The sequence below is a fragment of the Thermobia domestica genome, chromosome 3 (assembly GCF_964235325.1).
Source record: "Thermobia domestica chromosome 3, izTheDome1.hap1.1, whole genome shotgun sequence".
Lineage (NCBI taxonomy): Eukaryota > Metazoa > Arthropoda > Insecta > Zygentoma > Lepismatidae > Thermobia > Thermobia domestica.
In genome coordinates, this window is record NC_137456.1 from 111239778 (window position 1) to 111361673 (window position 121896).

Genomic DNA, 121896 nt, shown 5'->3' on the forward strand with positions numbered 1-121896 from the left:
TATAGAGTAGGTTACACCAGTGAATATTTCAGAATAATTCATCTGTAAATGGGGGTTGGGGAAAACTCATTGTTTGAGATCTAAGACTGAAGTGAACTAGTATTGACCACCAGACTCGAGAAACTTATCGGTTCGGCGAGATTCTCGTCTCGAAAGCGGGACGAGAACTGTCGTATTTCTCGTCTCGCCTGTAATTCAAAAAAAGATACTCTTCTTGTCTCGACTCATCTCGTAAGCTACACTACCTGTGGACATCCCGATATCCGGAACTAACATTCCCTGGATATGTCCAACGGATGTCTTTTATTTGCTCTATGTGAGCTCGTATGGTAGAGCGTTCTCAGGCATCAGGGTAGTGATCAGACGATCTGTCTATTGCTGGTTCGAATCCCGCTCAGCAGCAGCGTCATTTCAGCTTTTCCTTAGGGGCGCACTACCCCTTGATGTAAGTAAAATTTCGTATTTTTCACTGATTTACTACAATTTTATTGATAAAATATATATAAATCTCAAACTCAGGGGGCCAATTGCCCCTCTTTGCCCCCCTTAATGACGCCCCTGCCGCTCATTCACATATTATCTCTTCACCATTAACTTCAATATTATTACTCATTTCTCATCAGACCCGGGTTCGATTCCCGACGGGAGCTCATGTGGTTCGGATTCCACGTTAATCAGTAGTTCCACGTCTCATATAGCCTCGCTGCTGAAAGGGACGCTAAACTAAAATCAACTCAACTCAACTCATTTCTCATCATTTTCTTTGATCTAAAAGATGCCATAATGGGACGTAGGACTCAAGACACAATGCTAAAAACACAGATTCAACATCACTGAAGACAAATCCCACCAATTGGATCTCTTATCTTTTGCGAATCCGATTCAGTGGATTAAATACAGTGAAATTCCTTCTAAACTAAAATCCAGTATAAAGAAGAGAGTATACAAGGATATATACATGCACACACACCTATTCATCCAAATACACGTATATAAATAGTAAATTGGATGCTCCTGGTCTCATTAACACCAATTAATCAATTGAAGTCATAAAGATTTCTCAGAAAAACAGGAGAATGTTCTCATTTATTAATAATCTTCACCGTTAATAATAATAATAATAATAATAATAATAATAATAATAATAATAATAATAATAATAATAATAATAATAATAATAATAATAATAATAATAATAATAATAATAATGCTTAGAAATGCGAATATGAAATTTTAGCAAAACATTTTCTTTCTCTTTTTGCTAAAAATAGTAAGGGCAGCCCTGTACGTATGTGTTGGTTCCATACAGAAAAAGTATCTATGAAAAGTAAATACGTTTATAAATTTCAATGTTTCTCAAATACAGAGTTTTTTTGTGGCAGAAGTTCTGTAATCCATCTCTCTCGTATGCGAGGTTGGGCGGTGAGGAACGGCCAATGACAGTGTGAGGGTTTATCTTACATGATAGTCTATGCCTCTGGCACCTGTACTGGATTCGAAGCGTCAATTGTGGATCAGATCTCACCGTAATATAATAAGTCATGTGCTTCACAAAGTCGGTGCTGTATAAGGACGTAGAAAGCAAAATATTGAACTCTTTATCACAAAGAACTCTTGCTATAATTTCTTTTTTTTAAAAAAAAAAAGAGAAAGAAAAATTTAAGGAAGCAAAAATCGAACTCTTAATCACAAAGAACTTGCTATAATTTCCATTTTTAAAAAGACAAAAAAAATTGAGAAAAAAATTAACTTTATCACAAAGAACTATTGTTATAATTTCCCTTTTTAAAAAGACAAAGAAAATTTTAAGAAAACAAAACAAAAAAATGATTTAGAATCCTATGTAAATACTTGAGATGTGGAAAAGGATGTGTTTCGTCTATTCCCTCTTTACGATCATAAAACTCTACGCGTATATTAATGCATGATATATTCATAATCATTAACCCATTAACCTGTCACGGAAGTCAAACAATAGTTGAAAAAAAGATACTTGTGTTGTTCCAGCATTTAATCAGTGTATTAATAGTTAAAATGATATTTCTCACCTTTTTCTCTTCTTCCTTTTTATTTCAAAATTTCTCTCTTTTTCTGCTAGTACACGATAAATCTTAAACACTTTCTCTGTTGTCACCAAATTTCTAACAACCTACAGATAAGGTGCTGTGCTCTTCTTCTGCTTATATGCGTATATTTGGGTCAATTTCTTTCTTTCTTCTCAGTCAAGATTAAAGTCACTGTGAAGCTTCCCACACTTTTTTCTGTGTGTGGTGAGAGGACTACACACGCTATAATGCTTTCACATATGTTCAAGTTTCATACAGCTCCATCAAAACTGTTAATTCTTGTAGTGCACGTTGGATTAAGATAAGCCCCCCTCTCTCCTCTTCTTGTCTCTTCCCTTTCTTACCTTTTTTTTTTTTTTTTTAAATCGAAAATTTGTGTTATTATGATGAATTGGAAACAGATGGAATAGTTGGTTACATGAATATCCTCTTAAATGATAAGCACAAGCGTGTTCGAATCAGTGTTGTCAGGTAAAACATATTTTGTTGACTTAAAATAATAATAAACTCTGGTGAAGATAGTAAAGAGGGTCACAGGGTTACAAAATGAATCAATAGTGGTAGTTGAATCAGTCAGTATTGTACTATACACCCTCTTATATCCCAACTATTTTAGGTTTTAATCTTACCAATAATTTTTGAGGTTTAACAAAATAATAATAATAATAATAATAATAATAATAATAATAATAATAATAATAATAATAATAATAATAATAATAATAATAATAATAATAATAATAATAATAATAATAATAATAACTTTTAACCTCTGAAAAGCACATCTGTTTAATCAATAATAATACTCTAGGTTTTATATACCCTCTCATACAACAATAATACTCTAGATTTGCACTCTCCAAAACCGAAGTATGGTAGGGTTTAATCTCACCATTTCTTTTAGGTGAAACAAAAAGTCACTTTATCTATAAAAAAAACACTTTAAAAATATCTCATAACCCCAAAAATTTCTAATCTCAGTTAGAGATGCAAGGGCTAAAAAATATTTTAGTCTGTCCCACGGCTTTTTTGCCTGGGATTTTTTTTTAATTTAAAAAGAAATAAGTTTTAATGATGAAATAACACTATGTTCCATTTTTCCTGTCCCATTATGGCACAGAAATATACTTAAATACTGTATTCTAAAGAAACACAATGAAAAAATCCTTAGCCTTGGTACATAATCGTGAAACGTTAAAAACTCTATATAACAAAAAGTATTTGCAATAACTGTTTTAAAAAATGTAATAAATTTGGTGAAACAAAATTATCGTTTAAAATTTATGAATAAACTAAAAGTTTATCATTGTTTATGAATAAACTAAAACCTCATTAATATATATAGTGACCGTTAAGATTCGGAACTGAGAAAGTTAAAGATTCTACCCAGAAGTTTCTAGTTTCAAACATTTCGTTTCAATGTAGCTGTAAAGCAAGCAGGAAATCTCTGAGTATTAAAAGTTTTGCTATCGTATGAAACTAACATCATGTACAAAATAACAGCCGTTTATAGCTTCAATTTTGTATGCTGAACTCATATTAGGTATCTTAGCTCTGGATAAAGTGTTTCCCGAACGAATAACGAAAATGAAATAAAATGAAATCTTTCAATTTAAGTCACACTCTTGCCGTCGAGGCTAAGAGAGACGGTGATGATGAGAATGAATAAAATATGTAGTGAAGAAAGTGGAAGGGAATTGAAGAACACCGAGAAATCCACACACCTGGTATTTAAAGCATAAAGCTCACTTGGCGCGAGCTGAGATCAAACCAAGGACACCACGAATGAGAAATGAACGCTCTACCACTGAGCCTCTTACCGAACGAAGAATGAGATGAAGCAAAATTTTATACTAAAACAAAAATGTTTTTTTTGTATATATTTCTTGGTTTATGGCACTTTTTCTTGTCTACAGTTTGAATTCAGGCAACCAGTAAATCACATATGATAAGGTGTGTATAACTTACACGTACTAAGTGAGATAGGCAACCAAATCGACATTTGAGGAGTGATTGGTTTAACTTTGCTGGCAACATCACAACACTAGATTGAGAACCAATCAAGATTCAAGATAACCAGGCCTGGACTGAACATAAAACTCACAAGTATTTAACGTAAAAAGCATTTTCTTAGTTGTAGAATCTACTATAGGGAAGAAAAGTGGCAATTAAGCAGTTTTATTAAGAAGACCTTTTATGTGAAAAATTGTTGTCTCAGAAATGCTAGCTTTTCTGCGTCTCTAGTCTCAGCATTCGATTTCCGGTCGGGGCTCACATGGTTCGGATTCTAAGTTAAGTTGTAGGTCCACATCTCAAACAGCCTCGCGGTGAAAAAAAACTAAACTCAAATCAAATAAAAAAAAATCTAATCTCAGCACATACATCCATGTGTAGGATATGGACAACCACCCTTACCCTTACCCATGGAGATATTAACACGGATTCACTTCCACTCCATTAGCGAACTGGACCGAGATGATTGCTCTATAGTTATACCCAGTGCCGGATTTACGTATAAGCTAAACAAGCTATATCCTAGAGCCCGACTCTCTTGGGGTGTCCCACAAAATTTTAAAGACAATACTTTAATATAATTTCCAAATAATAAGAGAAAACAAATAAAATAATACACATACAACAATGGTATTTTGTATTGTTATGTAGCTACTAGGCTCTTATGAAGCAAGTAATGGGACCCCGGTTATAATGGGGCCTAGTTCTCAACCCTGCTTGTAATAGGGCCTCTGTTATCCATCCTTGATTATAAGACGTGGTACCGTTTCCCAGCACTGCTTAAAATGAGGTCCTATTTCCTAGCCCCGCTTGTAATGGGGCCACTGTTTCAGAGAAACGCTTATAATGGGGACCCTGTTTTCCAGCTCCGCTTATAAGGCCTCGTTTACCAGCCTCGCTCATAATGGGACCCCGCTTCCCAACCCTGTATGTAATGGGGCATCTGTTTTCCAACCCTGCATGTAATTCGCCCCTATTTTCCAGCCCCACATGTAATGGGATTTCTGTTTCAGAGCCCCGTTTGTAATGGGTACCCTGTTTCCCAGTCATTACATTTAGCTACATTTAATAAAACTTCACGGTATAAGTGTTACGGTACCTTGTATGCTGATTGAACTTCAGTGCTACCCTTTCTCGTACTCTTTGGAATACAAGAAATCGGGATTGGCAACAGTGGATTCATTAAGAAGAATACATGAAACGACAAGCTCGCGAAATATAGTAAAATATCAAGAAATTACAGCCCTAAGCGTCGATACTTTTTATATTGCGAGATTATAGATATTTCGCTGTACGTATTAGAAGTAGTGTCAAGAAGTATTTTTATAATGCTGTATTCAGAATTACTATCCTTACTACTCATTTTCATAGTGATCTATAAGGTGTCAATAATGGTTCACTAAACAAAGAAGAGGAGTATGGATAATTCGTTTTAGGCATCTGAGTCGTTCGTTTAAATATATTAACAACACATTGTATTTTATGTACTGTTGTTTCAGAGCTATACAAGTGCATTTACCTTATGTAAGTTAATATGCAGCAATCTGAATGTGTTAGGTCTATAGACACTAGTTACTACACAGGGGCGGATCCAGGGGGGCGATCGGGACGATCGAACCCCCAAGAAGAGGAAACTTTCTTATTTTATATATAAATAAAACCCATCCCAGAGTATGGAGCTCTTAAAAGTACCTCTAAGTAGCAGTATTACAACCCCCCCAGAAGTCCGCTCTGGATCCGCCCCTGTTACTACATAGCAAGGTAAAATACCTAAACCTTTTCACATCGCAGTAAAAAGAAGCTACGTATAATATTTATAGGTCTTATAATCATTTTAGTTTAAGAGTGATGTTTTTTAACGATATTTTGATCATTTTCAGCGAATTTGCGTCGTACTACACCTCGTGTAATCTCCGGGGTCTGCATTTCATTTTGGCTTGAGTTACTTTAATAACTTCACCTGAAAAAACTCACTCGATTGGTTGAAAGTGGAGCTGAGCTTCAGGCAATACTTACTAACCCTGGATGATATTCAAACTGTATTTATCTACATTGGATTTCTGGAAACGTTTGAAACGTTACAAAAAAAATGAATAGAAACAAGTTGAAATTAGAAATGTTGCGACCTCCACGTATAGAAGCATGAAGTGGAGCTTTGAGTTGACGCAGAAGGAAGCAGAGATGATCTGTAAGGGCTTAATTGGGATGAAATTAAACTACAGCTAATTTTACATTTTCTTCTATAACATCTTTGAAATAGACAAAAGTAATCGAAAAGTGGAAATGCAATGAGGTAGACAATATTATTTTGCATGAGATACCGTTACTATGACTCATCAATCTGCTTTCGCTAGATTTGGCATTTATTTGATGGTCTATAAAAGTCTGATGTCCCAATGAACAGTGTGGACTATGCTGATATTGATATTATATAAATACATTCTCTTAACTCTAATTGTATTATGTGTAGGTTATAACATAATGTGATATTAATAATGCTATATACAGAAAAAGTCAAAATAATGGACCCGATTTCAGAATTTTATCGTGTGAAATCTAATAAATATGTGTTATTATGAAACATGTTCTAAGAAAGGTAAACTGTATTCACAAATGCTCTAAGGCTCTGTCGCTTAGCAGCAGCTGAACCCTTGTTGACTCAACGCGTGGGTGTGTCGAGGGTGTGAGCTTTAGTTCGTATTTTTGCCACGGCTCAAGACATTTTGTTAGCACTATAGCTGTAGATCCAAAAAAAGAATGTAAAAATTCGGTTTTCTACAGGGTTATTGTGTGGAGTAACGGACACACTAACATTACAATGTTATAAGATCACTAACATGATCCCAATAAATTATTTTAAAATGGTCGTTGTACAAATTCTTCCTATTATTGTATTTTATTGCAAACTGCAAATCTGTAAATGGAAAACGTGTAACTGTTTCTACTTTTAACAGCACGCATCCTGATCTATGAAATCTTATAAGTATTAATCTCCAGCTCATCAACATAAGTTAAAACGAAGTTCACTTTTTAGAGTCAACTATTCAAGAGGTTTCTGCAAACCAAGCATCATCGATACCTGACGATACGCTAGTCAACCTACATTCTGCAAATGTTCCTTTTGTACGTTTCAACGTTTATTAAAATGTATAGTTTGCAGACTTAATTACAGCCTTATGATCCTCATTTACTCGCTTGTTTCCATGTTCTATTCTTTTTTTTTTTTTTTTTTTTTTTTTTTAGTGCGACTTCGCTTGTCATGCAACACGGAATAACACGTATGCATACATGAAACAGAACAATGTTGCCTTTACACTATAAATTTCATAGCTTCAATTGTGAATTTACTTGCTTATCGAACGTATTTGCTTACTCCAAATGTTGCTTCTTGTTTTATGTATATATATATATATATATATATATATATATATATATATATATATAGAGAGAGAGAGAGAGAGAGAGAGAGAGAGAGAGGCTGTACAACAACAATATACAGAGTGTTAATAAATACTGTGTCAAATTTGAAAGGTGACTCTGAATACCAAGATACTGGAAAATGTTCATATATACATATGTTAAACACCAAATAGTTTTCGATGGAGAGGCTGTCGAAAACAGGAGAAAAGGCAATTTTAGAACGGTGTTTCTTCGACAATTAATCGTTGTACAGTTGGCAGTCCTGAAGTACGTCATAGAACGCAAAACTGTTCTATCCAAAACCACAGATGGTAACATGAGCAATGATTGAGCAAGCACTTTCCGTAAATAACGTAAGCGATTTTTCAAAAGATTTTGAAATAAAGATGGGTCACAATAAGCATGAAGGGAACGACAAATCGCTAGGAAACAGGAATTTGTTGTCGGCAAGTCGACACTGCTATCGGATTCAACATGGTGGAAGTTTTAAATGTTATGTTTGGTTGCATAACATCATGGGAGAAATGACTATGAACGCAACGACTCTTACAGATAGAGACCATTTAAGGAAAATGGTATAATTGCATGCATTGTTAAATATTTGTGATGAATGCTCGTCACCACGCAGGCGGTGGTTTAACATCAGCAGGCTACCAATCAACTGGGAGAAAATGGGGAGTGACTGAGCAACAGAAAATTCTCCAAGAAACACCACCTTAAAGTTGTTTTTCTCCAGTTATCTACATCCTCTCGTTCGGAAAATATGTGGTTTACGACAACATATTTATGTGAACTTGTTTTTAGTGTTTTGGTGCGCAGATTTATCTCTCAAATCTATGCCACAGTATTCATTAACACCTTGTGTATGTACGTATATAATTGTTGCACAGTACACTACAGCATCCGTATATAGGGTGTTCGGAAACAACTTCAACAGCTTTTGGAGGGCAATACCTAATACCAAAATAACACCAATCTTGGTGCAGAAATGCCTCCTTTCGGCTCTATGGCCAATCGAAAATTGGTCGAAAAAATGCAAAAACAGTTATAACTCGAGAATGAAACGTCAGATCGTAGTCCGATTAAAATGGACATTCATTATTTTTAGTTGTAGATATCATTAATGTACATTTGGATATGGTGCAGGGGCGGCCCAAAGGTATCCTCTAAAGAAATTAGGAAAGGTAGTAATATTGGTAGTAATATTGATAACTATATTATTCGTCAGCGGTCAGTCAAGCCTTATATTTGCTAAGAACAATGGCTTGGGAAGAAAAGTCTCATAGCCACCCCCACAATCCGGTGTGTCAGAGAAGATACAGCTATATTATGATTTTTAGAGTGCCCAATCCTTTGCATGGCACTAAAATTTTGTATTAGTTTTTTTTCTTTTTTTTAAGTTATGACCAAAGCCTTGTGCGATATATTTGACATTTATACCAAGTGGCAAACGACGTAAGCCCATAATATTTTCTGCAAACATTCATGTAAATAATTTTATGATCGGATGAGTTTTCTTAGAGAAAGTAAATTAATAAAAGTGCTACCATCTGTATTAGATGTTATTATACTTGTTCTCAGTGTGTTTCAACCCATGAAGACCATGTGAGGTAGTTGATTAAACACCTACAATACCATTTTAATACTTTACTCCAAAATTCGATGAAGCTGAACTAGCATCAGGCATATGTCAACGTTTAATGTAACTCGCGTAATTACATAGCTATTGTGTTGAATTAACACAGCTTTTTTCACTGTGTAGGCAGGCACAATCGCTAAAATGAAAGGCAATTTGTGAACTAGAATTACCCATAGTGGATCTCTTAATTTCTCTTATGTTCAATGGGATTGAGAAAAGTAAACGTGATAGTTTTTTTTTTAAGTTATTCTTTACTAATGGCCATTTAATTTCCGTTGGATTTATTTACAGCTATCATATGATCTGATTTCAGAATTCTTATTACATTATTGCTAACATGTTCACAATAAAGTTATCTTGTATGATATCTGATTAGAAGAAAGTGCTGTATTACGTCATTAAGGAACGTAATATTGCATGCCTTATGGTTTAATATCGTCTTGTGTTAGGTTATTTTCCCCCTTTTCTTTTCAATATTCATGACCTGTATTTTTTTCTTAGTTGCTCTTGGTTCAAAAAAGAAAGAAAGAAATAGTAGAAAGATTAAATTATCCAGAATTGTCGTTTTGTGTTTTTAGCAGTTGTCACGAAGACAAGGGAGGTCCAGTGAGACACAGGGAAGTCTAATAAACCAATGATGCATTTGGAAGAAATCGATTTACCAACCAAAACTCTTTATATAGTGTAATATTCTGTCTTTTTAGGGTAGAGCCAACAGCCGAAGCAAATAAACTATAAGCTAGAATATTATACTTGATCAATGCAAGGGTGTATACCTACTTTTGGGCCACCCTATATATATAGTTTCTCTAGATATCTTGATGGTTTGCTGGTGAATTTGTAGGAGTCCAATGACCAAGTGAAGGATACACGGAAAAAAGGGGCTCATTGCAATGTTAACGAAAAAGCCGATATGGACACTACCTGTTGGTGCTAGTTTGTACTTATAAATGTACTACAAATATTGTGGAAGAAAAAAGTGACTCGTTACTGAGAAACTTACACAAGAGAAACAGCTATACAAGGAAAGAACGCGCCCATCAACATTTTAAATTCCTTCTCCTGACAAAAAATGTCGAGTAACCCCTTCTTTCCGTGTACCCTTCAAGTGGCTTAGGGCGACAGAGACCAAGGTTCTTGCGGTGAAGGTGTAATTAGGTACACTCATGTCCAAAATTATTGTCGCATATCTATAACTGTTTTCTTGTAAGAATATAATTTGATAATGATTTTGCAGGGTACTTTTAATACTGATACTATGTGTATAATCGGGAAATGTATATTTGTGGTAAATTTCATAGGAAAAGAATTATAAATACGAAAATTAGTATGAGTAAAACAAAATGTTGCTAAATGGACAAGAAAGTTTAATTTTCGTTTTATTGTCCTTATTTACTGCTCTTTTGACATGAAATTCGCCACATACATGTCTTTGCCGATTATAAACATACTAACATTGTTAGAAGTACCGGGCGAAATCGTTATCAAATTATATTACTGCAACAACATATTTATAGACATGCGACAATAATTTTGAACATGATTGTACCTCTCAGATACCAGATGTCTAAAGAGGGAGATAAAGCCCAGAGACTAGGCGTGCTAGTAAAAAGAACTCTCAGATACGTGGCGTCCTAGAGAGTGTTAAGGATAAAAAAAAAGCTCTCAGAGACTAGGTATCCTAGAGAGTGGAGGTAATCATCAATTGACGGAGATTGATGCCTTCTGCAGTATGTTTGCTCCTTTTATCCAGAAATATTGCTGACTGCATTAATCTTCGTCATTTGCCGATCGTTGACGATGACTGACGATGTCTTCTTCGTTGTTGTCGTCTGATCATAGGCGTCTCTGGCGGGGTGGACGAGGGGGTCGCGTCCCCCCCAATATTTTGAAGTACAAAATATTCAATATTTCATTCTAATTTAATTTATTTACTAACGATAGAATAATAAATAAATAATTAAATAAATAAATAGACTAATAATAATAATTATTATTATAATATTTATTTGGAATATATTATTCAGAGTGTGGAACGATTATATCAGAGTTCTTGATATACCTTAGGAGATCCGTGAAGGGAAGCAGAAAGGTAACAAATGGAATCGAAGATAATAAATAGGTTGGGCTAGGTAGCATCAATTTAATCACTTTCTTCGATGTCCCCCCCAAATTTTACATGCCAGAGACGCCAGTGCGTCTGATGTTTGTTTACAGCCAATACGTGGTGTTGGAAGCACATGTTGCAATATTTACCCTGTCTCTCCGCCCGAAGAAGAGACAAAAAAATCTTAAGAGTCTTCATCCCGGCGAAATTAAAATGCCGCTAATTTTACATTAATTATGTGATATCTTCAAATAGATAAAAGATAATCGAAATGTGGAACAAGAGCGCCCTAGACAATATCATTTTACATGAGAAACATACATGGCTGAGTATGTTGCAGAAAGTGTTCGAAGGATTCTTTGTGCTAAGGGAATAATACGCAGGTCAAGAAAGAAAGCAAAAATTACTCCAATCATGGCAAAGAAGCGTCTCGAATGGGCACGAGGCCTATAACATTGGACTGCTGATGGTTGAAGAATAATGTGTTTCAGTGACGAATCATGCGTCTTCGTGTCTGATAAATGTTCACAATATGTGCGACGTCGATCTGGGGAGAAACTGACGTTGGAATGTCTCCAACAAACCGTGAAGCACGGGATGTCATCTCTGTCTTCGGGCCTGGGAGACTGTATATAGTAGAGGGAAGAATGAAGCACGACCAATACCTTCAAGTTCTTTAAGATGAACTGCTTCCTCAGACTGCCGTCTCGTTTGATCATCTTTATGCATGATGGAGTCCCATGCCACCGGACCAAAGCTGTGACAAATTTCTTTGGGGACAACGAATTAGTGTTCTTCCGTGCCCGGGCAATAATCCTGATATGAATCCGATTGAAACCCTTTGGATCTTCATGAAGGAAAAGCTAAAGAAGAAGCACATTACAACCAAACATCAATTGATCGAGGAGATCAACAATATGTGGTATCATGATACTGAATTCAAGTCAAAATGTGTCAAACTCGTACATAGCATGTCTCAAAGGATAAAAGTCTTAATAAAGAATAAGCGATTTCATACGAAATATTAATCTTTGTGTGAGAGATCATTTCCTCTTAAGTATTCAATTTCATTTTTTGTTTCCAATTTGAATATACACACTGTATAGTAATTATATTTGAATGTTACGTACGCATTTGTTTTATTGATACTGAAAAGCACGTGCCACACCCACTAAAAATTAGAACAGAGTTACAAAGCAGTAATTTGGACTAAGTTCGAACGTGTTTTCTCACGTAGTATTGTAAGAATAGTAAAATATTTAGAAACGGAATGTTGAGTCTAAAAATTTGAACACGTCTGTACATATAATGTAGCCAAACCTAACCTATCGCTTAACTCAGCATGATGTGCTTATTCCGTAAAAAAAATATGAAAACTCGATTCAGAGGACGTTCAAACATTTTGTGTCCTCTGATCCAAAAAAATCCAATATATTTGATTCAATTAAACATTTTTTACGCCTTATATCTGGAGAACTATCTATAGTGTAGCCAAACCCGAACTATCACTTAACTCAGTATAATGTGCTTATTCTGTTAAAAAAAATCGATTTAGGGCCCGTTCAAAATTTTTGTAGCCCCTGATCGCACTAATTATTGGCCAAGAACGCAATCTTTTGATGTGTTTTTTGAATCATTCCTAAAATTGTTGGCCAAGATCGAATCCTTTGATACATTTTTTTTTTTTTTATCATTCCTAAAATTCTTGTCTGCAATCAATTAAAGGTTCCAAGAATATATTTCATCTCCGTTCTAATCTATGCACTAAAACGAAAGTAAAATTTACAACCACTCCTGATTTCAATATTACTTTAGAAAATATAATTGCTATAAACAAAAATCTACAGTGATGTACATGTGGCTCAGCTACTTATTCTTAGTATAGATTTACCTTTAAGGAATTATGACAAAGTGTTATATCTGAATCGAACTGACATATTTTACAAAGGATAAATAAAAGGAAAAGTACATTCTAGAGACTTTACACTTTTAACGTATATATATATTGTAAATAAATCTGATAATCAATCATTATCATTATTGTTTTATTGTTTATTATTTTAAGGTTAATCTGATTCAAAATCATATTATAATAAAGTCAAGTTGTGTTTCATAAAAAACCAGAAAAAAGGCAAACATTATCATGAAGTAAAAGATTACACATAATGTTGTTATTGTTTATGTTGTCTAGACATAGTGTGTGCATTATGTTAAAAAAACAAAAATTAAAAAAAGAGCTTGTAAGCTTTATAACACTGTAAAATATTTGTGTATTCAGCTTGTTCACAAAATACATCATTTCAAATATAACATAATATGCAAATTGGCAAAAATAAACCGTCTAAAAATTTTGAACATGGCACAACAATAAAAAAAACAAAAGTTTTCCAACAGCTAAAACATTTAACGTCACTCCAAAGTTAAAAAAACACATTCCATCGTCTAAAAAATAAAATAAAAACCAATTCTTTGTAATATTAAAAAAAAAAGTTAAGTAAAAGTACTCAAGCATAAACAGTCTAAAAAAAGGTGTAAACAAGGTACATAAAACCTCGATCTCAGGCTCGAGACCAAACAGTCTCCAGTTGTCGGTTGACAGCTAAACAACAATCAACAAGTATCCAGTTCCAATCATCATCCATGGTTCAAACAACAAGCATATCCAGGTATGTCATCGGCTATATTGTGGCCTATGTCTAAATTCTCAAAAATTTATAGGTACTAAATCTAAAAATGTCATATCATATCTATCGCTAAACATCAAACATTACACTTAATTAAATCAAAATATAGTAATTATTTAAAATATTTAATATTAATCATTTAATATAACCTCTCGCTAAGCATAACGTAAACTTGGTTTATTCCTGTCCATTTCAAATAATGGACAAAAGCAACCTAACTGCATCATTAAGCATTTTTCATCCCCATATTTTAAGCACCAATGCAGGAAGGTTGTCAATATATATATATATATATATATATATATATATATATATATATATATATATATATATATATATATATATATATATATATATATATATATATAATATGTGGCTAATATACTGTATGATATAAATATTACATGAAAATTGGTCAATTGTATTCCCTTTTCTTATTTATGGTAAGTTCTTGACCTTTCATGTAATATCGGGATTTGAGAAAGCGGCAGGTCAAATATGATTGTCTAAGAAAAATTTATTAATATAAGGGAAGGAAGTAATAAGAGGAATCAGAAATTGAAAGTTCTGTCATTGATTCTTAGTAATTAGAAATATAAATTTCAGCTCTATTAATTAGTAGCGTAAATAGAACTTTTGTTTGTGGAAGCGGTGAACCAATATCTTTTTCTCTTGATACAGAATTTAAGAGTAATCTGTCGCACCTGATTCTCTCGCTCGCTTCCCTGTAATAAAGACTATACTTTAACAAATCGGATTTGGTACGTTTGCATAGCTGAAAGATAAACACACGTGTATGAGTATAAAAGACATTTATATGTGTTGCTTCTCTTCTCATCCGAATAACAATTGTTATTAGATATGGAATGGAAACATTTATATGATTAAAATATTAGTTTACTATGAAAATAACACATGTAAATTTGTAAAGATAACTACTATGACCTAAAACCGTTTCTGGATGAAGTCTGCCTAAGTCCACTCAAGACTAGTACAATTGTACAGGGAAGAAAGAAAAAAAGTCATACGTACCTAAATCCCCTCTGAACGACCATCTCTATAAGTTATCGAACCTTATTTAGTTCGGTTCCCACGTTAAGCTGTAAGCCCAAGTCTTATATAGCCTTGGTACTGAAAGAGACTCTAAAGTTCAATCATTCATCCAAAGAACCAACCAAAAAAACAACCTAATGATAACCACCTGTTTAGGCCGCCGCACTTTGGCCAGAGGTAGAATAACCAAACTGAGGCAGGGAAAACTAGGGAAAGGTGCAGAGACGGAGGTTTGAATTCATTAACTGAGTGTTCCATCCATAACATTGTATTGGAGAGCCCTTTAGTTAGCATGTTCTCGAGTGAAAATGAGGTACGAGGCTTTGTTCTATTGTGTACAGTACTGAATCACACTCGACTGGCCTGTCCTTTGGTCAATGTGTGGGCTGCCTTAACCCTTTCCGGATCCCGGCTTTTTGGGCTATTTTTTAGACTTTCAGTCAAGCAGCTACTGCATCGTCACTATTTATCCTAGGATCATGGTTCATACCTCATTCTCTTCAGAATAAAGCTGGCTTTCAAACGGTACCACTTGCATGCTCATACCGTATAACAAAAGGCGGGGAAAATGATGTCAAAATGAAAATTTCGGAGGGAAATTTTTTTTTCTCGAACTTTGCCCCCCCCTGGACCCCCCCTGTGTGAACGTAGCCATCTAAAAAAATCTGATAAATAGTACTTGGTACACTGAATGCGTGTGCCAAATTTCAAGTTTCTATCTTGAATAGTAAGGGCGGGAGAAATTTTATCAAGAATTTCCACAATGCCCCAAATTACCATAAAACACTATGATCTCAGGGAAAAAATTTCCTGAGACATCCCTAATTACCCTAGGGTCATGTGTCGCCCATATTCTCTTCTGAATAGAACTCCCTTTCAGGCGGTACCATTCACATGTCTTCATCATGTATCTAAGGCGGGAAATTCCCGAAAAAAGGGATTTTTTGATCTAAATTTCCCTTTTTTCAAATTTTAGCCCCTCTGGACCCCCCTGTTTTAACGCAGAAATCTGAAAAAAAATCTGTTAAATACTACTCGGTGGACTGAATGTTTGTGCACAATTTCAATTTTCTAGGTGCAAAAATAAGCCCACCAAAAAATAAAATTCAGAAAATGCCCCATGTTACCCTATACAGAAGTATATTTTGAAAAAATTCACTGAGACGTCCCTAATTACCCTAGAATAATGATTCGGCCGTCATTCTCTTCAGAATAGAACTGCCTTTCAGACGGTATGACTTACGTGTCCCCATCATGCATGTGAGGCAGGAAAATCCTGAAAAACGGGATTTTAGGGGTAAAAATATCCCTTTTTTCACCCCTTTGCCCCTCTAGTTCCCCCCCTGTTTCAACTCACAAATCTGAAAAAAAAATCTGGTAAATACTACTCGGTGGACTGAATGTTTGTGCAAAATTTCAATTTTCTACGTGGATAAATAAGCCCGCCAAAAAATATTGAACATAGGCTTAGTAAATGAGAAAATAAATTTTAGACTTATGACGTCATCACCTCCTATGTCTGGACGCAGGAAGGTCTGGGACCATACGTAATGTCTTCTACAATGCCTCTGGACTTGAAAAAAAAAACCGGACGAAAAAGCTCAGATAGAAGAGAAATAACGCAATGTACCATGAAAAATGCGTATGGTACAAACAGCTCCATAAGAGCAATGGATTTGAATCCCATTGTATCGACCACTTGTCCTTCTACACAACTATTACCAATTTTTGTCAGAAAATATTACTTTTACCAGTTTTACCCCTTTTAAGATGACCATGGACCACTTTACTACAAACGTGAGGGACTTTCTAGAGGGCATGGTGGCAGGAAAGAGCGGGGAGGGGGCGAAGAAGACTACAATTAATGGACAATATCAAAACAGAAAAATCATACGTGAAGACGAAGAAGTTAGCGCAAGACCGAGGAGCATGGAAGCTTCTCAGTTGCGGCAAGTGACCTGCCAGTAATGGCAGAATGTGTATGGTGATGATGAATTTCTATACCGAATACTTTCAACGTTTTAACTGGAAATCCAATCGGAAAACAACCATTAGGAAGACCTAAGTGCAGATGGGAGGACAATATTAAGATGGATCTCGCAGAGATAGGAAAACAATGTAGAAACTGGATCCAGTTGGCTAAGGACAGAAATCAATGGAGAGCTTTTGCGAACGCGGCATTGAATCTCTGGGTTCCATAGGGTTAGTTACTTATAACCGACTAAGCCTATGTAGGGCCTATACCAACTGTGCTACTAGGGCTCATGTTGGTTCGGAAACATGCCGAGATTTACAGGAATTCTGAACAGAATTTGGACCAAGTCAATGCCTAAAAAGACGAACTGACCTATACTTACTTACATATACTACTTGGTCACGTTGTATGGGATTTCTGTTATTTTGCAATGAAAATACAAAGCTTTTAAGAAATATTTCACCACAAGATTTTTTAAAACATTAGGTCACTCTTACTGCTTTTCGATGCACATAACATGCCTAAAACGGAAGAACCGAGGGAAGTGATCATTGCCAGTGATTTGTCAATGAATTGTTTTCTGTGAATCTATTAGGAAATTATGTCAGATAGCGTCATTGATTATGTGTTTGTGTCTCCCCCTTTTTTCATTCACTCCATCACACCTGAAATTTAGCGTATGTCCATTGGCCCTAAACGAATGTAACGCTTACGTAATATGTTTTATTCTTTCTCTTCCCATCACCTCCCAATAGGAAAAGCATGTGCTTTATCCGGATGACGGTAGTTAAAAAAAAAAAAAAAAAAAATCAACCCAATGTTATGTGAAAGTGTAAGCTCTTTGGGAATTTTGGATTTGCCATTTAATCCAACCAACATCCTGGAGCCACCTATCACTAGAAGCCCACGGGACGGGTGATTGAAGAAGAGTTTCTCTATATATTTAGGTCATGCAAACAGCTGAGTGCAGTCAGTTTCTTAGTGAAAGCGAAACAAGAAAGGTGAAGCTGTAAGAAACTGCGTCGTCTTCATTCAAAGGAGAACTTGCCGCCACAATGGTGAGTGATCCCCTTCTTTTCAATTATGGATTTACTCGTGTGTTTCCATTGCGTAAATTGTGTTTCCATAATTTCACCAACAGTAGTGCAATAAGAAAGTGCTGGAATTCAACAGTGAAATTTTAGTAACAGTGATTATTTCAAGCTAAGTTTAATATTTGCAATTGCAAACACATAAATGACTCATCATCTATGTTACAACTCTGAGTGCACACACCGAGAATTGAATCTGGAACCATGTACTGCAATGGCAAGGATATTAACGATTTATGTACATAATTTGTTACTAATACGAAATGATTTTTTTTTTAGTTTAATGTCCTATTATTATACCCTTTATGCTAAAGGAAATGGATGCTTAATGAATGTGAATGATTGTGAAATTAAATTTGTGTGTTCTCCCACTGGGAATCGAATCCGGGACTACGTGAACCAAAGGCACATGCTAGCAACTAGACCAGCGGGAAGGGCTTTGTTACTACTATATAGCAAATGAATGTTCGATTTGTTTATATATATATATATATATATATATATATATATATATATATATATATATTTAAAAAAGTTTTTTTTAATTCTAGTGAAAAAACTTAGCTTATGATTTTCGTTATCACATCGTTAAAAAAAAACTTTATTCTAAAAGTGACATAGTGCAATGTCTCCTTTCATTATCCGGTGCTTTTATGATATTTTATTTATTTATTATTTCTTTTTTTCAAAATTACGAAGCATTTGATAATGCATCTCCAATATCTGTGTTGAATTTATTTCTGGAATATCCGACACCAAACGTTTTACGAGTTACATCAACATTTGAAATTTTTAAATATATATCACTAGGATGCTGCTTTATTATTTAATGAGTTTTAAAAATTTGAAATATCACTGTAATTATTTTATTATAATGTTAATAACGTTTTCTCCCATGCCGCATTCGAGGCAGTTTTACTTAGTCGTCAGAAATTTCAAGATCTCTTTTGAAACTTAATACAGGTTTAGTGATGGAGCGCTCATCTCTAATGCTTAAAGTATCTCCTTCCACCCCAGCTCGTTCCAAGTAAATTTTGTGGTGACTAAATACTGTGTGACTTAGTTTTCTTGGGGTTTTCACGTTTCTTTGCACTTTCGTTACTCCACCATTTCGTTCATAACAGTTCATCAATATCTCCTTTAGCCTTGAAGCATAATCGTTGTACATTAAACTTCTCTTAAAAAAAAAAAAAAAAAAAATCATTTTAGTTCATATTCAGACTGTTGTTGTCTAGTGACTTTTATAATGCTATACCATAACGAAGGATCATGAATTAGTTAAGTAGAATCATCTCTTGATATTTTTTTCTCCATCGTGTACATAGGAATCGGGTAATTTCGCTTTGAATATTGGTGGAGAAATCCCAATCTAAATTGAAGATCTGGTGGAAGAATCAGACAAATAAATATGTATACATTTCTGCATTCTTCAGAAACGAAAGAAGAAGAAGTTTTGAATTAGAATACGCTGAAAATCATATCATGTGCTCGTATTTGCTTATTTTTTACTTCTTTCCAATATATATATATATGCGTCCAGAAGTCGGTATTTTGACCGAACAGGTTTTATCCTGCCCTATTTGCCGAACAAAGGCGAGTTCACTACGTTTCGGAGCCATTCTTTTTAGTAATTCTAAATGATATACATATGAAAAACGGGAACTAAAGACAAAACATGGCTTTATATATTTTAAAGAGAATAATAAGCTCATAAAATTTGAAAATGTGTTAGTGACTGAAAGCAATGAAGTTTTCTTGTTTTGAAATTGATATATTACACATACCACTATGAAAAAAAAAGGATATATTCTAAAATCAAACATGCATAGTATTGCGCATCAAAGAGGTCTAAAATTGCCGAGATTAGAAAAGGATATTAATGAAATAAAATCTGTAGCTTGGATCTCATTGTTCTGTTACTCAGAGAAGGCAAATATAAATTATAGTGGTTTAATGATCCTTCCCCACCATCAAGGGGACCGTTTGCTTAAAGTGGGAGCCGAACCAGTACCCGAGTTTGTGTCTATGGCGAGCACCCCCACTGAGAATCAAATCTAGGCCCGCGTTTACCACTTGACCACGAATGAGCACAAAAAATGATTGATAGAATAATAAGGCCAGCTGCACAATGACCAGAGGCAAAAACAACCAAGCTGAGGTAGATGGATGCAGTAGATGATGCGGAGAGACAACCTGGAGAGATCTTTGTCTAGCACGTGCTAGAGGGAGTAAGCGGTACAAGATTTTTGTCATGTGTTCATAATACTGTACGTTGGCTAGGTTGTTCTATCTCTTGGTCAATGTGGGCAGGACTAAAGTAGGACGAATCCAAAACGTATCGATTAAAGTCCGCACACTAAAGTTTATTCATCAATTAAATCTACTTGGCGCAGAATATCTTATTCAGCATTTCGGTCCCACAAATAGAGCTAAATGGTTAGTATGGAAGCTTTTGATGCGATGATTCCTTGCTTGATGACCAGTGAGAAATCTCAAGAGTCCGTTACAGTAGGATGTAAAACTAAACAAACAATAAACGTTGAACCACTGAGTCATTGCGACTATCGAGGAACGTAATATTGCATATTCTTGTGAAAGGCAAGCCGGAAACATACGATAAAATTGAATAACGAGCAAATAAAAAGAGAAAAATAGCATTTATAAAACTAAACTAGATTGTTTCTAATATGTAACTCGCTATTCTCAATTTATAAGCCAATGAGCATTTTACAAAGCAGGTCTGCACCCATGAAAAGAAAAGTATCATTTATCTAGTATAACTTACTGTAATGTTTCACGTAGAAAAGTCATCATGGTTGGGAACAGATTAGATACATTTGGATACTGGGACGTTAAACTCAAAATCAATCAACCAATCTATCTGGAATAATAGTAATAATTTTAAAAATTATAATCATTTTTGTTAAGAAACTCTGACTATTATACGAAGATTATTGTACCCGTTCACGCAGTAGCGTACGCGGAATTTCAACAAGATGAGGGAGGGGGTCAAGCTTCCAAATTCATATCGTTTCAGGATTTTTAAATATTTTTTCATAGTATCTTGCTGAAGAGGTGTGTTAAAATCTGGATACACCATTGTTATTAAATATACTTTGTCTTAAGAGTAAAGAATTTTTACTTATGTGTATGCATATTATTCCAATATTAATAAGATTATATAAAGAAAAACATTTAAAGAACACATATTTGTATGATTCTAAAAAGTAAAGAAGAATGTGTTTCCACCTGGAATTGAAGCTTAGACCCACATACACGAAAGCCAAATAATAGTAGTAGTAATAATAATAATAATAATAATAATAATAATAATAATAATAATAATAATAATAATAATAATAATAATAATAATAATAATAATAATAATAATAATAATATCTTACATATTACAACAATGAAAAATCTTAGATTAATACAGGGTTGTCTTCTGCTCCCGGGCGGATTCGGAACTTAGTTTTGAAGGATTGGAATTTAGCATCCGTTTGAACACCTAGACTACATGAGGCGTCGATCTACAGCTTAATGTCGGATCCGATTCACGTGAGATTTTATCGTGAGTCGAATCCGGATCTCCCACGTCGGAAACCGGTACTCTAGCCATTGTAAGCATGACAGAGTTGGGGGACACAGTGGCTCAGTGGTAGAACATTTACCTCTGGTGCATGGGGTCCTTGGTTCGATCCCCGGCCAAATAAGTTTGTGGTGGACAACATCGTGTCGTGTCCGTGAGTTTTCTTGGGGTACTCCTGTTTCTTCCCATGCTCGCATTCCACTAATTCTTCCATCATCATTCACTTGCCTTAATCATCGTCTCCTTTATCCTAAAGGGCATAATTGTGGAACGTAAAACTTAAATAGGTGTGGATTGTATAATATTATTTCATTAATTTCTTATCTAATTTGACTTTTTAATTGAATTTTGTCCAATCCTGGCCATTAAGAGGTTACGCCCTTTATTTGGCAAATCTGCTATAAGAATTATTTAATTTTATATATGGGACATGAATAATCTAAATCAATTAATGAAAAATTAGATACATCAAAGTAATGGAATATTACATCTGATAGTTTCTAAGAAACACTGATTATAAATGGAACTTAATTTTGTTTATGAAAGAAATAAGACAAAATTAAACGCTTCGTGTAATTAAGATGAAGGATTTCGAAGGTATCCTTGAAATGACTGGAGATAACATTAGAATGAGCTGGCTAGAGACCAGAAACTTAATACAAGAACTGAGAGTAAAGGTTATGAGTTCGTGACTCTGCAAAGGAAATTTGACCTACATGAATTCACTGCCGGCAACTCAGAAAAAAAAAGAAAGAAAAGTGAAGCGCTAAGTTTTATATATATATATATATATATATATATATATATATATATAAAAATATTTTCAATTTGAAATCTTCCTAATATTTCCAGTACTTCAGAGATGACCATCTTCTTGACAAATGACAGAACAAATATGGAGACAGTTGAGTAATTGATAAAGCTTATGCATAGCAAAACAAATTAACTTTACGCCTTGTTCTAAATAATTTCGTACACGAGATATTTATGTTTTCGTAAATTTAGCCAAAAGATGTCATTTGGAGTTTAGCCTCCTACTTTTGAAAAATATATACACATTTTAATCAATAGTATAAAGCATTTTAATCTATATATCGGGTAGTCTTTCCTCTTCCCCATTCGCAAACAAAATCTGAAGTGATGCAGCTGATTTGACCTTATTGTGTATCTGACGAAAGTGGCAAAGAAACTTTTCGTTGTCATGAATTTATCCACAATTATCCTGTAGCTACATATCACTCCTTTTATAGAGAAGTGGGGGCTCGGTAGCTCAGAGGTAGAGCGCTCTCATCTGGTGTAAAAGGTCCTGGTTCAATCCCAGAACAAGTGAGTTTCTTGTCCACATCAATACTCCATAATATTTCATGTGCATACTAAGCTCGTTAAGATATACCATCATGTTAAGTTTAATCAGTGCCAGATGCGTTTCATGAATCGTGTGCGGTGTATATACAGTAGCTACTATTCTTATGAAGGACAATATATTAAAAAACCCAACTAAAACGTAATTGCTGTGTGTCTACCTCTCACAGATATATATTCTTTTCCATTAGTACCGGTACTTGATCTGTTAAGTTATTGCTTGAAATATTATGTATTTAGGAAAGTTAAACGAAATGCACGAAACCGTTCAGAAACGAAAGTAAGTGTTAAGTGGAAATGATTCATATGAAAAGGGAAAGGAACAAGCAATAATAATAAAAATAAGAAGAAAAAATAACACCATCTTATTATCTCTTCAGTTTCTGCGTGAAGAAGAAACTTTCACTTACAATAATAATAATAATAATAATAATAAAGCAAATGCTTAAACCGGAAACAACATGTTTCCTCTAAGTTCCGTTTTTGTTTGTTTGTACTGTATTGCAACACTGTACAATATGGTCAAAAAGGCCTGCATGTGTTACAGGATAAGCACAGACACCTTGTCTACATACTATTGACAAGAATGACATAGCAATTAAGCGCAATTGTGTTTTCTTTTGTTTGCTAGAATCTTTAGTTTAACGTCTCACGAATGAACCTGTAGGTTAAAGGGGCGAAGAAGAAAAAGACACGTGTAAACGAATTATAATATATATATATATATATATATATATATATATATATATATATATATATATATATATATATATATATATATATTAAAAAAAAGAATGTGAACCGACTTAACAAAAAGCACTGAAAAACAGAAAATAATAATAATAATAATAATAATAATAATAATAATAATAATAATAATAATAATAATAATAATAATAATAATAATAATAATAATAATAAAGCGCTTAAAATCAGAAAAGGATTTATTACTATTATCTACAAAAGATTTTTGAAGTCATACCACACCGAACGAATTAATGTCTAGTATAAACTTATTTCGATGTGATTTTATGAGACATTAATATGTTTAGTATAAACTAACTAACTAACTCTATGGCCTATGGAACCTGGAGGTTCAATGCCGCGTTCACAAAAGCTCTCCACTGACTTCTATCCTTAGCTAACTGCATCCAGTTTCTACTTTGTATTCCAATTTCTGCGAGATCCATCTTAATATTGTCCTCCCATCTGCGCCTAGGTCTTCCTAATGGTCGTTTTCCGATTGGTCTTCCAGTCAAGACTTTGAAAGCGTTTCTACTTTCTTCCATTCTAGCTACATGACCCGCCCAACTAAGCCTCCTAGACTTGACGATGAAGTTTCCGCCATTCCCCATTCCCGTTCCTCTTGGGTCCGAATATTCGTCTCAGGATCTTGTTCTCAAATACTTTCAGTCTATGTTCTTCCCTCAGAGTAAGTGACCATGTTTCGCAGCCATACAGAACAACAGGCATGATTATCGTTAGAATTCGCGACTAGTAATAAATTATTTTCTGCCTTTAGACGTTTTATTATAATTTTCTACATTTTATATTTTTTAAACAAGAGTTTAGGAATGATCCCAAAAATGGATCAAAAGATTCCAATCTTGACCAACAATTAGTTTTTGGATCAGGGGCTACAAAATTTTTGAACGGACCCCCCTAAATCGAGTTTTTGTATTTTCTATGGAATAAGCACATCATACTGAGTTAAGTGATAGTTTGTGTTTAGCTACATTTATGTATAGTTCTCCAGACATAAGGCCCACAAAAACATTTTTGATTGAAATATATTGGATCTTTTGATCCAAAAAAGTCTTTATTTTCTGCTTTTTAGTACATTTTTGAAGTCAATTATTTTTGTTTACAAGTGCTTATTTCTTACTTTTTAATGTCTTTTTGAAGATGGTTATTTTTCTTTTAACTTTATTTAATCGGCAATGACCTAAGCATCCATCACTAAAGTATTAAAGCATTTGGAGAAAGGTAGCTGGTTAGTGGGTACAAAGAGTTTTCTTAACCCCTTTGTTATATGCAACCAATCTTACTTTGTTGAATATTTGGTTTGCCAAATATTTTAGGATATATTTTTTCATCCAGCGTAGCAGGAATTATTTGACTTTCTTCATAATTAATTAATTATTTTTTAAAAAAATCAAATTTTTGTACTTAAGAACTTTCCTTTGGAATAGTTTATTCCATGAGCTCCTTCGTGGTTAAGCTGTTAGCGTAAACACCTTTGGCGTGGAAGACCCGGGTTCGATTCCCGGCGAGAGCTCATGTGGTTTGGATTCCACTCCCGTCTCATATAGCCTCGCTGCTGAAAGGGATGTTAAACTCAAAATCAACTCTCAACAGATTATTCCATTGCTAAAAACCGCATCGAAATATGGCCAACGGTTCTCGAGTCCGTTAAAAAAAGAGCTGGTGAAATGAGTGTTTGTGTCATAATCCACACATAGGTTCCTCAATCTATGCTGAAGATCAACATAAACCTTTTTAGTTTTCTTGACGGGGTATTGTCCTCATTCACACTAGGAAATAGTAGAATGGTAGAATCAATATATATAAAATACAGTAAGTGTTACTTTTTCATACTACCTTGCTCAACCGCCTTGTGTATGTCAGTTGGTAAAATATTACCCACCATAAAACTCACGTCGTCTGGAAAGAGATTCAAACCAATGTAATCTTTTTACTTAAATGACTGGGAACAAATTACATAGTATAGAAAACAATAACTAATGTGTAGAATAGATGATATTACTCATATTGTACTCAAAATTAAGGAATAACAGCTGAACTATTATGATGCTAAACTCTCTACTTCTTTTGAAGGGCAATTATTGTTGAGTGGCAGAGATATCACCTCTGCTGCGAGGGAACTCTGATTCGATTTCAGGCAATGTGAGTTTCCGGGCGACAACAAACATCGTGTCCACAAGATTTTTCAGGGCTCTCTTATTGTCTCCCACATGTACATTTCACCAGTTCTTTTCATAATCATTCACTTTCATTAATCATCCACTTTCACAATTATTCCTTGCTTCTACAGAACATCATTGTTGGACATAAAAACATGTTGCTTTTATTACAAATATGAAGCCCAGCCCTTTGATATTTTTCATGAACTTTTAGTAGTATTTCATTAGTATTACTATTATTAACACGAAATTCAACAAATTTTCATATTTTATGAAGAAGAAGAAAATAATACTAACTCTTGAAACTTTCACTTAATTTAAAATTCATTCCAAGGACTACATTGGTACTTCATTTCTAAGAAACAAACAACGCAATGGTGCCAAGTATGTTAATAACGTGTTTTGAAGCGTGAATAGTGTAAGCACGATTTGATTCTTGAAGCTGGGATCAGGGTTGGAAGCAAATAAAGTTTCATTTTAATAATGATGCATGCCAATTAACAAAAGAGTACTAAAACAGCACATTCATCTCTCGTTTCAACGAACAGAAACTGTCGACTGTCCGAATCTTATAAGAAGTCTGTAGTGACTAATATTCTCAATTGGATCAACATTACAACAGAAAGAGGACTAACACAGTATTGTATTTTTAATCAAGCACACTAGCCAATTTAATAGTATAAAATAATAGTATACATGTGTACGCTAAATATAAACGATAACAGAGTAAATTCAACACTTTTAGGGGGGTACGGTGTGGTAGAGCGTTCACCTCCGGTGGTTGAGGTCCCTGGTTCGATCCCAGCTTGCGCCGTGTGGACTTTGTGGTGGGCAAACACTGTGCTCGTGGGTTTTCTCGGAGTTCCCCGTTTCCTCCCACATTCTTCATTCCACCATTTTCATTCATTTCTTATAATCACCGTCTCCTTTAGCCTAACCGTGGGACGTAAAACTTAAAGATTTCATTTCATTTTTCAACACTTTTAGTTTAAAATCAGGATTGTCAAACTTACTTGACTGCTCCGAATTTTTCCCATTACCTCCGATCTCCGTTAAAGGAAGGTCCGTAAAAGCAAGGGATGAGTTAATGTCACTTTATTTCTCATAAAAGTTTTAATGTTACAAGAGTAAATTATAAGTAATAATCGTATTGAATACCGCAATAAACAAGAAACTATCTGTGGTTCAATTATGGTGCTCGTGAGAGTCCTAATGTTTAACATGGTCTAAGCTTCGATTCAAGGTGAGGGCGCAGAATTATCAATCTTTAATTCGTATCACGATATGGTTAAAGAGTAACTTGAATTAATAGGTAGGAAATTTACATCAATCATGGCCAATCATATTCTTCGTATATTGTAAATCCATGGAATTCAGTTTTAATACGCATAAATGTAAAAGTAGCCTAGCAACACATACATTGGGGTAAACGTTGGGAAAGAACAGACTAACCAATTGCCAACATTGCTCCTATATGTTCTAACTGGCTGCTTTCATGAGTATTAGTCAATCAACTTATTTCTCGACAACGTAGAACCAACAAACATTTTGTGTAGTTCATATTTGCAACCTTTACCTACGCTGCGCCAACGTATTTTAATATTGAAAAAACCTCAATCGGGAATATCAAAATAGTTGGTTAAACAGTATGAAATGTTAGTTGGCCATCTTACGGCTTAAAACGCATTAGGACAATGAATTTTTCAACTTTAATTTTACAATTATCCTTTACTAAAAATGCAGAAAATTAACTTATGTAGGACTACACAAGTATGCTACTACCGTACACGATGTTATTTGTTTAAGTTAATGTTACTTTTCAGAATCAAGGCTGTATGACACATGAACCTACAGTTTATAGTAGAACCCGAAACACCAGAATGCGTTCAATACTCTCCCACTGGGAATTGAACCCAGATTCCCGTGCACCGAAGACCCGTGCTCTAGAAAGTAGACAGCAAGGAGGACTGTGAAACTGTAGAGAGGCTCTACAAAACTCAATTGTTAACACAAAATAACTTTCATTTCAGAATAAGGACAAGCATCTCTCTACGCTTCTTACGAATTCAGTTAGCATTTAATATCCCTAGTGATCATAACTGCCCTTTAATTTAAAAGAAAAATATTTCTTTTAGTTTACTGTCTCATGAAATGCCCTTTAGGCAAAGGAGAGGTATGATTATTGAAAATGAATGATTGTGAAATTAAATTGTTTGTGCTTTCCCACCGGGAATCGAAGGCACATGTGCTAGCTATAAGACAAGCGGAGAGAACTCCATTAATTAACTGTAGAGAAAGAATGTCAGAGATAATTTTGTTAATATATACATAAGTGACTGTTCATCCTTTGTTATGTATGTTAATCTGATAGTGTATTATTTTAGTACAGTGCTATTTCTGCAATAATTTAATATTTTTTCTTGAATTCTTATTCCTAATATATTTTTGATATATCCAATAAATTTGTTTTGACGTTATTCACACATTATTATTAGATGTTGCTCTTTTTTTCGGAAAAAAGAAAGAAAATTCAATTTCAGCAAATCATTGTAAAGAAATACTGGAGAAATAATTTGACAGATAATACGAATATTTCTTTCTGTGAAATCAAAACAAAATTTTTCATATTTTATTAATCTTGTTGAAATTTGATGTTTTAGTAAATTTTAATAAAACAATAAATATCAATGAAGGGCATTATTGTGGCTCACCTCTAAATTAGATAACTGGTTCATATGTTGGAATCCTATCGTATCATGTGGGTTTTGAGGTATACATAAAAAAATGTGTGCATGCACTTATTTAGATTATTCTATTTTCTACTGCCTTACCTCCATATTAATTTCTCACTTGTATGATTTCTTCAACCAGGGGCGGATCCAGGACCGACTTCTTGGGGGGGCGGTGGGTTGTCATACTGCTACTTTTAAGGGCTCCAAACTTTGCGATGGGTTGCCCCCCTCTGGATCCGCCCCTGTCTTCAACACATACTCGTTGAGTTTCAGAGTGGGATTTAGCGTTCCGTTCAGCAGCGAGACCATATGAGACGTGGAACTATACTATCTTAACATAACATTCGTACCACACGAGTTCTTACCGGGGATCGAACCCAGGTTTCCCGAATTGATGACGCGTACGCATATGCATTCTTGTATATAAAAGATACGCTAAATGATAGTGAAAGGAAAATGTAAAAAATTGATAAGAATACGCGTATCGAAAGATAATTCATGTATCAAGAAGCAGATGTTACCAAGAGGCCAAAGTGTGTAAAAAAAATCCTTGAATTTACCTTAAGTAACTACCTACCAGAGATGTTTGTTTGTTATTAATATCTTAATGGGCTTCACCTCAGGACTTTATTCCGTTTTCATTTAGAAAGTAAAGAATCTTTTGTCTTTGGTTTAAGGTTGACTTATTAATGTTTCGCCGTTCACTTTGAAGTTAAAATGTTGGACTAATTCTTGTAAATAAATGACCATTGTCCCCATTAACCTTAATCAAAGCTGGGAAATTCTCAGGATGTACGGCGTGGTACACATTGAGGTCAATGCAGTGAACCCAAAACATTATGCACCTCACCTGTTTAATTTAAGGTCCATTACTGGAAAATGAGAATTTCCGTTGTAGCATTTAGTGACCAAATCTTTTTAAGAACTTCCAATCACAGAACTCTCTACAAACTATAGACTGCCTGATGGCACATACATACTTCAATGCCTTTCACGCTAGTTTATAAAATAACACAAAACAGCGTATTTAGAGCATTGCTTGTTGCTCCCTTCAACTTCTGTCATTTCCTTGGACAGAATTAAGACACACCCCTTGAAGCTAAGAACAAAGGAAAGTCAGATTCTTTTTCAATTCTCTTACAGTTCATTTCTCTGAAAATGACCATTGGCATTGTCCTAAATTACTTTCACGACACATCTCACAAGATGATCTCACAATTTTGTTGTTACTGTTAGTTTATGTAATTGTAAAATCTGATTTCTTTGCAGTGGTCTTCTTGTTCACCTCAACCATAGGTTGGTGAGCAACATGAAAATTTTAAAACTTTTCTCTCCCTTGGGAGAGCTGTTTTATAATCTAATAAAGTCTCTTCTTCGTAAGTGCATCTAGATATTCTATCCTCGGTCTTCCTCTTCCTGGTTTTCTTTCTGCCAGCACGATGATCCAATCGGAGTACAGAATAAGATCCTTAAGCATGCTGTTCCTTCTTTTTCCTATCATCTTCATGATCTGTCGTCTTTCATTAGCTTCCTTTAGTTCGTCTTCATTCCTTTTCCTTTTGGTCCATGATATGTGCAGCATTCTGCGAAAACACCACATTTCAAATGCTTCCAGCTTGGATACTTCAGCTTTTCTCAATGTCCACGTCTGTGATCCGTAAAGCGCCACACTTCATATCAGGGTCTTAATAAATCGTTTACGAACTTCCAACGATACATTTCTTGATGTTAGCAGCCCTCTTTTCCTATTGAATGCTTGTTTAGCCTGCTCTATTCTGGAAGTTACGTCTTTTTCACTTTTTTCCGTCTGAGGATATTAGACTTCCGTCTGAGGATATAGGGGAACACTTTAACGTCTTCGATTTTCTCTCCATCTAGTCATACGTTTGCCCCTTCCTGTCCTGCTCTTGTCCACTTTATCACTTTGGTTTTCTTCTTATTTATCTTCATTTTGTAGTGGTATTAAATTTTTTATTATTATTACTATTATATTATTATTACATAAGAAATATTATTTCACCATTAAACACAAAGATCTATCTTTAAAATGTTAGTATAATCCAAATTTTATTATTATTATTTTAAATAACGATTACACTCAGAATGGTAGAATGATTGTCAAATGATTAGTAATCCTTTCCCCTATTTAATTGGAAAGTTAGTAGAAGTACTGATCATTTGATCTCTATTGTTTCCAAGAAAAAGAAGTAGTGAAGTAGTGTCTGTGGCAGAGGTTGAATAGCTTATGAATCGGTACGCCAACTGCAAACCATTGCTTTATCTGCTTTTTGACACTTTAAGACAATAAGAACAATGATCTGAAGAATCGATAGTAAACAATTGGAAGGTGAAAGGAAGACCAATATAGTCCTACTTTTTCCCTCTCTCTCTCTCTCTCTTATGGAAGGTGGCTGGCGTACTTTCACGGCCATCGCGAGCGTTGTTCGACCGTGTTTCCCACTAGGCTGTTCTTAAGTGAGAAAGTTCATGCTTCATTCCATCAGCTGGTAGATTCTCTGCAGTTAAATGAGGAGTACATTGCCCTTTGTTTTGCAGATCATCTACCATATTCTACAGCAGGATACTTCATGAGAAACTTTATTATTATTTTTTTTTAAATATGGCATAAGTACAATACAGGGTAGGCCCTCCATTTATTTCAATCAGGAAGTTTACTTTCTTTTATATTATTTATTAATGAGAGATCTCGTTGGACATGCTGCTTTTTTCTTCATAATTTTTAAAATAATTGAGGAAGCATCTATAATGCCCAAGCAGCACAGACAGACGGCTGGTTAGCGAACTGCCAAAGATGGTCCTATGCTGTAACCATTGAGATAATGGCTGTAACTGAAGAATTCTGATCATTTAATCAACGTAGCCCCAACGAAAAAAGTGAAATTGTGATTGGGAGTGTGATGTTGAAACTGTTGTATAAGTTATGGCAAATTGTTGGTCTGCCAACATACACTTAAAAACAATGTTGGGTTAACGAATTTTTAAACTTTATTTTTACAATGATTTATTCCCAACCATGTCTATATCGAGGCTATTAAGTATGCTGCTAGCGTAGTTTAGTGATAGAGAGAGGAATTGCTGCTTCGATCTCAGGCATAAACCTGGTGGAAAATGTTGTGTTCGCGGTCACCCTTCTTCTTTATCCTTCAGGACATAATCGTCGAATATTCAATTAAATATTTTATTTCATACTCAGAATAAAAGAAAAACAAAATAATTACAAATTTGAGCTTCATAGTGATATAGTATTTTAAGAAATAAGGTGACCAGTGTCTTTGATTGTTTATTGTCGCATTATTAGACCTTCCCATGTATGACTTGGGCTAGTAGATTAGCCAACTGCAAACGTAGATCCTTTGTTATAACTGGCTTTTTTGCCGAGCACTATAGTGATCACACAGAGTCGTGAAGCTTGACCTAAATCTACCGACTTCAACACCCAATACAACGCGAAGGTATGTCCTGGTCGTCAACCCTCATCTATGAAATTATGTCAGTTTCGTCTCCCGCGTTTTACGGAGAACATCTCCTGAGGTTTTAGTGTTGTCAGATTGCCGCTGAATTTCATTTTGTTAATTTTTGTTGTTGGTTTATATTGTTATTATTACCGTTTAAATCGCATAATTGTTAGTGTTCGCGTTAAATTTCTTTAAGTGCTTTTTTGTTGCTCTTTCAGTATATCTTCTCAGTTTGGCAACATATATTTCTGTCTTTTACATTTTCTTATGTCTGCGTTCGGACGGCAGCTCAACTTATCGTCTCGAATTCTTCCGATGCATCATACGTGAAGCAAATCAGTTCTGTGATTGGTGTAGGGCCCAGGCTTCACGAGTCCTCGCAGTCACTATAGCCAACAAACTTATTTTCCAATGTAGACTCAATGAATATTTTATGTATGTCGAAACCCAGATTTATACTCACGTAGACCCAATATATATTATGGTTGCAGAAACTGCAATTGGGAGTACAGCATCAAAACCGTTGGCAAATTCTTTACAGGACTTCTTACACTTTAAAATACATTGAACCGACGTACTTTTTTTCGAACTTTGTTTTTTACAATCAATTTCCAACATGCCGGCAATTAACCAACGTATGTCCAACCGAGTGTGCTACTAGGGTAATGGACAGGCGGCCATACTAGAAATAGTGACCACTTTGTATCAGCAAAAACTTCCTAGATTGGCCACTTGATTAAATTCCTGACTATGTATAGAACCATGTAAGTTATACGTGTGTATACGTGTATGTAGCAATAGTCTCTTGTTATATCGCTAGTTAATAACTTTTATGTGATTTATATATATATACATTTTTATCTCATCCCGCTGATCTAGTGACTAGAACGCACGCCTTTGGTGCACTTTGATTCCCGAGAAGAGAGTTTTGAAAAATTTGCACGCATTACGCTGGTTCGAATACTACCTTAAACTGTAGGTTCACGTCTCATATAGGCTTGATGCTGAAAAGGGACGTTAAACTTCAATAAACGAACAAACATAAGTTAGGAAGAGGTATCTTCATTTTTATGTCATTTCCAACTCCTTGTAATAATTAAAAATAACGTGGAAACTAACTAATGCTCTTTGTTTAGTGTCTAACTTGAAACTCCCTTAGCTCCCATTAATGTTTTCAGTGCTTATAACATTCCAAAACATAAGTGTAGTGAACCAACAGTCATTTAAGTTTGTACATACAAAAGGAAGTACATTTATGTGGTGGAAATGTATATATAACACCTAGGTAGAATATGAAAAGGACTACGCAATGATGTATCGTATTTGTACTGTTCATTATTGACACCAATCTTGTCAATTTTTGTCTTGTCCATGTACTTAATAACAGCTAGAAGCAAACAAGATGGAGACATGGAATGGAGGCAAATATTATGAGTGACTTGATCTTTGTTGCTTTAATATTCCTATTCGTAAATTCACGATCTGCATTCATGTGGCAACATTGGTGAAGTTCTCTATGGCACGCTGCACAGTGTTAGCAGACGATCCGCCATACAAAAAAAAAAAGAAAAGAAAGAAAGAAAGAAAGAAAGAAAGAAAAGAAAGAAAAGAAAAAGAAAAAAGAAAGAAAAAGAAATCTTTCAGTTTAACGTCCGACAGTTATGCCTTTTAGGCTAAGGGAGATGATGATCAAAGCAAATGAATGACAGTGGATGCATTGGTGGAATGAGAAAGTGGGAGGAAACGGAAGAACACCGAGAAAACCCACGGACACGATGTTGTCAACCAGAAATTTACATGGCCAGGAATCGAAGCAGGGACAGGCCGGTAGGCAGTCCAAAAATGTAGGAGGGGCCAGCAAAAATTTAGGGGGTTCGCCCCTAGACCCCCCCTGGATACGGGCCTGGGCAGGGACCCCACGCACAAAAGGTAAGCTCTCTGCCACTGAGCCACCCTGCTCCCCGATCCGCCATCCGAGTTGCTCCTCCCTCTGGAGAGAAAAATATAGGACCAGCAAAGAAAAGTTTGACAGTTTCTTGACGAACAACCTGCACAGTTTTCTCATTTTGAAGAAAACATAATTCATTTTTTCTCTCACACTGATGGTCGTAGCATAGTTTCTGTTGATGGTGGGAACTGTACATATTCCATGTTTTTGAGCCAAACTACCAAGATGATTTATACGAACTTTTTTTTTTTTTTTTTCTCCTGTAAATTTCACTCTTACCTTTGCAATGACAATCTTTCCTTGTTAACCTTTCCTAAACATTATGACGAAAGGGAAACTTCCGCTTTTCTCAAATTTTACATTACATTCTTTATAGACTACAACGAACTTCATTGTTGTTGACATCAGACACAATACTCATGTTTTTCACTGATTTTCATTCTTTCCTTTTGATGACAGGTATATGTTTTTCTGGTGTATATATCATAGTTCTATCTTGACATGTGACAAATTCTTCGACGAAATGGGGTGTTTTATCCAAACGAACAAGGAGTGAAAGTGAAAAACATCTTTATCGAGACATCTTTTAACAACACTTTCCTATAACAAAGGAAGTAAAAGCCTTTAGTTACGTTATTATTATTGTTATTATTATAATACTTAATAGCATTTTATAATACGCAAGTCAAAATTTTGTGTTCGCCCGCGTTTAGCACGATTAGTTTAACAGCTACAAGTAACCTAATCTGACAACCAGGTCAGTGATTCTTGCTTCCCAAAATTTCATTCAAAATTCCCTAAAATTTGATTGCAAACAGGAATATTTTATCATAGCTGACAAACCTTTAATCTACTTGTCAATCAGAATTGATCTTTAAATGAACGCAAATTGAAATGGTCGCAAACTAGAATGATCGCAAACTGGAATATAACTAGTCGCGGTTGGCTTTAGAGGGAGAGCGTGGCACATTGGTGAAAATTTAAATTTTATCGCTACGAGCTAAAGGCAGAAGTCTTATTAAATTTTATCGCTATATGCTAAAGACAGAAGTCTTATTACATTTTGTCGCTACAAGCTAAGGGCAGAAGTCTTATTAAATTTTATCGCTACAAGCTAAAGGCAGAAGTCTTATTAAATTTTATCGCTATAAGCTAAAGACAGAAGTCTTATTAAATGTTACCGCTACAAGCTAAAGGCAGAAGTCTTATTAAATTTTATCGCTACAAGCTAAAGGCAGAAGTCTTATTAAATTTTATCGCTAAAAGCTAAAGGCAGAAGTCTTACTTAACATATTAACTCTTGTGTTTGAAGCTGTATTTTAATGTTGCCTTCCTTTAAGAGCCGCCACTTTGGGGTCACTAAGCCAATAGAGTAGAAAAAAGGTAACCATTTTTTTTTTTCCTGTTTAACAAATAGTCTACAGAAAACTGAAAAGTAAAAAGCTAGAATGGAGGGATAAATTGAGAATTAAGATTAAGGTTACTATGTATACCAGGGGCGTCATTTGAGGAGGACAGGAGAATATTGCCCTCGTGAGTTTAAGAAACATATGATTCTTAATAAATTGTATTCTAAGATACTACTAAAAAAACGTGAAACTCATGTCGGTCGGTAATCTTGTCCCCCTACCGGCAAAATATGAATTACTGATGTATACAATAACAGCGCAATCCTAATAATAGTTTATTTACATTGTTAATTAACACTTTAGAAGCAGATGTGGCATATAAACACAGCCAATAGTTCCAGTGAGGACGCGTGTGGTATATAGACGGAGAAGACGAATGTGGTTTACAAGTCTCATTAATGTTTAATTTGTCAAATAAATCATTCTATATATTTTAATATAATAAAAATTCCGTTTGAATTGTCAATTTATTTATTTGTCTGAAACAAGGCTAGTTTATAACCCCCATCCTTAAAGGGTTAATAACACACATCCGATGTAAGTCATTTTTGATTTAGAGTCAAGGAGCCAGATCGATCACAGAAAGTGTTATCAATCTCTAGTCTGTAAAAACGGCTTCTTAACAATTCTCTGTCATAAAAAAGTGAATTGTTGTTAGATTTTTCCCTATATACTAATACAAATAAAAAGCTGAGCAATGTCTAATTGAATAAACATTATAGTTATCCACTTTTCCTCTTAAGAAAGGAAGATTTCTAAGCTATGAATTAATGTTAACAAGAAAGTTGTTTGAACTCAGAACGTTTGTTCACAAAGTTACTATTCCTCAATAATACGTGAATGAAAGTTTCAGTTGATCATGATTTGCTCTTTAGCACATTTTTTTATTTTTTATTATTGTGTTAGATCCTCACATGACACGGGATAGTTAATTCTATGTGAAATTAATATACCGTTATTCACCAATAAAAGTCCAGCATTCTTAATATAAAGCAGGAAAGAACTTTAATAATACAATATGTTATTTATTTATTACATTCCAAAGTTTGAAAATACTGTTCGTTTCCTTTTAATTACGACTTCACTTTCATCTTTAATTCTAACAAAGGAAAGGATGAGATATTGAGGATCGATTACTTTTATCTCCTTTCTTTAATATGGAATTCAAAATTTGTTACTAGATTGAGCTTTTAAGAACATGAAACACAATGAACTAATTACAATTTGTATTTTTTAAAAACTCGTTACGGTTAATGTAAGAAAAGTTAACAATATAACTAGTGTAGCCAGAATGTACCTTTCGGAGCAGCGAAAAGTGATAAATATAATGATAAATATAAAAATTCATATATAAGTATGTAAATGTGACTATTTCATGGAGTTTTATACCTCATTATGGTATATGTTCTACTAATACGTGATCACGAAAACACTTCGTATTATTGCTCAGCATATTATGTTACTAGTACACAAATCTTACATAGCTGCAGCGCAGGTAAAAATTATTAAAGCTGCCGGTAGTTAGAAAACATAAATTTTAATACCTTCGCCACTTTAGTAAAAATGTCTTTTTTCATCACTGAAGGATTCACGGGGAGGAGATGAGGCAACCACCTCGGCAAATGTTACCTTTTTAGACTTTTATGTCAAATATCGCACTACTTTATTCTGATTTGATGTAAAAGTTCGTATTTCCAACCTACACTAATTCCAGGTAGATAATCCGCTTTCTTGAAACAATCCTTCTGGATACGTTAGTACCTTTTATCATACATTGAAGGAACCCTAACATGTAAGATAATTAGTCTTACCATAAGAATTTCCTAAAATTCTTTTGAACGAATTTCTTGCATTTCCCTTCGTTTCAGTAAATCTTGTAACCTTCTAATGTTTTCTAAGGAAACAGTTTAGCTTGAGAGTAAACGATAAAGATTGTCCTTTCCTTTTTGGGCTTCAAAAATACATTTGATATCAGGAAAACTATCATTTTGCCTTTGAGAAGGGCCAAGAGTTAATTTCCCTAACAGGACAGAACGCCCATATTATGTCTAACATTATTTTTTCGCCAACAGACGTAATTGACATATATATCTTTTATACTGTATATCTTTAATTCCATAAGATTCATACTTTTCTTGGATATTAAATGAATATCTACTGTGTGCATATGTCCATGTTAGGTCCATAATGTCCATGGTATAATATGAACTTCATTGAATTCATAATACCCACATTGGATATCCACTAGATATCCATTGGACGTTCGTGTCATACGTGGGTCAAAGTCAAAATCTGGAAAGTTGAATGGTGTTCTTAATTCAGACTATAGTACGAAACGAATATAAATAGGCTACGAATTTAGAATAGATAAATGCTAATGTATAATAGGCGGCCAGTATGTAGCCTAATATATAAGAGAGGCTTGGAGCTAATGGTACCCTCTTGAAACTTTTAGTTATTTGATTAAATAAACATATGTTCTAAAAATAAACAGTCGAAGCTATAAGGTGAACTCCAGTTATTCTCCTCCAATTCTCTCGTTCCTCCTATCTTAGTGTTCTGAATAAGTGCCAAGATTTAAGCCCTATCCTATAACTTCTGTATTAGCGTCCATGACCATTTATCAGCGCTGAAGTTACAATAGAAATAGCCTGTTTCGCAATCTTTTTGTTTCCATCGTCAAAAGTTTTTTTTCCCATTTCATTTCTCGACGTCACCACAAAATACAAATGAACTACTACCAGTGGCGGCGATTGGACGTTAAAAGTGGGGGGGGGGGCAAGACTTGACGAAAGGTTGTATAACTAATAGAATACTATCTTTTTTGTTTAAAATACCGTATATCGTATTTCATATTTTATTAAGTAAATTGACAAGACCAAATATTAGTAGGTACTAGTGCTTTGTATCCTTAAACAGAGATTTGATTCCTTGCTGATGAACATCTTAAGATTCAAAACGGCTGATTAATATATTGAATCCTTGTAAGAAGTGAAAGTATCCTGGAATTGATGTGTTCCAATAGGTTAATTTTTTGGTTATTTTCCGTGGCAATTAAAACGCAATTTCTGCAGCTTTCTTAACTCTACGAAAGGACAACCATCACGTACTTACGCAACGACAAATATTATATGGCGCCATTTTTTCTATGAACCAGTAATACATACAAAAACTTCACATTTCCAAATGAAACTATATACATTAATCGGTTACTTCAAAAAAAGTGGGGAGCAACTGCCTCCCTATGCTCCCCCTAATCGCCGCCCGTGACTACTACATCGGAAACAAAAGACTAAAATCCTGAAACACGGTAGTATTCATAGTAAAAGGCACGCACGCAAAAAATGTTGAATCACGGCAACAAATAACCAAAAGTAACTGATGAGGTAATAAGAGGATCACAGTGAAAAGGGAAAATGTTGCAGCAACGTTTTTGTAAGGAAGGTGAGGTATCAGAAGAAGAAGAAGAAAAGAAAGAAAGTCGCAGAACATGTATGGCGCAGAATTACGTGGGTTGGCTGGAATTACACAGTCGCCAAAACAGGAGAGAAAAGTCTTAGACAGTTGAAGCATGACGACCGCTATCGCCACCCTACCATCTACCACCCACTGTCAAGGTGATGAACTAAAAGTAGGTCACTATAAAATTCAGCATCTTTCCCCTCCCCTTCGATGGTCACACCCCATCTAACAACAACCAAAGAATTATCCAGCCAGGCAGAAATGACAGTGCCAGCTTCTGTCATGGATTCTTTGTTCAGCAACAAAAGCATTATATAGATAGCAAGAAATCTGAATGAAAAGAGAAATGTTATAAAGTATTTAAAAATAAAGAGAGAGAGAGATATTAGAAGATTGTATTCTTTCTTCCGTTTTCGCATTTTGATCACCAATTTCACCATTGTAAGTATTGGTATAATTTTATTTGGGGACAAGTGAAGTGCAAAAGTAGCTCTACTTCCAATTCAATTCTTTCTGTTTGACTTCTCTATCCACTATTTAGCACATAAACAAAGAAAATTATACAGGGTGTTTCAAAACAATGTTTGGGAGGTGATTCCTGACACCAAGATAAGACAAAAAGTATAGACCAACTTGGGTGCACAAATGTTTCCTTTCGGAGTTATAGGCTGCCGAAAACATGAAAAAATGAACTTTAAAGGTCCATAGCTCCAAAACTAAGGGACCTACCGTAGTCGGGTCAAGATTCCACTTAGGAACTAATACGTGCAGTATCAAAAAAAAAAAAAAATAAGAATCCAAGGCACTCACGCAAAAATTTTTATAGAGGGAGTTTGGCTACGGGCATATCATTTGAAGTACTCACCAACTACCTCTATAAAAATTGTTGCGGAATACCGAAGGATTCTAAAACTTCGATATTCGGATAGGGTACATATTAGTTCCTAAATGAAGTCTTAACCCGACTACAGTAGGTCCATATTGGAGCTATGGACCTTTAAAGTTCAATTTTTCCTGTTTTCGGCAGCCTATAACTCCGAAAGGAGGCATTTGTGCACCCAGGTTGGTCTCTACTTTTTGCCTCATCTTGGTGTCAGGAATCACCTCCCAAACGTTGTCGTGTTGTTTTGAAACACCCTGTATAAAAGATGTTCAAGTATGTTTGAAGTTAACCTCTGCATCTTTCGTGTGGGAGACTCAGGAATGAAATAAAATATTTAACAACCTGCTACATATGGTCTATCAAAATAATGTAAACACTTGAAGAAAATATAACTTTTCTTATTAATACGACATGGGACCACCGTTGAACTGCATTTCTGATTCATCGAGGAATGGAGGAATAGAATCCACCTAATGATTTCCAGATAAGTGTTCTAACATTTCCCATGCAATGCAACAGTTACGTAAAACTTACAAGCAGTTGCTCATAAAGCATATGCAAAATGACCTCAAGATAAGGGGGGGGGGGGAGAAGGTTGAAGTTCTCAATTTATTTTTTTAAGACAAGTATGTTTTTTGTATATACATCTTAATAAGCTAAATGTTTATTTCCATAATATCTTGCGCAAGGGGCAGTTTGGGTAGGGTTAAAGCCCGTAACACTGCTATCAAGTATGCTTCTAATAAAACTTCATAACCAAGATGCTGAAGAAGAGACGTGAATCTCCGGTCACATAATCAAGATATTCAAGAGGCCAGGATGAAACTATTGTAAAATATTTACCGTCGTTCCGTTCGCATGTTTAATTTCCTCTTATTGCATTACGTATGTCATAATAAAGAACAATTATTACATGTGTTTTTCTTCTTCTTCATGACACAAATAAGTAACAGAGTTAATTTTATTTAAAAAAAAAAAAACTTACATAACATTAAATAGCAGTTAATTTGCTTAATATATGTGGTAATAACAGTATATTCAAGAATAAACTGTATAGCTAATAAAACGTGAGGAGTAATCGGAGCAAAACCACTAAGTTAGACATACTATTAAACCTGCTCTAAGCAAATTCAGCCAAAATAGTTGTTATTTGTCCCAGCAACGTCATATCAGATTCTGCTTGGGAAGAGGAAGCAAGAACCTCCGATATGAGTCCAGTTTAGTGTCTTTTATTGGTATATTTTATTCTATTAGATAATAAAAATATGTATATATCTCAAAATCAGGAAGTAGCAAGTGCCCCTTGTAGTTTCAAATGATGCCCCTGCTTTCCAAGTATGTTACCCCCCCCCCTACCTTCTTGATCTACTCAAATATCTTATAAAAAATAAAATTCTATTACATTCTCCAATTACAGTATTATATATGGGAATACTGTAGATATACGGTGACAGATAGAGTAATAATATGTTAAAAATGTGTTTCAAAATACTAAACAATCATATCTGGTGATTATTAACGCTTGATCAGAATTCCAGATACAGTTTATAAGGGCCCTAGCAGCACACTTGGTAGCAAGGATGCCTATCCTTCCCCTCAGTGCTTGGCCGCAGTCCCACTCAAATTTGCCACTTCTCTCTTTAAAGTTACCAAATATGCTAAAATCTCCAAATTTACCTCCAAATCCATCTACAAATTTTCCATTCTGCACTCAATTTATCATACTACTGTTTGATTTTGCCATTTTCAATTTAAAAATTATGTCTTCTGTTATGTTCTCGTGGGCGTAACCTGCGCCCTAAAACCTGCCTGTGTGCAACACTGCTTGTTAGGTTTTACGTAGGCTTATGCTAAGCATGGTTGAAAATTGGTAATTGTCAAAATAAAAATGAAGAATACGTCGAGTCAACGTATTTTAAAGTGTGTATATGCAACTGACATTTTATGAACATGAATCCAACAGTTTCGAGCTAGCTAATTACAAGTTTACTTATTTCGTAGGGGTTACGTTGGCAAATGCTCAGCAAAAGTCAATTGTAACGAGAGGCCGACATTGGCAATTGAATTGGTGGGCAAATGCTTGGTTTTAAAAAAAAAATATATAACGAAGGGCCAACGTTGGCAAGTGCTCGGCAAAACAGTCAATTGCAACGAGAGGCCAATGTTGACAATTGGCTAGTCTCCTGCTATTCGTTCTAATCTTCTCTCCTATTAAGGAAGCTATTTTGTATTTTAAAAAAATCTTCAAAAAATAAATAAACACTGCATGGAAAGAGATAATCAGAAGGAAATCACCAACGCTGAGCATACGCAAATATAACATTACAACATTTACCTAGTGAAACCGAGGAAAATACATACCATAATAAATAAAGGATGACCGAATGATTTGAATCTAAGAATACTTGATTACAAAGCAAAAAAAAAAAATAATAATCGTTTATTTACCCGTGCTCACAATCTTATTTATTATTCAAGATACGTATTATTGTATTTCTTATGGTTGAAGCACGCGTAGCGAAGCTTGCACAATTTCATTCAGGGGACACTCCATACAAGTCTTCGCAAAATTCTGCATCGAGCAACGCAACGTAAAAAAAGTAAAAAAGCAAAAGGTTATTTAACCGCTAGGCCATCATCGCAAATTTTGCGTTGTGTTGGCGCAAACCGTAATGGAAAGTGCTCGCCGGTAGCATTTGTGCTCCCGTTACAGGAAAACTCTCATAAAATGTGTCCGATTTGAAAATGAAACTTGGTGAGTGCCCTCTCTCAATCGTCGGAAGTAAGACTTGTTTGAGATTGAAATTCAGAAACAATAGGGGGGTAAAAAAAAAAAAAGCAGTAAGGAGATAACACCCACGCACATCGCAAGTTTGCATTTTTATATACTACATAATGTAGTAAAATAATTTCTCTCGCTTCTTCAATGTTCAGCAACTTTAGCTACTCGTTTTCAAAAAGCACTATTAGAATGATATCAATGTTTGAACTTGTATTTAGATTTCATGAAAAAATAAAAATATCTATTTTATTCTTACAGATATTGGCGCTATGTGTGCTTCTCCTGGTCGGAGGAGTATTTGGAGACGCAGAGCCAAAAGCGGAAGCTAGCTGGAAATGGAGTTCACAGTCACGGGAATCTGGCCAATCATCTAGTCCAACAATAAACAATAGTGGTAAGTTTTCTTTATTATCAACATTTAATTTAGTCTAATTCAATTAGTTGTCAACATTTTTTCTTAAGTTAAGTTATATGTTTTTCTCTTAAATCCATAAGAATAATACAAATCTGATTAGAATTTCCAGATTTCAATTTCAGTTTTGATTTCTCATTTTGATATGCTTCTTAATTTCATTTAATAACTTTCAGGATCATTTTAAGCTCTATGTACCTTTTAATTTAATGTAAATTAAATTGTTGGGTGAGTTGGCTCAAGAAATCCAGAAAGTCTCTGGATTAACCATTATGAGTCCCTGAAACATCCATTTATGAGAAGTTCAGCTTGTCAGACATTTCAGAGGCGGAATTTCATAGCGAATACATACACAGTACGATATATAGGCTTAAGGACTAAGGCCATTTGAAGAAAAATAAGAAGGATAGTATATATATATATATATATATATATATATATATATATATATATATATATATATATATATATATATATATATATATGCTTGTTTGTTCAAAATAGGCCCCATTTGAAGCAATAAACTGCTGAGCACATATTTATAATAATAAGCACTATTAATAATAATAATAATAATAATAATAATAATAGGTTTTCATTTAATGTTTATTTTTATATCATTGTGATACGTTTATTTACAACTGGATGCAACTCGGTATACTGAAAATTATAATTGGATATATTGTCTGTTATTTTCTGATTCTAATAAAATTATTATTTAACTCCATACGATGTTTCACAGTATTAAATATAGATATCTTATAATAATTAAGCAATTCTACAGGATAGGCGGAAAATAACTCCCAATTTTTAATATTTTTTTTCTCTCTTAAAATATTGTAGGTATAATTCCAATTTATTGCACACAGATGTAGTTTATTATCTTTCAAAAAGTTACAATTCAATATGCCCTAATATTTTTTTAGACATTGTCTCAAATGAACAGGTACATTTGTTACGACCTTCCTCAATATCTCAGCACGAACACCACTTATGACCTCACAGATCTAATTCTCAAGTTCACCAACAGTTTGTGGTTTGCTGTGATACACTTCTTCCTTAGCCCGCATCCACAAAAAGAAATCGCATGGAGTAAGGTCTGGATTTCGAGTTGGTCATTCTTTGGACAACCTATCCAGCGACCTACGAAGCTTTCATCAAGCCATTGTCTTACAGACAAGGCATAATAAGGGGAACTCAATCTTGCATAAACAACAGTTCATGTGACTCGTCCCAATCAACTCAATATCACATCCCTCTCCAGGACACGCGTAATTTTTTTTTTTTAAAGCCGACTCCCTTGGATACACCACTGATGTTCGTATCCATAGGTGAATCAACATGAACACTCAGTGAACGTCCAAATCGTATATGTAGATGTCCATAGATGATATGTGCTTTGGGATATTAACTTGTAGGGATGTAGGATTTAGTTTTCTGGGCTTTCGGCTTTTACGGTCATGTTAGCCCGTCACGTTTGAGGGCTGACGTCCCTCGGCGAGCACACTATCCGGGGAAAGGGGAAAAAGGAAGCGGCCTGGTACTATTAATTGAGGCACCACTCCTACATTTGCCTGATGTGAATGAGGAAACCCAGGAAAACCTCATTCAGGATGGCTGGCATGAAAAAGCTTTTTACACTCTTTCGACCGAGTGCCTCCACCGGCAATCGAACCCGGGACCGCTCGCATCGAAAGTGAGAGCGTTAGCGATTACGTTACGCGGGGTCACGATATTAACTTGTTATACTAAACTTTTCATCTTATTTAAATTAATATACTTGTTGTACCTGACATATTAACTAAGTACATAAACATTCTTACACGTTTCTAAACTTATCTTTTTAGGATCTAAGTGAAAGCAACTGAGTAAATAAATTGTTCTTTTTGTAGGAGGAGCTAGTAAAAATAGTTCTCGAGAGCAAGTAGTGGACTCTATCCTTGCAAGTGGTCGACAAGGGCGTGCTTTACAGGGCTACGATCAGGTCTACAATGACCCTAACGTACAAAATGCTTTAGCCATAGGAAATGAGACGCAAGCACGTTATTTCATTAAGGAACGTTTATGTTCACTTGGCCTAGTCACCGTAAGTAAAAACATTTTTAATTTAATTTTCTAAGTTTTAAATGCAAATAGACAATTATATATTTATGTATGTTATATAGCTGTCACCAAATTGATACTATATTATTATATCACAAAATCAATATTTAATCAAATTTTCAAAATGTATCATTATATTATTATTGTATGATTTATTATTAGGTACGGAGTAGCAAGAATGCATCATAATAGATCTAAGTCTAAATGTCCGTAAGGTTATTGTCAGAAACGAGATAAAATGTTAGTTCAATTATTTATTTGAATGTGCTATCTCATATGATTTATGTTAGTTTGTCAAAAGTTATCTACAGGGTAAACGCAAAGTCCCGATATTACTACGTTTTCTATTAGTTTTGTAAGAGAAGTTTCATGACTCGCTTATATATTATATTATACCTACTAACTGCCAAGGGACTACAATCAAAAATGCTAATGCTCAGATCGGAGAGAAATATCGTGATATGAGATTTTTATCACATATAAATCATCATAACAAATGTATACATCATTATCCTGTAATATGATATGTTCTGCATTAATACTCTTGGTGAATTCCGTAGCGAATCATTACATGTTCAGATATCAGGACTTCATGACCACTGAACTTGGATCTAATAATTCATGTGATTCACGGCCAATCCATTCTGGGAACACCACATTGAAGTATTTCTTTTCCGCAATGATATAATAGTAGATCTCTATCTTGTTGGAACCATTTATCATCCATGGTCTCATTCTTCAGAAAGGAGTACGAATTAGTTCTGGAACATGTGTAGATGTCGACGTTAAGCAACAGCTGTCAAAAATATTTTCCCTCTTAGTTGGTCTACCTTTTTTTTGTTTGTTTGTTTTTTTTTTTTTTCGTTTCCCCTGGTAATGATTTTGTGCTATAATAGTAAAAGTTTCCTTCTAGGGACACGGAGTCTAAACTGCTGCTGGAACTTCATACACCTTTTCTCTTCTTCCCCATTATAAGCCCAACATCTTGAAACACATTGTTCATAGTGTAGTCAGTTTAATTCATCATTGCTGATGCAATCGAATCTGAAACACGAGAGTATTTAATCAGACATATAGTACCGGGACTATATGCCCAGCCTGTACTTCATTAGCTTACGTCCTTTGCCAAAAGAAAACAAATCACTACAACGTATTGTATAAGCTAGAGCACAATTTCAAATGGTACAATTGGTATATACGTTCTCCGAAGTCTGAGAACGCCTAAATATGTAACCACATGGCCCACTATATTCTGTTGAAAATGTACTGTATGTGCATGTCTTATACCTGTAAGTACTCATAAGACCTTAAATTAAATTTAGTTAACATATTCTCTAAAATTAGTTTACTTTTTTTCTTTCTTTCTTTTGATGAGTAATAACCAGGATTTTTCGTCTATTACAGTGTGACGACGTTGATGCGAAGCATTTGTATCCGCACGAGTTAATATATGCTCAACCTGTACATATAAAACCAGTTGGAAGACCTATTCCAGCACTTCCTGTGAAAGGACCACCAAAACCAGGATTTGGACCACGGCCACCTCTTCCTCCTCCATTGTATGGACCAGGCAAACCAATTGGTCCACCTATATATGGCCGTCCTCCTAGACCTCTTCCTCCTTATGATTCACCCTACCCTCTCGAATCTCCATTTATTGAACCTGAAATAGCCCCTCCAGTGAAAACTCCACTTGACGGAGGAATTGTTGATGGACCAGTGGTTCAACATGTACATCATCATTATCATCACGATAAAGCTCTTGGTGGACCAGGACCCATTGGACCTGGGCCTGGACCGGTTCTTGGACATTATCCACCCCAATCTCCTTTCTACAAGAAAGAATTGAACCTAAAACCCTCCGGGAATACCAAAATCTTGAATAATAGGCCATATGCTGATCGATATCCTGTATATGAGACTCCCAGAGCTGATGACTGCTTCTGCGTACCTTTGGATCATTGTGCTCCTCACAACGTAATCGGTTCCCGCAAGGAAACAGATTCTTTTGGATTCATTGATCCACGAACTGCCAAATCTGGTATAAATATCGAAGCTTCAAATTTCACCGCAGCTGACGCTTCTTCTGGAACCGAAAATCAATCTCGTCCAGTAAAAAGATTGGCAGAACCTTCCGAAGAAGATTCTGTTGCCGAAGAGACATCTGTTGACGAAGAAGAAGCACCTGCAAGCGAAACGTTAACACGTAAAAAGAGAGAAGATGCTAAGGACAAGACTGCAGAGGGCGTAAGTACTATTCATCAAACTAAACAACAGTAGTAAGTACTTTGTGCTTAGAATAAAAAGATTTGCTTCACCATTGCTAACACATTACTAAGGGCGTATTTAGAACTACCCGTAGTTTTATGTTTCCTATTTTAAATTAAATAGAAAGTTAAATTTAATGTTCAGGAGATAATTCTGTTACAGTTTTGTTTTGGTGTTTCCTGTAGGCAGCATGCTGTTGTCCTTTAAATATCTATATGTATATTTCTAAATTAGCACTAAATGTGTCAGAAAATTTAAGTTCAATATCAACTACAGGATTCTTGTGTAAGTTATACGCGGTGTGTGTACATATATACGTATGTTTCTTTGATTATTTCCCTATATCATCAGTTCATAACTTCATTGACACTGAGCTATTCTTTAATATGCCACATGCTACAAAATGGATAATTAGAGGTTGTTTTATGAATGATCGTTGTACATAGAACAGCAATGTGTTCTAAAAAAGAATACTTTTAAAAAGGGGGAGAATGATAGAGCACATAGTAAGAATGAAAATTCAAGTGACCATGTTAGTTTATTTTAGATTCCTTCGTAATATATTAGTGCATATTGTACGCGATGTAATCATTTTAGTATATCTAATATATCGCACCTGTCCAGTTTGCTCCAGCTTCTTCAACACATAATACATTCTCCTTTGTCTTCCATGTTGAAAGTTTTAAAACAAGAAATAATTATTTATAAGATTAACACCACAGTTGCTATATATTAAATGAAGGAAAGTTGTTTCTTCTATTGAGATTATCTAAAGTTCGGTTTTTGTACAATATGTCGGTCAGTTTCTCTACAATCAAAGGATTTTCCCTCCTGTAACATCATTAAGATCTTCCAAATATTTTCACTGCCATCAGTAAACTTATAAAATCAACCTATACGACGCATATGCATTCAATTTCGAGATGTCTCCAGGAATGTAAAATCCATTCAGAAATTTCACTGAAAATAATATTTATTCACTTGCATCAAGTGTTATAAAAATTAACGTGATATATTATTTCGTTCTTTCCGTCATATTGTTTCTACTAAAACTCCACGTTTTTTCATGTTTTGCGTAATTCCTATTCTAGGTTTGTTCTTCTACGTGTCTTATCCTATTTAATAAACATATCCGCTTCTTAACATTTTTGGTAATATTTCTTTCATTCTTAATTATTTGTATTTTAATTTACATTTTATCTTTCTAGTATGGATAAAGTAACTTAACTTAACCTTATCATATTCTGTAAATAAGCAATTCAATGTATATTTTTACTAATAGCTAACTATGTGGACAAAGTAACATTTGTATATAAATCATATATTTGTGTATTGCAAAATTATTTCCAAATTACTCGCTTTACTGAAAGGGAAATTGTGAATATACTAACTGAAATATTAAGTTTATATTTGAACAATTACATATAATATAAACCACCGTACATTAATAATTACTTGTAAACTCAATGCAGAGGCACTAGGACAAAAAAAATGTAAATATTTGCCTTATCACTCATATGGTGCACTGTACTTGTTAAATATGCTTAACAATATTAACTTGTCAATTTGTTAATTCATTTTTGTTTTTTAACTTGCTTGAGTTTTTTCTAAACAACCACTAACGACATTAACACAAAGAATTTATTATTTCATTGAATTAATTAACTAATACAATATTGTTTCATGTTCAATGATTCGAGGAACTTTTTTTGTAAATTTCTTAATTATTTGCTACATTATGCGCTAATTAAAAATAAAAACTTCAATTCAAAATTAGTTTATTGTAATGTAAATAAATGCATACATTTTACATTTAATAGCTTCTTGATTTTAGTAACTATATCTTTTCTGGATTAAAGGCAAAATTAATGGAAACTTGAAAATAAAATTGAATTCTCCATAGATTCCTGCCCTATTATTAATCCCCATTTTTCCTCTTGCAGAGATTTTTTGGAGGCTCAAAGATTAAGCCTACATTTGGTGTTTCGTTTGGTTTACCTGGAGGCATCTCCCACCCCATTAACACTTTTGGAACAGGTTCCATTGTAAATCCTTACCAGGGTGGCGGTCTCAATTTAGGTCCAGTTAATGTAAATCCTTTGTTTTCCTTACAAGTTACCGAAGATACTTATGGCGATAAAGTAGTGAAGCCGTTGGTTAATTTACATGTAACTCCAAATTTGCACCATGGCTTATTCCACAAAATTGGCGCCATTTTGGGTGGGGGTTATGCTCATGGTTATCCATATTATCCGCATAAGCCATATCCTAAACCACCTATATTTACACCTCCACACTACCATGGTTATGGTAACCACTATGGTAATCACAGACCAGATTATAATGGAGGATATGGAGTCTTGTATGGACCAACAAGACCTAAACCGCCTTATGGTGGTTATGGTGGACCTTATAATGAATATGAGGGATTTGACACTTTCTACCCATACAGGAGAAACCTCCGAACTAGCAGTTTAAATAACTCTAGCTCCTCCCTTGCTCCTAGTCGTAAAGTAAAATTTCCAACTAAGAGACACGCATCGCGAGTAACAAGAGAAACGAAACCCAGCAAAGATTCGCAAGAGGTAAGAATTGCGATTATTAATTATTTAGCATTTCAATAATAATCACAAATAATACTTCATATTTGACGGAATACTTGTTCAGAGACATACAGAAGACTAAGACCAAATAAGAATTACCAGTACGTACATAATTCTAACAATGTTACGAAAGACAAGAATTACAATTACGTACACGAAACTATGAAATAGAATACCAACCATATTACGGAAAACAAGAATTACCAGTACCAGTAAAACTGTGAAATATGAGGACTAACAATATTACGAAAGACAAAACTCATTACAGAAACAATTATCGAGGAACATTTTAAATTGACTGTGTTTATCTAAACACGTTAAGATAACGCCAAGAGTAAGTGAAGTGAAACATTTAGAATGACTTAGTCTGAAAATAGAATAATATTGGCATAAAACGGCACATATTATAAACTGGTGAAAATCTTTGCAGGAACGGAAGCACTTGATAAATAGTATCAGCAGTCGATCACAAAATAAGATCAACATAACATATTTTACTTCCCAATATCTTCGTTGACAATGGCAGTTATCATCCAGGTCAAGTAGATTTTTCTTTACAAATTAAACTTATAAAGAGTAGGCAGAAATTTACGTATAAAGTTATCAATACAGTAAAGGACTAACTAAAGGACATCTCACGAATCAAAGGAACACAAAAGAAGTGTTTTATAGTCTTTTTGTCTCTATTTTTTAACTCTCTATTTGTCGAATAATTCACTTGTACCTACAGCTTTTACTATAATTGAAATGTTTAGCTTTCGAAGATTTATTATACACAAACAGATTGTCGTTCTTACACACACACACACATACTCAAAATGTCTGAATATTACTTAAAATAGTATTATGCATTCCTCCGCATATACTATGGTCTCATTAAGTAGCTTGTTTAGCTAACTAAATAGGTAACTTCCGAGAATAAACATAGTAGATGATGATGAAAGAAGAAAAAAGATGAATGATGATGATGATGATGAAAGAAAAAAAAACAAGTAGTAATAGAAAGATGAGGGATCTGTTCCATCCTTCTAAGAAAGAGGAAATGTAGTCATACTGTGTTAATCCTATCCCTTTTCCCAAGTCATCTCTTGTCATTTTGGGTGAAAGACTAAGCTTCAAGATTATTATTATTATTTTAGTATTGGACAAGCTTAACCAATCCTAGCTCTTGATATGACACTAACATGCATGTGACCCTGGTAAATAAAGCTTCTTCTCAATGTTTATAGAATAAATTTAGAGATGTTAAGAAAAGTATTCAAAATGGCGTACTCCTTGGTTCCTAGTATCATTTCATATTTTATCTACCGTAGGTTTTAATGTACACGGTATATTAGAACTAAATGCACAAAATCCATAGTACGTATTTAATTAACGTACTATGGAGCAAAAATAACCAAGAAGCAAAAATAAAATTAACTGAAGTAATTAAAAATAACTTAGTTGAATCGAAATAGGTACTTCATTGTAGTAAAAGCAAAAACACCACCTACGTCCATTTCACTTGTGTTCTAAAATTGAATACTCATTACATTAGTCAACAGTCAACAGTATCAGGAAAGATTTAATGTAATGTCTTTCAAAAATATAAAATTTTAATAAAAGTAAAACACATTAAAAAATTCAATATAGCGAATATTTCAAACTGTGACCTTAGGTAATTAACAAGTACAGATATTCCACTCTTTCACTGAATTGCATTGCTCAGTGGTACATAAAATAATTCCATTTCAACTATATAAGAATATTTATATATTTTTTACTAATCATCAATATGAAAGTAGTTTTTCACTTTTATCCCAATATTTAATAAGTAATACACATAAAATGTGATTGTTTCGTAGCTATAGAATGTTTTATTTAAACAGATATAAACCATAATGATAAACAAAAAATTATTAGAAATGCACTTCTACTTTATATCTTGCATTAGAAAATTGTGATCGTACATCAATTCACTTTAACTTCTTTTCAAAACTACTTTTAACCTTAGATAACTTTCCAGTTTCACTTTCCTACTATTTCTAAAGCTCCTCTAAATGACCAAAATACATTTCCCTATATTACTAATTTGATATAAAGTGATGACGTATCATTATTAAAATTACAGAAGACATTTGCATTTGCTGTGTGAATAGATTGTGTACCTATGAATTTGCCAATAAATATATTGATTAAATTACTTATGGCGGTGTTGTAGGAATGGAATTAGCATATCGATCATTGGGACAAAATACTTCTCCTACTTAAACCTATATTGTCACTACTATTATGTACTCATCAATATATATATATTAACAAAATATTGCTGTTCAACTATATGATCAATATTAGGTAAAGTGAATATTATATATATTTTAAGGTAACTAATATTGCTTCTAACATTTGGAATAATACTTCTAACAATTTCTTTTGTTTCACGGCGTGAATTACCATGAACAGAAAAAGAAACAGTTGGACAATGTTGGGGAATATTGAACAAAAAAGAGGAGTATTGTTAAAGCTTAAGAATCTTTATAATTATGACAATATTTCTCTAAATACTGAAATAGACGATTATGTATCTTAAATCCACATTTATAAAATCCACATATAAGGTAACTAATATTGCTTCTAACATTTGGAATAGTACTTCTAACAATTTCTTTTGTTTCATGGCATGAATTACCATGAACAGAAAAAGAAACAGTTGGACAATGTTGGGGAATATTGAACAAAAAAGAGGAGTATTGTTAAAGCTTAAGAATCTTTATAATTATGACAATATTTCTCTAAATACTGAAATAGACGATTATGTATCTTAAATCCACATTTATAAAATTCCACTAAAGTACTTATCTTATAATTTTTGTTCTTGATTTTACATCCAGACAATGAAATATGAATTTTGTTCGTAATTATTCGCAACGAAATATGACTTTCTGTTGACGCTACAAAATACAGATTTTACTGATATACTTTTTTTTTCTTTGTTAGGAGACAGGACTCTGACGAAACTCTCAATTTCTCAGTTCTTATAGACCACTTTTGCACTTGATCATATTATAATTCTTAGAAATTCTAGAATATTAAGCATTTCAGGGGTGTTCTTCTAATTGTAAAACATTCCCGATCCTGAAATATTACATTACTATGGAAATCAAGCAAAAATGCACTTAAGATTTTTTTTCTTTTTTTCAATAAAAGCATTATTATTAGTTCCGAAAACATGTTTCATTGATACGCCCATTAAAAAGTCATTCGCTGGTTAGCGAAATTGGAAATTCATTTTCGTTTTACAATAATGTGTCTTGCACATTAACTATTATTAGCTCATCATTTCTTTTTTATTATTTATTTATTTATTTATTTAAGAAGCATGTTGTATATTACATTCGAGTTTTGAGTTCTGGCATGAAGAAAAACACTCCTGACTTGTATATGAAGTAAATTTTGAACTAATTTACTAATTAATTTTGAACTTATTAACTATTGTTTTTTATTTTTTGTAAAAAAAAAAAGACTATTTACTAATACATAATTTTTGCAAGATCCAATTTCAAACTTATTAAATTAATCACAGTAATTCAAAATAATTTTGATGTTGAAATTAGAAATTGGAGGTAATCTTTTTATATTCTCTGTATAAATAGCAAGAAAGTAGCCACATTTTTTTCTTTTTATGTACAGTACACCATACATTGTAAAGTTATTATAGTACTTCTTCTAAGCAATAGATCAATATAAATCTACTAAACACTAATACATTTGTCTCTTTCATAAAGCTTAATTCCTTTTCTTAATTACTAATTCAATTAGATATATTACTTATAATACAGTTTTATTTTTCAACTGTTATGATTCTGATATGTCTAAAACTTTTTTTTTTTTTTTTCGTGACTGTGACCATCATACATTGAATTTTTCATTAAGATTAACTCTATTTTGCAGCGTCAAGCTGTTTTCGGAGTACCTGGAGCCCCATTGGGACAAGCTCCTTTCCTTGGAAATAATGGCGCTTTTCTCGGAAACAGATGTGGCCCTCGTCAAGTATGTTGTAGAAGTCCCTCACGACCACCAGCACAGAAGCCTCTCTATGGGCAATGTGGAAAACGGCATGCTCACGGAATCAATGGAAGAATTAAGAATCAGGGTTACTTGGAAGGAGACAGTGAATTCGGTAAGTTATAGTAGTTACTGTTTCATTTAATGTACTTGTATATTTTGTGTAACGTCTGTATAATTCGATTTTTAATTTAGTTTTTTATTTTATTTTTCGAAATGTCCTTTACTAGGAAAAAAAAGTTGCAATCAAATCTCATAATATACTACTGTAAAGATAATTCATTTTCAAAGAGTGACACATCAAAATAGGTGCAAGCTCAAAGAATACATTATTGTTCCCTACCTTGAATAAATAAACAAAACAAAACTTGTAGTAACTAAAACATTTGTACCAAATACATGCAATTAAGTTACACAAATATTATTACTCAAGGTTACGGCCCTAATCCTATTTTAAAATAATTAAATTAAAATAATACATTTTTAAAGTTGCAATTAAATAATCACAATAGTTTTAAATTGGCAAATTACCTGCACAGTTTAACACGTCATAGTGCAGGTTAGCAACGTCTATTAGCGTGGCACAGATTGGGACGTTTTCGTTTATTATTAGGATTTAACTTAGTTAATCCTTATATTTAACTGTGTACTTTACCAATGCTATTCGGAATCTACAAATAACAGCTTTATTAACTTTAGTTTTAAAGTGTGAAAGGGTACTGAAAACAAAACAAGTGTTACGTCTTCATCAATTTCATTGCCCTTATTATCTTCAAATTATGAGTTTATTAATGTATATTTAATAATTTCTTAAGTTCTTTCCAGTAATGTCATTAACAACTTGCAATCGTTCTTGTAATCTAATCCGAATAAGATACTAACATATCTACTGCACAATTACGAAATGTGTGTGGTCTAGTACCTTAAGTGCTTACTATTAATATAATTTGCACATAGGAAAAATTTCAATAAGCAGACTTATCTACATTACTTTAGGAAGGAATCTTGAACTCCAGGACACATTCCTGCGTATATTCATTGCATTTGTTAGAAATAATAATAATAATAATAATAATAATAATAATAATAATAATAATAATAATAATAATAATAATAATAATAATAATAATAATAATAATAAGCTTGAGTATAACAAATGCGCGATTTGACTAATACTGCAGTCCATTGTGGTAACTGAAATACCTTGAGGTTACCGTGGTGAATTTCTGGGTCAGGTTTGTAGGAAAAATGGAAGGTGAAAGAGCAGTAACAGCCACCGCGGATAAAGCATAATTGAAGCAAAGAAATATCAAATCTGGCATGTAAAATAAACAACGTTTTTTATTGGAAAATAGTAAGAATATAATCACACAACACTAAAGGAAATATACTAAAAACTCTTTCGCTAAATGTCTCAACAAATAGAGAGAGAGAGAGAGAGAGAGAGAGAGAGAGAGAGAGAGAGAGAGAGAGAGAGAGAGAGAAAGAAAGAAAGAAAGAATAATAATAATAAGAAAAAAACAAAGAACAGAAAATTAGCTGTGAAGCATCTATTGGTCGTTATATTGGAATAGAAAGTCACATTCCAATGCAACTCTTCGTTTTTTAACACTTGAAACTATGAGTAGAAATAATGTGAGGAAACAAAATGTGTTAGTAGTTATCAAAAATCCTCACAAATGAATGTCCAAATTACATGGATGGGGCAATGTAGTTACCATTTTATTTCTTGTTTGCACATACACGCATTCATTTCAAATATGTTTAACGTAAATAAGGTATCTCAAGCTCAACTTATATCTATGTTGAGAATGTTATTGCTTTAAAATTTTACACACTATATTCATTCAGAACATTTCACTTCGGTGTTATTCTGAATTATGGCGATTCCTAACTTACTATCGGCGATTGTGGTAATTTTAATTAACTCAATATTTTGATTTTATACACGAAATAATTCACAAGTTTTCTCTATAGAAAGAACAAAGGGAATGAGGTTCCGGGCATGTGCCTAGGAATTTACTCCGCTTTCTTTCCCTCCTTCAAACACAATCTTATTGCGATTCTTTCTAAGGCGTCGTATTTAACATACAACTAGTACCAATTTATACCAGAACAAATAAATCCTTACTATAAAGCAAAAACATATCAGTTTCTGCGTAACGCTTATATGCGAACTTCAAAACATTTAAGATCTGTATTGCATAAACATCTGGACAAAAATATTTAGATATTGTTAACCCTTATTATAAACGGACGCCACCTTATTCACGCTAATTCCCAACAGTACACAATAATAATAATAATTGTCGCTAGCTGCACTGCCTCTTATCTGATGCCAAGGGATGTCGCTAGCATGTAGACAATTTGCAAACAAGCTGAAAGTTTGGGGGGAGAACAACTAGTAATAATAATATAAAAATCATATTTAAGAATTTGAAAATTTACTCTTAATTATAAGAACTATAGTAACATATTGTATGGTCAAAATGAAGCTTCAGCTCTTAGCTCCCTGCTGAACAAAGAAAGAAAACTACGAGATAGAAAGTAAGATTCAATAAAAACACCACACTCCTCTACTACAACTTATCTAATTTGTAAATCTATATTCTTACAGGCGAATATCCTTGGCAAGTTGCAATATTGAAGAAAGACGCATATGAAAGTGTATACGTATGTGGAGGAACTTTAATCGATGGTCTTCATATTCTGACAGCCGCTCATTGCATTAAAGGGTAACTATTTTGGTTATGAATAGATAGATATTTATTATTAATTGTTAATATAATTTAACCTGCTTGAAGAGCTGTCTTAAAGCATTCACCTTGGATTATGGATTCATACTGTATTATGGACTTTTAGAAAAGTCACTACTAGTTTAATTTTCGCTGCCTCCTAGTTAGTGGGAATAAGTGACTTGGACTTAACTGCGCAGTAAATAACTATGTGTAAAAACAAAAACCATGAGGTTTTCAATATGGGTTTACTGTGTAAAATACTCCATTAACTCTTTTCTTCCTTTCTTTGATCTGACAATGCTGCCAGTGAAAGTTCGACGGATTCTTCCATAAATCCGTTAGTATAGTAAAGAATAAGATGCTAATGAACTACACCAACAAACTAAGACGTGAATCCTCGCATCAAAATACGAAGAAAAAGAGTTCATATGGAAATGAGGATAAAAGTGCATAGTTTCAGAACTATGGCCGTTCAAAGCGTGAAAAACACATCGCAGCACGGGTTATTCCGAACACAAGGAACCACGAAGTTGTCAGTTCCTAACACTTCCGACTTCCTGCCGAAGCATTCCGTGTCCACTGCCATCAAGGCTTACTGTTTGCCTACTTTGGACCCACCTTTTATGTCCGTGCATACATGGGAATTCTGTTGAAAGCATGTTTGTGAATTACGTCCTGTGAGGAATCTTTAGCGAACTATTGCACATTGCTGAGGAAAATAAATAAATAAATAGATAAATAAAATATTTTTTTTATTAACGTCCGATGGTTATGCTCTTTTGGCTAAAGGAGAAAGATGATTAACGAAACTGAATGATTGTGGAATTATTATTATTTTGTGCTCTCCCATTAGAAATCGAACCCAAGATTACGTGCATCAAAGACGCACGCACTAGCCACTATACCAGCGGGGAGGGCTAACATTGCTGAGATAAGTATTTTTGGATGGCGTAGGTGTGACTGCCTTCACGCCGATATGAACTGCCACTCCACGGTTCCTTGTGTTCGAAATAACGCGTGTTGCAATTTATATTTTTTTCACGCTTTTGGATGGCCCGAGCTATGAAATTATGCACGTTTCCCCACAGGTCTATGTGGCCTTTTTTTCTTTCTTATTTTCATGTAAGGGATCAACTCGTAAAGTTTGTCGCTATAGTTTATTAACATCTTGTATATATAAATACTTATATATTCTAAATTATTTCCACAACATTTCTGAAGTGGTTCATGAAGTGCTTTTAAATAGTTGGTATTACTTTACATTGTTTAAATTGAGAAAACTTGTCATCTAACTTGGCTTGCCTGTAAGCAATAATTTTAGATAATAGTGTGTTTTGATTAAGAAGCTACACCGTGCTACTATAAAATAATCAGTTAATATAACATGATTTTAATCGAAATATCACTCTCTTCAACATGCATTTTTTATTAATTTCCTTTTGTATATTTTATTAGTTTGCATAAAAGTACGCGTGTTTTATTTAGAACAACAATAATTTTCTCTCTGAGTTCAATTAGAAATTTAGATTTTATATTTACTTTTAATTTACTTTAAAATGAACAATATCTGATTTGTATATTGTCTCTTGCTAATATTTGCTTAACAAATACTTTTGATATGACCACCGAATTCAGATCCTTTCCTGGGGAGTATTCAAAAATTCAATTTAAAAAAGGAAAATAATCACAAGTTCACATTAATATGAGCTGGTATAAACCTCAATGTAAAGGGTATGACATTCAATGTCTTTGACCCAGTCAACAGTACACGTATAACACAAGACATCAAAAACATTGATTTCTTTCCTATTTTTCCAGTTCTAGTCCATATGACCTTCGAGTAAGACTTGGTGAATGGGACGTAAACAATGATGTGGAGTTCTATCCTTTCATAGAACGTGACATCGTGCAAGTTCATATTCATCCAGAATTTTATGCGGGAACTCTATACAATGACATTGCTGTATTGAGAATGGATAAGGCTATAGATTTCAATCGAAGGTAAGTCTTAATTTCTTCTGTTGCTAAGAAAATATAACGTAAACATCAGATCAATATGTAAATGTTCATTATTTCTTAAAGTTATATGGAAGTAATGGATACACTTGATAAAAAGAGAATTGCACTTTAGTGATAAAAGTGAAATCAACATATCCTGAATTATTTTGCAAATAATATTGTAACATTTTCTGTTTCATAGACAAACGAAAATACTTAGCATCTTTGGGTTATACATTTCTTCATCATATATATATATATATATATATATATATATATTTAAAATAAATGGAATCTAATATGGTAGTTTGTTATATTATAGCTTCATGTCAATATGTAAAATAAAAACATATATGTATTTATCATATCTTACTATGTCTTATATTTATCGGAACTATTATAAACCGCTATTTCCTAAATCAGTTATAGTATTTTACAATTTAATTTGCTGTATCATATATCCGAAAAAGATCACATCCGTTAATATTTTCTTACAGTCCTCACATTAGTCCTGCATGTTTGCCAGATGTGTACCATGACTTCACAGGCACTCGTTGTTGGACAACTGGTTGGGGAAAAGACGCGTTTGGTGATCGAGGCAAATACCAAAACATTCTCAAGGTAAGAGTTTTTAGAAGAACAAGATTATTCTACAGACTGACACAACGATGTTTCAGCCAGTTCGTATACAAATTGTGATGATAGCTCTCATGTAATATAGTATAAAGAAATAGTTTCGATTCCCGGTGAGAGCTCATGTTGTTCGGATCCCACGTTAAACTGTAGATTCACGTCTCATATAGTCTTGCTGTTGAAAGGGACGATAAACTGAAAAATCAAATCAAAGGAAATAAGGGGAACAAAAACCACATGAATAGTGTAATGGCATGTGGGATGACCTGAGATCGAACGGTTGAAAGTGTGTGTTCAGAGATGAGCAATCTAGCATTGTTCACCGTAATCTTTATTTTTGTAAAATCTCACTGATGGTAAACTGATGAGACGTAACAAAGCGGCCATTTTTATTTTATCAACCCCACTAAACATAGTTTATGTTATATTTTAACTTGGGTTATCCTTACTAATGTACAAAAGAAAGCGTGTGTGTGTGTGTGTGTCATCAGCTTCTTGCATAGGAATCACTTAGAGCAACCAGATAGGAAGGGTTAGGCGACTCAAACTACTACTCTGCTGTGTTGCAAGTTGCATACCCTTCAGAAGAAGAAGGGTACTTTTGCTAGTAAGGAATAATGTTAATAATATACTTGTGTCTCACGGATCTAGGTTGAAAGTCATATGAGACTATATGCATTTTTAGAAGAAAAAATCCATTAATTTATTTTAATGTTTGTTTTCAATTTGGATTCGAGAGTACATAGCTAGTTTTACTAAGCACTAATTTATTATTGCTTCATTTATACGTTTTAAAAATCATTTTGCTTTTGAATTTCAGGAGGTAGATGTTCCAATAGTCTCCCACTTCCAGTGTCAAGCTCAATTGCAACAGACTAGGCTTGGCTATAGCTTTAAGCTTCATCCTGGCTTTGTTTGTGCTGGTGGAGAAGAAGGGAAAGATGCCTGTAAGGTGAGTAATATGAGTTATACCGTAAAATAGTTCATTAGATGACAGGAAAAAAATGGCTTCTTTTGGAAATATTCAGTTGTACTCTGCATGATTGGTTCCACTTAGTAACTGAAGTCTTAAATATAGCCAGTATTGTAGACCAAAATAAATATATATTTTTAGTGAGTCCAAGTATTAGTGATTTAGTCTGACACAATACGTGTAGCTTTATTTTCACAGACTTCGTTTATCTGTCAATATTTTCAATGTTTTACAAGCGCAATTTCATTTCTTCGAACTTTCCTCATTTAAGGTCTTCTAATATTCTTTAACAACAATAACTTCATTTTTTAAGCGTCTTCACTACAGCGAAATTAAACTACCGCTAATTTTAGAGTTTTTCTGTAATATCTTCAAAACAAATGAAAATACTCGAAAAGCAGAAACGTAGCCAACTAGATAATACGATTTTGCATGTGATACCGTTATCACAACTCATCTATGTGCTTTAGATTTGCAACTGTAGAAAGATTTAGCATTTTTTCGGGTTCTGTAAATAGCGGGATACCAAAAGCGGATAGGTGAATTGTGGTAAAGGTATCACATGCAAAATCGTATTGTCTAGTTCACTACGTTTCTGCTTTTCGAATATCTCTATTTGTTTTGAAGATTTACAGAAAAACTCTAAAATTAGCGGTAGTTTAATTTCGCTGTAGTGAAGACCCTTAACAATAACATAGCTTCAGTATTCAACTGACTTAGAAGTCCTCTGGCTAATTTTCCTAACATTCTCAACATTACTATATATTTATGTTTACTAAGTTAGTCGAAATTTATAGGTTGACTTTTCAAAGTATCAAATTTTCAGAAATTTGTTTTACCTCACTCTTATAAAATAAATTTAAATTGCATTAAGTGTTACACCAATTTGAAACTCGAGTAAATCTATATCATATAGACACAGAGTACTACTATAAGAGATAAAACTAGATATGGCTACATATGTCCGTGTTTGGCTGTCTTAATGAGAAACAAAGAGTAACATAACAGTTACATGATAGACTTCCAATCACATAAATAAATATAACAATATGGAATGCCTGCATTGTTATAAAGGGGAAGTAGATAGTACTGATGGTGCATTCCGTGAGCAATTTGGATGAACTAAATATATATATATATATATATATATATATATATATATATATATATGTGTGTGTGTGTGTGTGTGTGTGTGTGTGTGTGTGTGTGTGAAACTGTGTTTTTTATTGTTTGTTGTTATGTATGCAGTTGCTTTGCAATTCTTTCGAAATTTCATTTATTACGTATTGCACATTTCGGTATTGCAATTAAGAATATTTAACGATGACAGGATGTGTCCAGAGCCAACCGTTGAGTAAAATATAGCTACAAGTTTTCAGTACCTTCAAAATTATCTTTTTAAACACAAAATAGATATATGAACAATGGACTACTATTATTCTTTTCTTTTTCTTTTTTTTTTTTTTTTTTTTTTTTTTTTTTTGTAAAGTAAACAATTATTATTGAAGTTTACTAGAAAGTAAATACAAACTTTGTGCAAGAAAAAAGAAATCATATACTTATTAAATTAGGTAATTATAACATTACGTATTCATAAAATAAATGAAGTAGTAATGGAAGATTTCGTAAATGCTTATATTTTAAGAATGAATTACTCCTACGCATTTGAAGTTAAAAGTGTAACTGTCTCGTGTTTATTTCAGGGTGATGGTGGTGGTCCCATGGTGTGTGAGGCCGGAGGCACATGGCAGTTGGTGGGTATTGTAAGTTGGGGAATTGGCTGTGGCCAATATGGCGTACCTGGTGTCTATGTGAAGGTAGCTCACTACGTCGACTGGATTCGACAGGTCACTGGATACTAGATCTATATCAATATGTGAACAAGGAACTACCACTATCAGCTGTGAATCTTTCAATTAATTTTTATTTCACGTCCACTATAGAATGCAAACAAAGACTTTTACCAAATCTATAATATATGTATAATGTATGTGTGTTTGTGTGTGTGTATTTGTGTTGTTAAAATGAACTTTCGTTATAAATTATTTGTAATAATTTCTATTATTTTAGTGGTAATGAGTACAAAACACGACTTTTACGTACACTATACTCAAGAATGGTAGTTCATTTTGTGTTTTTGTTTATCTCGTTGATTTTTATACGCAAGTTTTTTTTCAGATTTACGATTGCTTATATGAATACACTATAATTTTGTATTGATATTATTTATACAATACTCAAACTTTATTTACATTTGTAACCTTCGAGATTCTGAAATTAGGTGTTGCTTTGCTGTATCTACAATAACAATAATAGTGAATATTTAATTTGAATAACAGCCTGATTGAAAATACTCAGTGAACATAATACTCGAAAATGATCTTCAACTAATATATATAGCAAATACCAGTGAATACGACGTTCTATTATTATTCACACTTTTTTGTTAATACGGAGAAGCAACATCTAGATCATGAATCTTGGAGATATAGTAATGCATATTACATACTTTTATATTCTTTAATACTTACAATGCAATAAAATTACATATTTATTTAATAATGATAATAGTATTATTTCTAACGTTAGAAATTTCGTTTCCTCAGTTCAAGAAATATACACTATTCTTCTATCTTAGAAGATAAAAATATTTAATCTTAACTTTCTGAGTTTCTTCTCACACCTCCTTTCGATCTGCAGAAATAGGATTAACGATTATAGAAATAACAGTGACTATTCCAAATTTCAAAGTAAACTACTTATCAAAATGTAATTCGTTACCTTTTTTGCAATACTTCGAGAAGCACCTGTAATATCAGCGCCTCATGAACCATGTACGACGATTTTATGTCATTTCGTGGTCTTAACTTTCTGCAAATCAGCAATGGATCACAGGTTTTACGGTGCACCATTCCTTCCGTAATATGTCAGTTAGTTTGGTCACAGACGCTGGACGTGTCAGTCTAGCTCTGATGCACTGCATTTGTATAACAATACATCAAGATTCACTGAGGTAAATCCGCTACAAAAGAAGAATTCTTTAGCTGGGAATATATATATAAAAATTCTTATATATATATTTAACAGTTCTGAATTAATGGATATCACTAAGATCTGATAGGAATCGTTTCAAGACTCATACTGTACTTCTTCTTTGAAGAACAAAATCAGTTCTCAGTTTTTCCAAGGTTGCAAGCAAAATTCATAATTCAGTTCAGTGGACGAGAACCGTGAAAATATAATCCTTATTATAACAGCAAAACGCCTCAGTATGTCAGTCACACTCCTAATCAGTCAGATTAGTAGTAGTCGCTAGCTACGCGGATTTCTATCTGACGCCAATAGACGTCGCTAGCACGCAGGCAATTTCCAGACGAGCCGAAGGCTTGAGGAATGCTTAAATATAGAGAAATAAATAAATAAGTAAAATATTCTTCACAAGACTATGCAATACGAGGCCAGTTAAGCATATATTACGAATTACCTCCTCATCCTATATATACGAGGGTTGACCAACAAAGACTGAGACTGATTATTGTACCGCAGTTTCCTTTGTTGCCGAATGCCGGCACGTTTGATAGTTGAAAGAGTTGTGTTTCATGTATACTCTCACTAGGTAGCAACATTGTCGTATCGGTAGGTTGAGAGTAATCCGCTGTGTTTTAGACACTGCTCCCATTTCGCCTCACAACGTGCTTTGTATATGCATACAATGGAGATTACACAAGAACAGTATGGAGGAATAAAGTTTTGATTTCGCTTGAACCATATTTGAAACGATATGTATTTATGAAACAACTCTTTCTGTAATGGGAAAAAATGCGTAGGATATCTCTGTAATGGGAAAAAAGTAGGTAAAAATTCTTGTTAAATCGTACCTTCCACTTTGATTGCAGGCAATGATTTGATGTAAAAATGAATCAATTGCAATGCGAAGCAAATCTGCCGAACAATGCAATTTTAGAACAATGTGTACAAACGTTGGCTTTGTTCAACAGTCGTCTGCACGATACTGGTTCTTCTCCTTCTTCTTGCATGTGATAGAAATAAGCTTCACTGAGATGTAGTCCACAGCTACATTCCGAATAACTTTCAGCGGTAATTGCAGTTGTGATTCTTAGTAACGAAACGGTTCATACTGATGCAGATGCCTCCCAGACATCTTTCACGCATTGTGTTAATTATCAAGGGCGTACAAATTGTTAGCAAGTTCGAAAAATATATTATTAAAACCTTTGCTTCTTATTTCAGTTGCTTATTTCTTCCCACCCAGTCACACTTTGCAATATAAGCGGTGTTAAACATGAAAGCGAATTTCACCTTATTTTTATTCATTACAGTACCAGTCACTTGTACACCCAAGTGTTTCAGAGAAACCATACCTATTGCAAGTAAACGTGGGGTTCGCATTCGAGATTTTACCATTCATTCCCGCTTCACCCACATAGAGAGGGAGATCGGAAAGACAATATTCAAAGAATTAGATTTCCTCTTTTGCAATTTGTCACTTTTACTTTAATAATCTTTTTCTCCGTTGCATCTCGAGCCGTGGAATGATAAATATACTCTGTAATTTCCTATACGAGTTTTATTCTGTTCATTTATCTCCAACAGTTTTCATATTAGTGGTACTGCACGTTTTATCTGATACAGGCAACATATTTTGACGGCCATTTTGAATACAGGAACCGATATGAAAAATGTTTTGCCTCAACGCTTTTTAGTTTTTAAAGATCTATCAAACAAGGTATTGTTCGCTTCATGTTTTTATTTAAAATTTTTAATTTGGGCGTCTCATGAAGGGCGGCCCTGGGGAACACGGCGACATCACCATGCGATCTGTTCCATGGCATTTCCTGTTTGAGTGTTTGTTCGGTTCATTTATGTTCAACCGTTTTCATATTAGTGGTACTGGACTTTTATGTGATACAGGCAACATCTCTTGGCGGCCATTTTGAATACGGTGACCGACATGAAAAATCTTTTGCTTCAATGCTTTTTAGTTTTTAAAGATCTATAGAAAGAGGTATAACTCGACCCATCTTTCCATTTAAAATTTTAAAGCTGGGCCCCAAGAAGAGCGGCCCTGGGGAACATCGAGACATCACCATTCGATTTGCTCCATGGTATTTCCTATTTGAGTGTTTGTTTGGTTCATTGACGTTCAATCGTTTTTTTAGATATTTCCGTGGAAAGATTAAAATGGGTCTCCTGTATATATGCTATCTTGTTTTTCCTAAATGAGGCAATGGACTGCAACTAGTTGTTTAGCAAGTAAAACATTAGCCCGTGATGAAAGGAAGGAAACTAAATATTATGTTCACTCTCAGTTCCACTAAAAGCCTAAAAGCAAACCGTTCATTCAAGGACAAGGAGATATCATTATATTGGACTAGCGATGGCCAAATTCGGAATTTTAATTTTCCGGAATCTGAAAAGTAAAATCTTAAAAAAATATATATATATATGAAATTTAAAAAATTGATTTCAGAAAAAATCTAGAATTCGAAAAAAAATTATGTAATTCAGAAAATTTCGGAATCATAGGGATATCTAAAAGCCTGAGGTTTCCTTTTCTCAAGACAGCTCTGATTTTCTAAAACCCCTTTTTTTCGTACTTAGCTGAGAATTAAACTGCAGTCATCCCTTCCTTTCTCTAGGACTGGCAGCGAAGGAAACTTTCCTCCAGGCACTTATAATGTTAAGTAGTTTAAAATTAGCAATTCCAAATTATTATTTTAGCTTTTCTGTTAGTAACGCTAGAAACATGTAGATATAGTATTATGAAATATTTGGTCTAGGAATTAATTCGTGCGGGTGGACAAGAGATGGCGCAACGAACGGAGCGTCCCACTGTTCCGTGTATCCACACATGTGTTGCAAACCCCTGTCATCGCGTATCGTTCGTAGTATAGGGCAGTGGATTAAAGCGTCAACAACACCAGTTTGTAGTTAAGTGAACATGGCGCAATTTGTGCCTGATAAAGTGTTTTTGCGGGGTGTCCTGCTGCATTACTTTAACATGCAGAAAAGTGCGACTGAAAGTCATCGTATTTTGGTGGAAGTGTATGGTGACCATGCTCTAGCTGAGCGAACGTGTCAGAAGTGGTTTGCACGGTTTAGAAGTGGTGATTTCGGCTTGGCAGACCAAGAGCGAGCTGGACAGCCAAAAAAATTTCAAGACGAAGAATTGACAGCATTGCTCGAGCAGGATTCATGTTAAACGCAGGAACAACTTGCAGCAGCATTAGGCGTTGATCAAACAACAGTCTCCAAACGCTTGAAAGCCATGGGAATGATTCAAAAGATGTCACATTGGGTTCCACATGAATTGAAAGACAGAGACGTTGAAAGACGAAAAACCATTTGCGAATTGCTGCTTCAACGACATAGCAGAAAGGGGTTTCTGCATCGAATTATTACGGGTGATGAGAAGTGGATCCATTACGAGAACCCTAAACGAAAAAAGGCCTGGGTGAAACCAGGTGAACCAGGTCCATCACAACCAAAACGAGATATTCACTGTGCAAAGGTTATGCTGTGCATATGGTGGGATATGAAAGGTGTGGTGTACTATGAGCTGCTGCAACCGGGTGAAACTATGAATGGAGAACGTTATCGACGACAATTAATGCGTTTGAAGCAAGCTCTGGCCAGAACACGACCAGAATGGGAGAAGAGACATGATAAACTTATTGTTCAACATGATAACGCTCGCCCACATGTCGCAAAACCGGTCAAAACCTATTTAGAAAATGTCGGATGGGAAGTTTTACCCCACCCGCCGTATTCACCAGACGTTGCTCCTTCGGACTACTACTTGTTCGATTGCATGAACAACGATTTGATTGGACAGCGGTTTACTTCTTCAGAAGATATCGAAACATGGGTCTCTGACTGGATCGCTTCCAGGGATGAGGACTTCTTTCGCCACGGAATCCGTACATTGCCTGACAGATGGGCGATGGTGGCTAGCGATGGACAATATTTTTCTTAAGGTATTTATGTATTTTGTGTTTGTACTACAGCTTCAATGTGTGCGTACCAACCGCACGAATTAATTCCTAGACCAAATACATTGGAAGAGTTTTTCATTACCATTGTTTTCACGACTATGTGGGAAGAAACAAATTTCCTCAGCTATAGCAGTAGAATGCGACTCCGAAAGTATTGTTTTTTTACGAAAAAAATATAAAATTAATGTCTGTGTGACGTTAAGATTATAATGTGGCATGATATACACAGTGATGATATTCAGCCGGTTCGCTAGAACCGATTGTTAAAATTTTTCGAGTTCGAAGAACCGTTTGTTATACCAAGCCATAAACTCACTCTTTCTCTCTCTCTCACACACACACACAGCAGCTGGAAGGAAGAGCTTGTTGGATACAAATTTTTCACAGCCAAAGACAATTGACCCATTTAAAGAACCTTGTTTTCCTCTGTACATATCAGAAAATTAATGGCGGACTGGGGGAACGATAAATTTTATTTTAAGTGCCTTTGTTTTTAGAAATTCTTATAGCTATAGAGTTAAACATATGGGGCCTTATGCAGAGTCATTTTGACGTATGATTAGAGTCATACTAAAGGCCTGACTACTGCAGGAAACATATTAGTCGAACTCTTTAGTATGGCACTAATCACGTATCAGAATGTCTCTGCATAAGGCCCCATGATTTCTCAGAACAGTGTATAAGCGTTTATTCCTTAATCTCAAATGCTAAAATATCAAGAATGAGAACTGGGATTATATGAGTGAAGTGGTGAGCGTTATTTATATTTGAAAAACATACCTACCATTATCAACAATTGTCGATACATTGATGGATGAAGTACTTTCTAATACTTCTTTGTCAACCATCTATCTAGGATAATTCGTTTCCAATATATTCGCCATCCAATATCCAATTCCAATATACATAATTTCGTTATACCACCTTGTATTGGGATGCTGTGTAGATCACTATCATTTATGGTATCCAGTAAAACCGTTGGTTTTGTCTAAATTGTATGGTGTGTTTCCTAAGAGAATTATATCTGTCTACCTACCTATTCATCTACTATCTCTTATGTATATCTATCGGATGTTCTAAAAATGGACTACAGAGCACTAATAAAGAACTATAGAGTAGATCTACTAATCTATCAAATAGTTGCATCGATTCTTTCTAGATAGCAGCTAATGTCGATAAGATTGATACTAGCATCAGTTATTAGTGTTGCAATCGATTTAACCGTATGATGTATTATTAGTGTTGATTGAAATGATTCCAAGTTTATCTGCGACGTTGCCACATTGTGAAATTTTGATCCCCATAGCGGCTGAAGAGGGCAAATCATCATATAACATTTTCGCTTTATTTTGGCCTGTACAAGAGTGTGCTCTGTGGTCCATGGGAGCCATTTTTAAAACGTCTGATATATATATATATATATATTAGGGTGTCCCTTATTTTCGAAAATTGGAAAAATTAGCGGGCCACCCGTTATTTCTTTTCTTTTTCGTTAGAATAGGTTACACATCAAAAATTTCTTTAATATTCAAATATTTACTGGTCGCTCAAGCCTTTTGAAATCAGGTATACAGAATGTTGCTATTCGTATATACTTCAAGAGATGACCAACAGATAGCAGCACTATTATAACAAAAGAAAAGAGCCATTGACAATAATTTCTTGTGCAATGTACACAGAATTGCCTTGCTGTTTAACGTCTTGTTAATCTGTATGCAGGATTTTGTTTCAATTTATATTTAAAGATCAATTTTAAGGTCTTTCTCTTATTAAATAACCAAACTACCGTTGTCGTTTACGTGCAAACTGGGAATTTAAACTTGTTTAAGGAAGCTTTGGCTTTCTTTACTGTATCTCGTACGCTGGTAGATCGTGGTGTTTGGTGTACCATCAATCAGGAAGACGTTTGAGAGGATCTCGGTGCATTAATTTTGAGTGAGAAATGGAACAGAAAAAGAAAACATCATACTCGACCAGCAATAATAGTAAAATTTACTTGCTGGGCAGCACAGGCCATGTGATACTAGGTAGCAAACTCCCTTCCAATAAACCGGTCCTGGAATTGTTTCTCCATCATCACCTATTGTTGAAAAAGACTGTACGTTAAATTTCACACTGTGTAATGCAAGAAGTTGAGGAATTTTGGGAAAGAGCACGCATTCCAATTCGTGCGAGGAAGCATATGGTCACCAAAGTTGAACAGTTATTTGAGAAATGGTGCAAATTAAAGAAAAATGCCAGTAGGAAAAGTAGTACACAAGTGCATAATGAAAAACAGTTTGTGGGTGAATTAGGAAAAATGTTTGATATCGCTTGTGCTAATGCTTTGGATGTAATGAAGAATAAAGAAGACAGACATTCTCATAGTGCAACGACAACCTGGCCGTCCAGGAACAATGGGTGGTGTGGATAAAACACTTGCCGTGAGAGAGTCGAGATCTAGAGAGAGACAGGAAAGATTTAACAAATTGAAACAGAAAGAACTGGAACGTCAAAGCAAGGAAACAGTGGTGACTTTGGATGCAAGTATTTGTTCTGATGAAATCGAAGGTGACGACTCAAATGCAATTTCTAATGACACTTTTACTCACAACTTTCAACCAACTCTACAGAAGGTAACGAGCAAGACAGAGTGTATTTACTTCTGAATCGTGTGCAACATTAGATAGAACTAAAGTGAGCGTTAGGAAAGCAATGTATTTAATAACTGCTACTGCACAGAGCTTAGGACATGATACAACTTTACTAGCTTTAAACCGCTCAACAGTTTCACGTAGTCGGCAACATCATCGTAAAGCATCAGCGGAAATGTTGAAAGCCAAATTTCAGCCCGAGGGGCCATTTCAGGTTCAGTGGGACAACAAATTAATGGATGAGTACAACAATAAGAAAACAGAACGTTTACCTGTGGTTGTTAGGGACTTGTCTGGTAAAACTGAAGACAAAGTGCTAGGAGGCGCAAAATTAGAAAGAACCACTGGTCTTGGACAAGCTACAGCAGTTGTTGAATTGTCAAAGGACTGGAAAATTGCCAACAGAGTAGCTGCACTGTGTTTTGACACAACTGCGAGTAATACAGGGAACGTATCGGGTGCCTGCACGCACTTACAGCGTCTTTTAAAGAAAAAACTTCTTAACTTTCTATGTCATCACCACATTTTGGAATTAATGCTTGCTAATGTATTTAAAATTTGCGTTTGCGGTAGTGTAACGACTCAGCCCAAAGTCGCATTGTTCGAGACATTACAACAATTTTGGGATAAACTCGATCTCACCAAATATGAGCCCGTTATCTTAAACAAAGTTATATCTGATTTACTGGGTAACAACGTAGAATCTGTTCTGGATTCTGCACAACGTCAATTGCAGTCAGATCATTACAGAGATGATTATCTGGAACTTCTAGAATTAACAGTAATTTTCCTTAGCAGCAACCACAGACAGGAGTTCACTTTAGAAGACCAGGTGCGATTCATCATTGCAGGTGGTTATCGAAGGCACTATACAGCTTCAAAATTTGCATGCTTAATTCTCAGCTTCGAATAACCAAACAGGAAGAAAACGAAATCCAAGAAGTCTACATTTTTTTTGACTGTGTTTTATGTTAAAGCATGGTTTACAGCAAGGCATGGTGAACTTGCTCCCGCTTGTGATCTCGAACTACTTCAAGGACTTATTCAACTCAAGAGCAAGATCCCACGTGTTGCAGAGGCTGCGCTTCAGAAGCTGATGAGACATTTGTGGTATTTGAGTGAGGTGCTGGTCGCTTTGGGTTTTCTTGACCAAATGTTGTCGCTAGATTGTAAACGAAGAATGGTAAAGGCTCTAAAAGAACGTGAAGGGGGAAATACTCCGTCTCAACGCAAGATTATTGATAACCCAAGCAAATACTTACATGCGGAAATTGATTCATTTGTGACCAAAAAATCTATTCTCTCAGTGGCTTGGCATACCTTCAAACATTCTGCAGAGTGATCCAAGTACATGGAATGAAAGACAAGACTTTGGGACTGGCAATTGTTCGGTGTTTAAACGTTGTGAATGATAGTGTTGAAAGAGCAATTGCTCTAACACAAGAATTAAACAGAGCGATTGTTCGTGATGAATCTCAAAGACAGTTTTTGCTGCAAGTTGTCCAAGAGCACAGACGAAATTTCCCCAACTCCAAGAAAGAAACTCTTAGTTAAAAAAAATCACTAGGGATGTATGAGTATGTGTAATTATGTATTGTATATAATGTGTGTATGTGTAAAAAGTGGTATTTACACCAAATGTGTTACGAACAAAATGTTTTCTTCCGTTCGGTTATGTAGACCTGCGTAGGTAAGGCTCTCTTGTAATTGTATGAATGGCTTATAATAGAAAAAAGCTAATAAAGTTTGTTGAGCTTGAGCGACCTCTAATTATTATCGTATCAAACTGAAATTTTGCTCAAATTCATTTTATATGGAAAGGAAAAAATATAAGAGGTGGCCCAGTGATTATCTCGAATTTCGTTTTTTTGGGTATGCATAAGGGACGCCCTAATATATATATATATATATATATATATATATATATATATATATATATATATATATATATATATATATATACAGGACCGGTTGTTAAAAAATTAGAATAGCACCACTGGATATACACACTAAATCGTTGATGTTTTTAGAACAAATAGTGGCTTAGCCAAAAAGACATTATGGTGGGGACTAGTAATTGTCATGTCATGGAAGCATACATACGTATATTTTTTAGTAATAATTTTGCGTAGCAATTTGCGAAACAAATTTAAATTTACATCGTAATGTAACAGCATTTTCCTTTACGTGGACATGGAAAAATAAAATTTAACAGTTTTTGTATATCACACACACATGTGGTAATGAAATGTAAAGCAGAAATAAGAAATGACAGCAGCAGCCCTTTCTTTTCCTTTTAAGTAACTTTGTCATCTATAGAATGCCAAAGATCAGCTGATTTTGAGCATGTCCATGTGGAGTTTTCTATTCAGTGCAAAATCTGTAGTGGCGTCAAAAAACTGAAAGACTGCCATTAAGCAGCCCACTACACAAATCTTAATTTTGATGACATAAACATTATAACTTATTGTACTTTCACACATGTGTTACATTCCTAACTCATATTGTTCCCAAATGCTGTCCCGATCTAGATTTTCAACTTTTAAAAGTTTTAAACCGAATATTGCCCTTCTTTTATCATTTGAATGAAAAACCATACCAAAACGATTATTTCTGTGCAAATGCCATGAAATGACTATGTAGATGCGTCAACCAGATCTTGAAACAGCAGAGCAGCAGAAAAGAGGGTACTGCTATAGTCCCGCGTTTTCGCTCATTATCTAATTCCTGAAAAATAAGCGGTCTTGCAATTGAAAAGCCATTGACGCGCTTTATTGCAAATGATAGAAAAGTAAAAGTACAAAATTTGCTGTCAATTCTACACTCAGTCTCCGTTAATAAGATGTGTGGTCTATAGGTCTTTGATTTGTGTTATTGATAACTAAAAGACATCTAAAGCGAAATGTTGCATTTTCGAGAGGAGATTTATTGCAACTATATTGAGATTACAAATGAAGGAAAAACTGCTCAGCTCAGAAAACAAATGAAGGAAAAAATAGGTTATTTTTGTAATAAATTATGATTATGAATCACCTTCTGCTATTCAATTTTTTGTTTGCATCACATTTTTATGGTATTTTGGCATTGTGTATACTTCTAGCCTGCGGTCAGAAATATGGGGTTTGAAGCTGATGTACTAAGGCTGAAATGTGCCCCATTTGGCCGACTATACTCCTTCATTGTCTTGCGACACGAGATTTAGTATCTTATTTCAGTACACAGAGGTGAGGCGAATCGCAGGCCCCACAGATAATAATCACATTCTTTTTAGTTCTGTTTATTTATATACTGATGGAATTAGCTAACAGATACACGGAAGTCCTAAGCTTCTTGGCGCTACAGCCCATAAAGAATTATGGCCACACAGATGGTACACATTCAATGGAGTGATGCCTGAACACGGCATCGATTCCGAGACATATTATTTCTAGTTTTCTGGACAGAAGTTCAGTATCTCTTAATTTAGATAGTTCTTCAATTGGCTCATGATGCTGAATCAATACCGGAAAATTTCAGTACTCCCACCGGAAATACAATCAGGAACCACGTATACAGCTGTTGCGTAGGCTAAAAATTTGGCTAAGCAAGTTCAGTAATATTAAAATATTACTTGAACACACTTTCTATTTTAATCCCACCTATTCGCACCCATAGATGGTAAACTTCGACGCATATGATAACAGGAAAGAGTTTTAGAAGGTAAAGAATTCAGTAACGTATTTACTGAAATCTTAATTAATGATAGAGCTTCTGGAAAGTAAGTTTGTTGAGCAATCCATGTTTTTTGTGATAAATCTTTTAAAAAAATCAGGTATCACAAATGGAATATACTGCATGTAACAAGAATCAATTTTCAATATCTATAACAAAATGGGTAGCTTGAGCCTGGTCCCCCCACTCTGCCTACGCTACTGAAAATAAGAACGTGTGTCTCAATTTTCTTCGTTTTCCCCACTTCATATAATTTATTAAAGGTACACCTATTTCTACGTGAGTCGATAGACACAGTTAAATGTACAGTATGAAACAATAATGAAGAGTGGAACAGTAGGATTCTATTATTATTATTATTATTATTAACAATAATAATAATAATAATAATAATAATAATAATAATAATAATAATAATAATAATAATAATAATAATAATAATAATAATAATAATAATAATAGAATTCTACACAAGGTAGGAGTAGAGGAGGAGGATAAAATACATTTAAAACTACTTTTTGGGTGTTCAGGAATTGTATGACGATGATTCCTTATCAGCTGTCATACCTTATTAGACAAGCTTTATTTGAATCTCCATAATTACTTTATGATCAAATATTTTACACGGAGAAGTTTCTTTTTTTCTTCCTTTTCCTTTCTTTTCAGTATCAGATACTACATACAAAATAACTTACATAGACATTTAGTGACTTTACAGGTATCAAGTATTATACATCACACACACACTTATCTAGTGATTTCTATTGTAATATTAATTATTATAATTACAGTATTATGCACAAGCCACAATATGAAACCAAAAACTGTTAAGTCATTTCAACACAACAATTATCTGTGTTAACACTTGAGACACAATTTCTCTCTTACGGCTTTTATTTTCTGTACAAAGAATTCTTCGAGGGATTCAGCACACTTAAACAAAGATGATCCACGAGAGTTATAACAGCGGCAATTGTCAAAGATTTTCATTACATCACTAATAAACTCATTTAGCTTTTTGTACGTCTTTAAGTTAATACGCAGCTCAATAGTCTGAAGATCTGGAAAACAGATAAAAGAAATATTACCTTAAATTGAACACAGCAGTGAAACCCTAACACAAGTTTTATGCGTTTGTATACTCCAATTTTAACTTTGTTCATGTTACTTTAAAATAACAAGTTTACTTTAAAATAACAATGCATATTTCTAACAATAATTTTTAGTTTCTACAGAAGCAACAATGTTACAAAGATATATTTCTTTTGAAACTACAAATTTGTTTAATTTTTTGAGAAATAGTATGCCAAATATATTTTTTCTTGCAGGATTGATTTATACCGTAAGTAAGTTTACAAGTTTCTATCAATTTTCAGTTTCTTAGACGGACAGAACATAGATGATTTAAGTGTATTTTTTTTTAATCTGTGGAACAAGATATATTTTCGGCTAGCTTGATTATTTGAAACTTTATGTCAAGACTTCTTGTAATGCACCAAAAGAATCCAATAGTTACTCTTGATTTTGACACACGCTTTACATTTGTTTATTAATTGCTAATTTAATGTTTCCATTGGTTGAATATTCTTTACGAGTTCTAAGAAATTCAAGTATAATTTAATAATAATAATACTAATAATAATCTGTGATGCTGCGGTGGTCTAAATTGCAGTGTACGTTTAACTGGTGAGGACGCTTCTCGGGAATTCATAATGGTCTCATTGTGTGTCTTAAAAACTATAATCTCTTCCCACTACATGGTACGAAGTGGATATTTTCTCCAAAATATTGTGTTGTTAACATTCGAACTGCACGTCAGTTTTCGTTCGGCATGAGGTGAGTAACCTCTGCTTCGTTATGTATCACTTGAGAATGTCCAAATGTGCTGGTGAAGAAAAATGAAAAAAAGAATATCTTGGAAACTCCCAAGGATGTAAAGATTTGATGATCAGTACTGACGGTAAAAGAAAAGAAAAAACTGACCTCTAAAACTCACATATGTACGTCATTCATTACAGTTGCAAGAAGAACAAAAATATGACAACGTCGCTCGACCACACATTTTGCCACAGCATCTTTATTCAAAGGAGATGTGACTGAATTAAGGTGAGGAATGGTCATCAAGAAACTGCGAGAACTCTATATGACTTTCTTGACTCACTGCCTACTATTACTTTAAAAAAAAGTAATTCAGAATACAGGATCAACGCTGTAAAATCTTCCGTCCCAAGAGAAAACCAATCGAAGCCGGGACTACATGCTAACCATCAGTCCATCAGATTATAATTCAAAAGGGGTAGAGTGATGAAAGAAAGAAAAAAAAAAACGATTAGTTTTAACCATTTTTTTTATCATGTACATAAACATTACGGAAAAGAAGCATGCTAACCATCAGTCCATCAGATTATAATTCAAAAGGGGTAGAGTGATGAAAGAAAGAAAAAAAAAACGATTAGTTTTAACCATTTTTTTTTTATCATGTACATAAACATTACGGAAAAGGGTTTTCTTACTCAAGTATAAAATACAATTGTACAGACATGCTATTGAAAATAGGTTTAGAAAATCACGATTTTAAGACTAGTTGAAATGCCCGTCAATAGGTTTATGGAAATACTTAAAACATACATTAACTCTTCCTATCCCCCAATGCGTATTTCAATGAAAATGAAACGAAAAAAAAAAAAAAAGCTCGACCCGTCTCTGTTCAAAAAAATAATTTTAAATGGTTCAGACGTTTTCTCGTGCTGAAACAGACGTCAACTGAATGTGAAAAAGTAAAGAAAGAAGAAGAAGAAGAAAAATACTTGACACCCTAAAAGTGAAATTTTCGAGAACGCTGTGACACACGTCCAATTATTTTTAATGACGGGTTTATACACTGAATTTCATCTTTCTAACTTGAGGGGCTCATGAGATACTCTGTTTTTGGCATAAATATTTGAACTATTCTCTCCCTCGTGCCTTAGGATGCAAATTTTAATCAAAATGACATGATAGAAAAATTCAGTTCGGATTAAGTTACTCATTCAAAAATTCATTTCATGTGATTCAGTAGTTTCCCATGACGCGATCATAAAGAAGATCACACTCATTTATATTTATAGATACAAATATAGTGTAAAACAGACTCATTTCCTACGAAGACAATTACCATTCATTGGCCGATTTCAATATTTTTGAAAATATATTTTGTATAATTTGTTTATTAACGGAATTTTAGGTCCAGCTCCTTACTCTAGAAATTATTGGCAATGAAAGATTGAGTGATTTCCAAAGAAACTTGACTGGGCCTGTAGGTAAAAGTACCGTAACATTATTCGCCTGCTAGTACGCAGAGAAACTCTGTGAAAACTTCACGCAGGGTGACCGGCAGTAGGATTTGAACCAAGAATCTTCCAACATTAAGAAAGAAAAAAACATTTACCTATGGTTTTGCTTGTTAAATTGTTTTATAATGTACTAAAAAAAAAAAAAATTAAAAAGCCGATATTTAAGTAAGGAGCTATTAATTACCATGAAATTCCATTACTTTCAACCTATTATGCGATTTTACAAAATATTCCTGTAGCACAGTTAACCTGTTATGCTGATGAAGTAATTCGAATTGCGATCTGACTTTAGGCGCAATTAGTCAAAACTAGACAAGATTTTCTATATCAGGCAAATATTAGAAAAATGAAATGAAATCTTTGAGTTTTACGTCCCACGGTTATGCCGATTGGGCTAAAGGAGACGGTGATGATGAGAGATGAATGAAATGGTGGAATGAAGAAAGTGGGAGGAAACGGGAGAACCCCGAGAAAACCCACGAGCACGGTGTTTGTCCACCACAAAGTTCACTTGGCGGGGGCTGGGATCGAACCCGGGACCCCAAGCACCAGAGGTGAACGCTCTACCACTGAGCCACCGCGCCCCCCTAAATATTAGAATAGAAATGGAAGTTTAGCGGTACAGTTTACCAAAGTGGTGGAACGACTGCTAGACTTTAGGGAAACTTATAACTCGGTTAAAAGATAAAGGCCTGGTACCACTTGGAGAAATTTGAGATTCTGAAGAAGGCTGTTAAGATTAGTGAAGACGTCTCAATGAAACCAGAAGGAAGGTACTAATGGGAAGAAGTTCGTCACCCATTAGTTCCAGATTTAAATTACATGAAGTTTCCAGTTTTATACCCTACAGGCTAGAAGAGGATGATTAATGGAAACGAAAGATTATGAAATAATTGGTAGAACGAAAATGTGGGAGAAAACGGGAGAACTCATGGACATGATGTTCTTCACCATGAACTCTCACGCCTTGGGATCAAACCAGGGAACACTCGCACCAGAGGTGAACGCTCTACCACTCAGGTATTGTGTCCTTTTCTGTTTCTGGTTTCTTAGCAGCCTTATCAGCCCCTTCTTAACATTGTTCTAGAATATGTGATCAAGGAAATCACGGAAACAAAGGGAGTAACGTGGAAAGGTCTTTTGTACGCAAACGACATCAACTTGTTAAGGCAGACTGGAAGAAGACATTGGGAAGACAAAGTATATGCTGACTCTAGTAGGAACCCAGCTAATCCAGATGAACAAAGCTTTGTAACTGATGGGAATAAACTAGAAGGAAAGAGACTTAATACTTGGGGGAAGTTATAACAAACAAAAAATTGCAGCTAACAATTGTTTATTGGTCTAAAATACGTATTATTATTACTCGGTTAAAAAAAAATAAAACTGTCGCGACTAATATCGAGGACCTTAAAATTGAAAATCTGTACGAGAACAGTACGAGATGCGCATAAAATTACGTCATTTTGTTATAGTTTAAAAACTAGTAAGGAAATACTAAAACAATTACATCTTAATTAACTTTAGACTAGGCTATAAGGCTTAACTGTTCAAAATTTCAGACTTCACTGATACTGACGTAAAATGACGGATTTAGCCAAAGATTTGTCGAATAAAGATTTTGTCTACTTATTCATTCTACTTATTCAAACGCCAGTTGTAGAACGTTTGTAGGGACACTGCTCTTGCTATACTTTGCAGAAATATGTGTGGGAATTTACGGAGGAAAGGGGGCAGCTCAACTGAAGATCAGTCAAGGTCCGGAAGTCCAATTTGTGCAACTACATATATATATATATATATATATATATATTAAAAAATGAAAATAAAAAAGACGGCCCTGGTCATGAAGGACAGACGGCTAACCATTCACGATAAACCTTAACCCTTCTCTCATTGGATCGTAGAAAAGGATTTTGACAAATCACCTGAAGTTGTTAAGATCGGTTCACGGTTAGGTTCCTCGACAGCTGGTTTCCCAGACAAGAACATCAAAGTAGTCTTTCATCCATTCTACTCTAAAGAACTACCTCCCAGTGATCTCTATTCGTTTCCAAAACTGAAGAATTCATTACGAGACAGTTCAGGAGTGCCTTCGGAAGTAAATATTTCCATGTCTAAAACATATCCTACAAGAAAACTTCAAAGATACTTTTGAAAGTAAGATACAAGTATTGCAGTGATGTATACAAGTGGATAGAAATTGTGTTGAAAACTGACAGAAATATATATAAGCAGAAAACTGATTATGACTGGAGTTATAACGAGTGGATAAAAAATAATGGCGACATTATTATAATTCGTACAAGGCATTATTCACACAAGAACACATTCCTTCTATGTAATCACCTTCCATTTATATCAACTTCTGCCACACGTCAGCGAGTTCATCTTTATCGATGTCTCGCAGGGATCGCCATGTAGCACGAATGATGGCTACTCTTGTGTCGTAATGCTTCCCGTGAAGTGGTTTCCTTTATTTTGGTGAAAATTTCGTCATGAAATCCCCCCCCCCCCAAAAAAAAAAATGCTGTGCACTGCACCTATGTGTCACTTCAGTTTTGATCCACACACGTTGTTCGTCTTTCCGAAACACATTGTTAACGCGCTTACACTTTCATTTTCTACTTTATGGTGCCGCTGCTTTTGACTGAATAACGCCCAGTCGTTACCAATCGCTACACATTCCCTTATCAGCTACATAACTCTTGTAGTGCTGAGACAGCCCTCCGACATGAGAACGATGTTGCCACTATTTTTTATCCATGTAATTTTGGTATACACTTCGTATTGCCCATAGCATTTTATGGATGTAAAAGTTGATCGTTAACAGACGGGATCATGAACAATGATGTTCGAAAACGAAGTGTTGAGGAAATTGAGAAAATTACATCAATGCGGGACTGTAAAATACACTATACACGTTAGTGTATTTTACACGAGATAAAGACGCTTAAGATAAGCGAGACACGTTGTTTGTATGTGAAACTCATGAGGAGTTTATAGAGATCTTGTTTAAAAGCCTTTGGGTAAGAAATATCCTGGTAGGTTTAAAAGTAGAGCCTATTCTAGCTGGACTGGTTTAGCACAGAATAGGATTCTTGGCGTTCTTTTGTTTGTACGGTGATGAAACTCTGGACTCTTTAATCCATAGATTAACTAACACAAGGTGCGGTAATGATTTTGCAACAGTGTTTATTCAAGGATATAGTTTAAATGGGAAGTAAAACCACAACTGCTATCTTGCAGCTTATTGAAAAGCACTTAGTTACAATGAAGCAGTAGACTGAAGAACAACGTGCCTTTGTTAAGAAAGGGTTTCACAAGAACGGGATAGAGAATAATAATAATAATAATAATAATAATAATAATAATAATAATAATAATAATAATAATAATAATAATAATAATAAATTAAAACCGAAGAAACCCGTATAGCCCCATTTTTCAAATCCTGATTACAATATCAGTATGGAATGCCAGGCAACATAACATGCAAGAAGTGCATTTTCATTTTTAATACATTTATTATTTCGAATATGAAGCCAATTGTTATGTCAAACAAAAAAGAAAAAAGTTTTAAATGACAATAATAATAATAATAAAACAATTTCAACGTCTGCATATGATTATTTTTCTTTTTCTTAATTGCAAAACTTCACATTATATTTTTCTCTCAACCTGATTTTACGATTTACGCTATTACTGCCCAATTCTTCAATTCCAAAACTGTCCAGCACATTTATTTAATAATAAAATACAATACTAATGCAACAAAACACCGTACATACTGCGAAGTGTTCTTTGAAATTATAACAGAAAATATTTGCAAGCCCTTTAATACATAATATTTTGCTCAGTCTAGATGAAAATTTTTTAAAAATTCTAAGTCGATTAACAAAAGATTGGTAATGTTATGGTATGGATAATATAATCTGCTTACGTTGGCTAGCCTTGGTCTCACAGAAAATGTCCTACGGTATCCAACTAAGGGAGGCAGTCTACTTTACAGGTTCAGTTGTATGTGACTATATTACTGCCGTCACATATACCAAATGAAGGGTAAGGGGAAAAAAAAAGGAATGTCACAAAACTGCATTTTCGAGAAAACAGCGTTTTAATATTGAAAACCGCGTAAAAAGAACAGGGTTAGTTCAATCTTTTGCGCCTTTTTATATGGACATTTCTACATCTACGCATGCATGACATATACAGTCAAATAGTACCAAGAGTCACCAACAGGTAGGACAAAGCACCCGATAAAGCACATACATGGACATTCCTTGTTTTTTTCCCCTTATGCTTCAAATGATGATGAGGGATAAAATATAGTTTAAAGACTGCAAAGAATGATAATGCATGCGTGGTTGTTCTTTTTTCTAATTACTATGATGTTTTTCTTTATTAAAACTTAAGCGTACAAATAACGTTTATACATTTCGATCATTATATTTGTTAAGAGAAAATGGGTACCATAGTGGCAAAGTGCTAACTTCTGGTGCGAAGGTGTCTCTGCTTTAATTCATATGAGTTTGCAGTGGACAATATCGTGTTCATGGGTTTTCTCTAGGTTCTCCCGTTTCATCCCACAAGCTCATTCACCAGTTCTTCCATAATCATTTACTTTCATTAACCATTTTTCTCCTTTTGGCTACACGGCATAACCGTGCGAAGTAAAACTTAAAAAGATTTCATTTCATTTCATTTTAATAATACAAATAGTTAATCTAATGTTTCTTTTTGTCGCTTAATTCGTACATTGGTACAAATGTCAGAAAACATGTATACCTTTTTGCTTTCGTTCTCTTCGAAATACTTTTGGAAGAAAAGAGATAATTTGACTACGATTTCGGCAAATTACAGAGAACTATCTTCACTTTAGTAATAAGACCACAAAAAAACTAATATGACCATTTATTTTGAAGTTATTAACAAGAAAACATATAAGGAAAGGGGTGGAGGTAGCATGCACTTGTGTAGATGAGGGGGTATTAATAAAAAAATTAATAATATTACCCATGGGCTCCTTAATTATATTGTAATAATCTGGTGATTCTATAGGATCTACTGGTTCTATGAATGGCCATGCACTTTCATGTGTCTGTGAAATGAAAGTATTTAAATATTATTTCTATTGCACGTTAAACAACACTTAACATAGTAATATAAATACTTTTAAAAATATTAACATCAGTTTCTAAAAAAAAAAAAAAAAAAAAAAAAAAAAAATTATTCTTTCGCTTGTTAGAAATTTTTATTATTCAACTTATGTACTTAGTCTAGCCATAAATGCTGTTACAAAGGAAAAAGTGGAAACCAGAAGTATGGTGAACGGTAATTTGATGTTCATTCAGGATGTGAGGCATACATGGTCTGACAACAGTTGGACCAACCATACTTCAAAATGTCTGCCGTTAGCATGCACAACGCTTAGAGTCTGGGGACCATTCATCTATTGTAGCAAGTATCGTCTCCAGAGGAAATATCGCCACTGCAGCCAATAATGAATGCTTCAAACTGACAACTGTGGATGACTCTTCTTGCAGGCAATACCCTCAAGCATTGCCCACAAATTGTAATCTAAGGGAGTAAGTTCAGGGCTGCTAAAGAGCCAGTCCATATGAAATTAGGCACATTGTGCTCCAGTCACTTCTGAGCTTATTTCACCTTATAAACAGGAGCAGAATCTTGCTGGAAAGTCAATTTAAGCGTTTTTAACATGGTGGTGGTCAAGTCCTGCACAGTGTTTTGATACACCTGAACAATGGTTTTCACGCCTTTCTCATCTAAAAGGAAGACGTTGGTGCTAGCATAACTCATTCCCCATCACACCATGACTAACGTAGGATGATGGCCTCTTTGGAATTTTTGAGCTTTGTCCCTAGGTTACCTAGACGATGAGGAATACACTTTATCATTTTAGAGATTGAAACTCTCTTCGATGGTGAACAGTTTCTCATCGTTGAAGAAAATCTGTTTGTGCCGATTGTTCGCGTACCACTGAAGAAAGCGTTCACATTTACGCTTCTTTTATGCATTCAGACGCGACGTCAGAAAGTGCCCGTCCGTTGGTAAGTTCGAACACCCTGAGACATTTCTATCGTAAGTTCAGAAAAAGAACTTGGAAACTCTCGATCAGCTGATTAGTTAAATAAACTTGTATATGGAAACATTGGCTCTGTAGGTCAATGTCAGGGTTTGATATTCGTTTGTTCGAAGGGATTAAAACGCCATCTATCTTTTGTAATCTACTCGTACCTATTGCGTTTCCTTTAGATTGGAACATGAGGTAAGAAGGGGTAGGAGCTTAGAAATTGTGTCCGTTAAATTGATAAATTGTTAAATGTGATTTCGGTATAGTGTTTGGATATAAGTGCTCCTACACAGAAAGTAGCCGGAATAATATTGTCAAATTTATGTAAGTGCCATTGATATGCAGCTCGTCAGGAAATTGTAAGTACAAAATTTAAATCTATTTTTTTTTTCTTTCCATTTCGGCCCAACTGTTACAACTTTTTGGTGAGTGGTATGTCTTTGGTCACTAGTTTAATTTAAATTGTTATATTTGGGGATTAAATTCAATTTGTGTAAATATTTGATATATGAAACCTTTCAAAAGTACAACTAGTAAATTTAATTTGGAATATAAAATTAGTGAAATGCGAATGTATGAAAATTCCGGACTACCATTCAAAAAGGGAAAGGGTACTATTGAGCAATGTTGTTTTGTGTTAGCACAGTTATATTGTTATTGTTGAATTTACTTTTATGTTGAAGAAATTATACAATAAATTGTTCGAGTTGAAGTATATTTATAATTTCCAAGAAAAAGGATTACTTGCCCAATCTATTCCGCATTAAGGGGAATCCTAAAATACCCTTTCATAGGTAGTGGATTACTTGGTAACAAGACTGCCGCTACATATAAATATAAATTACCTCATGTTCCAATCTCGGAACTTAAACCTTAATGCATGAGGGCAATAAGAAGTGGATTTCGAATCTGGTTGTGATTAAAAACAAGAAAAACGAAAATAAAATTTGTATTACTATTTGTAAGCTGGATAAAAGGAAAGAAATTAATTTCATTAAGTATATACATCTTTCGGTTATTGGTACAATTAGAAAAGAAAAGAAAAAATGAGTCATTGGCAAGCGGCATACGAAGCTAGGGGTAGTATGTTACGTAATAACAGAGTCGCAGTAGCTGACCCTCCCCTTATTTCATTTGACGATGAGATAGAAGGTCGTAGGTGTGAAGGGCAGGAAAATCAGAGAGGGGGGAATTTCTTGTCGTTCCCACATGCACCTGTTCATGAACATAGACAAGCAGTGTTGCGAGCTCCCATAACCTGTAACTTTCAAAAACAATTTTCGCAAAGTATTTTTAATTCTTTAGAAAAGCAAATATATGATATACCGGTAACAGATGGAACAGATGGTATGTTAGTATGTCATTTTCTTTTGAAACTTGATATGTTAATAGTAAAGGAAATTGCTCCCGTAGAGGCGATATTAGTATCGAGTTTACAGAGGTGTAGGAAGCAAGCTTATGAAGAGTTGCAGCGCTTGTTAACAATAACTACAGATTGGGGTCATATCTGTCATTCCTTATTATTAAAATTTGTTACACCCTTGATTAATACGGAATTTATGAAGGTATCATTATATAGAGTAATGCAAGAAAATGAAAATTTATTAAACTTTTTACAAGAGAAACTAAGTACATTAAATGTTTTGGAAATCAACATGCCTGAAGATGAAATTTGTAAATTAATAAGTAATTTAGTTACTCCCGAAATTCGTAACCTGTTGTTGATACTTAGTGTTCCAAAAACGGTAAATGAATATGTAGATTTTGCGGAAAGTTATGAAATTAATGACAAATATAAACAAGATTATAAAAATGTAGTTAAAAGTGAAAAGGTTTGTTTATCACGGGTAAAAACTCCTCTTAGAAGTGCCAGGACAAATTATATGCCAACACCTTTTAATAGACAGAATAGACTGAGTTATCAAAATTTAAATGAAAATAAAACCGGACTTCATAGTGCGTATTCTCATAGTGCAAGGGAAGATCATGGAAGCTTATTACAATTGCCCATTAGTATATGCCATACTTTATATCCATGTATAATAGATACTGGCTCGACTCTATGCTTAATTGAAAACTGTTTTAGAAGAAATCCGTACAAAATTCAAGCCTAAAATAAAACAAGTAAATTATTCTGTGACCATCATGAAAGGGAATGAGTTGTTAGTGCGTGAATTGGTGCAACTTATTTTCTTTATACACGGTGTCCGTTTTACGGCGTGGTTTGGAGTTGTTAACCATCCAAAATTAAAATTATTATTAGGTTTAGACTTTTTACGGGATAATTACGCCCATATAAATATAAACGCTCGAGAACTTCTTTTTGAGAAATTGAAAATGCAAGTAAAGTTACAACCTTTTGAGAATAACCCAGTTGGTATGAACAGTGATCTGTGCGCTTTCCAATATCATTTCAGGCCTACTCGGAGAGATCCCAGACACATTGGCGCCAGAGTTTGTGATCGATTCGAGGGGACTAGGTCTGAAGGTGCAGCTTTACAATATGGTGGCAGTTCTTCTTCCTGTAACCTGACAACACCAACCCAAACCAGCAAGGCTAGGCAGTTTCCAAGGAGGCCTCGACGTTGTGGCAATGACACCAAGCAGACAACCAGTGGAGTAGGCGAGTCCAGGAGTAGGGCGGTGAACCGTACTAAGGCAAGGACCAAGGAGACAGTTGCACTTGAGAATACTGATGCTGCTGTTTATGAAGATGTTCCACCTGGCACGAGAATCTTTAATCCATTGTATAAGGAGGCAGATAAAGAGGAGGGTGGAGAAGAAGCATTAAAAGGTAGTGTAAATTTTGAAAATATTTATGATGAAAAGTTGATACCGTATATTAAACAATTACTTAATGATTACAAAGAAGTAATAACCGATAAGTTAGGGCATGTTCGTGATTATTTATATGAAATTCAATTAACAGATCCTTCACCAAGCATTACTCAACCATATATGATTCCTAAATATAAAATGAAAGAACTCGATTTGTTTTTAGACAAATTAATAGAACAGGGTGTTATTGAAGAAATAAATAGTAGCCCATATATTTCGCCTTGCTTCCTCGTTACAAATAGAGATCAATCCAAGAGATTAGTGATCAATTATGGTCAAATAAATTCTAAATTGTTATTGACTGGATTTCCGAGTCCGAACTTAGAATCTATCATTTCTAATATAGGTAAACACCATCTGTACACATTAATTGATGTCCGATCCGCATTTCATCAATTGGAGATTAAACTTGAGTGTAGGAATATAACAGCATTTGCTACACCAAATAGATTATTACAGTATTGTCGCCTACCGATGGGGATGGCAGTTTCACCATTCGTTTTGTCCAGTTTAATGCATAAGATCTTTCGTGATATCGAAGGGGATTATTTAGATATTTACTGTGATGACTTAATAATTCACTCGGATAGTGTTGAAAAACATAAAGAAATTTTAGAGAAAGTGTTAAAAAGGTTGAAAGATTGGGGGATTACTATTAGTCCACACAAAGCTCAGTTTATGAAATCAAAAGTGAAAATATTAGGATATGAGTTCTCTAATGGTCAAATGAGAACAGATGATGAGAGAGTAAGAGCGATTAAAGAAATACTCAGGCCGAAAAATAAACGTGCCTTAAACAGAATGTTGGGATTTCTTAATTATTATCTTAGATATGTAAAAGATTATTCAGAACTTTTGAGTCCATTATATGCTATGAGATCACCCACGGTTCCATTTATCTGGGGGAAGGAGGAAGATGAATTATTGGAGAAAATTAAGGAAGCTATTATTAATCATATTGTTCTTAAAGTGCCAGATATGAATGCGCCCTTCATTTTACATGTCGATGCTTCCACCAAAAATTATGGTGCTATATTAAGCCAGTACGATGGCGATGGAAAACTTAGACCTGTTTACTTTTTGAGTAAACGTGTTCCTCCATCAGATTGGTCGAAAAGCATTTTTGATCTTGAACTTTCTAGTTTAGTTCATGCGCTTGATAAATTTGACATGTATCTTCATAAGAAATTCACAATTTATTGTGATAATTCAGCCTTGACGTGGATACTTAAAAATCATAAACGTCAAAGAAAATACGGCTCTCTTATTGAAAAGTATTCACTTGCGGAGTGAGCGCAATATGGCAGATTTTCTAACTAGGATGCATAATTATATCGATTATACACCTCCTTCATCAGATATAGTGGAAATTGATAAGGTGGATGATAAAGAAGTACACTTAAATTTTGTTAATTTCTGGAATAATCCTTTTTTTTCATAAGCCATTAGGAGATCATCAACGAGAGGACCCTAGTTTAAATACTATAATACAAGAATTAGAAAGGGGACAGGTAAAGGAACCTTATGTTCTTAAAAATGGTATCCTTCTGAAGAAAACTAAAGGTAAACAATATGGAGGTTTAAGAGCTGTTGTACCAGAGTCTCTTAGGTATAGTGTGATTAAATTTCATCATCAAGACCCTGTAGGTGGGGGTCATAGTGGGGTCCAAAGAACGATAGCAAAAGTGGCTATACGTTATACTTTTCCTAATTTATTCCAAGAAATTAGAGATTTTGTTCAGAGATGTACGACTTGTCAGCTGTGTAGGGATAGGAATAGACTTCCTTATGGTACCTACTATACTCAGAAAGAGAAATATCCTAATAATTCTCTATTTTTAGATGTAATGGGTTTAAATATGTATTAGTCTTAACCGATGGTTTTTCTAGATTTGTCATTATCGAACCTCTTAGGAATTTGAGTTCAAAGTCTATATGTTTGAAATTAGATAAAATATTTTATTCTTACGGGTTTCCAAATAAGGTGATTCATGACAATGCTGGATATCTGCAAAGTGATTATTTCAAACATTATTTATTTAGTTTAGGCATTAAAAACATTTGTACTACTCCTTATTCCATGTCGAGCAATTTAACAGAAAGACAAAATAAAAATATAAAATTGATTTTGAAAACATATATTTATAAAAATCAAACTAAGTGGTCTAAGTATATTTATCAAGTCCAGTACACATTAAATAGTAGTGAAAATTCTGTAACTCGTAAAACTCCAAGTGAGTTATACTTAGGAAGAAAGATGTTTAATCCTTTAGATGTAAACTGGATTTTAGATCTAGGAATTCTTGAAAGTACTCAAGATAAAGCTGAAATGAGTAAAACTATTGTAGATAATATTGAGTTGGCCTGGAAAAGGAAAGAGAAATTGTATTCTAGAAAACATAGAGATATAGATTTACCTATTGGAGAAAAAGTATTGGTTAAGAAAGTAACTAAATCTTCTTTGGAGAAACGTTATCAACCTACATTAGATAGCCAATATCAGGGTCCGTTCGAAATTTTGAGCTATCCAACAAAGAACACAGTATGGTTACAACTTGTAGCTGATAAGAAAGTAAAGATTAAACGTCATGTCAGTTTCATAAAGAAATTTTATCCAGCAAAAGAAAATAATAATGAAAATTAAAATAATATGTATAGATTCTGTAAAAACTGTAATCCACTTCACTGTTAATATATGTTATGTGTTATATATATTTGTGTACTGTGCTCTGTTTGTACAATTCTGCAGGTTCGGAATTGGGTGTTTTTGGCCATGGCTGTGTTTGTTGTGTTTGTCCGAGAGAACCTTCCCATAGAAGAATGGAAATAAATCAGGACCATCAGGTGGATAAGCAAGAACAATACCGTCATCAATCCTGTTATCTTTCTGCAGTTATGGTGCGTGCTTCGTCGATTGGACAATGAACTAAAAGGAGCTCCGAAACAACTAACGATTTGTTTGTGAAGAATTTCCATCGGTGAGTTCGTTCCATTATTCTTTACTGCATGCCGGGCATGGAAGATGAACTTACTCCGAAATGTTAAATAACTGTTTGTTTAATTAAATCACCCGGAAAGGGGGGAAATTTAATATGAGACATTTCTATCGTAAGTTCAGAAAAAGAACTTGAAAACTCTCGATCAGCTGATTAGTTAAATAAACTTGTATATGGAAACATTGGCTCTGTAGGTCAATGTCAGGGTTTGATATTCGTTTGTTCGAAGGGATTAAAACGCCATCTATCTTTTGTAATCTACTCGTACCTATTGCGTTTCCTTTAGATTGGAACATGAGGTAAGAAGGGGTAGGAGCTTAGAAATTGTGTCCGTTAAATTGATAAATTGTTAAATGTGATTTCGGTATAGTGTTTGGATATAAGTGCTCCTACACAGAAAGTAGCCGGAATAATATTGTCAAATTTATGTAAGTGCCATTGATATGCAGCTCGTCAGGAAATTGTAAGTACAAAATTTAAATCTATTTTTTTTCTTTCCATTTCGGCCCAACTGTTACAACTTTTTGGTGAGTGGTATGTCTTTGGTCACTAGTTTAATTTAAATTGTTATATTTGGGGATTAAATTCAATTTGTGTAAATATTTGATATATGAAACCTTTCAAAAGTACAACTAGTAAATTTAATTTGGAATATAAAATTAGTGAAATGCGAATGTATGAAAATTCCGGACTACCATTCAAAAAGGGAAAGGGTACTATTGAGCAATGTTGTTTTGTGTTAGCACAGTTATATTGTTATTGTTGAATTTACTTTTATGTTGAAGAAATTATACAATAAATTGTTCGAGTTGAAGTATATTTATAATTTCCAAGAAAAAGGATTACTTGCCTAATCTATTCCGCATTAAGGGGAATCCTAAAATACCCTTTCATAGGTAGTGGATTACTTGGTAACAAGACTGCCGCTACAACCCAAGACCGTCCCTGAGTAGCCTGGACGTCATTCGCTTGGAGATCTTCATATCTCGGGCCATCACTGCTTGTTTACGAACGGAATTTCTCCTTACATGCGATGCTACTGCTTTAACAGCTTCTGGAATCCTTGCATTTTGTGGACGATCCTGAACGAACCCAAAATTGTGCAGTATGTTTTATTTAGCGTGTTGAAACATTCACTAGCTGTTTTTCCAACTCTGTAGCGCTACCACTGCTGCCCGTTCTTGTAATCACCCCACTTCATTCTTCTGTGCGGGACAGGGGCGTACGCAGGGACTGGGTCCTGGGGTCCGGACTCCCTCGAAATCCCTTCTTTTTTGTAAATGTAGTCTACTTTTAGGGGCAATTTTAGAAATTTTCATATAATTTAGCCTCAAATTGTATTTGGATCCCCTCCGAAATGCTTTAGACCCCTCCCGAAATAAATTCCTGGGTACGTCCCTGGTGCGGGATATATGTCTCCCTTTCCACAGCAGCACTCACAATGAGCCATCGCACATTCCACGGCCAGATGTGTTCATTCTCTTCATAATGGACTGTGTTGTAGCCTGTGGAACTTTGTAACAGTATTTATGGCCAGACTAGGTATAATTAGGTCAAGAAAATCTCTTTTTAAATGTTTTCTACTCACACTCGCGGGTAGCATCATTTAATATATAGGGTTAAAAGAAAGCTGTTGTCACTTATACAGAGCTTTCGAAAGAGAAATCAGTGGTTAAAACTCGGATATTTTCTTTGAAAATATACTTCATCGCAGATAGTTTTGTAGGGTGTATGAAAAATCCTTTTCATTAGAAAACAGTAATTATTTGATGATAATTTTGAAGTAATACTACAGTCAGACTTCCACATGTAACGCTAATTCTGTCGTGAACTATGTTACATATGCCCTGATTCTAAATGTTTAGGCAATACACGAGATTATCTGGAATGATTCAACACATTAATGAACTTCATATACAGATTATTATTCTTCAACTTATATCTTGTTCGATACCTTAAAATATTGTACATTCAGATTACACAAGATGGTACCTCGTTACATTTGTATTTTTCTAGTTACTATAGCAACGACATTAAAACAAGTAAACAAATCGTCATAGCAATGATAACAAAATCTCAATATAATACAAAATATTTAAATTATTTATTCATATAATTTCTTCTTCTTCTTGATAGCTTGTGCCTTTTTAAATAGCTCATTTTGCCCGTAAATATAAATAATATTTAAAAGTACATAAGAATTATACATTATCGTTGTATAATGGCTCCCGAATTACTGAGACTTCTTAGTTTTTGAATAACCCTCGTATATATATATATATTACAATTCATAAAATAACATATCATTTTCATTTTATCCCAATATCATCTTTATATTTATTTCATAATCAATTTTATTCTAAGTCTATAAAATTACCGACGATAAGGAGATATTCAAAATGCGCTACGTTTGTTGGTTATTTTTAGGTCTTAAATAAATTCTTTAATTCGATGCCATTTACACATATTAACAATAAAGTTGATGTACGTTAAAATGCAACTTAAACCTGTTTCATTTATTCGGGCATAGTTAGCATACATTTGATAGACAATATTTGTATCTTTGCGAATAGAATACGAGCGAAGTAGAATTACAATGAAATCAGAACAAGATTCAAAGTGAAACAAAACAAAAACCAATTAATATCACAAAACGAATAACACTTTCAAATATATATTATTATTAGTTACTATCATTTAAAGGATTTAAAACATTGTCATTTAAGTTTAAATTACTGTTTTTATATTTTTGCGAATCCATTGCTAGCGTGTTTTTAATCCAATCCACTTCAACCACATTTAGGTTAAGTGACACTATTAAAAGATTCGATTAGGTTACATTGAATAGCACAATCTTGATTACGGTCCTGCGTATTGTTTACTTCACTAATTCTTTGGTTACTATTTCAAAAATATCTGCCACCTAGGTAATTATTACGAAATCTGGGATTTCGTGAGAAATTAGCTCGATTATTTACATTATTTCTAGAAATGGTACTATTATTATTTCTGTTTCCTCTGAAGTTAGGTTCTGTCGTATTGTCGTTACGAGAAAATCTAACATTATCTCGTACTAGGATTACAATTCTCTAACATGTATATTTCGAACAGAAATATAATTAGCTTGATTTCTATTACTATTACTTTGCAATATAACCTTACTTCCATAATTTTGAACAATCATAATTAAATGATTGAAATTTATACATTGTGACGAGATTAATACTTGTTGAAGCTTAAACGGTAGTAATATTCGTACTGAGGCGATAATACGCGACTTCTGTTGGTAAGAATTGATTTGTTTCAAATCGTTATACAGTGCGATCACAAAATCAGTAAGGTTTTTATCGACTTTTGGATCAAAACGTCGATTCCTGATCTGAGCATCCCTGTCTGCTAACATGAAGTCATTTTCGAAATTAGCTAGCAACGTATTTTTGAAATCAGAATAGTTACGCAAACTACTGCTAATTGCTTTAAACCAAACAGAACAGAGTGGTAACAAAATATGCGGTATTATCTTAAGAAAATTGGCCTTACCTATGCCAATTAACTCGCACTCTTGCTCAAATTTTTCTAGAAACATGCTTGCAGGGATGTCTTCTGATCAGCCACTGAATTTGGTTAGTGACCTTATTTCACTGAATTTCACCTTCAGATGTTTTCGGTGCGTATAATTCCTGCGAGGTATCCTTCTTTCTTCATTCTCCGTATTTGAAATAATATTCTCCCTGTCAGAACAAATTTCGGATGAATTGTTGTGTTCTTCGCAGTGTCTTGGTTCAGGCACAACATTGAGGGCAGGGTCAGGAGTACAGTTGACCGCACAGATCTTCTCTTTAATAATATGGATTTCTTCCTGCAATCTTCGAATTTGATTGGCATGTTCGTTGACTTGGGTTTCAACTACGTCAACATTACTTTTCACCAATGCAAAGCTATGAACCATCTGTTCCATCCTATTGTCAGTTACTTCCAATTTGGTATTTATCTCTTCCAATCTGGAATCCAATTCATACCCTATTTGTTGTGTCACTTGTTCCAACCTGGTGTCCAATTTGGAATCCGTTTGTTCCAATCCGATATCCAACTCATGTCCTATTTGTCGTATCACTTGTTCCAACCTGGTGTTCAATTTGGAATCAATGTTTTGTGTCACTTGTTCCAACCTGGTGTCTAATTTGGAATCCATTTGTTCCAATCTGGTATCCATTTGTTGTGACATGGAATGCATTTGTTGTCCTAGCTGCTGTAAAAGTTTAACTACATCTGATGAAGTTTCACTTCCAGGAACATCAACTTCTTCAATTCCGGTATTCACATTCATTATGGGTCTTCTGTAGATTTTTCTTTTATTACGAAGCAATAAATAATTCATGGTGATGAGAGATAGTTTACTTTTAATTCTAACTGATCTCCAAAGTCCATGGTTCCGGCACTATATAATATGTAACGCTAATTCTGTCCTGAACTATGTTACATATACCCTGATTCTAAATGTTTAGGCAATACACGAGATTATCTGGAATAATTTAACACATTAATACACTTCATATACAGATTACAATTCTTCAACGTATATCTTGTTCGACACCTTAAAATATTGTACATTCAGATTACACAAGATGGTTCCTCGTTACATCTATATCTTTCTAGTTACTATAGCAACGACATTAAAACAAGTAAACAAATCGTCATAGCAACGATAACAAAATCTCAATATAATACAAAATATTTAAATTATTTATTTATATAATTTCTTCTTCTTCTTCTTGATAGCTTGTGCCTTTTTAAAATAGCTCATTTTGCCCGTAAATACAAATAATACTTAAGTACATAAGAATTATACATTATCGTTGTACGCAATTCCTGATCAAAACATTAGCAGAGTGATCGCTTACATACACAAATTTTTGATCAACTCACTGCATAATTTATGGTCAGGTAAATGTAGTACAGAGGGAACTGACTCCGATTTAAGAAGTTTTCTAAGACAGTTTTTGGTATGGTTATCAATGATTTAACAGGACATTTGGAATTTGTACATATATAACAACAAGAATTATGTGAAAATGATCCTGCCATAAAGATTTTGTGCCAAATAAACACCAGCATTCCCGGAGTGATGAGGAGAAAGATACATCACATTTAACTTAGCAAATACATTATGATGGAACTGCTTGTCCTGACATCTGAGAACGGTTGTTAGTACATAATAGGTGATGTTACTATTCCTAATTGTTTTGAACTTCATATACAAAGCAACTTTCTATCTACCTCATATATGTACCCGACTGAACTCATTATGCATAAACACTATCATAATGCGTCCTGTAATAAATTTTAATTTTATTTTTCACTTTAGATTTGGAACATGTCTTATTCATTATTAATGCATTAAGAACGACTTGTTTCATGATAGCATTAACTTCCAACTACAATAATACTGGTACTTCCGCATCATACTGTTGTATCGTTAAAAGATTTAATACTACAATTACATTTAACACAAAATTAATACACTATGTTTTACTTACCTGCAATTGCTCGATTAACTTCTTTAAACTTTCGTAATCTTTGGCATTTAGATTCTTCTTGTTCGCGTAATTAATAGAATGATCTTTTTGGCAGTTTGTGCATACATATTTGTGAACTCTGTCGGCTTTCGATTGTAATCTTTTAACACATCTTTCATGGAACAAATTTAAGCATCGATTGCAACGTATATAAAGCCTAAAAACAAAACGAAATGTTGGAGGTATTAAAACAGAGCTCTGAGTTAGTATTACTAACAATAAGAAGAATGTTGTACATTTCTAATGTCTACAAAGTATGCTAAGAATACACTTATTATTTTTTCCCACTTTTAATTCAAGTACACTTCTGTTAACCTTTGCGGTTTCAAAAGAATGACTGCAGAAAAATACAATATTATACAGAATATTGCCAGTCACTAGAAATTTCAATTTTACTTCCAAATTGAATCATTGACACTGTATTTGCTCATATAATTTTTAAGGAATTACTTAACTCTATTTTTGTTCCATGAATTTTATGCACAATTCTTTTTATAAATTTATCTCTAATTCGACCACTGTCTATAGGATTGGTAGTTGTTCTGCAAAGGTCAGTTTTCACACTCCATGAGTATTGTTCATTTCGCATGAGTTGTTCTAATTCTCTATATTACTTATTCCTTTCTCTCTGTGCACTCTTACTGACCAACTCTTATTTATTATTAGTTTTCTCTCTTTCCAAAGTATGTTCTTCACTTTCATCTTGGCAACACTATCATGTGACTATCGATGCCATCACGGCGATACTCTCATATTCCGTCCTTTTCTCTAATAATTTTCCCTCTTTTTTCCCTTCCTGTTATTGAAGTGTAATGAGAAAGTCGAAATAATTTCTTTTTAATTTTCTTCTTTAATTTAGTGTTTGCTGGACATATAGTATTGGCAACATTGCTGTAATTCTTACGTAGGTTTATTGACAGAGTAAATACCAGCTATATTGCTTCAACCAGTTATACTACAATGCCTATGAGTCCGATGGCAGAATTTTCTTTGTTTTTCTGCAATGAGCTTTTGTAAGTCAAAAATCTTCTGCAAAAATTTTCTGCAGAAGAAACACTTGTGATTTTTAAAAATACGCTTTACGCGACGTAAAAAAAACTGTTCAAACTATATTTGTGCGAGTCGTCCGTGCATTTAAGAAATCTACGTATAGCAGGCATGTTTTTACACTTTTCTGTTGGCTATATATATATATTCTCTCTGGCAATTTTTCTGCACAGACCGCCCTATGCTACTGATAATGACTTCTGTTGTATCGTAATGCTTCTCGTGAAGCTGTTATTTCACCTGGGCGAATTGCACTAACTCATATCCCTCATAAACCAGAAATACGAGGAATTTTCGAGTACCTAACATTGCTAGTTACACAGGACACCATGCATAACATTAACTACGTAACACCTACCATTGTTATGCAAGATGATGGACGTCATCATCAATAAATGCCGTCGCATTCTTCTAAATACGGGACTGTGATGCAAGAAACTGCAGTGACACACAAAATCGTAAAGTATAATCCCAGTGAATTATAAAGCAATGAACGTCACTTTGCACAGAACGCAACGTTTCGGACGTGATCCAGAATCCTTCCAGTCATTGGATTACTGCTTCAAGTATGATTCAAACGAGCGAGTCCAGGTTCCGCCCAAGGAAGATAGCACCTTCTCTTTCGCAGCTGTATAGAAAGTATTGTGCAATTGCATAGTATTAGCATTTTTGCACCTAGGTGGTTTGATGGGGATATACAGCGCGCCTTAAAGTTTGTGCAACCCAAGAACGCTGTGCACGATGTAGGCACGTTTTTCTTTTCCTTTCTTTCTTTTAAAACAGTTTAACGTCCCACGATTATGCTCCGAGGCAAAGGAAGATGATGTGATGATAATGAAAGAGATGGCGGAATGAAGGAGGTGAGAGGAAATGGGAAACTTATGCAAATTGTGATTGTTAACCACAAACCTCATTTGGCGAGAGCTGGGATCCAACCAGAGACCCTATTTACAAGAGTTGAGCGCTCCACTGGGCTACCTCAACTCTCTGAACACGCACGCCTACTTTCGGAACTAATTCCCACGCATTCGATCCATTTCCAGCAGGGAAGAAAGGAAGTGAATTGCATTGTTGTCTGGGATAGCCCTGATGGGAGTTTGTCTTGAAGGGCATCCTTATCTTCCCGAAACACTTTTATTCATCGCCCATTCGTCACCTACTGCATACTTCATATCATCATTGAAATGAATTCTATACACTCACAAGCAACTTCAACCTTGATCCATGCACATTGTTCTAACCTGTGAACATTTCCTTAGGGCTCTTTTACGGTGCTTGAAATCCCCGCAATGACTTTAGAACACTGCAGTATTTGACTAAGAAACAGCCTTTCCGGGCAGTGGTAGAGCGCTGATCTTTGGTATCCCTGGTTCCTTGTTCAATCCCAGCACTCGCCAAGTGGCTTTGTGGTGAACAGACAACGTGTACAGTTTTTCTTGGTGTTCTCCCACCATTTCGTCCATTAACACCATTACCGTGTCTCTTAAGACTATTACTATAATCACGGGAAGTTAAACTAAAACATAGCTTTTCCTCCACAGTTGCTTGTCTAACTTTTCGTTATCGAATACCTATGGCTATCTGACTCACGCCTCTCAGATGACAGCAGAGTTATCCAATCTATGCATAAATAGATCGAAATCACATGTGACGTTCTTTGTAGGCTGCTGTTGAATTCAGTTAGCTTGTACTTTCATTTCTTTCTATGTGTTTTGTATATATTCCAAACAAAGGAAAAGTGTGAAAAGAGAATTACGAGTCTGATTTCCACAGAACTGCACGTTCGCTACAAATTACTGCATCCATTTTTCTACTACGTTTACGTTTTTGAATTCTTTAAACACTGTTTAGAAATGTGAAAGAAATGATTGCATAGCAAATATAACGAACAACTAACTGGGTAGTTATTTTAAATAAAGAATAATAAAATACTTACTGAGATTCGTCATATGGCTGTCTACATATGCAATACAATTCGGGAGATTCTTGTGTATGCTTGCATTCATTACAAATAAATTCTGTTAAGGGTTTACTCGTATCCTTGGAAAGACCCATACATTCAACATGAAACCAGTTGGAACATATATCACAACCAATGTAAATTCTGTGAATAGAAATATTCTATAGTAGTTACGATATTTTATTACAGAGTACTGTGCACACCAAACGAAAATTTGTACACAAGACTTGCTTCCAATCATAACAAAGTGACGGGAAACAAATTCACCTACATTTATGATTCATTAACACTGTTCGCATTTTGGAAGACATTTTACATGTAGATTAATTAACAAATTCACCTGAACTTAACTTCACTTTCTTTTATCATTAACTTTGCGGGTATATTTAGAAAACATTTTAGACGTTCAATTTGGTTTCAATGTGTAAGCAATCAGGATTATTCGAAAAACACCATTTTTTAAAAAAATGGTTTACGTTCTTTCTTTATTACTATTTAACTCTGAAAAATATGTATAATTTACATCACGAATCTTTACCTTATCAATGTACTTGTTTTAAAAATATTTATAAATACGCTTCTTACTTCATAGTAATTGACTCGATTTACGTCAGTCGATTATAAGATATAAAACTAATAATGGCAACGGTTTCTATGGCTGTTGGATGTCATATTTGCCAGAAAAATTCCTTCAGTATTTTATAAATTTTTTAAAATTTTTTTCTTCTGTTTTTCACTATTTTATCCCGAAATTCTACATTCACTGCTACAACACAGGCGTAGCATTTTTGGAGAATACAACTGCTTTTTTAAGGAGAAGTTCCAGGTAATATTTTCGTTTATTTAGCTTATTCTTTCATATTACCTATAAAATCTTGGAAACAATTATCATCAGTAATTTTTCACTGAAAATGTGTTAAGATTTCTCAACCAAGTACAGCTCCAATTACCTTTAAGCTTTTTGCATTATTAAGTAGCATAGTATAGCGTTAGTTCATTGAGTGTCCATGATGTTCATTAATTTATTTCCTTTACTCAACGTTAGTACATTGTACGGAATGAATTCCTCACATTTTTTGTGTATTTAGTGATCATTACCCATCAAATAAATGATAACATGACAAAAGTTCGTACCAAAAAAATTAATTTGCTATCTTTAAATTACATACAATACACATAGATTTCAATTTTGATTACTTGTATAACAGAAATACAAGTATTTTAGAAAAACTTAAAATGAATCAAAAGACTGCGATCTTGGCCAATAATTAGGTTTTTGGATCAGGGGTCACAAAATTTTTGAACGGCCTCTAAATCGAGTTTTCGTATTTTCCACGGAATAAGCACATCATACGGAGTTAACTGATAGTTCGGGTTTGGCTACACTATATGTGGTTCTTCAGTCATAAGGAGTACAAGCAAATTTTTGTTAAAATATATTCGATATTTTGGGCCAATTGGATCAGGCGCCACAAAATGTTTCAACAGCCCCTAAATCGAGTATGGGTTTGGCTACACTATGTTCTCCAGATATAAGGCCTACAAGAAAATTTTTGTTGAAATATATTGGATCTTTTGGGCCAAAAAATTGATCTCATTAATTGTTATGTCACTATTTAACTTCCAACAAAATAGATAACTCATATTGATTACAAAAAACTTCTATTAAATGGAAATACACAGTACTGAGAAATTTAGTTTGGAAAAGATTTTCATTTTGTGGTAGTGACGAAAATAATTTTAAACATTCCTTTTTAATCATATGAATACTTTATCTAATTATGGAATCAGATAAATAGAACAATCTATATACGTACTTAATTTCATATGGAGTTTTGCAAACACAATTGAGCTTCTTTTTGCCCTCTGATCCTCCACCACATCGTTGATTCTTGGGTTTCGCCGCAACCATGAAGTAAGAAGATGGCCTCATATCTCTAGAATTGTCGATCACTACAGCTGTTGATTTGCCCTTCAGATAACATTCTATCTCTTTCTGCTTATTACATTCTGCTTTTCTTCTTGCAATTAATTCCAGCGTTACATCCTTCTACAGGGAAAAGAAAGAAAGACAAAACATGTATTGCTGTAAATTTTAAATTAAAATTTCGCAAAATACAATAAATATAAGTAACAGCACATTAGAAAAACAAAGACTGATTTAATTATTTATTGTAGTGAAATCTGTTAACTTGGTCGCGTCTCTAACTTGGCCATCTGCGTAACTTAGTCCCATTCTAACTACTCTGGTGAAAAAAAAAAAAAAAAACTTCGATGAGGTCTGACAGACCCCGATTGTTTCTTTTACGAATATTGTTGTTTTTTTTTTCTTTTTTTTTCAAAAATCCAATGCTGAGCAACGTCCTTAATCTTTACCATTGTTCTGGCATTTTTCAATGAAGTTGTAATCTCACACACACATTCCAACGTACATTTGTAAAGTTCCATGTATGTACTTTTAAAGAAATGTAATTTCATTCCTGTTTTGAAGATGGACTAGCCGCAGAAGGTAGAGCCTTCTCTACAGCAGTGGCACCTATTGTGTCGTTTTGAGAATTCTATGTATAAAACATCAAATTTATAATTGCCAAAGCTAAAAATAAATGCCTATATGAAAATTGAATTTGCCATTCCCGACATTAAATAAAAAATAGTACACTCTGGTGAGGTACCTCAAACCCCAAGTAACTCAAATTGGAAATGGCTTTTAATTCATACAATGATAGTTCACATCAAATTGTGGGGATATAAAGAAAACAGCACTATCAACTACCTTTAAATTTAGAGAGGACCAAATAACGACTGGGGTTTGTGAGACTCCACTAGAGTAGTTAAGAGTTATATTAAGTTATACTACTCGATATGGTAAATTGACTACCACTCTAACTCAAAACTAGGCTGCATTGAGGAAACGTTATTCCTACGCTATTAATGTTAAATTCACATTTGCGAGCTCCCTCGTGGCTATATACGAGGCTCGTAGTTAGTGTTGTTAGGAAATTCGGGTTCGAATCCCGATGGGAGCTCATGTGGTTCAGATGTCACGTTAAGCAATTGGTCCACGACTTACATTCGTAGTGCCTATTGAAAGGGATACTAAACTTCAAATCAACCCTTTCAGAATATTGTAAAATTCTCTCACTTTATGTAAGGTAGAGCAATTATTGTACACTGGAATTTGGACTTTTCCATCACCTTTTATTATAAAAGATCACCTTAAATTTGATATGCTACTTGAGATTTTCTCTCTCGCTCCTTTTTAGGTTCTTGCACCACCGTAATGTCAATATGTAATTCCACGGAATGTGCTTCGTTTCTTTATGAAGCTCATATAAAGAAATTTTATTTATGCCTCATTTTCATTCGTAGTTCTTGTATTTCGTTTCCAATGTCTAATTGCATGGAGTCTCTTCTCGTCTTACTTGTTTCTTTTCCTCTTTAAACCGTTTTAACCTTTTATTGCTAATTTTCTTGTCCATATCTAGTCTTTTCTTTCCATTGTAATTTACTATTAATTTCTTTGTGTTTCCGGCAAGTTCGCCGCTCTCCGCGAACAACATATAGTGTAACATTTTTCTATCAATTTCTACTTGCCTAATTCCACCTGCTTCATTGATCTGTTAAAATTTAACGATTAAATTAATCAGTTAAAAATTTAGTTTAAATTGAAATTAATTGATAATCATAACGATTATCATAACGATTGAAAAATTTAATCACGGGAGTTTAAATAAGAACATATCGGAAAGAACATAAAACAACAATTAAAAAGGTTATTAGTACAGTGTACTAACATTAGGACTACATACATATACCGGTGCACGTGTGTACTACATATCATACAATAAAAACTAAAATCTGTAACTATTGAGGAAGGAAATCTATAACTATTGAAGATCATAAATATTAGTAAATTTACGCAACTTTCATTAATTAGCACTGTTGAAACAAAAAAAGAAAAAAAGTTAACAGAGTGGCCGAATGTTTGACACGAAATATTGGAGGAAAAATTGACAAGAACATTACTACGTGAATAATTTAATATGTTATTTCACATTTAATAATAATAATAATAATAATAATAATAATAATAATAATAATAATAATAATAATAATAATAATAATAATAATAATAATAATAATACAAAAAACAATGTAATCTGGTTCAAACATAAATGCTAAAATCTAATATTGTTAAAGTGATTTTCAGTTTAGCATCCCTTTCATCAGCGAGGCTACATGAGACGTGGACCTACAGCTTAAAATGTGGAATCCGAACCACATGAGCTCCCGCCGGGAGTCGAACCCAGATCTCTCAAGCCAAAGACGTGTACGCTAACCGCTTAGCCACGAGGGAGCTTTCTTTTAATATTGTTGAACTCTGAAATTAGATTATTTTATTACCTGTATCTCCATTTGTAATTCTTGTTCTAACAGAGTTCTCTTCTTCACAATGTCTTTCTTAAGAAGTTCTTTATGCCTAAGAAGTAGACTTCGCATTTTTCTTGGAAGCTGTTGTCTTCGGGGCTCTTCTTGGGCTTCTTTCCATTTTCTTCTTCTTGAGCACGCAATTTCTTTTTGTTCGTCACACCTATAATATGCAGCAAGTAATGTAAATCAATCGAAAACACAGTTTGACAAGAAATACTATATAGTAATTACCAGGGCTCGAAATATTCCGAGTGGAAGATCGCCATGGTGACTAGAAATACGAGTCTGGCGTCTAGATAATTTAAGACCAAAAAATATGCTGGCTTCTATATTAAATTACGATTTGTAGGTGCCTAGTTTTGAGGTGGCTAAGTCAGATGAAAAGTTTTCGAGCACTGCTGATTAAGGTTGTTTTACATACTCATCAATTTAAATATGGGAACTAATAATTTTCGATTGAAAAAAAGTACGAAAAAGTTAAATAAAAATACAATAACTTACTTAAATTTCTTACTTGAATTTGTTAAAGTATAATTGAAATTGCACTAAAAAAGTGAAAAGAAGATTAAGAGACGGCAGAAAAATTAGGACTTGTATTTTTTAAATACTTTTTCCTAAAAGCAATATGAATTTCCATTCGTGAAATATATCACTTTTTTGGTTTACAATTAAAAATTAAAATTTTAAGGAGGTAAACATCAATAGATTTCTTTGTTTGGCTTGATTCTATGTATGAAAATGAGGACTGAGGTTCCCAAAAGAATGTATTGCCCAGCTTATCACTACTATTATTATTATTACGTAACTTACCTTCATTATTTTCACTTTTTCTTTTCCCTTTTGTGGCCTAGTGGCTAATGTCGAAGCTTTCTTTGCGTGTGGTCCGGATTCGATCCCGACTGGGAACAGAGACATGGATAAATATCCGAGTGGTGCTTCGCATCCCACTTTAAGATGTCTCATGGCCTTGTGCTGAAAAGAAACATTAAACTTCGAAGAATCAATCAATAAAATTCTATTTGTTATAAGGAACATCTACCTCGTTATATATCGGGTACATGCAGGGTGTCCGAAAAGTATCGATCCATTTTTGGGTTAATCCATTTTGATGAATAGAAATGGATATGAAAAGTGCGTATTACACACCATAAGTAAGTCAAATCAATGCAGCCCGATATGACTGCCATGGATATCGAGGCAGTGTTTCCAACCATCCGTGGTATTTTTCGATTCACTTTCAGGAAAACGCTAATTTTGTTCTCTCATTCTCAGACAACTTGAAGGTAGTTGACCATATAGGAACAATGAGGGTCAATAACGTCTCGAGGAGTAACGAACCATTTCCAGGAAAACATTAACTGTACTCTCTCATTTGCACGTAATCTGAAAGACGTTGACCAGATAGCAACGAACAGCGGTCGTAATCTGGAGAATTCGTGGACTACCATTTGCTAATATTTTCGTCAACGTTACCACACAGAATCTCCAATGCGGATAAACATCCAATTGCTGATCATCAGGTTCCGCCGAAGTGAGTTCTCGACAAGAAACGTTCCGGATGGCCATCAACGTCGCAGGACACTGTGGAGACTATACGACAGACGATCGAGCAGAGTCCTAAGGCATCGGTACATCGTCTTACTCGAGGACACAGCATTCCAAAATTTCCAGGTGTACTGAAGAAAAAAAGGCCTAATTACATCCAAGTGCTTTATTATCTTAAACCTGAGGACAATGCAGCACGCGTGGCCACGTTCACCGACCTCCTCGAGGCAATGAACAGAAAATTTGTTGTAACACATACTGTTAAGTGATAAAGCTACATTTCACATCTGTAGTTTCGTCAATAGCCACAACAGCAGGGTATGGGCTGAAGAGCAGCCACATACGGCCATGGTATGGGAAGAAACACTCCTAAGTTGAATGTATGGTTGAGATTCATTCAACAGCGTATTTACGGACCATGTATGTTTGCTGAAGAAACAGCCACCTCCACAACGTACATCAACATGCTTCAGCAATTCCTGGAGCCAGAATTATTTGCTGACAGACAACAATCTGGATACGGTGCTATTCCAAAATGTCAGCACCTCACTTCACTTTGCTCGAATTGTCCGTGATTACCTGAACCAGATCTTCGCTGGATTCGGAAGTAATAACCATAGTTCTGGTCAGCACGTTCAGCTGACCTGAAACCCTTGGACTTTTTGTATGAGGATTACATCAAAAGTCAAATGTACAAGGTCAAGTTTCGAGATTTGCGACACCTGGATGAATGAATTATGACAATGATGTAGATTCTAACCACGGTACTCTTGCAGAGTTTGTTACGGTCTACTGTTGGTGTAAGTATGTCAATTAATGCAGGGTGGTCATGTCATACTACAATAATTTGACAAATTTATGGTATATTCTATGGTACTCTGTACTTATTTCTATGAAAGTAGGTTAACGTAAAAATGGATCGATCCTTTTCGGTCACTCGATGTGTGTGTGTGTGTTGATTTTGAGTTTAACGTCCCGTTCAGCAGTGAGAGTATATGGAACGTGGACCTACTGATTAACGTGGAATCCGAACCACATGAGCTTCCGCCGGGAATCGAACCTGGGTCTCCCACGTCAAAGGCGCGTACGCTGTGTGTGTAAGAGAGAGAGAGTTAGTGAGTGAGTGTGTGTGTGTGAGAGAGAGAGAGAAATACTGAAATAAAGAGTACTAAGATAACTGTCAAATTTAAATACGAATTATCTACTTGTTTGATTTTAAATACATACTCTTTTTTCATTAAGACTGAAATATTACAAAAACTGAAAGGATATTATGAAAGTTTCTCTGCGTAATTTTCATTTAGGGCCAGTCTTACGATCTTTTGGGTACTTTTAATAAGGTTAGAAAGATCATTGATCAATATATATATTATAGTGCGGTCAATAATAAATATATACGGTACAAGTGTAGTAATTCTTTAATGATTTTATTTGTTACTTACAATTTCACAACATAGCTAAGTGAAACAGTGTGTTCCATCAGTCGTTTAGTGTATTGATGAGATGTTTCATATTGTTAAAATTTCTACAATATTGCAACGTTTAATAATAATAATAATAATAATAATAATAATAATAATAATAATAATAATAATAATAATAATAATAAATAAAATAAAACAAAATAAAAAATGAGATACACCAATTAGCACAACCTATATGGGCAAGTATACATCCCCATGTGCTGGTTAATAAAGATATAGGAAAAAAATTATCGTTTATTACCTCTTAAACTCTTAATTTGTGTTTAAACATTGCCTAAAGATGACATACACTAACCGATAGATCACATCAAGCTAAATAAAATGAGATGCTTGAAGGAAAATTTCACAGAAGACCCGATTTAAAAGTGTGTCGTTCTGTGCCAATCTGATAGTTTATATTTCTATTCTGCCACAATAATTTATTCATTTATTTGACACTAACCGTCTTCTTGGTGTTCTTCTTCGCTTTCTTGTAATCCTTCAGGTCTTGTTGACTGCCAAAGTTCTTATTCGTTAAATTGTTCCTTCTTATCTTTTACAGCTGCTTGAACTTCTTTATTCTACCACCACATTCCCTTATCAATGAGGCCTCTTTCTTTTATTTATCCCATAATTTTCCTTGTTGTTTTCCTGAGTGCTACTAATACTTTGGTCCAATTCTCTCCTATGTTCATTTCATCTTCTTTTCATTTGCAATACTTGCGACGTGGTAATTTTCTTTCGAATCTTTTCAACACATCTCATCTGGTTTCAATCATCTCGTTCGAAAAAGAACATTTTGTCTATTTCTTTCTACTTTTTAATTGATACAGATATCGGCTACTACAAGCTGCTGATGCTCCGTTAGACTTCCACTAGTATTACTATGCAGTCCTTTGCATAAAGTAAGTTTTGTCCCCTCCATAAGATAAAGCAGTGGTGCCCCCCCCTCATGTCCATGACGCACCCCCCTCAATTGTCTATCCGTAGGTGTTCTTTCATGAAAAAAAAAAACTTTTCGATTAATTTTTACACCCCCTCAAACATATTTATATAGATTTTTAACTCCCCCCCAAATATTTCAATGACGCAGTTTGCGTCATAGCCCCCCTTGTGGGCACCCCTGAGATAAAGTGGATCTGAGATGCCACTGTTATATGTAATAAAGTGTAATACCTTCTTCTTATAGAAGATCTTCAGAATAGCAAGATCATATGCTTTCGCTACTTGCAGTATGTTCCCATCTTCCTTGTTGCTGTCTTCCAATCCATATCCTCCATGTTTTCTTTTATGTAATGATCTTGATCATCCGACATGACAATTTAGATCTCCTGCTAAGACAAGCTTCTCATATAAGGAACAATTCTCCAGAGTACTATCTAGCTCCATCCAAAATTCTTGCTTTGTCCCTTCATCACTCAGACTTTTGGGACATAGGCACTGATTATATTCAAGGTTCCTCTTTCTCCTAACACGAGCCTGACTATAATAATTCTGTCGCTTACTCTCTTCATATCTACCAATTTACTCTTTATATTCTTATCCAATATAATTACAACACCATTCTTTCTGTTGTTGTTCCCCGTGTATATAAGCTTGTATCCATTTCCTATTTCCTTCGATCTAACTCTACCATTTAGTCTCCTGGATGCATGTTATGATTAATCTTCTTCTTGCCGATAACTTGTAGCTTCTATCTGTCAAGGTCCCAACGTACAATCTTGCTCTTACTTTACAGCAAGAAGGCAGGATGTATCCAGTAATGATACTGCACAAAGTTCTGCTAGAAACTTGGTGACACACAAGGTGAAGCAATTAGGGAAATTCAGCCAGTTCAAACAAAGTCGAACGTCAGTGGAAAGTAATGAGTGTTCTGCGAAGCAATCTACAAGTTGCAGCTATTATGAAGCTAGCGAGTTTTGCTAATATTAGCAAAGGTTCTCAGCAGCAATTTTAAGGAAAGATCCCGAAAATGCACATGGTGGACAAAGCTTTCGCAAAAACAGAAACAATTTTGCGTGTAAGTTGCACAGGACATGCTGGAAAATGTCAGCAGTAATCCTGAGTTTCTCAATACTGTGATAACAGATGATTAAATATGGTCCAGGAGTCTAATGCACAGTCTTCCCAATCGAAATATTCATTCTCGTCTAGGTTCAAAATGATGTGAACCTAGCAAAATTGAAGTGATGTTAATGTTTCTTTAACTACTGTACCAGAAGAACGAACATTTACTATCTTTATATTCTCCGTCGCGTATGTGATGCAGTTCTTTGTAAGACATAGGATCTGTGACAGGGTGTCTATTAAAATTCGAAAATGAAATTTCGTGACTTTTTCGTGACCTTCTCTTGGCCAAATCATAAAATTTCCTAACATTTTCAAGAGCAAATTTGGGTGCGAATTAGGCCGAATTTTTGTCCATGCGATAGAAACGTACTTTGCTTGCGATTTGCTAGCGTATAAAGCCGATCACAGACATTTTTGGTGGTGAATTTTGACGTTTTATAGAACGAAATTTTTCAATCTGTACTTACATTTGTACAGTTAAAAAAAAAATCGTGACCCAAAAGCTAAATTTCGTGAATTTTCGTGACTTTCATGACCGTTTTCTGATTTCGTGACTTTTTCGTGACATTCGTGACCGATAGACACCCTGTGTGAGCATCACACAATTGGCAGATGCATCACAATGAACCTTTTCATTGCATGCAAGTGATCCACAATTTTCTGTTGCTTGCCAGATATGGCCATGGCTCCTTCCGAGTTTCGACTTTTGTCAAAAATAAAAACGAAACTCAAAGACATCCGACAGACGAGAGAGATGATATCATTTATAACGTAACGGCTAAGTTGACAGCAATTATAAAGGAGGCGTTCCAGGACAGTTTCAATGGAAAAAATATACTTGGTGTATTGAAGTTGCAAGCAAGCAAGCAATCAAAAAAAAAAAAAAAAAAAAAAAAAAAAAAAAAAAAAAAAAAGTGATAAGGAAGTTACATTAATAGTTTTTTTTTTTTAATTGCTTTATGGCCTGATTTTTTTTTCAGGCCTTACACACATGTAAAATAATCATGTTATAGATCACTTTTGAGTAATTAGTTTTTCGAAATGTTGCAACAAAATAATCACATGAAACATAGCAACGAAGGTCGAATTTCAAAGAGTGAAATTACGAGACTGGGCTGATGATCGAACCAAGGTTTCTAGCTTACACTAGCTGAGTGTTAAGCGCTGCAAACTCTTAAGTCCTTAACTACGACAGTCATATACACTCACTTTCACCTAGAGTAGTTCATAAGTCACAATAGATGTTAAATATGGTACAGTAGACCACGTAATGCAAGGTTCAAAGTACCGGAGGACTCATAAGCGTACGGCGATCAATCCTGAAGAAACAACACAAATACAGACTGAATTCATAAATTTTAGTAGAGTAATTTCTTCGAAATTTCGGAGTCACATCAGAGATAAAACACGTGATAACTTGGGGTTAAGTAACTGCAATTAGCACGTAAGCGATATGTGAAATTCTACAACTTTAGCGTCTACAACCTGCAGACAAATTATTACTTTTGTTATGGTAGCGCATTTTATAAAATATAGGCCGTTCATAGCTTTTATCTAACTTCTGATGAGTCCAGTAAATGTCATCATTCTTCACAATTCTGAACGTCTTACGTCCAACTCATCATAAGACATAAAAAAAAATGAAATGAAATCTTTGAGGTTTACGTCCCACGATTATGCCGGTTAGGCTAAAGGAGACGGTGATGATGAGTAATGAATGAAATGGTGGAATGAAGAAAGTGGGAGAAAACGGGACAACCCCGAGAAACCCCACGCATGCGGTGTTTGTCCACCACAAGGTTCACTTGGCGGGGGCTGGGATCGAACCCGGGACCCCAAGCACCAGAGATGAACGCTCTACCACTGAGCTACCACGGCCTCAAGACATAAAAAGTACATGTTTTGGTCATTGGGGATCACAACAGCATACACAGCTCAAAGTAGACAGATAGAAACAAAGGGGTTTGCGAGAAACACATAATCAAAGGTCATAGATGGATTATCATGCCGAAAACCATTTTTGTAGGCTCAAAGTCTGAGTCTAAAGTTTCCAGAAAAAGTTATATCCATGAGACTTTCAATTTAAAGATAATTTAGGTGTCTCCATCCAGTGAGTGATCAATTTGGAATTGTAGCAACATCAATCTTCAACATGGACTATTTTGTGCTTCTTTAGGTTTTGCAGTATTAGATCCTAACCACACGGGCCTATTCTTACATCCTTAATGAGGTACCTATCATTCCTTAATTAGGTAGGAATGTCAGTTACTTACTTAAAAGATTTATAAAACTTAAACTATAAGCTCTAACTCTAGTATCTCTCTATCTTTACTGTTAATTTTAAATTTTATTTATATTTTTACATCTAGGGTGGTTCTAAAATCATAATAGATGATAGTTACGGTACAACGCAGAGTATCGCTATCAACACTGAAATTAGTGGGAGGACTGACAAGAGTACAGCTCAACGCACTAGCATGGTAAGCAGCAGTCACATATTTCTACTCTTTAATATTCAATGTGTCATCATATGTAGTCTGCTGTGATTGGTAGGTCGTCACTCCTTCCTAGTTAGGAGCTTCAATGATATGAACCTCGGCCGCTTTGTTTGTTTTGTAGAATTGCTGTTTTTAATATTGTCCATTAATTACACGTTTAACCATATTTTTTCTTTATCACTTAATCTGTAAAAAAAAAAAAAATCAGTTTTTTTCTCAGTTTAATGTCCCACGATTATGCTCCGAGGCTAAGGGAAAAGGTAATGATGATGATGATGATAAACGAAATGGTGGAATGAAGACAGTAAAAGAAAACGGGAGAACCCTCGAGAACACTAACGGACACGATTTCTGACAATCAAAAACCCCAATTGGTGCGAGCTGCTATCGAACCAGAGACATCCTGAACTTCTTTTTTTTAATGTTTCGCAGTTACGCTCTTTAGGCTAAACGAGGCGGATAATTAATGAAAGTGAATGATTGTGAAATACAATTTTGTGCTCTCTAACAGGGAATTGAACCCGACCACGTATACCAAAGGCACATGCACTCAGCCACTCGACTAATGGAAAGAGCATCTCCAACCTTTGTGATTTACTCAAATGGTTTTAGTGTTCTATGACCCTTTCTTCCTTGACGTTTAAAATTTGCTAAAATGTACACATTGTCAAGTTTCCTCCCTTTCTGTGAAACTCTTCTGAAAATAAAGCATATAATTTCACTCCATAAACACAAGAACAATCTTTGTTTGTTGGAAAATCACATATTGTGTCGAGTTAATAATGCTTAACACTATTTTAAGATCTTTATCTTGTAAATTATTCATTGTAGCTTTGGAAAATTCAAGATTACTAATAAAACTCCAACTGACAAAAGCAGTACATATATTTTTTAAAATTATACATATTTGTGTTACAGTTTCGGCTATATAAAATAGCCTTCCTCAGACACGTTATGAGAGAAATATCCAATTTTGACAGCTTATATACAATCTGGATGCAAGACACAAGAAAGTGACTACAGTCATTTAAAAAAATAAATAAATAAATAAATAAATACTTTTTGAGCTAATTAAAAGTTTACGTTTACACAGTAATTAAAAATTTACTTTTCAGAGCCAATTAAAAGTTTATGTTTTGTAAAGAGAAAGTGGGCGTGTCTTGCATCCAGATTGTATATAAGTTGTCAAAATTGGATATTTTTCTCATAATGTACCTGAGGAAGGCTGTTTTACATAGCCGAAACTGTAACACAAATATGTATAATTTAAAAAAAATATATACACTGCTTTGGTCAGTTGGAGTTTTATTAAGATCTTTATCTTTTCTGTCAGAAAATAGTAATGAAATTTCAGAATGGCCGGCCAGGGAATATGAACCCGGGATCTCTTGATTCCGAAACAAGAACATTAATCATAAGTCTATGCCATCACGGCTTATATTTTAAAAATCAGAAATACGGCTCATAATATTGTTTATTGTAATATTTATTTTGAAATTTCGCAACAAACATACCAGTACATTGAAAAGGGGTAACTTTGGTTGTGCCCCCTCCCCTCCTTTTCACTAAACGTTTGGAAATTTATAGGAGAAAGGAGGTGAGAAATTGTGATTTGGAGTCCTTATGTAATGAAAATCAAATGAAATCTTTAAGTTTAACGTCCAGCGGTTATGCCGGTTAGGCTAAAGGAGACGGTGATAATGAGAAATGAGTGAAATGGTGTAATGAAGAAAGTGGGAGGAAACGGGAGAACCCCGAGAAAACCCACGAGCACAGTGTTTGTCCACCACAAAGTCCACACGGCGCGAGCTGGGATCGAACCAGGGACCCTAAGCACCGGAGGTGAACGCTCTACCACTGAGCCACCGCGCCCCCTCCTTATGTAATTTTAAGGTGTGTAAGCTTGGGAGTAAAGTTATATTCAATACGAGAAATTACATGTAGAAGTTGTTACTATTTCTTTAGTTGCTACTAAAACACGCTGAAGGTAGGTTTCGATGCTTTAGGAGCATGATAGTCGTTTTGAAAGGTAACGTAACCTAACCGAACAATTTTTAATGTTCTACGCGCTCTTTGTAGCTTTGAAACTGGAGGGTCACCCTTAAAGTTAAACCTTTAAAAATATTACGAAATTAAAATCTTGTAGTACGGAAGTAAAGCAAAGATGGCGAATTATGGTATCAGAATATCAAGTTAACCCTTCTACGATGACGACTATTACTACTACTAAAAACTGCTTTAAACTAAGGAACTTTAAAAACTGATTTCTTTTTTCTTTAATCTTGATCCTGCGCACCAAAAGCACAGCCCTAGTCACTAGACAAACAGGAAAAGCCACACTCCATCAACGTTTGTTTGTTTGTTGAAGTTTATTCTCCCTTTTCAGCACTGAAGGTGGAATCCGAATCATCGTAATGAGTTCAAATTTAAATGCTCTCCCAACGAATATTGAAGGCGGGACTATATTCACCAAATGCACACCCGGCAGCCACTAGACAAGCGAGGAACATCACGCTCGGTGAAGTTAATCTAGTTGACTCACAATGACTTGCCTATCCCGCCCGTGTGTTCAGGCTTCCACACTCCCATTGGCTAGAAAACAAAATTTAAAATAACAAGTTCTGGGCCTCATTCCGTAGCGGCCTTCGCAATATTTCAGGATCACAACGCAACGGAAATAAAGCAACACGTGATTATAAATGTTATGCTGACTATTGAGAACTAAAACGTAAATTTGTATTTCAAGCAACTCGCTCGTTACAATACTTTATTTTCGATTATCAATTCTCAAAACAGAGAAAACAAATATTTAATGGTCTGTGTTATAGCACCATAAAATTATTTTAAAATAAAATCTTGTATTTATTGGCTACGGATATTCGTCTGGATGCGTAAATATATCCGTAAGGGGTGACATCGGTTGCCAAGCCTATTATCAGTCTGTACGAAATTATTTAAATATGAGCTAAGGAAATAAAGGAGCAATATGTCTTAGCGGGTCATTTAGAGCGCAAAAGATGAACTATAATTTTGGGTTAAGTTCCAAAGTTGGGCGTCTGTTTCCAGCAAAATTTTTAAAATTTACAGGGAAGATATGGATAATTTGATGGTTTGTGTGCTTGATATTATATAAGGATCTCGAAAAATATCTTTATTTGTTATATATAAACGGTTACAAACACGGGACTATGTGGCGAACGGAGGGAACTACTTGGCGCAAGGTAACAGAATAGTTGCATTGTGGGAAACTAACGAGCATTTATATTATCAACATGGCGGCAAATGACCGAAACGATGAACAGGATGTGAACGGACTGTGTTAAATTTCGTGAAGCAATACGTTTAAAACAAGCAAATTCTTCTAGAGTTATGTGAAGAGTATGAATTAATGAACCTAAGAACAAATTGTGGGAAGTGAGGAAAGGAGGTGTCAGCGAAGAAACGTGGAGAAAGTTATTGTTTTCAGTACGAACCGAAGTACTAAGATAAGTGTAAATAAATAAATAAAAAAAATAGTTTAATGAAGACTGAAAACTACATGCCCTGCGGGGCTCTAACCTGCCTTCACTCGCTAACGCTCGCTCGGCAATACTGTGTGAATTAAATAGTAAACTTTGTTCAGATTTCCAAGGGCACCTCTGTTATAACATCATCATTTGTTGTATATGCAAACCAAACCTAACCTCACCTAACCTAATCTCTTTCCTACCTCACGAGATAACGAAAGGAACCCTAAAGTCAATTAAGAACGTAGGAATTAAAAATTATGAATTTTAATGGCTTTTATGAATATTTTGCTCGAGAAGTATCGGACGGCCAACTTCGGAATAAATGCAATAATTTTTAAAAGATTTACAATACACCATTATAAAATTATTTTATGGTTAAAATGAGTGAATGATTGCGAAAGAGGGCTGTGGAAGATATTAATTTCCACTGGCAGAATGTATCTGCAAGATGTAGGAAATCAGCAGTCATGTTTACAAGTGTAGGGTTAAAACTGTCAAACTATTACATGTGCTACATTACGGTTAAAATGAGTGCACTTGACAGACAATTGTGTAACATCAATTTTTACACAATGTAAAGAACGCTTATTTTCGTTTACTAATAGTTACTAGTGGACAAGTGTTTTAACCTATAGAAATACGCTATCTATTCGATGTATTTTTTCCACTATCATCGCTTGTTCTCATTCTCTCACAAGTAACACTTCACATCGTTGCTGCCGGTCTGACGCTAAACTATACATTTTCGGAAAGCACTAGTCCTAAATAGGATAACTACACAGTGCGACGGTCAGACGTTGCCGCGTTCAGGACTTATGGAGCGTCAAACATTAACATGGGGTTTATGAGAGTTACAGGAAACGAAGAAGAACACAAGGTTTGTGACGTTTGAATCGACGTTGTCTGATTGAGCACTTGTTTGCGTAAGTTAAAGGGTACAATCAATGTGCAAATCGTCGAACAGAGCATGAGAGATGCAAAGAGTGCGCTCACAGTGTGCACACTTGACGAACGGTAGTTCGCCGCACGTGAAGCACACGTCACCTTCGTCGAGGGAGTCAAAGCAGTACTCGTGCGGAGAGATCCACATTCCGCTCCTCGTCCAGATAGCCAGCCTTGTGGAAAGCGTACCGGATCAGGTTCTTGAATCGGGGTGCGCTGAACTGGTAGAGTGAAAACGACTGTAGTGCCAGGAATCGATCGCGATGCCAGATATCCATGACACTGTCCATGGCCAGTGTGTCGGTCACAAAGCGTACAAAGGACTTGTACTGACGGAAGAAATGCACATCTAAAGGCTGAATCTTTCCAGTGCAACCACCAGGAATCAGTCTCTTGTGCAACGCAACGTCGGCAGGCTTCAGTGCGTTCGATAGATTGTCGTCCTTGTTCAGAGTCCACGAGTCCAATAGCAAAACGATCTTCTTCCGATCATCAGGCATGCTTGGCCAGAACACTTGCTCGTAGAAGTCCTTAAGGTCGTCCCTGTTCATGTTGGACGTTTTGCCAGCAAATGATTTGATGTTCGGTGGATCTGCAGGCTTGTTTCCCGGAAACTTTCCACTTGGTTCCGACACCAGTACATACATCGGCCGCAGAATCTCTCCGGCCATGGTGATCACGGGCATGATCATGTAGCTGTGGGTTGTTGCGCTCATGGATCCCACAACCGCTCGCACGACTGTTGTTCCTTTGGTACGGAGAGTGCGAGTACTCTGCAACAACTTCTTGAAGCTACTCTGATCTGCATTGGCAACCTGCGTTGGTGGGATGCTTTCGCTTGCAATGAGCTCGCGAGTCGCTAATACGAAAGCATCAGCCTGCTGCTGCAAGTCCAACTCTTTCAGTTGCCAGGTCCTGCCGACCCTGTGGGTGATTGCACGGTCCACGATGTTGTTGCGCTTCTTGAATCTGTACACCCACGACGGTGATGCCTTGAACTTGAGACTCTTGTTAGGGTCCAGTTCATTAGCTGTTTGCCTAGCCCAAATTCGCAACGTTCGATCGTGAATGATAGCAGTGTGCTGTTTCTCCGCGAACATGCCCCGAACTGCCTCATTGATCTCTGCCATCAGCGTCTTCTTGTCATCTTTGCCTTGTGTTGCCCCAAAGTGACGTAGCACGCCAATGTTCCGAATATACCTGAACTGATTCTGCAGAGTCGAGTGGGTAGCACGACCGGTCTTTGTGTTCCAAGGCCTACCTGTTTTTGGATTTACCGTCCAGTAGGCATAGGCTTTTGCCTTGTACTCGCGCCACTGCTCTGGTGTCATTTTGGAGTCTTCTGGAGGCTGATCCTGGAACTTCGGCTTCTTCACAGGAGAGGGCAGGTATTCTGACGCTGATGAGCCAGATGCGGAAGACGTATGAGACTGCTGCGATGACGAAGGCATCTCTGCATCCTCCTGCTCTTGGTCTTCCTCGTCTCCAAAATCCATGTCTCCGTCCCCCTGGTCACCATCACTGTCACCGAAGCCGAGCGTACGAATCTCTTCAACGACTTCCATCCCGCTGGTCAAAAGAGACTTGATGTGTGCCACCATCCTTTGCTCTTCCAAATTTGGATTGCGCTCATATGTCCCGATCTCGGCCACCAGAGCCCAAACGACCACTTTCGGATCCATCTTACAACGCATACCTAAAAAACACAAAAACAACACAAATGTTAGCACAGAGTACAAATGCAAGACGAATTAGCATGAAATAATACGACTGCTACAACACACATGTTAGCACAGAGTTCAAATGCAAGACGAATTAGCATGAAATAATACGACTGCTATGGTTACTCTCATAAACCCCATGTTAATGTTTGACGCTCCATAAGTCCTGAACGCGGCAACGTCTGACCGTCGCACTGTGTAGTTATCCTATTTAGGACTAGTGCTTTCCGAAAATGTATAGTTTAGCGTCAGACCGGCAGCAACGATGTGAAGTGTTACTTGTCAGTCGCTGACGCACCTGCTCGCACCACCGCACAAGTCCCCTGCTCCGTTCCTGTCCTAACTTGAATAACATTTGTACTTTACAGTGACAACCTGAAATGAAACCGTTGAGTTTTACGTCCCACGATTATGCCGGTTAGCCTAAAGGAGACGGTGATAATGAGAAATAAATGGTGGAATGAAGAATGTGGGAGGAAACGGGAGAACCCCGAGAAAACCCATGCACACGGTGTTTGTCCGCCACAAAGTTCACTTGGCGGGGGCTGGGAACGAACCCGGGACCCCAAGCACCAGAGGTGAACGCTCTACCACTGAACCACCGCGGCCCCACAGTGCCATCCTATCACAGATTGGTTTTATTCAATAGTAGTGTTTTCTTGCAGAAGTTTTAATGGCATTCGTCCAAATACATAACTATAAACATTAAGGGGGTATACATTAGTTTCAACGCAATCATTTGGGCAATCGCCAAGGAAATACGGGTGCAGAATGTCTTAGGGAGCTATTTAGAGCACTAAAAGCAAACTGTACATCTGCACTTTAGTTTGACGGTGTATTAAGAATGTGCACGGGAAGGAATTTGCTTTCAAAAATATTTGCTATGCTTACATTATCAGACTTATCACATTACTCCACTGCAGTTTTTTCCCTCTATTCTCTATCCCTTTCAGATTTTGCTTGCTTAATATGTACGGGATGTTTACAGTGATTCACTTTCCTCTTCTGCATTCTCTAAACAGAAACATATTTATTACACTACCACACCTCAGCCAAATTGTCAAATGTAAACAAATCCATATTATAAGAAGGGATAGAAAGACATCCCAAGCATCAAACACTTTTGACAACCTCACGTTCTACCCGTTTATCACACGAGGTAGTTCATATAGCTGCATGCTCCAAAATTATTGTAAGATTATAAGTGTTTATAAGTTTCTAAGCTCCAAAAATATAATCCAATTTAATTTTGGTTTTGGATAATCCACTAATATAAGTGAAGGGAAATACCGAGAAGCAGGGAAATTATATTATTTCTCTTTACCCCACAGTGTTGCCACATGCCAGAAGTGCATTAATCGTAACGGTTTGCGTCAATGCAACCTTAAATTTGTGTTACAGATTGCGATATCTAACAGGTTTCCGATACCTTATGCTTCTCAATTTTTACGAGGACTAGTATGAAATAAGTTCCTATAATGCTCTTAAAGCATGTGGTATGCACAAATAGTGGCGTAAACAGAACTTCATAAAAGGAGGTTCAACCTCCCAAGTTTATATCGTTTAGGAACACGCAGACTTTTTGTATCGTAGTATGGCTCATTCCATCTCCATTCAGGCAGGGAGGGCCAGGTGACCATCTCCGATTTTTTTTTTTTTTTTTTTTTTGAAAGTCCTGTTGGAGATATGACTGCAAAGAGGATTTTCCCAGAAAAAAATTGTCTTCGAGTTATGGGCTAACGAAATTCGGACGAAAATCACTATTTGTAATACAAAAATGAATGAGCATAATCTTGAAAGACACGTAGTTCAGTAACTACTTGTGATAATTGGATTATTCTTTTTTTATTTAGAAGTGCTCAGATTACATTTGAGGTTCTGATATAAAGAGCAAGAATTACAGTCGAACAAGAGTATTTTGTAAACACCGGAAAACTTAGTAAAAAGTAAAATGCAAGAAATTTGACATTTATTTTCCGTATGAATGATTAAAAAAAGAACCTTATTATTGTGACACAATATAATAGAGATGCAAGGGCTCGGAAAAAAACCGGCTTTTTTGGAAAAAACTCGTTTTTTTCTGCTTTGCTTTTTTGCTTCGGAAATTTTGGGCTTTTTTCAAAATACTGCTTTAAACTGATAAAACAGACTTTGTATCGCTTCTCTATAACACAAAAAATCATTTAATTAGTGGTTGATGCTGATAATAATATAAAACATCGAAAACAAACTATGAATTTCGAAAAAATATTTAAAACAATTTTTCTTCAACATATTTACATTATGAATTCCACAGGATTAACCAATGTATATAATAAGAATTTTTTAACCTCCTATATACAATCCTCCTATATATAAAGCGGTGAAAGGTTTATAGAAAAAGGGAAAGAGGTGTATGTTGTATTTATTGATCTAGAAAAGGCTTTTGACCGCGTGAATTGGGAATTGTTGTTGGGAGTTCTAACAAAGATAGGGTTGGAATGGAAAGATAGAAGACTCATAAGAAACTTATACATGATAAGTGTTAGGATAGGGGAAGAACTGACGGAAGAGAGTGCAATTGGAAGGGGAGTTCGACAAGGATGCTGCCTCTCGCCAACACTATTTAATGTCTATCTAGAAGAAATAGTGAAAAAGAGCCTACATGATGATGATGGCATTTCGGTAGGAGGTAGAATGATTAGATGTATAAGATTTGCAGAAGATATGGCGCTTGTTGCGGAATCTGAAAAGAAAATCAATAAAATGTTAGAAAAAATGAGAAAGGGCTTTGAGGAATATGGGATGAAGATAAATGTTAGAAAGATAAAAGCCATGGTGATTGGAACGAAGGGGTCTGTGTTAAATATAAAAGTAGGGGGGGAGAAAATAGAACAAGTGAATAGTTTTCGATACCTGGGTAGTGTTCTTAGTAATGACATGAAATGCGAACGTGAAATAAAAGCAAGGATAGGAATGGCGAAAGAAGCCTTTAAAAGAAAGAAAAGTCTGTTTTGTGGGACCTTGAACAAAGAGTTGAGAAAAAAACTCATAAAATGCTTCGTGTGGAGTGTTGTATTGTATGGGGCGGAAACGTGGACATTACGTAAAGGTGACGAAAATCGACTGGAAGCCTTCGAAATGTGGGTGTGGAGAAGAATGGAAAGAATTAGTTGGGTCGAGCAGAAAACGAATGAGAGAGTGTTAGAAATGGTGGGTGAGAAAAGAACACTTTTAGATATTATTAGGAAGAGGAAGAGAAACTGGTTGGGACATTGCCTAAGAAGAGATTGTATCATGAGGGACGTCCTAGAGGGTATGGTGGCGGGAAAGAGAGGGAGGGGGCGAAAGAGACTACAATTAATGGATGATATTAAAACAGAAAGATCATACGCGAAGACGAAAAGGTTAGCGGAGGACCGTGGAGCATGGAAGCGTCTCAGCTGCAGCAAGTGACCTGCCAATAAAGGCAGAATACCTATGATGATGATGATGATGATATATACAAAAGTAAGCAGAGTTGGTAAGAACCGTGGTTGTTTTTGAATATGCCAAAAACCCGTTTTTTGGGGGATGTTTAAACCAGGCTTTTTTGGTTTAAACCAGGCTTTTTTGACTTAGATTTTTTGCTTTATGTATTTATATTACGTATTCACAGAAATAGCCTAAGTTTGTTTCGCCTTGATGTTATTATGCAACAGCGGGGTTATGCCGGAAGAACTCCCATAAGCTTAAAGAAGTGCGGTCAGTAAATTTCTTAAGTTGAGAATCTCCCGCCCTAGCCATTGGGAAAATCCCGTCATTTCTTGAAATGTAAGACAATAACGGGAAAATCCTGTTATTGCTTTGCATGTAAAATTTAAAGGTCAACGTACCATAATCAGTACGCTAAAACTGAGGTATTAAATTACAAATTTAGTACCGGTACGTAGATATCATTGAAAGTCCAGTCCAATCTAATGTTGGAAGCTACGTAGGCAATCGATAAATTTTGCCAATTTCTATCAATATATTTAAGCAATATTGGCTTCTTTATAAAACAACACGCATATAGGCATGTAGAAATATACAATTTGGTTTGTTTCGTATATTTAGGCTTAACATCCTTACGAAATACCGAGGTTATCAAGGAGAAGACTTTCGCTTAAACTGACATCCGAAACGCTACTTGGGTTACGCATGAAAGAAGGATTGTGGTTCGACCGAGAATTGGACATGGGACACCTTGATTAAAAGGTGAAAGGGAAATAAAACTATTGCAGGTGGTTTGATATCTGGAAACGTTACCATGAAGTTCACACGATTCGCATTTTTCATTCTTTTTTATTTTTGTGGTTTAAACCAGTTATTAAAAAAAAAGTTGGTGTAAATCAGCCAACCCTAAAAGTAAACACTTCTTTTTAAAGAATACACAAATAACTAGCAAAATAGTATGTAGTATTTTTACTTCAAAATATTCCATACCCTCTTTTTGAAACAAAATAAAATTATAATAAAACAAGAGAAATACTTAGATTTATATAATACACTTAAAGGCTGCACATCTAGAGCTTTTGGTTCTGTATATTCTTGAAATTCTACAGTTAAGTTTTATAGAACCACCATCACAGTTTACCTAATCCTCAAGTTTTCTGAATTTTTAACAAGAGGGATTCAACATATCATTACGGAACTCTCCCCCCCCCAAAAAAAAGACTACGGAATATATTTAAGTTAAGCTAAATACAACTGCACAACAAACATGACTGAGTGATTAGCTTTTGCGCTTCTATCGGGAAGTCCGGGATTCAACCAGCATTCGACCATTCTGACAAAGCTTTTCTTCATTCCATCTGTGAATGTAGAAATAGTGCGTGTACTGTGAGTTGGGCGACTTCCTTTTTTATTGTTTTTAAATCGTTATTATTACTAATTACCAGCAGTGACGGTTTTGCGAAGGTTAGGGGGGCGGTCTTTCGGACTGAAGCCCGTTCCCCAAAGTTACGGAATGTCTGCAACAAACGAAATATCTATTATTTATGCCTTTACTCATAAACTTTAAGCTCCCGTCAAATAAAAATTACGAATGTTTAAAAAAACTAAACATTAGTAAGAAACCCTTCCCAAAATACTTTTCTAAATCCGCCACTGATTCTCAGTATAAAATGATTTTTAAAGTTGTATCCGGAAGATTATTGCTAAACATATAAACGAAACGAAATATTAGTTATGCCTGTACTCATAAACTTCAAGCACTTCCCAAATAAAATTAGGACTTTTTAGGAAACGAAACAATCAGAAAAAACCCTCCTAAAGTACTTTTCTAAATCCGCTACTGATTATTTGTATAAATTGGTATTCAAGGTTGTGTCCGGAAAATTATTGCTAAATCACTTCACAGCTACAGTATAACAGAAATGTGGAAGTACGGTTTGATGGATATATTGAAAAACGTACGCTTTGACGGATAAATAGAAAAACGGGCAAGTTTAACTTTTGCGCTAGAGGCTAGAGTACTAAAAGCTCTTAGAAATGAAACACGGATGACAAACTAGAGAAGAAAAAAGATGTCGATAACTCAAAAGTTAAAATAAAGTTAAATAGCCTCTAAAATTACCCTCAAATACTACATTCTTCATGTTAGCTTTAATTCGTAAAACATGTGCTCCATCCATCTTGATGGTGAATTTCAGAGCGAAATATCACGTTCAGGTCATAGAATTTTTATCTAACTATAGAATATACTATAAGAAAGCTATTTAGATAGAAAAATCATGAAGTTGAAGAAAGCCAAAATTTCCAAAATTCTCGTTTTTTTCCCAAAAAAGCCGGCTTTTTATGTGAAAAAAACCATCGATTCAAAAAAGCCGGCTTTTTTGCATCTCTACAATATAATACTCCTTCTGGGATCCCTATAGATAATTTTGCTTCCCATCTACACTAGCACTGACACTGAACACAAAACAAGAGTAGCGTTTTCCTATTCCGGTTTTCATTCCAGGAATTTTGTAAAATTTATTTATTATTTGTAAACAGAATTATGTATGTTATATTTTTTTTTCTCTAAAACTAGTTTGTGTTCCGTTCTCTCCTTCTGTTTTCAATTCTTCTATTCCACATGTTTCCCACTATGTGTTTTGTCAATTCTTGGAACTTCTGTAGCTTT

General features: G+C 34.8%; 2 protein-coding genes across 7 annotated transcripts; one reads left to right on the plus strand and one right to left on the minus strand.

Moving 5' to 3' along the window:
• The first annotated feature begins 17857 nt into the window (after positions 1-17857).
• Positions 17858-62952, plus strand: LOC145680663 (uncharacterized). 2 transcript variants are annotated; one of them, XM_081751445.1, is made up of 11 exons: positions 17858-18015; positions 42877-43012; positions 44923-45116; positions 46538-47380; positions 49345-49986; positions 53935-54163; positions 56666-56783; positions 58605-58787; positions 59282-59405; positions 60238-60369; positions 62094-62952. In XM_081751445.1, exons 1-11 carry the CDS (start codon positions 18013-18015, stop codon positions 62250-62252), a joined length of 2763 nt encoding a protein of 920 aa, XP_081607571.1. In that variant the 5' UTR covers positions 17858-18012; the 3' UTR covers positions 62253-62952. The 2 variants fall into 2 exon arrangements, with proteins under 2 accessions (XP_081607571.1, XP_081607572.1); XM_081751446.1 differs by lacking the exon at positions 49345-49986 and having other exon boundaries at positions 17860-18015.
• An 11313-nt stretch (positions 62953-74265) lies between these two features.
• Positions 74266-117093, minus strand: LOC145680664 (nucleosome-remodeling factor subunit NURF301-like). 5 transcript variants are annotated; one of them, XM_081751448.1, is made up of 8 exons: positions 116664-117092; positions 102835-102996; positions 101998-102184; positions 99411-99643; positions 97570-97737; positions 94548-94743; positions 82099-82183; positions 74266-74811 (listed from the first exon to the last, which is right to left on the minus strand). In XM_081751448.1, exons 3-8 carry the CDS (start codon positions 102091-102093, stop codon positions 74609-74611), a joined length of 981 nt encoding a protein of 326 aa, XP_081607574.1. In that variant the 5' UTR covers positions 102094-102184; positions 102835-102996; positions 116664-117092; the 3' UTR covers positions 74266-74608. The 5 variants fall into 5 exon arrangements, with proteins under 5 accessions (XP_081607574.1, XP_081607576.1, XP_081607575.1 ...); XM_081751450.1 differs by lacking the exon at positions 102835-102996 and having other exon boundaries at positions 116904-117093; XM_081751449.1 differs by lacking the exon at positions 102835-102996 and having other exon boundaries at positions 116820-117093.
• Between the last annotated feature and the right edge of the window lie 4803 nt (positions 117094-121896).

Excerpts from the sequence above, each read along its gene's own strand:
- LOC145680663 (XM_081751445.1), top strand. Across the intron at positions 47,381-49,344 it reads AGGACAAGACTGCAGAGGGC|AGATTTTTTGGAGGCTCAAA; the intron begins GTAAGTACTATT and ends TTCCTCTTGCAG. Across the intron at positions 59,406-60,237 it reads AATACCAAAACATTCTCAAG|GAGGTAGATGTTCCAATAGT; the intron begins GTAAGAGTTTTT and ends TTTGAATTTCAG.
- LOC145680664 (XM_081751447.1), bottom strand. Across the intron at positions 99,644-101,997 it reads AATTACAAATGGAGATACAG|AAGGATGTAACGCTGGAATT; the intron begins GTAATAAAATAA and ends TTTTCCCTGTAG. Across the intron at positions 94,744-97,569 it reads CAGCCATATGACGAATCTCA|GCTTTATATACGTTGCAATC; the intron begins GTAAGTATTTTA and ends TTTTGTTTTTAG.